General features: G+C 47.8%; 2 protein-coding genes across 3 annotated transcripts in view; both read right to left on the bottom strand.

The window, feature by feature from the left end:
* Positions 1 to 20,446, bottom strand: part of COX17 (cytochrome c oxidase copper chaperone COX17) — a 23,018-nt gene extending 2,572 nt beyond the window's left edge. Inside the window, exons 1-2 of the mRNA XM_069202986.1 lie at positions 20,248 to 20,446; positions 4,391 to 4,532 (exon numbers count right to left, since the gene is read on the bottom strand). Coding sequence (XP_069059087.1) covers positions 4,391 to 4,532; positions 20,248 to 20,446 — 341 coding nt within the window. The remainder of the gene's footprint in view (positions 1 to 4,390; positions 4,533 to 20,247) is intronic.
* Positions 20,447 to 39,117: 18,671 nt separating this feature from the next.
* Positions 39,118 to 120,715, bottom strand: POPDC2 (popeye domain cAMP effector 2). 2 transcript variants are annotated; one of them, XM_069202988.1, is made up of 4 exons: positions 119,044 to 120,715; positions 103,785 to 103,893; positions 58,473 to 59,006; positions 39,118 to 44,635 (listed from the first exon to the last, which is right to left on the bottom strand). In XM_069202988.1, the coding sequence occupies exons 1-3, from the start codon at positions 119,529 to 119,531 to the stop codon at positions 58,518 to 58,520; spliced, it is 1,086 nt and encodes a 361-aa protein (XP_069059089.1). In that variant the 5' UTR covers positions 119,532 to 120,715; the 3' UTR covers positions 39,118 to 44,635; positions 58,473 to 58,517. The 2 variants fall into 2 exon arrangements, with proteins under 2 accessions (XP_069059089.1, XP_069059090.1); XM_069202989.1 differs by having other exon boundaries at positions 58,610 to 59,006; positions 119,044 to 120,712.
* Between the last annotated feature and the right edge of the window lie 20,299 nt (positions 120,716 to 141,014).

A 141,014-nucleotide genomic window follows, 5' to 3' on the forward strand; every position in this document is an offset into this window, starting at 1 on the left:
TCTGTCAAATAGCATGTCTATTCACTCTCTCTGCACATCTGCCAAAAAGGGAGGAGTTGCCATCAATACATGTAACAAATAATTGTCTCTGAGCTCATGGGGTAGACTACTGCATCAGTGGTACTAATATCACCATGCATCAATTGCTTGCCAGTATCCCCTGCATTCTGAATCAAAGACTTAAAGGAGTCTGCCTTTGCCCTAAGAGGTCATCTCCCAGAGTGAATGAGAGAGGAAGTCTCACCCACAGAGCCATACTGCATGAGGCAAAGGCTTTTCATACTACAGCGTCTAACTAGAACAGAGTACGGTACACATTGTCTCTAGGTAACCTACGGCAAAGGTAGAAGGGATCACCAGCTGGACACTACATGCGTCCTAGTGAGGCATCATAATGATACTTCTATCTTCATAAACAGTCAGCAGTTAGGGCTCTTCTTCTGGCACTTTTCCCAATTTTGGGACAGACTCTAGAAGAGTTTGCCAAAAAGAAAATACAAGGATGATTCAACATGCATGCCTCATTCTCAATTTGGTTTGTTTCAAATCTAAATTATAGTCAGTTTTCCAGGATACTCACCCAACAGTTCCCGACCACAACCACCATCACTGTAGTATAAATGTGTAGTGCAGAAAAAAGGCTAGAAGCAATACTGAAAACTGGTAATGTTTGTCTCCTGCAATAAAACGCAGGAACTGTGCTAGTTGGGAATTGAGAGGTGGAAATATGCATCCTGAAAACCAAGCAACACCATCAAGGTAATCTGGCTGCACCGCTTGGAGCACATCACACGGAGTATCCATTGTGCAAATGTCTTTCCACTAGAACTTACCAAATTTCTACTTTCTGCCGTAAGCCACCACCTGTGCCCTGAAAATCTGAAGTCCTGAATCTGCGAGGTTTGGTGTGGTAGGAATTGACGAGAAGGATTGTTTTTTGTTGCCTCTGCCAAGGATATGACAAAAACCTACTGCTGCCTTTGTGAGCCTGCGGACTTCATCCCTGAAACCTAAAGTAAAGATAGTTCCAATGCCCTTGTGGTGGCTTTATTCTCCTTGCAGTACTCAAGCAGGTTCTCCACTTTCTCCCCAGTCTTGGTCTGTCAAATAGCATGTCTATTCACTCTCTCTGCACATCTGCCAAAAAGGGAGGAGTTGCCATCAATACATGTAACAAATAATTGTCTCTGAGCTCATGGGGTAGACTACTGCATCAGTGGTACTAATATCACCATGCATCAATTTCTTGCCAGTATCCCCTGCATCCTGAATCAAAGACTTAAAGGAGTCTGCCTTTGCCCTAAGAGGTCATCTCCCAGAGTGAATGAGAGAGGAAGTCTCACCCACAGAGCCATACTGCATGAGGCAAAGGCTTTTCATACTACAGCGTCTAACTTTTCAGACTCCCTGTCAAGTGGCATGGTGGCAATGTGTTGTTACTGAACTTTGTGGCACAATATATGCTGCAGCCCTGAGGGACCCTTCCTGGTCACAGAGCCCTTGATACCACTGGTACCTTTTACAATGGACTTAGCTGTGTGCCAGGGCTGTGCCAATTGTGGGAAAAATGGTACAGTTTAGGGAAAGAACACTGGTGCTGGGGCCCGGTTAACAGCATCCCAGCCCACTCTCAGTCAAGTCACCATCAATTTAAGGCAAATCATGGGGGTAACCATGCCAAAAAGGGGCACTTTCCTACACCAGATATCAACATTTCTGCTGAATTTTTTTTGCTACTGCGATGTCCATTCCAGTGGCATGCAACTCCAGCACCACCTGGCACTGGTGACTGGCTACTGTGGCAAAAACGTTACAGGATCTAGTCTGACACCTGGAAAGTAGTTCATATGAAGGATCTGTGGGTTCCTTAATTCTAAATTTATAACAGAGAAGCATAAAACAGCCAGTAATAGAATTCAAAGAAATGTCAGGACAAAATCGTGTATGGTAAGGGGAAACAACACACACACACACTTCCTCTAGCTATACATCCGTCATGCAAATCCTTAAACCATTCACACTCTTCGTTCATTAATTCATTCAGCTGCCCAAGCACTGGTCTATTGCCCCCTCCATGCATTCACTTAACAATTCAGCCATCTGTTCACTGACATATGCACTCACTACACCTAAAAATCCCTCAAGCAGTATGCAAACACGTACCACAGAAAAATCCAGTTATCCTCAAGACATCGAGTGGTGGGCTAGTCACACCTACACCAACTCAACACACACATTCTTTCATCCACCCAGTCAACCTTCATCCACTCATTCAACTATCCTACCAATTAATTTGCTTATGGATTCAACCATTTCATCCATATATCCATTCACCTTCACCGCCGTCCTCTCAAAATGTAACCCCATTAACGCAGCCACACAGCCCTCCACACAACTACAGGTGCAAACAAGTTAACTCAATAATAAACAGCTGTAACAAAATTACAACTGTGACCGTCAGAAAGACCACAAGAGGACAGAGAAGAGGCCTATGGCCAGAACAATGCACTTCAACTTAGGCTTTCAGGGCAGGACACAATACACCAGCTATGATCTTTAGGACTGGCAACACAGCAGCACAGGTGGCCTCAAAACAGGACATCCAGAACTGGTTGCTTTTGGTTCCAACATTAGCAGTGGCCTGTACACATGCATGTGTGACAGCTAAACCCACCAGGGCTTGGCCTTTGCTGACTTAGGGCCACATGTAGGTAGCTTTTTGCACCTCGCAAACAGCGAATTTGGCTGTTTGGGACGTGCAAAAAGCACATCGCGAAGCACAAACCCAGTTTTGCGATTCGGTAACCTGGTTACCGAATCGCAAAACGGGTTTGCGACTCGCAATTAGGAAGGGGTGTTCCCTTCCTAATTGCGACTCGCAGTGCAATGTAGGATTGTTTTGTGACCGCGATCGTGGACGCAAAACAATCGCAGTTTGCACCCATTTCAAACGGGTGGTAAACCATTCGCAAAAGGGAAGGGGTCCCCATGGAACCCCTTCCCCGTTGTGAATGTCACTGTAAAAATGTTTTCAGAGCAGGCAGTGGTCCTGCGTACCACTGCCTGATCTGTAAAAATGAAACAAAAACGTTTCATTTTTTGTTATGCATCTCGTTTTCCTTTAAGGAAAACGGGCTGCATTACAAAAAAAAAAAAAAAAAAAAAAAACTGCTTTATTGAGAAGCAGTCACAGACATGGTGGTCTGCTGTCTCCAGCAGGTCACCATCCTTGTGAGGGCCGCCATTCCCAAGGGGGTCACAAATTGCGACTCACCTCATGAATATTCATGAGGTGGGCATTTGCGACCCCCTTGCAAATCGCAAATGGTGTCAAGGGCACCATCCTACATTCGGATTTGTGAGTCGCAAATCTGAACCTACGTACATGTGGCCCTTAGTGTTTTGGTTTATGTTCGCAAACAGTGAAGTATGCTGGTTGGTATTTCATTCAAACATAATTTGATGCCTACACACAAGGTAGGTGTGACGTGGTTTTATTTGTAATGTTTACCGACCACTCACTTTAAGTGCAAAACTACAGATTGGCTGACTCCAAGCACGTGCAATGGTACCAACTTTCATAGCTTGCAAAGCATTATACAATGTTTGTTAACGTTTATAGATATGTACAGCACTTAGGCCTACACACAGGATTCATAAAAAACAAAATATATGGCTGGACCAAACCCACAAAAAGTCACCAAATGAAGATGAGCAGTACATGCCTTCAAAATCTAATGTCTATATGTTCATCAATCTTCGAGCTCATCACGCAGGAAGTCACCACTGACCATTTCCAGGTTATTTCAGGGTCAGCGGCTTTTGAGACTTGGTCTGAGACGCCTTTGCACCGCTTTGATCGATCTTCATCGCATTCAGCACCTTGAAAGGTTGTATTTTGAATGCAGTTTCCTATATCTCCCCCCAAAGTTTAGTTCTTGTTGGTCAAGGGGTGTGAGTGGGGGCACAGTTATTGAGGGCACCAAAAAAATGAGAATCCCCATGGAGGTGTTGATCTTAACTACTGCAATAAGGAACCATTAGGCTGTCGGGTACCTTCACGAGTATGTGGTCATCAGGATCACTGTGGGATGACCAATACGCATCTCTTCCTCAGAGGTAAGAACTTTGTTTTATCTGTCTATATTGTAACATAAAGTTTCAGAATTATGGTGTTTAATTTTTGATTTAGGTGCAGTATATTAACTTTTCGACTTCTTTCGTTGTATGCTGTTGGGCTAATTCTTGAGGAGCACCTGCAGAAACTAAAGAAATTGTTTCTGTTTAAGAAAATACATATTTTGGAAAAAGTGGCATCACTTTTCTAGCACCTACTATGTAGTTGTGACACTTTGTTATAACAAAGGTGCTTTGATCAGCCGACACTTACCAGGCGTCCCTGGCTTTCTTAGTCTCAGGACAGGCGCAGCAGGCCTTCAGCGGCTTCTTCTCTGCTGTCTCAGGGGCTGCTGTCGTGGAATCACAGCTCGCTGCAGCCATTCCAGACATCTTCAGGTGCTGGAAAAGATTACCTGTGGACAGAAAGGAGACAGATAAACATGAGGCAGTAATTTGTATGTTTTGCAACTCTTTAATACACAGAGGAATACTTAACAGGCATTGCAGCTTTGCCACTTTTTTTCTATTGGTAGCATAGCCTGTGATGAGTATCCCAGCTTCCAAAACCTTCATGCATTGCCTGCGGTTGTGCACACCATCAACAGAGTAGAGGACATGGCCTTCTGACAGGCCCTGTGTCCATTAACCTTAGTGACAGTAGGCACTGAAGGCACAGGGTGAAGGACATAACCTGTGCACCCAGAATCCATGCACAGGGTGCTTGCTGCCCGTGGGCTGCGGCTATGGCCAGCCCCTCCGAATGCTGCCCTGGGAGACTTCCTGCCCCATACCCTGAGGCAGTGTAGGGGTTCGGGTTTAGCCTTGCCCTGCATCTTGTCCCCTTGGTAAATGCAGGTTATGGCCATCCGACTGCATCATTTTTTAAATTTTGTTTTGGACAGTTTCTCTAAGATTTGTCAACCACTCCTTAATTGTGAGGAGGAGAAAAAAAAATGGGGGGGGGGGGGGGTGGTTTAAGAAAAGTAAGTTAAAAGGGAGTTAATACTGGCTAGTCTGTTAAATGTGGATTTGCCATAAAAACTAAAAAGGTCCTAGCTTCACCTCGTTCCCTAATCCCACCGCACTAAATCAGACTTAACCCCCACTCATTTTAATGCACAAGAATGTTTATAATAAGATGCTTTTGAGAGGATCAACAGTTACATTAAGTGTGTAAAAGGATATCTCATAGTGTGACTACATTCTCAAAGTGACATTGTATCGCATCTGAAAATGGTGACTGTGTGGGTAAAAGCCGGTCAGTGTGTGTTGGGATGTGATGGTGGTTCTGTAGGTGAATGATAGCTCTACTGGTATGTGATAGTGAATGTGGAACGATGGTTGGTGAGTTGGCTTATAGTGGTGGTGTTACTGAACAATGGTTCTTGTATTGGATTATCGTGGTGGTTGCGTGGGTGAATTATGTTTTTTGTGTTGCTTTAAGAGGTGGATGTGCGGGTGAATGATAGTTCTTCTGTTGGATTATCGTGGTGGTTGTGCGGGTGAATGGTGGTTCTTGTGTTGGATTATCGTGGTGGTTGTGCAGGTGAATAATGGTTTTTGTGTTGGTTTATCGTGGTGGTTGTGTGGGTGAATGACAGTCGCTGTGTTGGATTATGATTGTGGTTGTGTGGTTTCATTATGGTCCGTATGTTGGCTGGGGATGGTGGCTGTGTGTGTGAATGAAGGCTGGTGTGTGGTTGTATGATATTCGGTGAATTGCCATGACATACTGGATGTAGGGGTGAATGATGGTCAAATTACCACCACCACGGGATGTCCAGAGAGGCAACATTAATAAACCAAAATGTGCTGGTTTTAAATGCTGCACTCTGATGCATTCACAAAGAAATCACAGAACAGAAATAGGACCATACCTAAATAAGTTTAGAACAGGAAAATAAGATAAACTTGGAATCTACAAAGATATTTAAGTCTTTAATCATTTGTTTATTAAGGTGGATGAGACCATGCGAAACATGGAGCATGTAGATTTCAATGTCTACAGCTGCTAAACATGTATAAAGTGGCAGCTTCCTTATCTGTACACCAATTTCGAAATATTGGAGGCTTGCTTGTGTAACCTTGATGGTGTTGTCTGCAAGTGTAGAGCCACTTCACTGCCTCAGACTGGATCTGGCTGAAAACCGCCTGCTTACCCAGCACAAGGCATGAAACAGGAGACCTTAGATCTATTTTGAGCTACTAAAGAGCCTTTCCTCATTCTCAAGGTCTGTCGGGCACTTCTTGAAGTCTACTTTTAGAACGACTCTGATGACACTCAGATACACCCTAGGTCAGCACTCACATTCACTCTGTGCACATTGTTTAGTACTGTAGACTTTCTGTATTTTTTCACTTGCAGGCACACATCCCACCAGCGAACACATTCACTATGAACGTGCTGCACAACACTACACCCTTCCAGCGGTGTACTTCTGGCAGGTACACGTATACCCAGTACATGCACTCACCATGCATGTATTACACAGCACTTCTCTGACCCTGAACTGTACCCTTCACGAGCGCACATACATGCAGCGCAGAGTCACCACTCCTGCACTGCATAGCACTTCACACCTAACTGATGTAGGCCAAGGGTGAGTTAAGCAAAAATAAGTTGAACTTTAAAAAAAAGAAAAAAAACATTGGCAAAGCCAATAGGTTTGGCCTCTACGAAATCTATTGTTTTTGTCAATGTTTTTTTAGACTTGTGACACAGCAGCGATAGCTGCTGCGCAGCATGTCTTAAGTTTAAAAAAAATTATGAAACGGTCACTGCTAAACTTTAATATGGTCAATACTGGCCTCGTAATAGCGGCTTTAAAAAAAAATTAAAAAGTACTTTAGGACATGCTGCACAGCAGCTAGTGCTGCTGTGTGATATGCTTAAAAAACATTGACAAAACCAAGAGATTTTGTAGAGGCTATACCCGTTGCCTTTGCCAATGCGTGTTTACATAGTAAATGCCTGATGGGGATTTGAAAGCCCACTTTCTCAAGCTCGCTTATGCCTGTTCAAATGTTGGAGTGCAGGTGCTTTTACTAAGTTTATTACAGAAACAGAATGAGAGGTCTCTAAATGGAAAGAAGGAAACACAGAACAGGAAAATTCAGCATAACACAGAATTCCCAGCTCACTTGCTTTCCTGGTGTTGGCAAGTTGTTCTCAAGGTGTCGCACAAGGCAGGTAAAGATTACACGCAGCAGCTGACACCGTGCAAAACAAACAGATGCGTCACAAGCGGCCATAGATATTTAAAACCTGGAAGCTTGACTATGAGCACTTATCCCGCTGGAGCGTCAAAAGCAATGTTTTTGATCAAAGTATGAAAGCAAAACAGAACACGCCTGCAGCTGGACAAAAAACACTGTCTCCCTTGCAGAGGGTGACCTCACAGCACAGTGAAATGGTACCACAGCCACCAAACTGTGCCCCACGACCCCTCAGATCAAAGCACCCACCTCAGAAGCACAGCCAAAAGAGATGGCTAGCAGCTGTGCCTGGAAGTGATCTCATGCCTTGTGAAGAAATACACTTACGGAAGTCTAAAAACATATATGGATACTAGCAATGGTGAGAGTGTGCAGCCTGAGATGCTGAAGGATTTGTTTGAGGCATACAGGACAGCCAGGTGACACCCTGGGAGAGCATGAGCCAGCACCAGCCCCTCTGACCCACCGCGCGGCTCCTGCACCCTAGCCAGTGGACTTTCTGGACAACCGCCCGTGCGGGTCCTGGGCACCGTCCTAGACACCCAGCCTGTGCGGGTCCTGGGCACCGTCCTAGACACCCAGCCCGTGCGGGTCCTGGACACCCAGCCCGTACGGGTCCTGGACACCCAGCCCGTACGGGTCCTGGACACCCGTCCTGGGCACCCAGTGTAGGAGGCTGGACTGGCTTGTAGTGAGTACCAAGGGGTACTTGCACCTTGCACCAGGCCCAGTTATCCCTTATTAGTGTATAGGGTGTCTAGCAGCTTAGGCTGATAGATAATGGTAGCTTAGCAGAGCAGCTTAGGCTGAACTAGGAGACGAGTGAAGCTCCTACAGTACCACTTAGTGTCATATGCACAATATCATAAGAAAACACAATACACAGTTATACTAAAAATAAAGGTACTTTATTTTTATGACAATATGCCAAAGTATCTCAGAGTGTACCCTCAGTGAGAGGATAGGAAATATACACAAGATATATATACACAATACCAGAAATATGCAGTATAGTCTTAGAAAACAGTGCAAACCATGTATAGTTACAATAGGATGCAATGGGGAAACATAGGGATAGGGGCAACACAAACCATATACTCCAAAAGTGGAATGCAAACCACGAATGGACCCCAAACCTATGTGACCTTGTAGAGGGTCGCTGGGACTATTAGAAAATAGTGAGAGTGAGAAAAATAACCCTCCCCAAGACCCTGAAAAGTGAGTGCAAAGTGCACTAAAGTTCCCCTAAGGACAAAGAAGTCGTGTTAGAGGAATAATGCAGGAAAGACACAAACCAACAATGCAACAACGCTGGATTTCCAATCTGGGGTACCTGTGGAACAAGGGGACCAAGTCCAAAAGTCACAAGCAAGTCGGAGATGGGCAGATGCCCAGGAAATGCCAGCTGCGGGTGCAAAGAAGCTTCTACTGGACAGAAGAAGCTGCGGTTTCTGCAGGAACGCAAAGGGCTAGAGACTTCCCCTTTGGAGGACGGATCCCTCTCGCCTTGTAGAGTCGTGCAGAAGTGTTTTCCCGCCGAAAGAAGGCCAACAAGCCTTGCTAGCTGCAAATCATGCGGTTAGCGTTTTTGGATGCTGCTGTGGCCCAGGAGGGACCAGGAGGTCGCAAATTGGACCAGGAGGTAGAGGGGACGTCGAGCAAGACAAGGAGCCCTCTTAGCAGCAGGTAGCACCCGGAGAAGTGCCAGAAAAAGGCACTACGAGAATGCGTGAAACTGTGCTCACCCGAAGTCGCACAAAGAAGTCCCACGTCGCCGGAGAACAACTTAGGAGGTCGTGCAATGCAGGTTAGAGTGCCGTGGACCCAGGCTGGACTGTGCACAAAGGATTTCCGCCGGAAGTGCACGGAGGCCGGAGTAGCTGCAAAAGTCGCGGTTCCCAGCAATGCAGTCTAGCGAGGTGAGGCAAGGACTTACCTCCACCAAACTTGGACTGAAGAGTCACTGGACTGTGGGGGCTACTTGGACAGAGTTGCTGGATTCGAGGGACCTCGCTCGTCGTGCTGAGAGGAGACCCAAGGGACCGGTAATGCAGCTTTTTGGTGCCTGCGGTTGCAGGGGGAAGATTCCGTCGACCCACGGGAGATTTCTTCGGAGCTTCTAGTGCAGAGAGGAGGCAGACTACCCCCACAGCATGCACCAACAGGAAAACAGTCGAGAAGGCGGCAGGATCAGCGTTACAGAGTTGCAGTAGTCGTCTTTGCTACTTTGTTGCAGTGTTGCAGGCTTCCAGCGCGGTCAGCAGTCGATTCCTTGGCAGAAGGTGAAGAGAGAGATGCAGAGGAACTCGGATGAGCTCTTGCATTCGTTATCTAAAGTTTCCCCAGAGACAGAGACCCTAAATAGCCAGAAAAGAGGGTTTGGCTACCTAGGAGAGAGGATAGGCTACTAACACCTGAAGGAGCCTATCAGAAGGAGTCTCTGACGTCACCTGGTGGCACTGGCCACTCAGAGCAGTCCAGTGTGCCAGCAGCACCTCTGTTTCCAAGATGGCAGAGGTCTGGAACACACTGGAGGAGCTCTGGACACCTCCCAGGGGAGGTGCAGGACAGGGGAGTGGTTACTCCCCTTTTCTTTGTCCAGTTTCGCGCCAGAGCAGGGCTAAGGGGTCCCCTGAACCGGTGTAGACTGGCTTATGCAGAATTGGGCACATCTGTGCCCAAGAAAGCATTTCCAGAGGCTGGGGGAGGCTACTCCTCCCCTGCCTTCACACCATTTTCCAAAGGGAGAGGGTGTAACACCCTCTCTCAGAGGAAGTCCTTTGTTCTGCCATCCTGGGCCAGGCCTGGCTGGAACCCAGGAGGGCAGATGCCTGTCTGAGGGGTTGGCAGAAGCAGCAGCTGCAGTGAAACCCCAGGAAGGGCAGTTTGGCAGTACCCGGGTCTGTGCTACAGACCACTGGGATCATGGGATTGTGCCAACTATGCCAGGATGGCATAGAGGGGGCAATTCCATGATCATAGACATGTTACATGGCCATATTCGGAGTTACCATTGTGAAGCTACATATAGGTAGTGACCTATATGTAGTGCACGCGTGTAATGGTGTCCCCGCACTCACAAAGTCAGGGAAATTGGCCCTGAACAATGTGGGGGCACCTTGGCTAGTGCCAGGGTGCCCTCACACTAAGTAACTTTGCACCTAACCTTTACCAGGTAAAGGTTAGACATATAGGTGACTTATAAGTTACTTAAGTGCAGTGTAAAATGGCTGTGAAATAATGTGGACGTTATTTCACTCAGGCTGCAGTGGAATTGTCAGAGCTCCCTATGGGTGGCAAAAGAAATGCTGCAGCCCATAGGGATCTCCTGGAACCCCAATACCCTGGGTACCTCAGTACCATATACTAGGGAATTATAAGGGTGTTCCAGTAAGCCAATGTAAATTGGTAAAATTGGTCACTAGCCTGTTAGTGACAATTTGGAAAGAAATGAGAGAGCATAACCACTGAGGTTCTGGTTAGCAGAGCCTCAGTGAGACAGTTAGGCACTACACAGGGAACACATACATATAGGCCACAAACTTATGAGCACTGGGGTCCTGACTAGCAGGGTCCCAGTGACACATAACAAACATACTGAAAACATAGGGTTTTCACTATGAGCACTGGGCCCTGGCTAGCAGGATCCCAGTGAGACAGTGAAAACACCCTGACATACACTCACAAACAGGCCAAAAGTGGGGGTAACAAGGCTAGAAAGAGGCTACTTTCTCACACCCAGCCCGTGCGGGTCCTGGGCACCGTCCTGGGCACCCAGCCCGTGCAGGTCCTGGGCACCGTCCTGGGCACCCAGCCCGTGCGGGTCCTGGGCACCGTCCTGGGCACCCAGCCCGTGCGGGTCCTGGGCACCCAGCTGATGCACTGCATCTGTTCCCCGATCCAAAGCGAGGTGGGTTACTGCTCCCACAGGAGGACGGGAGGGTTCGCCGACCCTGTCTCTGCACCAGCGCATCGCTTTGTTAGTCTAATACCCAATCAAATCAAGCATGCTGGTAAAGAGGAAGTATTGACAGATACTCAGTATGTCTACTGGTTTTTAGGAACAGCCTACCAGGCAGCGCAAGCTTTCTGTCTGAAAAAGACCTCTCGTCAGATTACCAAGATCTTACAAAGAGCTTAAAGACTGCCTGTTGCAAACCAATTTGGTCATTTGTTATTCATTTGCTTGCTTCTCATTGGATAGCTTGCCGTTTTCACTTTGTGTTAGTCCCTCCCCTGGATCACAGCCAAATTTACTAGTGGTCTTCCACTGCCCACTATTAGGGAACTACTTTTTTTTGCTTAAGCACTCCACAAGAGTGCATGTGGCCTTCTCTGACCTCCGCTCTGTGTTGTTCGCTCTCATTTATGGGCTTCTCTTACCCCTGTGCTGCTCTCTCCCCTGTTCTTCCATCCCCCCACCCAGTGCTCCATGTTGCTCTTTCTCGCTCAAGTCCTTTGTCATCTTTTATCTCTCGTGCGCTCCCACTTCCCCTCTCACCCCAACTTCTGCCACCCCCTCCCCAATGCACTACTTTTCTCCTTCCTCCCTGCCACCCACTTCTGTTACCCGTCGGCTGACACACCATTTTTTATTTTTTCGAGTTTTTGTGGTAAGTTTTGTTTTTACTTACCTACGCAAGTGGTGTCCGCTATCTTGAAATTGTTAAGCAACAAAATGAAAGCAAACAGTACTTGTGTCATTCTGGTGGTACGCGCGTGCGCTCTGAGGTATGCATGCGTTACTGGAATGATGCAACAATCATCTTGTGTTTTTTGTTGTTTTGTACGATGATGCAGTGTCCCAGCACTCCCCCGGCACTGCTAAAAGCAAATAGGCCCCAAAGCTGCTCAAAAATGTTGGCAATGCTTGTTTTTGGTGTTACTAACATCCGTTCTGGAAGACTGTTGAAGCAATCTCTAGAAAGGTCGAATGAGGATGAAGAGGGCAATGAGTACTGCAGGCCAACTTTGGTACAAAGTCATGTAGTGTTTTTCAGTTACCATTTAGTAAAAATCAATGTGAACTGAAATAGAAAGTCCCAATAATGCGTCATTGACCAAGCAGTATAAAACTTTACAGGATCAAATTTGTGATTTCATACACTTTGTCAAACTTGATGATATATCGTCAGACAAGTTCAGAATTGTGAAGCGGATGACTAACTCTTCTGCGAATCACTAATGTAAGAATCCACAAAATACCATGTTTTGTGACTGACCGCCCCTACTGCTGATGGTTCATGCGCGGATTCATCCAGAACATGAAAGGCATGAGCAATAATCAAAGAATTAAGGGAACTTACACAAAGCAAGCACTGGCAGAGGCAGGTATCTCAAAGTGACTTTCTACATAGTACATTCTCTTCTTTACACACGCCCCGGCCAGCGTTAAATCAGCCTCTACTCAGACCTAATAACAGCGCTGCACATCACCTGTACAACCGCAGTATTGTGTATTCTTTCAGACTTACTTGGGGGTAAAATCAAATCCCCCAAATCAAGAAGTTTCACCCCGGACAGTGCTTTCTCAAGATATTCTTTGCAGGATATTAAAAGAAAAAAAAACAGTACTCAAAGAATATACTGATACAATTAGATTCTAGAGGCAGGCGTGCACATCTCTAGAAGGAACTGTTCAGAGGGCCCTGGAGAAGGTGTTCTTCAGCAATGCATGGAACGTACAGGTCTCATGGGAAAGTGAGAGATTTGCAGCTTAGATTCAGTCTCCTGCCCATCCTCTGTTGCAAGAACAGAGGCCCTAAACCCGATGCCTTGCCCCAGAGCTGGGGGCTTCTACAGTCTGTGGATGTCACTGTTAGTTGGCTGAAGGACCCCAAAAGAAGAGATGCCATCACTCAGAGCCCCATCAAACACTGCTGGTGCACAGAGTGTGAAATTCAAATTTGTGCAGCGCCCTCTGCCTTCCTTTCCACCATCCTCATGCAACACAACCCATCCGCCCCTCTTAGATCACCAGCACCGAGCCAGTAGGGAGTGTCACCCAAGAGTGAATGTTCTACAATTATTCTCATGTGTTGTTCGCATCTTGTTCCCTTAGATCAGCAACACAAAGAAAACTGTCATGACTCATCAAGAACCATTTCCAGTTATTTTCCCTCTGCCACTAACTTGAACAATCTGACCCATAAACCTAAACTTTTTTTTTTTTTAAGAAGAATCCTTGCTCACCCGTGGTAGGTTGGCCCCAGCGTCAAGGACTTCTGCTAAGAAAATTATGAGGAATGAGCGCATCACTGACTAACCAACAATACAGTTAAGAAACAGAGTCATAAAGTTTACTAAAACCACAGATACTTAATTAAAAATGGACACGTGGCAACTAGACGTTCCTGGCAGGGTCCAGACCCTCGTTACTCCTGTGGACCGCAGGGCGCTGATGCCACCAACCCTGGAGCAAACATGGAACCATTAGTTCAAGAAGACGGGTGGAGGAAGCTATTCCAACTCCTAGACAGGCAGCGGTTCTTCAACGTGGCAGCAGGCACTGCTATCCTCTCCCTGTTTCAGTTCCATGCGTTCTCTCCTTGTAGAATATCTAAAGGGTAAACTGGCCAATCAATGGCAAGGATGCATAGGCCAATCCTAGTAACACTCCTGGGGTTCTCACATTCAGTTTGTAGCTAAATGAAGCTCCTGCTGCCCTGGGAATATGTTTTTGGCCTACTATACATTTTCCTGGCATCTTAGGTCAGTCAGAGATTACGTGGGCAGGAGGCTGTGAGGGAACAGTCCCAAATGGACCCACTTCACCCCAAGAACCTCCACTGGATCCCCATACAGAAGAGATGCCTATTTAACATGCTGAGCCACACCCACAAGGCCCTTCACAGTCAAGGACCAGCCTACATCAACCACCGCTTGAACTTACACCTCCCCTTTTCTTGCTCACACCCCCTGCATCCACTGCAACAGAAGTAGTAGTGGAGGACGCTCCTTCTCCTACCTCGCGGCTAAATCCTGGAACATCCTCCTCCTGCACACCCGGACCTCCACCAAGCTCCTGGAATTTCAGAAGGCAATCAAGACCTGCTGTTCAACTGAACCCACCTAAAGCAGAAAGGCCCTTAGAGTCTGGGTAACCTCACTGGTGATTAACTGTGATTTATGAATCATGCTTGATTGAACTGATTTACGACAAGTGTCCCAGAGTCATAAAGCTGCGCACTCTAAAACTGGGTAACCAAGACACTTACTTCAGGTGCATGGTTCTAAGTAGCAAAGAGTGAAGGCCTAGCCACAGAATCACATGAGCTTCAACCTCTAATCACAGCTTTAACTTCAAAAAGAAGACGATGGACTTTAGTCACAAATAGGTAAATGGACCAATTAAAATTAGGATCTATAAAGAAAACAAGATGATGTTAGTCACTTTTATGGCTGAAATAAAAAAGCACGTCTCTACAGCTTCTGTGAGCTAGAATGCCTATAACTGGTCAACGTTATCCCATCTTGGGGCATCATGAAGAGTTTTCAAACTCGCCTAGTTTCCAGTTACTTGTGAATGCTTTCTCCTGCAAGGGGTTTGTGTATCACACTGACCAACTCCCTGTGCTGAAGCCTCAGCCACTGAGGTTCCAGCACTCAAAAATGTAAAGTATCCCACTAAATTTTCAGACCCTAAATCTTAACTATAAGTTATTAGAACCCAAACCCCGATGACTGCCTGTGAAGGTCCGTGGGCCAGTTTTAAAGTCAAGGCATGGCGTAGTCGCTGCTCTGTGTTTACGACACAGTTGAAGTCACTGGAGTGCAGGTATCCAACCGGTTCCTAATTTTTAAAGGGCCAGATACAGTAATGCCCGGCACCCACTATATCAGAAGGAGAAACTAAAGATTTAGGGTGCTGTATCTCAACATGTAGTAGCTGAGGTTTGTTGGGTTGCGGGCAGTCACACTGGTAATGGTGTCATCAGTTCCTATTGAGAATCACACAGGGTTAGGGTCTTAACTGCAACTTTAAAAGTGAACATCTTCAAACTGTACAACACAGAGACACAGGGGCCTTCAGACGCATGTTTAAGAGGGGCCCGGAATCATAGTTTGATGGTCTATCAGACTTCTAGAGTTGCGCATTTGCTTTTGTGATGCAATGACATCTCCACATTTTACATTTCTTATTGGTCACGCACCACCACTCAAGGGTTATTTTAAAATGCAGTTCTCACAGGGAAAAGAACATGATTCACTCCTGCCTATTATGAGAAGGCACAACCTTGAAAAAGAATAAACGACAGTAGCCCGCTAGTGAGTGCTGCAGGCTTCTGCTGTAAACAAAGTACACACAAAAGGGGACGGGATGCTTCCAATTTGTCTAACCACTGGCAATTGCTCAGGGCACATCCCAATCCATGGTTTTTCACCCACAAGCCACCTCAATTTGGACTCAGCCATATGCAAATCAGTCTTGAGCCTGCTCCCCATAGAAACAGTCCAGCCTGAACTGTCAGGCCAGGTCTTTCCTGAACCAGAATTCAAGCACGCAGGACCGGTTTCACCGTAGCTACGGGCTCATCAGCTAGGTACAGCTTGGTTCCAGTGACACAATGAGCATGGGGCCCACGTTTGGGCAAAAGCATGTGCGCTTAAGTGTGCTGGTGCATTATAGCCAGACCTAGTGATTTATTGGGTTTACCAAAGCTTGTTTGGGTTTTTTCCACTATAGCAGGCTTTAATGCTTACGTCGGGAATCGTGTGAGCCTTAAGTTTACATACACACACTGTCAGAAAATCTAGCTGCTTAAAACAAACCAAACATTGGCAAAGTCTATAGATCTGGCTTAATTGTGACCACCCATGGAGAAATGTGCATGCACAAATGCAGTTTGCGCGCATTAGCACCTTAAAGCCAGAGCTTTTGGGTTTGCGAATTCCTGTATGCTATTTTTAATCACAGGAGCAGCATAATCACCACTGGAATTCCATGGCCACGACCCTGCACCAGTCTCCTTATCTCTGGTTTCCCCACCCTGGGCAGCCCCTCATCACCTTAGAGTGAAGCTACAGCATGTCAAGGTTGTGAGCCCTTCTGCAGCCGTAAAAGGAAATCACACCTCGCACTGCCCACGCCACCTCACTCCTGCAGCAGCATGCCTGTCCCGGGACTTTAAAAGGCCTGGATTTGGGAATTCACTGTATGTTCCTGTGCCTTGGACAGTGGTGTTTGCTGACATTCCACAGTTTTGACCCAGCTCAGTTAGACTGAACTGCTCTAAACACAGGCCAAAGGAAGCTTTAAATCGTAGCTTTCCACATCTTCGGGCATACCCAAATATAATATTATATGGTCGATAATCAATATTAGAAAGGCCATGAATCAATCTAATCCATGGCGGAAGTTGTTTCCTGCACAACCCGTGCTGCCTCAGTCGCAGGAGGACGAAGATGTGCTTAAAGAAAGTGGAATTCATCCTCAGGGGTGAGCAACATGTAAAGGGATCTTTCAGTCCACCTCAAAGACAAGTGCATGCTGGTATCTGTAGTTCGAGCAAAGTATCTAAACTGTGTAAGGCTGGATTGCATAGAGTTTCCCATGTTATGCTCGAAGTCAAGTGCTCGTTTGCCGAGCAAAGTATATACTTTATGTCCTTTTGGAAATGAAATGTTAACAGCCCACACAGTTCTGAACAGTAAAAGGTTAGAAACCAAAATTTACAATTTCCAGTTCTGGAAGTTCCACAGTTTTCCCCCTTTCGTGAAGATCCCAGTGTTGCTTCAGACCTTTGCTTATGCCCGTTAACTGTTGCGGTAATTTTTGTTTATATTTAAGTGCCAGATAAATCAATAGTTTTTTTATAAATACAGATCTTCTGCACAGACATTTTTGTTATAATTAAGTAATGGGCTGTGCAACTCACCTTGGGGCTGAAGTCCCAATTTTCACAAAGATGTCCGTAAGTGAAATACTCTGCAAAGTTTTCAACATTTGCAAAGTGTGCCAAAAAACCTTGCAAAGCACAACCCTAGTATAAGCAGCACGAGTCATCAGTTCGATAGAGTGGACATTTAAGAAAGCGACAGTACTATTTAGGGTGCTTGCACTGTCAGTTATGGGTTCATCACTCCCTGGTTCCTGTCCTTACATCATGAGATGAGTCCATGTTTTGGAGATAAGCTCCCTGCTGCCTACCCAAAACTGAAAATGTCAAACTCCTCCCCCACAGGTGTGCCTACAAAGAACCACCTCAGGTCTGAAACCTACTGTTTTGTTGGTTTCTTTTGGGAAGAAGTCACCCATGTCTTACTGTTTCTAGATGGTAGATCCGGATTACATTATGGGTTCCATCTGGGCTTTTTCTACAAGCTATTTCCTTCTATTGTAAAGTGCGTTCCCAGTTGTTGCTGGCTTTCTATGCCCCGGCTGGGCTTGTGGCAGGTGAATGGTGGCCTTCATTACTCCTGTGCCTTTTTAGGGGCGGATTCAGTAGTTTTCCTATCGTTACTTGACCTCCAGCTGGGACTGGGCCTGGGGTTGATTTCCTGGATGTTGACATTATCCTTTCTGGATGGATCTTAACACCCACCACAAGGATGCAGGATGGATGCTGACTTCCCCCGTGTGTGCTCCCTGATGGGTGATGGGCTGGGTGGAACTGTCTGCTGAGCCAGCCTGGGGGGCCTTTGCTGCAACACAGGTGTGTACCCTCCCCCTCGCATCCTTTCTTTTATTCCAGGAGAGTGGGCTGGGCTTTCCCGTGCTGCTACCTGTTGGGCAGGTCGCACGCGTTTTGTAATTACCTTTTGCTAAAAACTGTCTTTATTTTGTAAGCATTAACTTCAATTTAGTTTCTTCACATAAATACCAGTTCTGATCAATGAATGTCTTCACATTTCCAGGGAGGCAGTCCAAGGCACAGAGATCCTCCCGCTATTAGCAATCAATGACGTCAAACTTTGTGGTACGTCATGTATGACATGCTGGCACTATTACTACCATACATTAAAGTCCTTTGGCACGGTCAGCATGAAGAGTCTATGGCACTGGGTCCTGCCACTATCGAGTCATTAAAGGCCCCAAGCTGCCCAGCGCACACAGCCTAAGGTGAAAGATAACTTTACTATCAGTCGTTAACGCCCTTTTTCAACTTTATTTGCAATGAACGCCATGGGTGACCTTCCACTGGGCTATGCCCTTTACAATGCCAGCCACACACAGTCTAAGGCACGGATGTGCTAAAACTGACAGTCACTTCAGGGCCTCTCCATGCCCAGCACATGCCACCCAAGCTTCAGGGTGGCTGCTAATTACCACAAGATAGGGGCGCCCTTATAAACTGCTGGAGATGCACTTTACAGCTCTTGGACCCAGTTACTTGCCACCAGCTGCCCGACGGGTCAGGGCCACTATGGTCCATTAATGCCCTGAAGCTGCCAGGTGCATGCCATCTAAGCTTCAGGGTGGCTGCTAATTACCACATGACAGGGGTGCCCCTGTCACTGCTGGAGATGCACTTTACAGCTCTGGGACCCCGTTACTTGCCACCAGCTGCCCGACGGGTCAGGGCCACTATGGTCCATTAATGCCCTGAAGCTGCCAGGTGCATGCCATCTAAGCTTCAGGGTGGCTGCTAATTACCACATGACAGGGGTGCCCCTGTCACTGCTGGAGATGCACTTTACAGCTCTGGGACCCCGTTACTTGCCACCAGCTGCCTGACGGGTCAGGGCCACTATGGTCCATTAATGCCCTGAAGCTGCCAGGTGCATGCCATCTAAGCTTCAGGGTGGCTGCTAATTACCACATGACAGGGGTGCCCCTGTCACTGCTGGAGATGCACTTTACAGCTCTTGGACCCAGTTACTTCCACCAGCTGTCCGATGGCTCCGGGCCACTATGGTCCATTAATGCCCTGAAGCTGCCAGGTGCGTGCCATCTAAGCTTCAGGGTGGCTGCTAATTACCACATGACAGGGGTGCCCCTGTCACTGCTGGAGATGCACTTTACAGCTCTGGGACCCCGTTACTTCCACCAGCTGTCCGATGGCTCCGGGCCACTATGGTCCATTAATGCCCTGAAGCTGCCAGGTGCATGCCATCTAAGCTTCAGGGTGGCTGCTAATTACCACATGACAGGGGTGCCCCTGTCACTGCTGGAGATGCACTTTACAGCTCTGGGACCCCGTTACTTCCACCAGCTGTCCGATGGCTCCGGGCCACTATGGTCCATTAATGCCCTGAAGCTGCCAGGTGCATGCCATCTAAGCTTCAGGGTGGCTGCTAATTACCACATGACAGGGGTGCCCCTGTCACTGCTGGAGATGCACTTTACAGCTCTTGGACCCCGTTACTTGCCACCAGCTGTCCGATGGCTCCGGGCCACTATGGTCCATTAATGCCCTGAAGCTGCCAGGTGCGTGCCATCTAAGCTTCAGGGTGGCTGCTAATTACCACATGACAGGGGTGCCCCTGTCACTGCTGGAGATGCACTTTACAGCTCTTGGACCCCGTTACTTGCCACCAGCTGCCCGACGGGTCAGGGCCACTATGGTCCATTAATGCCCTGAAGCTGCCAGGTGCGTGCCATCTAAGCTTCAGGGTGGCTGCTAATTACCACATGACAGGGGTGCCCCTGTCACTGCTGGAGATGCACTTTACAGCTCTGGGACCCCGTTACCCTCACCAGCTGCCCGACGGGTCAGGGCCACTATGGTCCATTAATGCCCTGAAGCTGCCAGGCGCACGTGGCACTGGGCCTGCCCTGTTAGTGCAGCATCGGTGATGACACCCCCCCCCAGCACAGGTAGTCCTGAGAGCAGGAGCTGCTGACCCCGACCTCCCTCCCCAGCCCTGCTGCTGGCACATGAAGGACAACAACTTCTTATCAGCAGCCTCTGCCCCGCGCCCCGCTCTCTGCTGCCAAGCACGCCCTCCCCGGCCCTACCTGTCACAGACCTCCAGACCCGCTCCCAGCTCCTCTTCCGCCGTCCTCACGTGTGCCCTTGTGCAACTTCTGGCTCGGAAACAAAGCGCGCATGCGCACGGCTTCTGCTAGCGACAGGGCATGACGGGAAATGTAGTCTGGTAATGGAAAAAGAGAGAACTGACAATGAGCAGAGCCATGGAGAGGGGCGGCCATCTTCGAACGGTACATTCCAACGTCAGAAAGAGAGAACGGACAATAAGTGGAGTCCCGGGGAGGCGGCGGCCATGTTGGAACGGTGCGAACCACGTCTGCGAGTGAGGGTGAAACACAAACACGCGCCGAAGGAAATAACATGAACGTGTTTCAGCAACAAACTATAGCAGACCGATCGACTTCAATTTGGAGCTACAAGCCACTGAGTGTGTGTAACCCGAGAAAAGACACACTTGGTGCGGTGAAGAGAGAGGACCTGGCGTTGCTGACAGTTCGAGTCTCGGCGTCGGCGCCACATCCTGTGATCCTGGGCACATCACTGACGTCACCCGGGCATACACACCTCAATATAAGCCCTGCGCGCGGAAGGCGCCCGGCCCCTGTGGGACAAGCTCCCCGGGCCACACACCGCAACAGTTTGAAACTGGACACAGGCAGACTAGGAAAGATAAAAAGGGTGATTAGTATTGAAGAGGAGGGTATTTTAGGGGGGGACATATACCAACATTTCAGAACACGAACTAGGACATTTTGAAACAAAAATCAGGAGAATGTATTTCCCCCATTGACTTCCACTGAAGCTGAAGCAATTTCAGGGGAGAGACAGACACAATAAAGTCATTTAAGCATCGCTGGCAAGTTTCATATTGCGTATGTGTCACATTACCATGGCTTGTGCGTGCTTAACACCGAGTGAAAGTTAATTGCAATTAGAAGCATGCTGAAAAATTCCTGTAAAAATAGATATTAGTAACCACCCCACAAATGCAGCACTAATGTGCCACTTTTTTTTTGTGTCACTCTTTTTTAGGGTTGAGCCTGCGTCGCATGCACTTGCGCATGCGTTTCGCTTGCGAGACACTTTAGGAGTTAAAAAAGGGCTCGGAGCCCCAGTCCACGTCAGTGTCTTTCATTGGTTCGTGGGCTTGCCTGTTAAAATCTGCTTGCTTTCATTAGGGGAAGGCACGCGTACGTCATGCCTTTTCCGGAGGTTAGCCCTCCTCGAGCGCAGCGACCAAGTACTGAAAACATGCGAGGCTCGCTGTTTTCTGTCAGATTTGTGCACTACTTTTTATCTTTTGTTCGCAGTGCGATCTCGCTTGTTTCAATTGTTATTGGATAGGTATGATTGTTCCCATCTTTTCTGCCTGCAAAGGATCAAATATTATGATTACCATTGTAGCTTCTGACCCTTTCACCCAACTACAACATCGATAAAAGGAGCTGCAGCAGCAATTGTTGCATTCACAGCAATTCTAAATATCGCACAGCGGGAAATCGCATTGATCCAAAAGCGAAAAAATACTGGCAATCGGGACACAAACAAACTGTGCTTCAGGTCAAGAGAGAAGGGACATAATGAAAGTTTCCACGTGAAAACCTCCATCAACACACACGAATGCCCTCTCCACAGAAAATATATAAGAATTGTGCATTGTCATTTATACTTTTCACATACTCTCACGCCTTTTATAAATACATGGTTAGCACTTGTAGGTTTGAATAAGCAGCTTTGGCAAAACTGATTTCAAGAGACTGGCACAACAGAAACATAACTTAGTTAGATCCGTCAACCAATAGATAGTGTTGAGGCATTAGAAATGGCAAACGCCAGATAAAGCCCCATGTACAAGGTGGGGGATGGGGCATATAAACAGTGAGACTGGGAGAAGACGTATTTAGTGTGTGCAATAAGTACATTCTAGCCCAGTTTAAACCCAGAAGGGTAGCATAACATGGAGCTCGGTGCCTACCACACTCAGTTAGACAAGTCACAGTACTTCTAGGCCATTTTCCACCCAGTAAGTTTAGTTAAGTTTGAAACGCTGAAAATTACTTGGACAAATGCAGTGGATGTGACTTTTATTGTACACTGGATTAACCAGCTGCAAAGGTTTACACAGGGGTTTGGTGCAAGCACTGAAAATGTGTGGCCCACTTCTTGTGGGGCCTTAAGTGTTTAAAAGTGAACATAAGAAATGGTAAGAGATAGTGGTTAATGGTTGCTAATGTATTTGTAATTTATTTCATTGTTACATAGCACAGCTTTCAAAAGATAAGTACTCATACAGGAAGGTAATTACAGCTTCACAAGGATAAAACGGGATTGACATTGCTGTCATAAAAAAAAGATGGAATAACATATTTTCTCAGAAATAGCGCTAATACCTGATTTGAAGCATCAGTATTTTTTCGTCTAAAGTAAACCCCTCTCCTGAAGGTCGAAAACTGAGTATATGAGCAAATAAATACAGGGAGAGGAACACTGTCAACTCCGCTCTGCCAACCTCGCCCTCGCCATCGTCCCCCGAATCCAGCGCAAGACCTCTGGCGGCAGATCCTTCTCCTTCCTCGCCGCCAAGACCTGGAACTCTCTCCCCACCTCACTACGCCAGACCCAGGACCTCCTCACCTTCAGGAGACTCCTCAAGACATGGCTCTTCGAACGCTAGCAGCATCCCCCCCCCAGCGCCTCGAAACCCTGTCGGGTACATAGCGCGCTTTATAAATTCACTGATTGATTGATTGATTGAACAGGCACATCACCAACTAGATCATCAGATAAGCCAAGTGGGTTGGATAGTCTTGGTGGCAGGCACTGAATACAAACAGTTTGTTCCGTGGTGTTCAAAATATATTTCTGACGTTGTGCAGGTGTGACGTGCTGGTTGTCCAGTACCATTATTTGGGCCATTGGTGCTGGTTGTCTATATTTTTGGATCCCTGCCACCATTATTACTGTTCTGATCTCTAAACTGCTACAAGTATCTCTGAATTATTAGTGAGACGACATCTGGTTCTACACAGAACTAAGCACAAGCATTTCTGAAAACAACTATCGGGCATTGCACAGTGGATTGCCCATGTGGTCCATGTTGGCCCTCATGTTACTGGCAGAATTTTGGCATATTTAACAGAAATTTGATATTAATGACATTGCCCAACCATATGGTGCAGTACCCTGGTTCATTTGGCAAAATACCAGAGAATAAAAGCAACACTGGCATTTCAAGGGTGAAATAAACCCTTAATTTTTAGGTCGAGCATAGCAGCGGGCAAGCGCTGCTTTTCCGATGTGTTAATATGTATCTGGGATTTTAACCACACCTACCATTATCACTCGTTCATGGGCTTGCCCTTCAAAAATCATTTATTTTTGTAGTTAAATGATTTCCGTTTGTCCCTCCTTGGGGCGATTTAGTTACCACCTTGGATATCGCCCCTGTTACATGGTTAATTGCACTGTTGCCGATTCGTTTGACAGTGAGCGAACTTGTTTTCCCTTTTGTGTGCTCCTTCACACTGATGCCGTGGCACTTTGAATGGGCTCACTTACGTGAAACTGTATTACTTTTCATTTTCAATTTATGTGATAAAAAACGTCCGGTTAGGAGTTTACAACGCTAATATCTCTAACTTGAGCAAATGCGAGACCCTTTGCATTGCAAATGCTTGTTTTAAATGTACTTGCAATGAGACAACATATTGCGTCTGCAGAGAGCAGGGACTACATACCGCCAGCCTCAACCAACAGTGTACATTGTCCGAAGTTTAAGTATGACACCTGTTAACCTTTTTGTTGAACTTTTACCTCTCCTGGCTGCAGACACTGGTAGCAGCTAAATGTTCATCTCCAGAGGCTCTCTCAGCATACTGACAAGTAGCTTTTGTCACTGGCACATAAAGAACTGCTTCTAAGAGCAGAGCTCCTCGCCACAGTGCATCACAAAATATTCCAGCGTGGCAATGCGGTTATGACTAACAGTTTGCGTTAGTCTGACCTGTGATGCATGGCACTTGGCAGGGCTCTTTTAGACTTCAATGTAGGGCATCTACCGCCTAATTCGAATCTATTGTTTAATTAACAAAGACAACCCTGGATCCACATGGACCAGGAGAGGTATGTACTATTAAAATAACAACTATCCTGTGGGACTCATTCAAAAGTGGTACCTTCGTACAGCCCTGCCAAGCTCCCAGGTCCCTGCGAATAGCTTTCTTAACACCGCCTTAGCGTCATAAAAATGACACTAAGGTGGAGTTAAGGAGGCGCTTGGGGCTTGTAAATCTGCCCCAAAATGTCCTTACTTTCTTCTAGGTTTGAAAAGAAAAATCCTGGACTGGAGCAGTTCATCAGGTATGAACCTGGGAAACTTGGTAGCTGTGCATGGAGTGCCTGTGCACCCACTGCTGGTAAACCCATAAGGAGGTGTCAGACCATTCATCGGTTCTTTCGTCGGGAGGAACAAGTTGTCTCACTCTCGTGTACATTCTGTCACATCCTTGTGTTATTGTATGGAATTGTAATTCCATTTACATACCATTTACTACGCCGCACACGCCTTAAACCCAAAGCGCTAATAAGGAAGAAGCTGAGGACCAACAGCACATCAAAGGCTTGTCTGCTCCTACAGTCATCAAGGGATCTCCTGCTCCTACAGTCATCGAGGGCTCTCCTGCTCCTACAGTCATCGAGGGCTCTCCTGCTCCTACAGTCATCAGGGCTCTCCTGCTCCTACAGTCATCGAAGGCTCTCCTGCTCCTACAGTCACCGAGGGCTCTCCTGCTCGTACAGTCACCGAGGGCTCTCCTGCTCGTACAGTCATCGAAGGCTCTCCTGTCCCTACAGTCATCGAAGGCTCTCCTGTCCCTACAGTCATCGAAGGCTCTCCTGCTCCTACAGTCATCGAGGGCTCAGTCATCGAAGGCTCTCCTGCTCCTACAGTCATCGAGGGCTCTCCTGCTCCTACAGTCATCAAAGGCTCTCCTGCTCGTACAGTCATCGAGGGCTCTCCTGTCCCTACAGTCATCGAGGGATCTCCTGCTCCTACCGTCATCGAGGGCTCTCCTGCTCCTACAGTCATCGAGGGCTCTCCTGCTCCTACAGTCATCAAAGGCTCTCCTGCTCCTACAGTCATCGAGGGATCTCCTGCTCCTACAGTCATCGAGGGCTCTCCCTCCTACAGTCATCGAGGGCTCTCCTGCTCCTACAGTCATCGAGGGCTCTCCTGCTCCTACAGTCATCGAAGGCTCATCTGCTCTTACAGTCATCGAAGGCTCTCCTGCTCCTACAGTCATCGAGGGATCTCCTGCTCATACAGTCATCGAAGGCTCTCCTGTCCCTACAGCCATCGAAGGCTCTCCTGCTCCTACAGTCATCAAAGGCTCTCCTGTCCCTACAGTCATCGAGGGCTCTCCTGCTCATACAGTCATCGAAGGCTCTCCTGCTCGTACAGTCATCGAGGGCTCTCCTGCTCATACAGTCATCGAAGGCTCTCCTGCTCGTACAGTCATCGAGGGCTCTCCTTCTCATACAGTCATCGAGGGCTCTCCTGCTCCTACAGTCATCGAGGGCTCTCCTGCTCATACAGTCATCGGGGGCTCTCCTTCTCATACAGTCATCGAAGGCTCATCTGCTCTTACAGTCATCGAAGGCTCTCCTGCTCCTACAGTCATCGTGGGCTCTCCTTCTCATACAGTCATCGAGGGCTCATCTGCTCCTACAGTCATCGATGGCTCTCCTGCTCCTACAGGCATAGAAGGCTCTCCTGTCCCTACAGTCATCGAGGGCTCTCCTGCTCCTACAGTCATCGAGGGCTCTCCTGCTCCTACAGTCATCAAAGGCTCTCCTGCTCGTACAGTCATCGAGGGCTCTCCTGCTCCTACAGTCATCGAGGGCTCTCCTGTCCCTACAGTCATCGAGGGCTCTCCTGCTCATACAGTCATCGAAGGCTCTCCTGCTCCTACAGTCATCTAGGGCTCTCCTGCTCCTACAGTCATCGAGGGCTCATCTGCTCATACAGTCACCGAGGGCTCTCCTGCTCGTACAGTCATCGAGGGCTCTCCTGCTCCTACAGTCATCGAGGGCTCTCCTGCTCCTACAGTCATCGAGGGCTCTCCTGCTCCTACAGTCATCGAGGGCTCATCTGCTCATACAGTCATCGAGGGCTCTCCTGCTCGTACAGTCATCGAGGGCTCTCCTGCTCCTACAGTCATCGAGGGCTCTCCTGCTCATACAGTCATCGAAGGCTCTCCTGTCCCTTCAGTCATCGAAGGCTCTCCTGTCCCTACAGTCATCGAAGGCTCTCCTGCTCCTACAGTCATTGAGGGCTCATCTGCTCCTACAGTCATCAGGGCTCTCCTGCCCCTACAGTCATCGAGGGCTCTCCTGCTCCTACAGTCATCGAGGGCTCTCCTGCTCCTACAGTCAGCGAAGGCTCATCTGCTCTTACAGTCATCGAGGGCTCTCCTGCTCCTACAGTCATCGAGGGCTCTCCTGCTCCTACAGTCATCGAGGGCTCTCCTGCTCCTACAGTCATTGAAGGCTCATCTGCTCTTACAGTCATCGAAGGCTCTCCTGCTCGTACAGTCATCGAGGGCTCTCCTGCTCCTACAGTCATCGAGGGCTCTCCTGCTCCTACAGTCATCGAAGGCTCTCCTGCTCCTACAGTCATCGAGGGCTCTCTTGCTCGTACAGTCATCGAGGGCTCTCCTGCTCCTACAATCATCGAGGGCTCTCCTGCTCCTACAGTCAGCGAGGGCTCATCTGCTCTTACAGTCATCGAAGGCTCTCCTGCTCGTACAGTCATCGAGGGCTCTCCTGCTCCTACAGTCATCGAGGGCTCTCCTGCTCGTACAGTCATCGAGGGCTCTCCTGCTCCTACAGTCATCGAGGGCTCTCCTGCTCCTACAGTCATCGAAGGCTCTCCTGTCCCTACAGTCATCGAGGGCTCTCCTGCTCATACAGTCATTGAGGGCTCTCCTGCTCCTACAGTCATCGAGGGCTCTCCTGCTCATACAGTCATCGAGGGCTCTCCTGCTCCTACAGTCATCGAGGGCTCTCCTGCTCCTACAGTCATCGAGGGCTCTCCTGTCCCTACAGTCATCGAGGGCTCTCCTGCTCCTACAGTCATCGAAGGCTCTCCTGTCCCTACAGTCATCGAAGGCTCTCCTGCTCCTACAGTCATCGAAGGCTCTCCTGCCCCTACAGTCATCGAGGGCTCTCCTGTCCCTACAGTCATCGAGGGCTCTCCTGTCCCTACAGTCATCGAGGGCTCATCTGCTCCCACAGTCATCGAAGGCTCTCCTGCTCCTACAGTCATCGAAGGCTCTCCTGCCCCTACAGTCATCGAGGGCTCTCCTGTCCCTACAGTCATCGAGGGCTCTCCTGCTCATACAGTCATCGAAGGCTCTCCTGTCCCTACAGTCATCGAAGGCTCATCTGCTCCTACAGTCATCGAAGGCTCTCCTGCTCCTACAGTCATCGAGGGCTCATCTGCTCCTACAGTCACCGAAGGCTCATCTGCTCGTACAGTCATCGAAGGCTCTCCTGCTCCTACAGTCACCGAGGGCTCATCTGCTCCTACAGTCACCGAAGGCTCATCTGCTCGTACAGTCATCGAAGGCTCTCCTGCTCCTACAGTCATCGAAGGCTCTCCTGCCCCTACAGTCATCGAGGGCTCTCCTGTCCCTACAGTCATCGAGGGCTCTCCTGTCCCTACAGTCATCGAGGGCTCATCTGCTCCCACAGTCATCGAAGGCTCTCCTGCTCCTACAGTCATCGAAGGCTCTCCTGCCCCTACAGTCATCGAGGGCTCTCCTGTCCCTACAGTCATCGAGGGCTCTCCTGCTCCTACAGTCATCGAGGGCTCTCCTGCTCCTACAGTCATCGAGGGCTCATCTGCTCATACAGTCACCGAAGGCTCTCCTGCCCCTACAGTCATCGAGGGCTCTCCTGTCCCTACAGTCATCGAGGGCTCTCCTGCTCCTACAGTCATCGAAGGCTCTCCTGCTCCTACAGTCATCGAGGGCTCATCTGCTCCTACAGTCACCGAAGGCTCTCCTGCCCCTACAGTCATCGAGGGCTCTCCTGTCCCTACAGTCATCGAGGGCTCTCCTGCTCATACAGTCATCGAAGGCTCTCCTGTCCCTACAGTCATCGAAGGCTCATCTGCTCCTACAGTCATCGAAGGCTCTCCTGCCCCTACAGTCATCGAGGGCTCTCCTGTCCCTACAGTCATCGAGGGCTCTCCTGCTCCTACAGTCATCGAGGGCTCATCTGCTCCTACAGTCATCGAGGGCTCTCCTGTCCCTACAGTCATCGAGGGCTCTTCTGTCCCTACAGTCATCGAGGGCTCTCCTGCTCCTACAGTCATCGAGGGCTCATCTGCTCCCACAGTCATCGAAGGCTCTCCTGCTCCTACAGTCATCGAAGGCTCTCCTGCCCCTACAGTCATCGAGGGCTCTCCTGTCCCTACAGTCATCGAGGGCTCTCCTGCTCATACAGTCATCGAAGGCTCTCCTGTCCCTACAGTCATCGAAGGCTCATCTGCTCCTACAGTCATCGAAGGCTCTCCTGCTCCTACAGTCATCGAGGGCTCATCTGCTCCTACAGTCACCAAAGGCTCTCCTGCCCCTACAGTCATCGAGGGCTCTCCTGTCCCTACAGTCATCGAGGGCTCTCCTGCTCATACAGTCATCGAAGGCTCTCCTGTCCCTACAGTCATCGAAGGCTCATCTGCTCCTACAGTAATCGAAGGCTCTCCTGCCCCTACAGTCATCGAGGGCTCTCCTGTCCCTACAGTCATCGAGGGCTCTCCTGCTCCTACAGTCATCGAGGGCTCATCTGCTCCTACAGTCATCGAAGGCTCGTCTGCTGATACAGTCCATAAGCACATGGAACACACTACGGGCTCGTACTATAGACTTTAGCGGGACTACGTGTCTTCTTCCCTTGAGCCTGCTTGTAAAAAAATAGTAAATGTGTGTTTGTTCCTTTTACATTCCAATATTGTAATTCAAAGGTGTTTGGAACGCTCCGTGCTCAATAATGAAAAACTTTAAACTTTGTGGGTACAAAGATGAGTCGATTAAAGATCTGATCTGTACGTGATGGGCCCTCTTAGGTCTAACAAGGGTGATACCTCAAAGGAGGATTTATAAAACCATCATCAGAGCTATTCAACATGCAGTCAAGTAAACTGTCGATTTATTGGTAAACTGATGACATTTTCAGATCGTGCATATTCTCGCCGTTTATAATGGGGGTACTTGACTGCTATTACTGTGCATTTTTAAACAACATTTTATGAAACACATTACCCCTGACAAAGCGCTGAAGCACTTTATGGGAGCACTGATGCCAGTAATAAAGTCATGCTTTTAAGTGCCAGCGTGCAGCCGGGCCTTCCACCATATCCCAAACACCTTTATAAATAGAGTCCCGGGGGAGGGGGTTTCCTGCCCCCCTGGGGGGAGAGTGCAGTGATGGCATGTGAGGTATGGCTGCTGGGACTGGGCCTGGCGCACCATTTGTCAGGGTGTCACCTAATCTCTGCAGGCCACCAGCCCAGGCATGCCTCGCTCATACCTGTCAACTTATTAACAGCAAAGTGAGTGGGGGAAGCGCTGCAAACACGGCCACGGGAGCCGGGCAGACACCACGGGTCTCCCCAAGGATGTTTGTGCAGATCGCAGAGCTGCCACGTTTCCAGTTTGCTTGGGTCCGGCATGTCCAGATTGGCGTGTGCGTATGTGTGACACAGTTTAATGTCTCGCGTGTCACACTTTGCATCACAGCTTATCACGACTAAAGTAAGTTCCCTAATGGGGGAACGCCCCCTTTGCATATATTATGTTTGGCGCAGGCGTAATGTAGTGCAAAGCGTTACAGAGTGGCGCAATGCATGCGTTGCGCCATTCTGTAAATATGGCGCGGGGATCTCGGCCTCGTTGGGCCACATTAACCTAAAATATAATCATGCTAATGTGGTGCACGGTGGCGCTAGGGCATTATAAATATGCCCCTTAGTTTCTCACTCAACCAGAGCTCTCAAGTGGCCCCTTACTTGTAGTATTTAAAATATGTGAATTAATCAGAAACTACAACACACCCACACAAGATTCCCAAGGTCTTCTTCACATGTACAAATGTGGCGACCAAAGGGTTGTGTTGGAGTGGGAAGGCCATAGTGGCCCCTTGTTATTAAAGCCAAGAAGACAAGGGAGTAGGCACCTCAGACATTGTGGCTTACTGTAGAGCCTCGCACCCAACAGAAGTGAAGGGATAGCTCAATGAATCCCCATCAGGACGGACATATTTAAGGGAAAGATGGGTGATGGTGACACAAACTCTCTACACTGCTTGTACAGAGGAAGGACCGACCCACCACTTCCATCGGCCACGTACACGGTAGTACTAGTGCGTACGAAACGCGTAACATAAGGACAAAGAGACCCCACTACGACCTGGCAACAAGCTCAAGCAGTGCATTCATTGCAAGGTTTTTGTAGGTAGCATAATAATTGTATTTCTAATTTGGGGGACTTGACAAAAGACATAACAATGTGCTTATGTATTGTATTGTATTGTAATCGTATTTATATAGCGCTTACTACCCCTTACGAGGCGTCAAAGCACTTTTTGATGAGTAGCACGCTACTCCGGAACCCAACAAGAATTAGTGATGGATTAGTATAGTTTAATAATGAGTACAGTTTTAGTATTATTATGAGTTAATTTGAGCCGCGGATATGAGAGTTTGTTAGTTAGACTGGAGTAATGGAGGGGTGGAGGAGGAAATAAATCCAGAGGTGTTAATTGGGAGTATATCCTTCATTTACTCAACCCAAAGGCTTGGGATGAGTAAAGGGGGGTGGAGGGGGAAGAGTATGTGGAAGGGTTAGGGAGAACATAGTAGCAGGGTGAGATGAATGCAGGAGAATTTAGTAGGGTTGTGTGGGAGGTCACAGAGGTAGAGTGAGGTTTGGTGAGTTAGATGTGGAGGGAAGAGCTTAGGCAGAGATATTTAGGAAATGAAAGTGGTAGAAGGGATTTGGGATGAGTCAGAGTGGGAATGGAGGATAGTTTGATAGAGACATGACATAAGAGTGATGAGTAGATAAGTGTGATAAGATGAGAGCAGGAATTCATAGATATCTAGTATAACAACCCAAAACCAGGAGCCATGCAATGATCCACGAACATGCCAAGCACAGAAACAACATACACACACACATATATATATATATATATATATATATATATATATATATATATATATATATATATATATATATATATATATATATGTATATACACACACACACATGAATACACACACATATGCACATACAATACATAATTAGAATCATGGGTAAAAAATACTTAGTCAGACAGGTTTAAAGAGTGTGTGTGTATTTTATTGTTATGACATAGTAGCAATACATATTTTCAAAGAAACTATAAATAAATAGAAATATACATATAATCTGAAAAAAATATTTATCCACATAGGCATATGCCGTTCATAGTTGTTTGAAAAAGGTGGTTATGAAGGAAAGAGCCAACTCTTGAGTAGTTTTCTGAAGACAAGAAAGTTATCTGTGGCTCTTATAGTTGGGGGTAATGAATTCCATAGTTTGGCTGCTTGGACGGAGAAGGATGTACCACCTATAGTCTTTTTCTTGTATGGTGGTGTTCTAAGGCGGGGTGCCAGTCTTGAGCGGAGGGTTCTTTGTTGGATGTATTTGGTAATTTTCTTTCTGATAAAAAGCGGTCCTGTTTCATGTATAGCTTTGTGGGTGATACAAAGCAGCTTGAAAGTGCATCTTCTGGCAAGGGGTAACCAGTGTAGTGCTCTCAAGGCAGGGGAGATGTGGGCTTGAGGCTTTATATGTAATAGTAGCCTGGCTGTGGAATTCTGGATACGTTGTAGTTTTTTCATAACAGATAGAGATGATCCATGGTAGAGGCCATTGGCATAATCCAGTTTGGATAGTACAAGTGAGATGGTAGCTTGCACCTTGTGTGGAAATCCGAGGTGGGGGAAGATGCGTCGTAAAGTCTTTAAGGTGATGAAGCTTGTGCGTGCTAATTTGTCTACTTGGGCATTCATAGTTAACTTGGAATCCATGGTGATTCCTAGGTTTTTAACTTCCTTGGATAATTGAGGAGGTGGTCCGAGATCGTCAGGCCAGACGCACAGAGGGTTATAATTTTTCCAGTCACCACATATGAGTATTTCTGTTTTAGAGGTATTTAGTTTGAGTTGGCTCCAGGTCATCCACTGATCAACGGCTCTGAGGCAACTGAAGATTTGTGAGTTTTCGATGTTTTTGGGGTCTTCTAATTGAAGTAGTATTTGTGTGTCATCTGCATAGTTGTAGCATGTGAGATGGAAATCATTGATCAGTTCTGGTAAAGATATCATGTAGATGTTGAAAAGCAAAGGTGAGATGATTGACCCTTGGGGGACCCCTGCTTTTGTGAGGTAGGGTTCGGACGAGAAGGGGGGCGAGTGGATGATATTCGCTCTTTTTTGGAGATAGGAAGTAATCCAGTCGAGAGCAATCCCTTGTATGCCAGCTTCGTGGAGTCTTTGAGTTAGGGTGTCATGGTCAACCGTATCAAAGGCAGCTGAGAGGTCCCAGAGAAGTAGTGCAGCAACTCCATTTCGGTCGACTGTGTTTTTAATATCGTCCCAGATTGCCATGAGTGCTGATTCAGTGCTTCTTCCTGGGCGGAATCCAGTTTGGAAGTCTGAACGTATAGAATTGTCTTCAATGAATTGTGAGATCTGGGCGAATGCTGCTCTTTCTATCAATTTGCACAGGAAAGGTCCATTTGTGATTGGTCTGTAGTTGTTGGGGTCTTGCGGGTCTAGGTTTGTTTTCTTTAATATTGGTCGTATGTATGCCTTTTTCAGGTCTGCAGGAAAAGTTCCTGAAGTTAAAGAGTTGTTGATGATTCTTCTTACAGGTGTGGCAGCAGAAGTAGATAGGATGTTCTTGAAGATTTGTGGTGGGCAAGGGTCAGAAGGGCAACCAGAAGGTCTGCTTGCTTTGACCAAATCCATAAATTCATCCTGGGATATTTTTTTGAAGGACTGTAGAGGTTGGTATGGTTTATTCTTAAAGGGTATTTTAGGAAAGGGGTTGGTGCTGATGGTTTTCTTCTGTTTTAAATACGAGTCCAATGTGTCTGCCTTGGTTGTGTAGTGAGTTGCCAATTTGTTTGTGAAATCTTGAGATGGATGCTAAAGATGCTAAAATCAAGCAACAATGCAAGGAGACTCGTGTGCTCACACTCATCTTCTTAAAATATTAGACTGGTGAGGTCACAACAAGTTTTAATCTCCTTCTTGATCTCCCTTCACCAACCTTTCTTTTTGATCTTGGGAAAGAGGAAAAATTAGAACCCCTGTGCTTCACCTCTAATCAACATAAATTACCAATTTAACACAAACAATACACATTAAACTTGGGGACGAACAATATTCCACCAGGATGCATCAGAGCTCACTCAACGTTTAGCTGAAATGCCTAGCAAAATAACCCCCTACAACACTCCTGTATCCAATAATCCAACAATCTCTGCAGATTCCTTACTCGGCCAACTAATGCTCGTATAATTTCACCCCTCGCTACCCATATTCAATAATGGCCAAACAAATTCCTTTTGGATGCCTGTGCAGACAACCCTCGAACTCCAGTCTAGACAAGCCCTTCCTATAGATGTCCATTCAAAAAATGATCTGCAAGGCACACTTTTGTGAATCATCTAATATCACACCCCAATAAACACACCAACCAGAAATGCCAGTTAGGATAACCACACCGAGTTGTCAGGGTTTCCACTGAATGGAAATAATCATAGGCTCCTTCCAAAGTGCCAGTGTTCAAGCTATGTTCTCGGACATCAGTCAAGCAAATCCCCATGTCACACAGCAATTAACATTTTTCACTCTCCCACATCTTTCAAGATCTTCTAATTTTAGCTGTTACAGAGCAAATTACCACTATCCCCTCCTTCAAGACCTCCCAATCTGCCAATCCCAACTCCAAATCAGCAATGTCCTTCCATTAAGAGAGCAACAAGAGAACACAGGCATGAAAGTTTTAAGTACCAATACAACCCTAATTACTTTGATCCTTCTAAAAAACGTGGTTCTCACCTTGACACCATTTGTACACAAGCAGTGGAGGTGGCTCTGTGTCAGCAGGCTTGATCCACGGAGGGAAAAGTCTCCTTTTATCGGCTTCGTACCATGAGTACTGATCCAGGTATGCATCTGTGATCTTCTCCAATGGCTCAACATCATAAACTGGAACCAAGTGACTGTAGAGGTCCATGAACTCAATACCCACCTCTTTTGAAGGAAAATGGGGCAGCACCTTTTTACTTAAGGATGCATCAGCTACGAGCTAAAGACTGTTCTTCATAGAGAATCAGCTAAACTATGTGATCATTACGCACACCCTGGAATGAGTGCTACAAGGAGAACATCTGAGCAGAAATATTTCTGAACTCACCTTGTCCTGAAGAGTGCACCTCTGACAAGGGATTCTCTTGCGAGGCAGATGGCCAGTTCATTCTAGGTGCAGTACCTCCAAACTAAGTCCTATATTTATGGGCTTTGATGCACTGGACATCCCGTCCACTCAAATCGAAATTCCATTAGAAACTATGGGATTAAGATTTCGGCGGACGGGATATCAGTCACCATGGTGATGGAGTAACCCATCTGCCAATATCTAAATCAGGCCCTAAGGCTGCAGTGAAATCCAATAGGCCATTACCAGGAAGCAGGCATGGAGACAATGCTTACTGCTTGGTTCAGGATGAGCGAAGGGAAGTGATACTCCAAACCAGCTCATCCAGAGTTTATTTCATGGTCCAGAAAGGTTGGCAGTCATCGTGCAGTCTGTCTGGACTGAGGCCACACGCATGCAGAGAATGTGTTACTTGGCAGCGGACATTGATTCTCATGTATTCTGAAGACATGGGGGCTAGCCTGGGTATCTGGGTATGACTTAGGGGCATATTTATACTCTGTTTGCGCCAAATGTGCATCATTTCTTTTGGCGCAAATTCATCACAAACTTAACTCCATATTTATATTTTGACGCTAGACATGTGTAGCATCAAAATATTGGAGTTGGCACAATCTTTTGGATGCGTGAGCCTACCTTGCGTCAATGAGATGCAAGGTAGGTGTTCCCATCTAAAAAATGGTGCTATTCCCATAGCTCCATATTTATCCGCCGTGCTAAAATGACACACGGGTGGGAGGAGGGACTAAATAATGGCGCAAAGCTTGCTGTGCACCATTATTTAATGCCTGGGTCAGACCAGGCGTTAGGGGACCCGTGGACCCATTTCCATGGTTAAACACCATGAAATGGGTCCACAGGTGCCCACCCCAAGCCCTAGGAACACCCCCACGCACACCAGAGGGACACCAGAGGATGGCAGACCCCATCCCAGGTAAGTAGGGTAAGTATAGGTAAGTATTTTTTGTTTTTATTTTAAAGTGCCATTGTGGGCCCTAACCCTGTCTGGCACTAGGTGCAATGGCCATGCCCAGGTGACACTGGTCCCCTGTGCTAGCCATTGGGATGGTGGGCATGACGCCTATCTTTTATAAGACAGGAGTCATGTGTTATGGATGGTTGTGCGTCAAGAAGTTCCGCTAGGCTGGTTAGAGGCATATTTTTTGCCTCTAACCAGCCTAGCATCATTTTTTTGACGCTCAGCCTCCATCTCCTCCCCCGCCACCCACACCCGGCTAGCATCATTTTAGTTGATGCTAGCCCAAGCTTAGTGCTGGCTTGTGCCATTCCATTAATGTGGTGCCCGACAGGTGCTCAGGAATGGCTCAAGCTGGCGCGAAACTTTTTGATGCAAAACTGCGTTAGTGCAGTTTTGCACCAAAAACTTTAAATATGGGTCTTTGGGCCACATGTATCAAGCATTTTTGCATTTGTAAACGGTGCGAATGCAAAAATGCCTTTAATTATGTATGAAAGGCATTCGCTATGCAATGTTGAGGAATCGCTAAAATAGAGATTCCTTAAAATTGCAAGACCATATAGAGAATCGCAAATTGTGACTCTCCAAATAAGAAATTGCAAATAAGGAATCTTTATTTGCGATTTCTTAAGCACATGTATCAAGCTTTTCCTTAATGCGAATTGGGCGTTAAGGGAATCGCAATTACCACCAACTAAAACTTGGTGGTAACCATGTGCAAATTTGAAAAGTGCATTAAAAATGCCTTTTTAAAATTGACATGTAACGCACACATGCCCCTTCGGCATGTGTGCGCCTTACATGTCCTGAAATATTTTTTGGGGTGCAGCAGAGGGGGCCTTAGGCCCCCAGCACCCTAGGGTTTTGCATTTCCTAAATTGCGAATTCCAGTTAGGAATTCGCAATTTGGGAAATGCAAACATTTCTCAAATATGGGCCGACAGCCCATAGGTGCGAATGGGCTCAGAACCGCTATTTGTGATTCGGTAATAGTATTTGCGATTTTTAAAAAATCGCTATTACCTAATCACAAATATGATACATAGCATTTTGCGAATTAGAAATAGCGATTTCTTAAATGACGCGCTGCGTCACTTGGAAAGGGCAGGAATGCACCATATTTAAGGATTCTAGCATATTCCTGTCCTTTCCTCCGGAGCTGGCGCACAGTGCACTGCCTTGCACCAACGCAGGCACCCTCACCCTGGTGCAAAGGTGTCTGCGTTGCTTGAAGGATTGTTTTTTTGCAGGAAGGAGCACCTTCCTGCACAATAACAATCCTGGGAGGCTTGTTTCTCCTTGTATGTGTGCTGCAGAATGCAGGACATATAGAAAGAGGAAAACACTAGGAGAAATGAAGATATTTGTCCGTGTTGCGCCTCACCTCAGGAGGCGTAAGGTTTTCATGCATCCTCAGGTTTACCAGGGTTGGTAAATCTGGGGCTGCATCAAAATCCATAGGTGTTGCGTGTGGACACCCACCGCAGCAGAACGCCTTCCTCGTGCAGAGTAAGGCAATTTGCGCTCCTTGCGTAACTCCATATCTACGAGGTCGTTCAAAGGCACGCAAAGCGGCTTTGCGTGGCCTCACAGAAATGGTTGCAAAGAGTGCACTGCGGTTGCACCACAAAAAGTGAGGCAACAGCAGCGCAAGGGGCTCGTACATCTACCCTTTAGTATCAACATATGAATAGCAAAGACTAGGAAACAACAGAATATTAAGATTTTTAGTACCTTGCTGTTCTACAGAAGTCAAGTAGAAAGAAACTACAACTTCTCTTCCATGGAGAGCGCCTGGTGACCAAACGTGAGACAGTCATCTAAACCATTCGGGAAGATGTATTAGCTGCACTTATTTTTGTGTTTAATTTTCACAAATTACAAGAGCCACAACAATGTACAGAGAGTGGGTTAGACAGAGATACTGCTAATGCATGTCCATTCAATGCTGCAGTTAGTAGAGGATCTTCTATGGCAAGTTACTTAAGATACCTCTTTGCCTTGCAGAAATCCACTTCATCCTGGAGACCTCCTTGACCAACAGCAGCGACGAGTCTGAGTGGTGGAGTCGGGCACCTCTCTTCTCTTCTGCCAGTCCCCTTCCCTGTTCCTACCACAGGCCTTTATATTCTTGTTGTATGTGGTCATTGGTGGAGGCGGTGAGAGACGAAGAGTGCATCGCTCCCGATGGATTCCATGCACAAGGCTAACGCATCCTGACTACCACACACAGAAGGGGCGACTTTGTGAACGAGGAGACACTGTCTAGTGTGTGACGCCTTGCGTCATATCAGATGCTCAATTCATATCAGCTTCAGGCCTTTCAAGCCTGTGAACTGTCATGGCTACATAGCTCAACCCATTAAAATACATCAGTTTTTATGACCTGTCTTCTCAGTGCATTGATTATTTTTGAATGTGTTGAATGAAATGTTATAACTCAAAGGGTTAAAAAGAACAGCGTGTCTTGTTTGAGTCAGTTGTTTCTTTTAGTTCTCTCTAGAAAAGACATGTCTCTTTTTTACTTTCATCCCTGGGAACAGATGACCACTCTCATTCTTGACAGAGGAAAGTTCTTGTCTACTCATCCAAATCCTACTGTTTCTACCTTTCATCCGACAAACCTTCTGGGACTCAAAATACATTTACATTTGAAACAAAACCATAACTTCAGCTCCTTTGGGGATGTTTCTGAAAGTTGTCGAAACTGGTGTTGTCTTGTATTTTCCAGAGGCCAACGAGAGTGACATTCTTATGAAGCTGGTGGATCCAGTGGCAGAGATTCCAGTTGACCTGTTGCAAATGGTTTTAAGTGGACCAAGTTTCAGCACTTAAAGGGTTTGACATGGTTATATGTGTGTCCATTATAAAAAACTTGGGAAATTCCACTGGTTGAAAAATATTATCAGAAACCAAGAGACACCATTAGAAAACAATAGTTGAAGCTAAGAGCCAACTATAGTCTTTTCTACAGCATTCAGTAGAAATCCATAAAAATGTCCACTCAGCTGGATCTAGCAGAAACCATTTCAACTGGAGTTTATTCCCTGGGAAAGGTTGTGTCACTTTTCTGTTGTGGAACAAGGTAACACTTATGTACAAGTCCTTGAACCAATGGCAGCACAAAAGAGAAAAATGAGAACAAATCACCTTCCTGCTCAGGATGGAGGTAAGTGACAAATGCATTATTTAAAACTTTTCCGCTTGACAAAATCAGTATTTATCTGCCCGGCGTGACATGCGACAGAGTTCCTGAACACCAAGGTTTTCACTGAGATGGTCTGTGGGTCAAATACATTGAGAAGAAACACTGATGTTCATTTCTAACAAGATGTCGCCGTATAAAGTACTGAAAATATGGTCCTTCTGAGAGTATAGTTAGCAAGACATGTTTATTGACTATTGTTACTTTATCACAAGGATGCAAGGAGCATTTGATCACTTTTTCATAAACATTTTGCTCACATTTCTAATACTGTTAGTGTGTAAACCAAGAAAGAACACTTTTTAAATTCATCAAAACACCCCAAAAAAGCCAACCTGGTAGCCCCATCCGTCACTCCTGGTTGTTCCTTCAGCACAGCACACTTTTCAAAGGTTACCCTTTAATTCGGGCATTTATGGTCCATAGCTGGTTGATTTCCATGAGGCATCCCCTTGGCCACATTGGCATCCATTTGTCCAGCTGTGTACCTGTTCATCCCTGCTAAGCATCACATCTGGTCCACCGAAAGCCAAATCTTTTGCTGTATACCTCTTGCCCCCTGATGGACAAGCCATCAGGTCCTTTAGGAGCTATTAATCTAGTTGCCCACCTGTTTGACCCTCACTAGATAATCTTCTGGTCCACTGGAAGCTCTTTCTTTGATTCCCTCAGGGCATCACGCATGTCCATCAGAAGCCCTTTCCTAGCTGTGTACTTCTTCATCCCTACAAGGCATCATGTCAGCTCCCTCAGAAGCCCTTTCCTAGATTTGTACCTCTTAAGCCCCGCTAGATGTCATGCCAGCTCCCTCAGGAGCCCTTTCCTAGCGGAGTATTTCTTGATCCCCACAAGGCATCATGTCAGGTTCCTTAGAAGCCCTTTCCTACCTGTGTACCTCTTGATCCCTACAAGGCATCATGTAGGGTCCCTCAGAAGCCCTTTCCTAGCTGTGTGCCTCTTGATCCCTACAAGGCATCATGTCAGGTCCCTCAGAAGCCCTTTCCTAGCTGTGTACCTCTTCATCCCTACAAGGCATCATGCCAGTTCCCTCAGACGTCCTTTGCTAGCTGTGCACCTCTGATCCTCACAAGGCATCATGTCAGGTCCCTCAGAAGTCCTTTCATAACTGTGTACCTCTTAAGCCCCACTAGATGTCATGCCAGGTCCCTCAGGAGCCCTTTCCTTGCGGAGTATTTTTTGATCCCCACAAGGCATTATGTCAGGACCCTCAGAAGTCCTTTCCTAACTGTGTACCTCTTAAGCCCCGCTAGATGTCATGGCAGGTCCCCCAGGAGCCCTTTCCTTGCTAAAGGCTCGCGACTAGTTTTCCCCTGATACATATCTCATCACATGGTACACGGCAGTAGAAGGCTGACATACTTTAAAGGCTCAGATAACAGGAGGATACGTGCTGTCTGGTTCTTTTCCGTCTCTTTTCCAAGAAGTCTTTAAGTGATCACAAAACCTGTGATTCAAGCAACTGCACAACATTCTGTGACAACAATTCCACCCCACAGGGAAATAGTTGAGACACAGAAAAGTCCAGACAGAGGGTGCCTACTCAGAGAAAGACCAGTCCACCAGTTACCGTCTTCTTTCTTTGGCGTGACGGCCAACTATTGCTGACTCACTCCTATTGAAGAGGACAGCCAATGGACAGTGCTAGTAGTTCCAGCCTTACAAAACAGTTCTACAATTTGTAAAATGAACGGGAGATGGGTGTGGACAAACAAGATTATTTCTACTATTCAAAAATAGGAGCGCATAAAGACGACAAGATGGCCAATAAGAAGAGCACAGACACGCTCAAGGTGATGGTCCTTTGGGGGGTAAGCCAACAAGACACAAACAGCACAGAGCAGTTTATTCACTTTACAATGGCCAGGGCTGCTCTGATCTTTTTTAATAGAAATATCTATTCAAGAACCATCTCCATGCTAACAACACTGAAAAGGAACAAGCCCCTCTTCTATGGGCTGAATCCTGGCTTGATCACAACATTTACCAGCTAATCAATGGTAGGCTGTGTTAGTAAACAAAGGATACCTCAACACCAGCTGAAAGACAAAGTGGCGTGTTAGTATGTGAATGACTCTTTCGCACCAGCTAATGGACAGTAGTGTATTAGTAAATGAAGATACCTACACACCAGATAATTCACACAACATTGTGCTAGTAAATGAAAGGTATCTAGACAGAATATCGAAAACACAAATATCACTGGACAGAATATTGTGTCAAAAATATTGAAGACAAAAATATTATGAAGTTAAGTTTCGATAGGTAAGTAAAGTTTTACTATATATAACTCCACATATACATACCTTGACAATATATTTTTCTTCAAGGTACATAGATGTGGAGTTAGGAATAGTACATCTATTTGCACTTACCTTCTTGATATTTTGGTCCTCAATATTTCTGACATGAGATTCTGTCCACACAATATTTGTGTTTCCAATATTCTGTCAGTGATCCATGAAGACTGCCACCTTACACATTGGACACAATGCCCTCCTGATCACACATGATCCTGCCCCCTGATGTTGCTGGACTTCTCAGCTGTCTAGTCGACCATCCAACTCTTATCCACACCCTAGAGTCCTTAATGGGGTTCATTGGTAATGTCCTTCACTAATTCTCCTCTTGGCTTTCCAATCAGCGAGGGCTCCTCCCCTATCACCTGTGGAGTTCCCCGGGAGGTCCATAAAGATCCCTGTTATGTTCTCCCTCTACGTGGACCCCCTAGGACTCTGCTCCCTGATATCAGCATCAGGATTTAATAACATGAAGATGATGCACAATTTAATTGAAAGTCTCCTCTGCTTCAGACATTCAGCGCCTGAAACACTGCCTGCACCTGGATGTCCAGAAACTACCTGAAGTTCAACCAGGACATAATTCCTGTTATATGCTAAGAAGACGCAAGAGGTAGTACAAACCCTACACACTACCATGAGCCTTGATGGCTTTGAACCCAGATTTCACTGAATGCCAAGTCACCTGGATTCCCCCTAGACACCAACCTCACCCTCAAGGAACAAATTACCAAAAAACAAAGATGGCCTGGTACCAGCTCCTTCTTCTAAGGAAAATGAGCGTTTCTTCCAGAAAGCAACTTCAGAGCTGCTGACCAAGCTCTTGTGGACTTGAATCTGAATGTGGTAATGCCCTGCTCCATGGCCTTCCAGGCTCCACACTGGCTCCTCTTAAGAGCATCCTGCATGCTGCAGCACATCTCATCTGGTGTCTGAAGAACTATGACCACGTTATCCTCAACCTTATGGAACTTCCTTGGCTCCCCTTGCCAACCTGCACCATCTTCAAAACCAGCGGCACCATTTACAAAACCATCACGACCAGCACCCGCTTATCTTGTAGACAAGGTCACCATCTCTGGTGACTCTTGGCACACCCACAGCCAGGACACCATCAGACTATAGACTGAGAAGTGCAAAAAGAAGGAAACACAAGGCAGCAGGCCTTTTCCATCTGTGCACCCAGAATCTCAATAGCCTCATATCAATCAGGACCACCTCAAGGCTGCTCCAATTTAGGTAAGAGCTGATCACCACATAACCATGAATTAATCATCCACAAACTAGCTGCCTCGCCTATCACTTGTTGACTGTATCTTTGCCTTCAGTATGTACAGCACCACACTGCTTTTGGCTAGGTTTGTATTATAGAAATACCACATACATACATACACACATACATACATGCATATGTACATACATACATACATACGTACGTACATTGGAGGATGTCACCAAACCACCTAATCAACGCAACATTCAGCTTATTTTCAATGTCTCTGTGTTTTTGGCTTTCTCTCCAAGTCTTCACACAAACCTCTTGAATTACATCTTCTAAAACATTGTGAACTCAAACCCCTTTTTTGGACACCAGTTGGCACATCTATCAATCTGGCACATCGCAAACCTTGCACTTTGGGCTTAGAAAATGGAGGCCCTGTTGTAACATAGCTGCTTTGCACATTGTCCTATGTTCTAAATTCATATTTATATTATGCTTTGTTTCTTGTCAAATGTTCTTATGTGACTAAGTTATGTTATACTACTTTGTTTGATGTTGTTTATTGTTGTTGCCTGTCATTTACACAACTTCTTCATGTTGTTGGCCTTTTTGAGTCAGTCAAGCAACAATGATTGTTTTGTTGTTTCTGTACTGGTGAGCCACGTGTGGGTCTTGCAACTGCCCCCCCCCCTTTAAAGTAAAGTCAGTGGATACCCTACTCCTCAGTTATGGATTAAACCTGAGTCTGGCGGTTACCTTTATGGTGTTAATAGGTGTCTCAGCTGAAGGATGATCTCTGCTGTTTGTGTGTTTCCCAGTCTGAGTGGCAGCCAATGGGTGTTGGGTGTATTGAGTCTCACAACACTTCTGTGAATGTAGTTGGTAAGGTGTGTGCTCAGGAGATATGGATTTCGTGCTGATGTCCGTGTACTGTGTCTGTCTCTCTTGATGCTTGATGGGTCCATTAGAACAGCAACGTCTACTGTTTGGGACTGTTTTACTGCTGGAACGACATGAGTAGCTTAGTAAATTACACACATGTAAGGGAAGTTGGTGGAATGTGTTCTCTAAACTTATGGGTTTCTGTTAGATGTGCCTAGTATTTGTGCATGTGTATTTGTCACTGGTGTCCAGAACCTCTGAGGGACTGTGTCCTGTGCCATGAGACCTCAGCAGGTTAAACCATGCTTTCTCCACTCTTCATACTCCTGAAAACTCATCACCCAAAACAGACCCAGCTTTACTCCAAACCATAGAGCACAGCATGTTAAACCCAACTAGGCAGAGACTTCAGACCCAGCCCGGGGCTTAGTGAATCTCCAAAGTACCAGTGTCCCTCGACAGGAGGGTAGAGCGATGCTCTTTGGGAGTTTTAATCATATGCCAAGACCTTTTTCTGTAAAGAGAAGTGTACAATGTCTGCTTAATGCCCTTCCCCACCACCCCCACCCCAACTGAACAACAGATGGATCCAGAATTTTAACAGATCATTCCTCATCATTGGTCAGAACAAGGATCTCACTGGTGTTTTAAATCCTGTTGTTGACTGTGGCATGGATTGTGTGTTGTAGACTGTCCCACTCCCATAATCACAACCATCATTGTGCCTGAAAATCATTTGATTAAAGAGCTCCAGCACTTGTCACTGAGTCATTAAAACAGCCTCAGTGACTGTCTGCCTCTTTGATCACACATGTTGGGTGTTTGCCTCAAGGGACACGTCATCACAGATCACAGCAACACATCACATAAGTCACGTTAAGTTTTGATGCTTACTTCCTGGTCACAGACCTAAGCATGTTGATAAAATCCATATTTCTTACATACTTTGGTGTCCAGGCCAGAGGTAAATTTGAATAAGTGGCAGGAAGCAGCCCTCCAGTCGCCCCATCTCTGAAGCTTGTGTCTCTTTGGTCTGAACCTCAGGAAAAAGTTTTTGTGTTTTTAAGTCAATGTCATTCAGCTCCTGGTTGATAGTGAACACACACGTAGAGTCACACGTGTATCGTGCAGGGGTGCATTGCGTGCAGAACACACGTTCAGTGATCATCAGGTGGCTCCTAAAGTTCTGGAGTTCTCGTGGGAGCCAAAGGGGCTCGAGACATGGCCAGGATTCGGGGGTGGCTCCTCAGGAGGCCTTCGCAAGCTGTAAGAAACAGAGAGGAATTGTTATCAAAAGGCGACAATGACCTCAGCAGTTGCAGACATGCGTTAGTGACAATAACAGGACTCATGTTAAGCCGCCTTGAGAGACCTGGACCATCTTCTGTTTGCACAGGAATGGGCCACTTCTCACAAGTGAGCCACACAGACATGAATAAACCATGGCAGAGCCTGAGAAACGACAGGTTTATTACATTAGACATCATTGGACAAGTGAATCGTCGCTGCACACTTCTGTTGTAGAGCCTTGTTCCATCTGTGAGTAGCTTCTAACGTTTGTAGTTTATTTGAATTTGTGCACTGTGTTACCTGCATGTGTATAGGTCTCTTGTTAAAGGAGTAGCTATCTATAACACAGGAGAGAGCTACTGCTGCTATGTAGTCAGAAACAGCTCACAGGTAGAATGTCACTAGTATGGGTTTCATTAGGCACAATAAACAACATAAACATTTCAGTGTGTAATGTATGCATTTCACTATGTGGTATATGCATTTAACTATATGGTTGATGCATTTCACTTTATGGAATATGAACAAAGTCCCTTACAGACAAAAAGCTGTGTGCCATTTTCTTTTCTTGAGGGCTGTTGGACAATGAGATACGATTGCAGCCTGTGAATAGGTTTACCACACGGACATAAAAATGGCAGTGTTCCTGGGTTATGCTTCCTCAAGGGAGAGAAGGTGACCCCTAGCCCTGGTCAGTAAAAGAAGGATTTATGTGTTTCCAAGCCATTATAAGTGCTATTAAAGAGACACCCTGATCTTGCCAAATCACCCTCAGTCTCAGCTCCGGGGACTCACGAGGCTGTATGGGCCAATGAGACACTGGTTGGAATACATCTAAGCTTTAAGTACATCTCTGGAGGTGCACTTATCATCATATTAAGGATGTGTGTATACTGGCATCAGACTGGTGGAGAGAAGCAGCAGGGATGGAAATTGGGAAACTCCAGGATAGTGACACAGACATTGCCCAAGTGCCAGGGGCAGCTGGACGAAAGCAAACTGGTCACAGCTAAATGCCACCAAAAGTGACACTCTAATTATTGAAGGTGAGAACAAGCCAGGAACCCTTAATTTTGGATAACGTCTAGGGGTTACTGCCTTGCTCGTCTCACAATTATTGGACTACACCAGGGAGGATTGGTCAATTGAAAAGCAGAAGTAGGTTATTCAACGGTCATGCATTACCCAACAGACCGACCAGAGCCAGCATCACAATAATGTGAGCCACTCTCTGATTGGTGCAGGAAGCCATCCAATAGATGACTTCCATGTAGACACCAGCAATAAAAGGTGCATTGTTCACACTGAGCAGCGTGTAGTAGTTACTTATGCAAAATCCTACGTAACGTGTGATAGCTCTCATTCTATAGCAGTTGAACCTCGTGTTCTGGCTCTCAGCAGAACTGGGGAGCCCTAGTAATAAAGACACCAAAGTGACTATTCACTAAGGTAAATTCACATGTGAGTAAATCTACACCTATACATTTACTCTTACACTTTGCAATGAATTTACTACTTTTGTCTAGTGTCCATTTCGGGGTGTAAATTTATGTAACCCCTGAAGTGGAGTGGAGCCACATTTACAAATGTAAATTTACTGCTAGTACCTTTCCACATGTAGGCGGAGTTCACCATAGGACATTAAACTTTAAGAAGGTATGGATATTTTCATGCTAAATATTAATGTAAATTACTTTCCAATATTTATTTTTTAAATGTAGTATAAAATTAAAATGTTAAAATGCTACGGCACTATTAACCTAATTCTGAAATATTGATTTAATTAGTTTAAAATTGACTTTATTAAAGATTTATCAAAAAACACCTAAATTCAATATTTATGTTTATTTATTATGTACTACAAATTTCAAAATGTTAAGTATAGAATCAACTTAGATTTAGTTATATATTTTAAAAGAATGAAGTTAGATTTATTTTTAAATAGAAAAAGGTTTTAAAACACTTTATTGAAAATAATACTTATTGGTTATTTATATAATAATTTTTAATAGTAATTTAGATGTGTATATATTTTTATACATTCATTTATTTTAACGTTATTTCCTATGGGGTTCTATTTTAAGTACCTGCCTCCATTATTTTTCATTGGACAGTGTTGTAGTGCCAGTGGTCACTCGTGTGTGGTGCTGGACTCACTCCAGGTCTGAGCTGGAGCCCATTTACAACAGTTTGAGTGTTTGTTGGCTGTAGTAACTTTAGAAGAGCATTTTGTGAATAGCAATGAGATTATTGTTTTGAGGGTGGGTGTCTGTCCCTCCATAAACCCCTCCCATTTAGTAGTAAGTATTCTCCAATTTCCAGCCACTCTCCCTGGCCTTTCCCATAGTTACTACTATGTAGTAAACGTACTCGGGCATGGAGTTCCCCATAGAAAAGATATGAGAGTTCAAGGTGAAGATTTACACTTGTAGGTGTATGAAGTGCATTTTGTTGTGAGTGAGTGGTACTACTACAGGACTACTCTACGCACCAAAAAAATGCAGTTTCTGAATCAGGACCAAAGACGTTTTTGAGCCACAACTGGCAATCTTGAGAAAGTTTCAATAAGTTTTGAACATTGCATATTTGCCTGATATTTTCAGATCCCATTGGAGATTTCTCATGTTTTTGCCTGCCTCCTAGATACTATTTTCTAGTGAAATTCATGTTATTTGATTCTACTCTTTCTACACTCTGTGATGTATTTTATTTATGTTTGAACTGTATTGTTTTATGTTCTCCTGAGAGGAGACTTATGGGTTCTTCTTCTCTACCCCTCCCTGTAGAGAAGCCATCATTAGGAGATACCTGGAGTGGTTCCCCTAAAGGGCGACTACCCTGGGCCATTCCCACGTGCTGGATCTGCAGACTCCGGACCACAAATTCTGGGTGCAGGGACACTCGGCCATACCCTTGTGCGGTGCTTCAGAGGCCGCAAATGATCTCCTGCAGATGTCCCCCCAGCTCTCTCTTCACATCTACCCCGCTACCTGCATGAAGCATCACCAGACAGCCAAACACGTGGATTGTACCCAGTATTCCCAGGCCAGCATGTTATTCCTCCTTCTGAGGGAAATAATTTACAATCCCCATACTTTGGTGCGGGGATAACAGCCCGGAGTCAGTCACATCCTAACATTTTAGAGGGTGAAAGTGGGAGATTTAAAAACTAATAATCAGGAAAGCATATTTCTACCATTCACTTCTATTGAATGAGACTTAGGGACTCATCATGAGTTTGGCAGAGGAGATAACACAGTCACAAACATGGCAGATATCCCATCCCCTGTATTACAAGTTCCATTATATCCTATGGAACATGTGATACGCGGACTGGATATCCATCACGTTTGTGACAGAGTAATCCCCTCTGCCAAACTCGTAATGAGGCCCTCAATTTCAGGCGGGAGAAAGATCGTGAACCTCCCGCCTGAATCAGTCTATTGGCATGTATGCTGTGGGACGGAGTGGCAGGCATTGACAAATACTGCACACAGTTCTGCTGGAAGAAAACACCAGGTTCACAACTGATGCTAGTGGGCCCAGGCCAGTGCTTGGAGCTGGCACGAGTACCTCGCAAGGCCTTTGGTTGCCCCACGGGCCATGGTGGTTATTCAGCAGTTATGAGGGGGCAGCGACTACTCAGAAGGGAAGGGAGGACATGGAGGGCCAAGAAGAGGCAGGAGAGAGAGAGCTTGTCCCAGTGAGTCTCTCTGATATAACCAACTTAGATGCAGACCAAGATGGTGACAGGCTGTCATCAGGGCACAAGTCCTAAAAAAAGAAGTGGGGGGACTAACCAAGTTAGGCAGCATGCAAGTGACATCATGGCACATGATATCACAGTGCGTGACTTTGCACGTGGTATCACAGGATATGGCATCACAACCTATGACCTCACAGGAAGTGACATCACAAGAAGTGAGATCAGATCTTATGACCTCACACATATGGTTAGCAGGTCTAGCATGAGTTCATTTGAGTGCATTACAATAGTTACCAAATGAGATTTTGCATATGGGTTGTACCAAAAAAGTGATGAAATGCCGCTGCAAAATCTGTGCCTCAATTTATACATTTATTTTTTAAAACCCAGCCACAAAGAAACTGGCAAGAAGGGGAAAATGGCAGTAAATCTGTTCCTCTTTATTGGTTGCAAAGTCTGCATTTTAAAATATCTTATGGATTAAGGACCCGGCTGCAGAGATCTTTGTGTGCCCAGTAAATCTCAGGGAATAATAATAATCGTAAAATAGCTCTGGAGGTTAACGCATTTGCTGGAGAGATCTGTGTCTTGCCTGGTCCCAGTTTTGAATCAAAGTATCATAGAGGGTTAAAGTGTCTCCTGCAAAGCAAATCATGCAACACACAGATGACAGATTTTCATTTTATGTAAATGAGTAAGTGGGTTACTGCTTTTAACACAGAGATCCTTTTGTTACTTTCAGTTCATAAATTGTAATCCTAATATAGCGCAGTGAGCTATGGAGGACATGTGACTCCCACACCTCGTAACCCTCAGTGTCTTCTGTAACACACCCTGCAGACTGATGTACACACATATCATTTATTGTCAATGTGTACATGTGGTGTAAAGCGCACTGACACCCCTCATTGGGATGAGTAGCGCTCTAGCGCTATAAAATAAATGAAACAAAAAAGTGATATTTAACTTGTTATTTGTGTAAATTCAGGGACACTCTAACACATCTGACACTCTAACACATCTGACAGTCTAACACATCTGACACTCTTACAATGCATGCATATCTCTTATACACAGGGACTGAACAAAGTCAGAAGCAGCCTCTCTTCGCTACTTGTGAAGTGATAAGAAGCGGTGAGCCTTTGTTTCCCTCCATTGTATTTACACCTAGTTGTGAGGCTTCAAAGAGCTCCTAGCCAGGCTACTCCAGCAACAGGAGGCCTGATGGCCCCCTAAATTCAGCTCCTGTTTTGGGCCACGCTGGAATTTAAAATAACAAACCCCCCTCCCTGCCTGCGTCTTGCTGCTTGGAACAAAAGCCAATAACGTGCCGGTGCTGCTGAGTGTGTCCTGATGCCTTTTATAATGGGATGAGTTCAGTACATTTCTGTGAGGCTTACTTTCTTGGCAGGATGGACGGTGTCCACAGTGTGGGTACACGCCATCTACTCACGTGTGCCCTGGACTTGTGTCCTGGTCGTCATGTACCACCTGGGAGGTGTGGACTGTTCTGAACATACATTTATTTTATAGCCTTAAGACCTCCAAGCCAATTGGATGGACTCCCTTTCTTTTACTCTCCGGATGCCAGGACTTGATTAATCCATGGTAGAGGGCCAGATTAGAGTTTGGTGAAGGGGATTACTCCATCAGAAACGTGACTGATATCCCATCTGCCGTATTCCAATTCCATTATACCCTATGATGCTTGTAATATGGCGGATGGGATATCAGTCATATTTGTGGCAGAGTAAGCCGTCCGCCAAACTCTAAATGAGGCCCAGAGTTTCTTCCCTGTGGTGCACGTGTCCTTCTCAGGTCACGTGTCTTCTACAAATGATCCCCTGTCTGCTTCCCCCTGTAAGGGGTGCAGACCTCAAGACCTCGCAAATCACCCAGAGAATCCCTCACTGGCCACTAGAGGACGCACTGGTGGGTGCCACACCTTCCTGACATCATCCTTAGGTGGATTGTGATTTACTGGACGTTATACAAACATGTTGCGCATGCAGAATACCAGGGCCATGGCGAGCATCGTGAGCAGAGCAACATCAAAACAACGTCAGGAAAAGAGAAATACAAGCAGAAGTAAAACTAGTGATGGGTACCAGCAGAATCAATGCTAAGGACAAGGCTTGAGAGATTAGAAATCAGGAATCCTGGCACCCTAGCCAGGCCTGGTGGGAGTTAGCTGCAGTCAGTATCTGGGCACCAGGCTCACCCCGTGGAGAAAGAGGCAGGCGCAGGTGACACCCGTAGAGGGCCCCTATGCAGTGGTGGATGCTCCCTCTGCTGGAGACTGTGAGCATCTCTCTCTCCTGGTGACTGAATTGGGACTGGTGAGCTAACTGTAAACCTTCAAGAGCCCATGATAGGGCACCTTTTCTGATGCTTGCAATGTTGTACCTGTTCTGTGTGTGAGGGAAGCTTGCACTGCTGTTGCATGTTCTCAACCTGTTCTGCTATATGGGGGAAGCATGCATTGCTGCATGTGATGTATCTGATCCGTGTAAGGAAGCATGCATTACTCCTGACCACGTGAAGCACATATTTTTAGGTGTTACCCAAATGTAAAAAAACTTTTCAGCTCAGAAAAACCCTATTGACTCTGGGAATGCTAGTTACATTTCCAGATGTATGGCTTTCACACCTTTCCTAAAGATTCTGAAGGTTTTTTCTGCAGTTATTTCTGATCCTCATGAGGCACACTAAAGATCTGGTACTCCTTGCAGCTCAGGAGTACTCTGAGTACCTTGGATGTCTTTCCTCAGGGGTCCCTTCCCTGAGGTCCCAGCTCTGGCAGCCGGTCAGAATACCACTGACATTACAACTGAGGGTGTCTAGGGTGGTTGCACAGGTGAGCCGTGTATGGCAGTAATATCAGGGTCTCCACATGTTTTATAAATGGGCTCACTACTTCTCGATAGTTTGTACATTTTGTAAGGGTGGTCACCACTTCTTGTTACTTCGCATCTTTTGTAAGGGGCTCAAAACTTTGTGTTACTTCACACATTTTGAGAGAAACTTACCACTTACATATTTCGAGAGGGGGCTCACTACTTGTTACTAGGAACATTTTGAGAGGCGGGCTCATTACTTCCTGTTACTTTGCAGATTTAGTAAGGGCCTCATCACTTCTTGTTACTTCTCAAATTTTGAGAAGGGGTTCAGTACTTTTTGTTACTTCTCACATTTATTAGAGGACTAACTTCTTCTTGTTACTTTGCACATTTTGGAAGGGGCTCATCACGTCTTGTTACTTTGCACTTTTTGTAAGAAGGGTCATCACTTTTTGTTACTTCTCACATTTTGTAAGGGGAATTATCACTTCTTGTTACTTCTCACATTTTGTAAGGGGCATTGTCTCTCCTTGTTACTTCTCACATTTTGTAAGGGGCATTGTCTCTTCGTGTTACTTCTCACATTTTGTAAGGGGCATTATCTCTTCTTGTTACTTCTCACATTTTGTAAGGGGCAGTATCTCTTCTTGCTACTTCTCACATTTTGTAAGGGGCATTGTCTCTTCTTGTTACTTCTCACATTTTGTGAGGGGGCATTATCACTTCTTGTTACTTCTCACATTTTGTAAGGGGCATTGTCTCTTCTTGTTACTTCTCACATTTTGTAAGAGCCATTATCTCTTCTTGATACTTCTCACATTTTGTAAGGGGCATTGTCTCTTCTTGTTACTTCTCACATTTTGTAAGGGGCATTGTCTCTTCTTGTTACTTCTCCCATTTTGTAAGGGGCGTTATCACTTCTTGTTACTTCTCACATTTTGGAAGGGGCATTGTCTCTTCTTGTTACTTCTCACAGTTTGTAAGGGGCATTATCTCTTCTTGTTACTTCTTACATTTTGTAAGGGGCATTGTCTCTTCTTGTTACTTCTCACATTTTGTAAGGGGAATTGTCTCTTTTTTTTACTTCTCACATTTTGTAAGGGGCATTGTCTCTTCTTGTTACTTCTCACATTTTGTAAGGGGCATTGTCTCTTCTTGTTACTTCTCACATTTTGTAAGGGGCATTATCTCTTCTTGTTTCTTCTCACATTTTGTAAGGGGCATTGTCTCTTCTTGTTAGTTCTCACATTTTGTGAGGGGGCGTTATCACTTCTTGCTACTTCTCACATTTTGTAAGGGGCATTATCACTTCTTGTTACTTGTCACATTTTGTAAAGGGCATTGTCTCTTCTTGTTACTTCTCACATTTTGTAAGGGGCATTATCACTTCTTGTTACTTCTCACATTTATTAGAGGAATTACTTCTTCTTGTTACTTTGCACATTTTGTAAGGGGCTCACAACTTCTTGTGACTTTGCACTTTTTGTAAGGGGCTCACAACTTCTTGTGACTTTGCACATTTTGTAAGGGGCTCACAACTTCTTGTGACTTTGCACATTTTGTAAGGGGCTCACCACTTCTTGTGACTTTGCACATTTTGTAAGGGGCTCACCACGTCTTGTTACTTTGTGCTTTTTGTAAGGGGGGTTATCACTTTTTGTTACTTCACACATTTTGGAAGAAAGCTAACTATTCCTTGTTACTTCGTATATTTTGTAAGGGGCTCTCCACTGCTTGTTACTTCACACATTTTGGAAGGGGGCTCATGGCATTTTTTTACTTTGCACATTTTGACGGGGGTTTACCACTTCTTGTTACTTCGCACAATCTGTAAGGGCGGCTTATCACGTATTGTTACTTTGCACATTTTGAGAAGGGACTTACCACGTCTTATTACTACACACATTTTGTAAGGGGCTCGCTACTTCTTGCTACTTCTCATATTTTGTAAGGGACTCACCATTTCTTGTTACTTTGTACTTTTTGCAAGGGGCTCACCACTGCTTGTTACTTCACAAATTTTGTAAGAGGACTAACTTCTTCTTGTTACTTTGCAAATTTTGTAAGGGGCTCATCACTTCTTGTTACTTGACACATTTTGTAAGAGGACTCACTACTTTTTGTTACTTCGTATGTTTTGTAAGAGGGGCTCACCACTCCTTGTTACTTTGCACATTTTGAGAGGAGGCTCACTACTTGCTACTTCACACATTTTGAGAGGGCGCTTACTACTTGTTACATCTCACAGTTTGTAAGGAGGCTCACTACTTCTTGTTACTTAGCGCATTTAGTAAGAGGGCTCAAGGCATCTTTTTACTTTGCACATTTTGAGAGGGGGCTCACTACTTCTCGTTACTTCACACATTTTAAGGGGCTCACCACTTCTTGTTACTTCACACATTTTAAGGGGGGCTCACTACTTCTAGTTACTTTGGACATTTTAAGGAGGCTCACCACTTCTTGTTACTTCACACATTTTAAGGGGAGGCTCACTACTTCTAGTTACTTTGGACATTTTAAGGGGGCTCACCACTTCTTGTTACTTCACACATTTTAAGGGGGGGGGTCACTACTTCTAGTTACTTTGGACATTTTAAGGGGGCTCACTACTTCTTGTTACTTCACACATTTTAAGGGGGGTCACTACTTCTCGTTACTTTGCACATTTTGGCAGCTTTAATTTGCCCTCATGAATTTGACTCCACCCACTGCTTCAGTGAGAGGAGACATGTAAGTCGACACTTTTGATTAACTTTACACTTGAATGTTTTTAATAGTCCAGAGTAGTAAAGTTACTCTAAAGTGTAAAAATAGATTACAAGTGTAAATTACTCACACGTGTAAGCTACCTTTATGAATAGCAACAAAAGTATCTTACAAGTTTCAGTAACTGGGAGAAGGGCAACCCCCGTAGGACCACAGATAGTCAGTACCATATGTTGGGCCACACTGAGGTACGGCCACTGTGCCAAAGCCCTTCTCTGAGACTTATTCACTATGGACACATCCAGGAGTTGGTAGCAGCAGCTGTTATCGTAAAACCGATCGAGGCTACTGGGTCACTTGGGAAGTAAACTGGTCACCGAGGTGTCTCTCTGAGAGTGAGAGGATGGAGTCATGGGGGGCAAAGGGCAGATGAAGGCACTGATGTGGAAGCAATAATCATTGGAAATAAGCTTTGTTTAGGGCGTTGGGCAGAGTTTAAGCCTGGGGGTCCGGATGGGCAGAGTTTAAGCCTGGGGGGCGGATGGGCAGAGTTTAAGCCTGGGGGTCCGGATGGGCAGAGTTTAAGCCTGGGGGTCCGGATGGGCAGAGTTTAAGTCTGGGGGGCGGGATGGGCAGAGTTTAAGCCTGGGGGGCGGATGGGCAGAGTTTAAGCCTGTGGGGTGGAAGGGCAGAGTTTAAGTCTGGGGGGCGGATGGGCAGAGTTTAAGCCTGGGGGGGGGTTGGGGGGCCGGATGGGCAGAGTTTAAGCCTGGGGGGCCGGATGGGCAGAGTTTAAGCCTGGGGGCCGGAGGGCAGAGTTTAAGCCTGGGGGGGGGGTTTGGGGGGCCGGATGGGCAGAGTTTAAGCCTGGGGGGCCGGATGGGCAGAGTTTAAGCCTGGGGGGCGGATGGGCAGAGTTTAAGCCTGGGGGGTGGAAGGGCAGAGTTTAAGTCTGGGGGGCGGATGGGCAGAGTTTAAGCCGGGGGGGGGGGTTGGGGGGCCGGATGGGCAGAGTTTAAGCCTGAGGGGCCGGATGGGCAGAGTTTAAGCCTGGGGGGCCTGATGGGCAGAGTTTAAGCCTGGGGGCCGGAGGGCAGAGTTTAAGCCTGGGTGCCGGATGGGCAGAGTTTAAGCCTGGGGGGCCGGAGGGCAGAGTTTAAGCCTGGGGGGCCGGATGGACAGAGTTTAAGCCTGGGGGGCGGATGGGCAGAGTTTAAGCCTGGGGGGCGGATGGGCAGAGTTTAAGGCTGGGGGGCGGGATGGGCAGAGTTTAAGCCTGGGGGGCGGATGGGCAGAGTTTAAGCCTGTGGGGTGGAAGGGCAGAGTTTAAGTCTGGGGGGCGGATGGGCAGAGTTTAAGCCTGGGGGGGGTTGGGGGGCCGGATGGGCAGAGTTTAAGCCTGGGGGGCCGGATGGGCAGAGTTTAAGCCTGGGGGCCGGAGGGCAGAGTTTAAGCCTGGGGGGGGGGGTTGGGGGGCCGGATGGGCAGAGTTTAAGCCTGGGGGGCCGGATGGGCAGAGTTTAAGCCTGGGGGGCGGATGGGCAGAGTTTAAGCCTGGGGGGTGGAAGGGCAGAGTTTAAGTCTGGGGGGCGGATGGGCAGAGTTTAAGCCTGGGGGGGGGGGGGTTGGGGGGCCGGATGGGCAGAGTTTAAGCCTGAGGGGCCGGATGGGCAGAGTTTAAGCCTGGGGGGCCGGATGGGCAGAGTTTAAGCCTGGGGGCCGGAGGGCAGAGTTTAAGCCTGGGTGCCGGATGGGCAGAGTTTAAGCCTGGGGGGCCGGAGGGCAGAGTTTAAGCCTGGGGGCCGGAGGGCAGAGTTTAAGCCTGGGGGGGGGGTATGGGGGGCCGGATGGGCAGAGTTTAAGCCTGGGGGGCCGGATGGGCAGAGTTTAAGCCTGGGGGGCGGATGGGCAGAGTTTAAGCCTGGGGGGTGGAAGGGCAGAGTTTAAGTCTGGGGGGCGGATGGGCAGAGTTTAAGCCTGGGGGGGGGGGGTTGGGGGGCCGGATGGGCAGAGTTTAAGCCTGGGGGGGGGTTGGGGGGCCGGATGGGCAGAGTTTAAGCCTGGGGGGCCGGATGGGCAGAGTTTAAGCCTGGGGGGCGGATGGGCAGAGTTTAAGCCTGGGGGGTGGAAGGGCAGAGTTTAAGTCTGGGGGGCGGATGGGCAGAGTTTAAGCCTGGGGGGGGGGGTTGGGGGGCCGGATGGGCAGAGTTTAAGCCTGAGGGGCCGGATGGGCAGAGTTTAAGCCTGGGGGGCCGGATGGGCAGAGTTTAAGCCTGGGGGCCGGAGGGCAGAGTTTAAGCCTGGGTGCCGGATGGGCAGAGTTTAAGCCTGGGGGGCCGGAGGGCAGAGTTTAAGCCTGGGGGGCCGGATGGACAGAGTTTAAGGCTGGGGGCCGAATGGGCAGAGTTTAAGCCTGTGGGGTGGAAGGGCAGAGTTTAAGTCTGGGGGGCGGATGGGCAGAGTTTAAGCCTGTGGGGTGGAAGGGCAGAGTTTAAGTCTGGGGGGCGGATGGGCAGAGTTTAAGCCTGGGGGGGGGTTGGGGGGCCGGATGGGCAGAGTTTAAGCCTGGGGGGCCGGATGGGCAGAGTTTAAGCCTGGGGGCCGGAGGGCAGAGTTTAAGCCTGGGGGGGGGGGGTTGGGGGGCCGGATGGGCAGAGTTTAAGCCTGGGGGCCAGGGGGCTCTTAGGTGGTAAATAGATGGGTAAGAGTCAGTCTTTGACTTTACTTTCTCCCAGCAAAGCTCAGCTGGTAGATGAAAGGGCTCTGCTGCAACTTACCTAAGGTGTCCATTTCACATAAGGTCATAGCTCCTTCTTTGCTTTCGGAAAAGAACTATTTGAACGGGATTCTTTGGGTTGCTGAGTAGTGTTAGTTTGAAATTGAAGTTGACAAAGTGTTAGGAGCTCTAACCTGCTGGGACCGAGCTGCTAACCAGGCTCTCTTTTGGTTTAGACAGGAGCTGGGTCTGCTCTCTACCACAGGTGACCTCTGGGGTTAACCCACAAAGGCCACAGCTCCCAGGGGGAAATCCTGAAAGAACTTCTGTGGAGAGATCCACACCTCTTCAGTCTTTACAACAATCCTCTTTGTAACTCTGGTGTCATCCAGCAAACAGGGAAGAGAGTGTCAGTGCTCACCACCGTGGACTCAGTGCGTAGAAGGAGGTTTGCTACAGTGAAGATCATTCGCAACAGCTGTAAAAGCCGAGTAGGGTGGTGTGAAGCATGCAGCGGAGAGCTGAGATCCCCTGAAGTGATGAGAGTGACAATGGAGACCGTCCAGAGACATGCATGAGACGTCTGGGAGACAAGTGTGGGAACTAAGAGGAGGGTATGTGAGGCCAGGTGTGAAGCCGTCACAGGAAGACATCAGGGTTCCATGTGAATACTACATGCGCCAAGATACTTTCTAATAGGCCTGGGTGGAGTTCACAGACTTCCACGCTGCGGTATTCCGTGGAATTGATTAAAAACTCTGTGGAATTCCGCAGAGGCAGAGTTCTGTGAGCTGCAGAGTCCTGAATGCGCCCAATCTCGGAAGCGCTAAGCACAGACCGTCCCTGCTTAACGCTTCCGAGATCGGGCACATTTAGGAGAAGTCCGTAGGCAGTGAAAGCTGCCATTTCAGGCCTCTTGTGCACCGGCCTGCCTGGGCCTCTTGCGCACCGGCCTGCCTGGGCCTCTTGCGCACCGGCCTGCCTGGGCCTCTTGCGCACCGACCTGCCTGGGCCTCTTGCGCACCGGCCTGCCTGGGCCTCTTGCGCACCAGCTGCCTGGGCCTCTTGCACACCGGCCTGCCTGGGCCTCTTGCGCACCGGCCTGCCTGGGCCTCTTGCGCACCGGCCTGCTCCGTATGCAGTAACCCTTATGGACGACTGGGAGTCACGGCTTCTACATACTCCCAGTGATGGACAGTCCAAGCAAGGACAACAGCCAATATCCAGCCTTCTTTCAGACCCAGAAGCCAGTTACCTATTTAGAAAAAAGTATTAGAGTTTTGTGCTGCAGTGTCCGCCATTGAGCAGAACTGGAATATGGAAGAAGCAGGTTTGATCCAGCGATGAGTCTTCTATGTCTAATGTCCTAAAAAATCCCACATTTCCCAACAAATCTTTGAGCTTTCCAGCCCTGTTCATTGAGCTGGGATCACTCGATGGAGACTTTCTACGTAATTAAGGTATTTGCAGGAGGAAACACTCTTGCAACTAGGTGCTATTAGGAGGCGAAGACTGTGAATTTGTGGATATCAGCGGCATGCACCGGGTTAGAAGAAGGCCTCCTTTGAGATACTCAGAGTAACCCTCTGTGGTCCTCAAGGCTATGGGTGAATATCCAGCAGAACTTGCTTTGTTGTGCATTGAGTGCAATGGATAGAGTTATTCTGTGACATTCACATTAAGCATACAAAATGGGGCAAGTTTTCTAAGGGGGGACCCCACCTGCCATGCTCACCCCACACTTCAAGCTGAGCTCATGCTACAAGCGTGCCAGAAGCTGACACCTCTGCAGGTCCAAGCATGTTAGCTTCAAAGCCGACCTTCTCATGCACTGTGTACTTACACGGGGTTCCTATACCAGCTGAGGCGGGACGTGCTTACCAGACCCTCACTTCATATACTCTCTCTCGCTCACATAGTCCATAAAAGACCCTGATATTTCAGCAAAATCTTCCAGAGCTAGGCTTGTGGTATCCTCACCCAGCACATCTTGGTCGGGCCAGGACGCCCTGGCGTAGGAGGCGGGCTGGGGAACGTGAGGTGGAGGAGGGGCACCCTTCTGGAGCGGTGGCGGCATCTGCTGGTGGAAGGGAGGCGGCTGCAACATTTCATTTGACCCGCTGGAGTCCTTCTCCAACTCTGCCTCCAAGGAAGATGAAGGGCCCAGGACATGGTAGAGGCTGGGCAGACGGATGTCGAAGCGGAGGCCAAACTTGGTGAAGAGCTTGTCGTTTAGCGCATAGAGCTTCTGGGAGATGTCGAAGCCTAGATGGACAGAAAAGAGGCGGGCAATGTACTTCTCATTGGCCAACAGGAGGTAGAGCTTCTTCCTGGGCCAGCTGATGTAGCAGCAGTCGGTCTCTGCAGTGAGGGTGACCTGCAGGAGCGAGTAAAGTACAATTATTTCAAGAGTAAAATGATCACAAGGTGTCTCATAATGCATTGTCAACAAGGGGTTCAATCTCCTTCAGATATGATTCAACATGACAGGGAGCAGTGAAGGTTTTCCACACCGGCCTGAGATTGTGCATCGCAAGCCGACCTTGGGGACAACATCTCTGGAGAGTGAAACTGAGGCTCAGATCCCAGGGATACTGAATAATTGGGGTTTGTGGTGAGCCTTCCAGTAAGGGTGCAACTTAAAGCCAGATCTTATGGTCTCTCAGGTGAATGGGTCATAGCTCTATTGGTGACACGTGGGGCTTGAAACTCATTTCATGGACCACTGAAGAAGTTACAGAGAGCACTTGCTCTCAGCTACAGATGACATACGTGTGGATTGAAACTGGTGAACTACTTAGATGCCCTCTAATCCTTAACTAAACACATTAAGTATCCAGCACTGTTAGAAATGGGTTTCTGGTTGGCTAGGGTGTGCACCTAAGCCAGGCAAAACCCACCCACTCTAGTCAGGGCAAGGGAGTTACACACCCAAGATAACCCCTGCTCACCCCCTTGCTTGGCACGAGCAGTCAGGCCTAACCCGGAGGCAATGTGTAAAGCGTTTGCACAACACACAGAACACACGTGACGCACTATCCCCACCGCAAAAAAAACATAACAACAAGTTATATAAAAATAAACTGTATTGTACACAATGTAATTATAAGACCAAACACATGTCATTAATATACTGCTACTCAGCAGTTGTCAGAATGTTACACAATAGTTACTCTGCAGAACCAGCAGTAGTAACACATGACACAGGGTACTTATTGTTCTGCAACAAGCAGTGGTCAGGAATCACGTTACTAAATAAAGGCACTTGTCACAGCAATATAATAAACACCCATATCAGGAACATTATAAAACGTATGGCAAGTCAAGAAAACATATCAGCATGTCATGCCCGTAATAGGAACATCAGCACATATATGTAGCACATCATAAAACTAGACAGGTTAACATATAAATCCATAACATCCTTACTGGGAGCATAAGAAGTAGGTATGTCCTTTAAAAGTACCTGGTTCATGATGAAAAGGCACTCCCAGTGCCAAGAAGCATACGAGGGGGCCCACAATGCTCCTCTGCGCAAAATGGGGGGCCAAAGGCTGATGTAAGGGGGAAGGGTGGCACACACCCCCTCCTGCTCTAATATCGGGCCACTCCTGGGGCCCACAATCTCTTCGGAGCCCTCCTCGGGCCACAACTGGCTCTCCAGAGGGGTGGGTCAAAGCACCAAAAACCAACCCGTGGCCCAATGAGGGGACCTGCCAGTGCAGGGGGCCTCCGGTAAGGCTTCCGCCCTGCCCGCAGGCATCAGGGAGAACAGGGGGAGGGTTGCAGCTCCGCTCTCCTCTCAGGGGCTTCAGTAACTGCGTGCGCCTCCTAAATGCGGCCCCCCACCAATTCCTCAGTGGGGCTCGGCTCAGCAGCCTGCAACTGCGTCATCGTGGTCTGACTGTTATTGGAGAGCCATGGCTGCGCTCTCCTCTTCGGGCCACGCTGTAGCAGTGAAAACACCCAAAGGAGGTGTCTGTTGGTGTCCTGGGGTACTTGCTTCCGCGCTTGTCACCCCGGGGGAACTATCAGGAGCACGCTTGCTCCTATCGTCCCTTGGCTGCGCCCCGGGGGTCCCGGGCAGCGCAGATCGCTCATGCTGGATGAGAGCAGCCCGCGCTGTGGCGGTGATTTGGGGATCTGCAAAGCGCTTACGAGCTCTGGGACATTCCTCAAGAGCCCGGGTTGCAGAGGTGATTCCAGTATTCAGAAATGCGCTTACCAAGTGCAAGGGCACCACCAAGGAAGCGCTTCCAAGAGCAAAAGGCAACTAAAAGGAAGCACTTTCCAAGCGGTGAGGAAGAGTTATCAAGCTGCTCTCCAGGCGCTATGGACTGGTTGAAGGGGTCCAGAGCCACGGCACCCAGACCCTGGGGGCAACAATAAAAGAAAAGGAGCACAGGCGGCAGGGCACAGCTGCAGGCCAGCGCAAGGGGGATGCAGGCAGATGGCAGTCTCTCCCAGTGATCCAGCAGGCCACAGGTCAGCACAACAGCAGCAGTCCAGGGCAGTTCCTGGTTAGTCCCTCCGGCATTCTGTGTCCAGTTCCAAGTAAGTTCCAAGGTGTCTCCAAATTGTGGGGAAAACTCCCCTGTAGTTATACTCAGGGGCATATTTATACTCCGTTTGCGCCGAATTTGCGTGTTTTTTTTCGACGCAAATTCGACGCAAAACTAACTCCATATTTATACTTTGGCGTTAGACGCGTCTAGCGCCAAAGTTCATGGAGTTAGCGTCATTTTTTTTGCGTGAACACCTTCCTTGCGTTAATGATATACAAGGTAGGCGTTCCCGTCTTAAAAAATGACTCCGATGCATATGCGTCGTATTTATACTCCCGGGCAAAAATGACGCCCGGGAGTGGGCGGATCTAAAAAACCAGCATTAGCGCCGGATTTTAACGCCTGGGTCAGGGCAGGTGTTAAGGGACCTGTGGGCTCAGGATGAGCCCAGAGGTGCCCTACCCTGCCCCCAGGGACACCCCCTGCCACCCTTGCCCACCTCAGGAGGACACCCAAGGATGGAGGGACCCACCCCAGGGACATTAAGGTAAGTTCAGGTAAGTCTTTTTTTTTTTTTTTTTTTTTTGTGGCATAGCGGGGCCTGATTTGTGCCCCCCTACATGCCACTATGCCCAATGACCATGCCCAGGGGACAGAAGTCCCCTGGGCATGGCCATTGGGCAAGGGGGCATGACTCCTGTCTTTGCTAAGACAGGAGTCATTTCAATGGGGGTTGGGAGTGAAAAAAAAATGGCGCAAATCGGGTTGAGGCGATTTTTTTGCCTCAGCCTGACTTGTACCATTTTTGGACGCCCATACTCCATTTTCCCCCTACGCCGGCGCTGCCTGGTGTACGTCGTTTTTTTTAACGCACACCAGACGGCGCCGGCGGCTAACGCCGGCTAACGCCGGCTAACGTCATTCAATAAATAAGGCGCCCGCATGGCGCTTCAGAATGGCGTTAGCCGGCGCTAATTTTTTTGACGCAAAACTGCGTTAGCGCAGTTTTGCGTCAAAAAGTATAAATATGGGCCTCAGTTTTACAGTGTGTTCACAAAGAAAGGGGAGAGGAGGTTCCAACCAGTTACAGCTGGTTCTGGGAGTGCCCCCTCTCTCCTCCAGCACAGGCTCCAAACATCAGTTGGGGGTAAATAACCCTTTTGTGTGAGGCCAGGGCACAGCCTTTACAGATGCATGTATGCCTCGCCTCGCCCTTCTCTCAGCCCAGGAAGACTATTCAGCATACAGATGCACCTCTGTGACACCTCCACCCCCGTGTACAGGATGTCTGAAGAGTATGCACAAGTATATCACTCTGCCCAGATGTGGATTGGAGGCAAGCTGCAAAACACCAGAGTCATAAGCACAGAAAAATGGTCACTTTCTAGAAGTGGCATTTCTATAATGGTAATAAAAAATCCACCTACACCAGTAAGCAGCATTTCTCACTACCATTACAAACATACCAAACATGCCTACACCACCCCACATAGATCGGACAATACCCCCTAGACATAAGGCAGGGCATTTCCAATGCAATCCTATGAGAAGGCAGCACTCACAATAGGGAGACACCAAGTTAGGCTGTTTGTCACTACCAGGACCGGCCACGCAACCTGGCACATGTCCTGCCTTCTACATACATGGCACCCAGTCCATAGGGCTAGCTAGGGCGTACCTTATGGGTGACTTGCATATAATAAAAGGGGAGTTATGGGCCTGGCAAGTAAATTTAGATGCCAGGTCCCTGTGGCAGAAAACTAGCAGGCCTGAGACAGGTTTGAAAGGCTACTTCAGTGGGTGGCGCAAGCAGCGCTGCAGGCCCACTAGTAGTATTTAATTTACAGGCCCTGGGTATAGAGATACCACTGTACAAGGACCTTACAGGTAAATTAAATATGCCAATTAGGTATAAGCCAATCATACCAACTTTACAAGGGAGAGCACCTGCACTTTAGCAGTGATCAGCAGTGATAAAGTGCTAAGAGTCGTAGAGCCAACAGCGAGAGATCAGAAAAAATAGGAGGAAGGAGGCAAAAAGTCAGGGGATGAACCTGCCAAAAGGGCCAGGACCAAGAAGCACCCAGCTAACAACCCATCTCATCAAGTCATCAAGAAATCCTTGGGCTTTGCCCAGCCGAGTTTTCTGGAATCTTGAGCAAGTAATCTTGTCAGAAGTTCCACAACACTTCAATGAACCCAAGCAAATCCTTGTGCATGCAGTCTGAGATGTGCCCCAGATATGACTGAGGCCGGTCTGCTCTAAGTTTGTATTGAAATGTTCTTCAATGAGGAGTGCCTTCCATTGTCGGTCCTTCCAGACCTGTGTTCAGCCTTTCACAAAGCATTACTGAAGACGTGTGTATGCTGTCCACTATGTTTGGCCCTGCTCATTCCCAAGTGGTGGTTTGCATTTTGACAAATTAGTCAGCCTCGGTTACAAATGCTAGATAAAACGTCCCCTACCCAACCAAACCTAAAGGCCCTTCAATCAGCTATTCCTCCCAATTCCTTCTTCGTATGACTTACTCTTTGGTGCCCTTGACCCTTTCCAAGAAGTAAGAGGTACCTAGGAGAGCTGCTTTCTTTGAGTAGCATCTACTACTTGCCCTTCCTTAGTTCCTCAGCAGTAATAAATGTGACTCTCTTGTATTGCCAGGCGTGGGACAAGGGTCAATCAGGAGATGTTGTTGGGAGTCAAAGGTTGTTTGATGCCACTGCAGCTGAACCTGGATTTTGCTGAATCGGCACCCAGGGACCGACGCTTCACGGACATAGGCGTGCCCTCTGAGACCAGCTCGCACTGGACAGCAGGTCTCGCCATCCCTCTTCTTCATGAAGGCCCTTGAGGTCCACCTCTTTGAGCGCGCTTCTCCTCCCCAGGCCCTGTTTCCTCAACCCTTTGCCCTTCTCCAGCTCCCTTCTCCAGATAGCTTTGTTTGCAGCATGTGCATTTCAGAGTGACTTACTCAAATCTGAAACCTGGCCTCTGATGCAGGATGTTGTAAGTATAAGAGTTTGCAATGAAATGGCACATTAATCGAATGCCATTCATATCCTTACCGCCTTTGAGAAACACATTTTGAGAAGGTTCTAACATATTATAAGTCATTCATCTTTTTTTTAATTTGTAATCCACAGTTAATATTAAACAAGGAAATATCACTAAAAAATATACAATGAGCACTTTCTGGAGTAGGAACATAAATAATGGCTGCCCCAAAAGAAATCATGCCACGCAAGCAGTGGTCAAAATTCCCTTTTTTTAAATCTGTGGTAAGGAGATGCAAAACTTTGGACGATTGTTCACAGTTCCCCCAGTTTTTCATCTTCCTGCCCTAGATTAAAATGAGGCGGAATGCACACAGTATGCATGCATACGTATTTATACAGGGAGTGCAGAATTATTAGGCAAATGAGTATTTTGACCACATCATCCTCTTTATGCATGTTGTCTTACTCCAAGCTGTATAGGCTTGAAAGCCTACTACCAATTAAGCATATTAGGTGATGTGCATCTCTGTAATGAGAAGGGGTGTGGTCTAATGACATCAACACCCTATATCAGGTGTGCATAATTATTAGGCAACTTCCTTTCCTTTGGCAAAATGGGTCAAAAGAAGGACTTGACAGGCTCAGAAAAGTAAAAAATAGTGAGATATCTTGCAGAGGGATGCAGCACTCTTAAAATTGCAAAGCTTCTGAAGCGTGATCATCGAACAATCAAGCGTTTCATTCAAAATAGTCAACAGGGTCGCAAGAAGCGTGTGGAAAAACCAAGGCGCAAAATAACTGCCCATGAACTGAGAAAAGTCAAGCGTGCAGCTGCCACGATGCCACTTGCCACCAGTTTGGCCATATTTCAGAGCTGCAACATCACTGGAGTGCCCAAAAGCACAAGGTGTGCAATACTCAGAGACATGGCCAAGGTAAGAAAGGCTGAAAGACGACCACCACTGAACAAGACACACAAGCTGAAACGTCAAGACTGGGCCAAGAAATATCTCAAGACTGATTTTTCTAAGGTTTTATGGACTGATGAAATGAGACTGAGTCTTGATGGGCCAGATGGATGGGCCCGTGGCTGGATTGGTAAAGGGCAGAGAGCTCCAGTCCGACTCAGACGCCAGCAAGGTGGAGGTGGAGTACTGGTTTGGGCTGGTATCATCAAAGATGAGCTTGTGGGGCCTTTTCGGGTTGAGGATGGAGTCAAGCTCAACTCCCAGTCCTACTGCCAGTTCCTGGAAGACACCTTCTTCAAGCAGTGGTACAGGAAGAAGTCTGCATCCTTCAAGAAAAACATGATTTTCATGCAGGACAATGCTCCATCACACGCGTCCAAGTACTCCACAGCGTGGCTGGCAAGAAAGGGTATAAAAGAAGGAAATCTAATGACATGGCCTCCTTGTTCACCTGATCTGAACCCCATTGAGAACCTGTGGTCCATCATCAAATGTGAGATTTACAAGGAGGGAAAACAGTACACCTCTCTGAACAGTGTCTGGGAGGCTGTGGTTGCTGATGCACGCAATGTTGATGGTGAACAGATCAAAACACTGACAGAATCCATGGATGGCAGGCTTTTGAGTGTCCTTGCAAAGAAAGGTGGCTATATTGGTCACTGATTTGTTTTTGTTTTGTTTTTGAATGTCAGAAATGTATATTTGTGAATGTTGAGATGTTATATTGGTTTCACTGGTAATAATAAATAATTGAAATGGGTATATATTTTTTTTTGTTAAGTTGCCTAATAATTATGCACAGTAATAGTCACCTGCACACACAGATATCCCCCTAACATAGCTAAAACTAAAAACAAACTAAAAACTACTTCCAAAAATATTCAGCTTTGATATTAATGAGTTTTTTGGGTTCATTGAGAACATGGTTGTTGTTCAATAATAAAATTAATCCTCAAAAATACAATTTGCCTAATAATTCTGCACTCCCTGTATATGTATGTAGGTATGCATGTATATATGTATGTATGCATGTATATATGTATGTATGCATGTATGCTTGTATATAGGTATGTATGTATGCATGTATATAGGTATGTATGTATATATGCATGCATGTATGCATGTATGTATGCATGCATGTATATATGTATGTATGTCTGCATGTATATATGTATGCATGTATATATGTATGTATGTGGTACTTGTATACTGCATCCTAGCCAAAAGGCAGTGCAGCGTTGAGCTGGGTCAAAGACAAGCGTACAGTCAGGGAGAGATAGGAGAGGAAGCTGGTTTGAGGACTGTTAATGCAGAATTCCTTCCAGCACAAGAATTCTACATTCCATATAGTGAGGGATGCATGGAATGAGGAACACTTGTACAGTCCAGCACTGTCAGGGCTGGATCAATGTAATTATCATAACTAATTGTACTAGATTCGTTAGACTGCAGAGCCCATGAAAGGACATCAACGCAAATGTCTGAGCAGGGGAGCCTGTGTGTGGGTCCTGCCTGCTGGAGCGCCAAGAGGTCCCAGCAGGCAGGAGCTGCACACAAGTTTCCTTTCAGGGGAAGTTGCTTTTAAGGGCACTGTCAGGATTCTGGTAAATTATTTAACACAATGCAATCATCATGAATAGAACCACTTTGCCTGGCTCCCCTCAGTACTCCTAAAAGTAACTGTGTTGGGTATGAGTTATTTCCACTCCAGGGCACTGCTGGCACAAAGTTTGAAATGGTCCTAATTATTTTCTCGGTAGGTAGCCACCACCAGCGAAGAATCTCTGTAAATTAGATAGAAAGAGATCTAACTCTGCATGAACAAATTACAACTTTTTGTTGAAAGAGGACACCTAGTCCATCCTTTCAGGAATCTACTGAATTAATGGCAGGTAATAAATATTTTGCATATTTTTTTATTCAAAATACCTCTGTGTTTTGACATCATGTTTGGAAGATTAGTCTTAATTTACCTAATGCTGCGTCGGAAGGATTACCAGAATGGTGTGCAAGTCATAACTAAGATGCCTAATTTTCCATTTTTATTGATTTTTACAAATAAATACAGATAGAAATCAATCTTTTTACTGGACTGAGTTTATTTTAAAATATGACTAAACATCAAAAATCGTTTTTGTGTGATTCTCAAGGTTTCCTTCATGATCCCCAATCTGATAGCTTTGCAGAGTTGCAGGTTGAGGAGGTAATAAAACTGAGCAGGGCTTTTCTAACTGAACTTACACAGCTGCACACGTATTTGATGGTTTGTGTGGTGGATAACTACCACCAGACACTGTGAGCACTTATAATATTTAAATAATGACAAAGACAATTCAACCCAATGCATTTCATATATTGCACCAACTCAATTGTGTATGGATAATAAACCATGATATTTAAATCAATATAATTGCATATAGATGACTAATCATTGCACCAAACCAGTTGTGTATGGATAATAAACCATGTTATTTAAAATCAATATAATTGTATAAAGACCCATTGCAATAGAGTAATTGTGTATAGCAGGGGCTTATTTACAAGAAACTGGTGCATCAGTGCTGATGTGTCAGTTTGCTTGCGTTGCTTCTGACCCACCTAACGACACCATGGGTCTGCTGTATTTACAATATGGCGACCATGGCGGTCTTTAGAACAAAAGCATCAGAATTTTTGACACTATTGTGGCGCTTTGCTGCACTAACGTAAAAAATGTTGGCGCTACTGGAACAAAGTGCCAGGAGGCCCACAGGTTTCTATGGGTGCGTCATTTTAACACCTGCTCTGAGCAGGCATTAAAAATTACACCAAAAATGGCGCACTGAAATCCTTAGATTTCACTGCACCATTTTGCGGGCCTCCTAACGCCGGAATGCATCTCTTGCATACGTTATGCCTGGCGCAGGAAAAATGTGGCGCAAGGGTGTGAAAAGTAGCGCAATATGGCTCGGAAAAAGCCTTCCTGATGCACAATACTGTAAAGAAATGATGCTAATGTGTTGCAGGAAGGTGCTGGGGGTTGTAAATATGCCCCATTGTTTCCCAAACTGTGGGCCGGTTGCAAGCTGATTTTTGGTGGGTCTTGAAAGTACAAGCAATAAATAAGGATGCCTTTAAATCCCCTATTTTGTCTTGTACGTTTACTACGCTTCAAAGACAGAGGCCGTAGGTCACGCTATGTCTTCTGACAAATTTCTAAATTTTGCTAACACAGGGCTTGGCTTTCTTTTACAGATTCCTCTCACTTTGCAGTCAGAGAAAGACAAGTAAAGTGAATTATTTGACAATCTTGCTGGGGTACAGGGAGTGTAAAAGGAAAGGCTGTAAGATGTCATTTTTTGTAACACAGAACACATTGTGAATATCTGTAAATAAACTGTACACATTCAGCAGTTAGGACAGCAACTATGAAGCACATTTGTTTTGTAATTCTGAAGTGTGATGACAGCAAATATTTTAATAGGATTAAAATAAAGCAAGGCACTCTACTTGGTGATGGCCAAAGATAAGTACCCACTGAAAATCATTTACCACACATTTGCGTAGTTGCATCAGTAAAACTCTATGTCTGCACATATTTAGTGGCCATTTTAATGGAAAGCGTGCTGTCTGCAAAGCACAGTAGCTACCACACAAGGTTTTAGTTACATTAAAAATCACCTGCCTCATGTCCATTAAAACTAGGTGAATGTGAAAAGTTGCTTCTAAAAATTGAGTGGTGGGACAATATAAAGTGTGGGAAGCACTGGTGTACAGATGATAAACCATAATATTTATAATCAATTTAATTGTATACAGATGGCAAACCGCTGCACCTCACAAATTGTGTATAGATATTAAACCATGATATATAAAATAAGTAATATTGCCATTTCCAAGTAGACCTGGGTCATCCAAGGTTTTGGAGGATCCATTAAGATCCTTTCTCGTGGAAGAGGGAGCTACAACACCGGTCCATTTCCGATGACCTTCAAACAAGGACAGATTGCAAGAAATGCTGTGTAATCCACTACCATCTTGTAGAAACCTATCGGAAAGCTGTTTAGAGCAGCTAAACGAGGTTTAGTCAACGTTTGTCTTTCTACAGGGAAATGTTCGTGGCAGATAACTAAAGAAATACATTGAAATACATTGGTCCAGGTGCATCTGGCTTTGGTTGTGAAGGAACGTGATGCCCTATATCAGTTTCAAAGAGTTGATAGTATTTATATTTTTGAGAGTTTAGGGTGATGTTTTCAAGATATCTCATCCATCAGAACACCTCTTCCCCTCCTTTATCCATAAACGTGCATGGGATGGTGGCTGTCAGAGCAATTTGAGGCCTAGAAACCCTGTAGACAGAAAGCTTGTATATTTAGTGAATAAATATCACAGAGCTGGCCATAGCAAGTGTGTTGTTATTGTTCAGCTGCATTTTGTGCTCACTGATAAAAGTCGTACTGTTTGCCATCTCTGTATGAAACGTTCCACTTTCGTGATACAATTGACTCGGTTTCGGCATGCCAAGATCCGTTCAGGAAAAGTTAACTGGAGGTCCACCATGATGGAGCCCCCATTATCATTCCCATAGAAAATCTTTTCAACAGCAAAGTATGCTGAAATAATTTATGCCAAACTTCTCATAAAACTAGATCTGCCCAAAAAGAGACTTTAGCCAAACTTCCCATGAAAGTAAAACAAAAATGTTTTTTCTGACTAGATGGAGGGCAAGGTGTTGTTTTCATGCAGGGGTGAGACTTATGGATTAGCTGGTGAATTTTAGTTTTTTTTAGGTGTTGCTTTGGAACCATAAATCACCCTAGGTGTTTTTTCAGAGTTTGTTTTCAATATGGGTGTTAGAGAAGTTGCACTATTAGAACCATAAATGCATTTTTTCAGTGGATATACATATATATTCACTTAAAAAAAACAAAAGTAACAGGGACGTTATAGTTAGGCTCACATTTCAAACATAACAAACCAGAGAAATTCACCAGCTACACTTATCTCCAGTAACTATAACTCACGCCCCTGCCATGAACAGTTATCTGATCAATAGTTTTAACGCTGCAAATGTTACACTGACAATTTCAATGATGTTATCAAAGATGTCTTGAGTGCTGTAATTTGTGGAGTAATTGGCAGTGCACGGTGAGGGTGCGAATCATAGTTACTCAAGATAACTCTAACTATAACTGGCAAATTTCTATGGTTTGGTACATTGAAAGTGTGAGCCTAACTATAGAGTCCCTCTAAACTTTGTGATTTTAAGTGAATTTCTATGGTTTTTTTAATTCTATTTCCTAACTATAACGTCCCTGTAACCTTTGGCTTTTTCAGTGACTTTCTATGTTTTGTTTAACATAAAGTCATTTTCATGACTATATCTTAATCCGCAGCGAGGCCCTGCGGCCAACCCCACCTAACCACCCAGCCCCACATTGTGCACAGCCCTTTGGCTGTGCACAGCAGGAGTTGGCCGTGGACCTATCTCTCTGGGTGTGGGAACAGGTGTGAGAGGGTGTATCTGGGGGTGAGAGTGGGTTTGAGGATGTCTGTCTAGGTGTGAGAGTGGGTACATCAGTGTCTTGGTAGGTGAGTCAGTTTATGTGTAGGTCTGTGAGTGGGTGCGTGAGGGTTTCAGTGGGTCTGTGAGTGGGTGCACCAGGGTCTGAGTGGGTCTGTGTGTGGGTGTGTGAGTGTCTGAGTGGGTCTGTGAATGGGTGCGTGAGGGACTCAGTGGGGTTGTGAGTGGGCGCACAGGGGTCTGAGTGGGTTTGTGAGTGGGTGCAAAAGTGTGAGTGGATCTGTGAATGGGTGCATGAGTGTGAGTGGGTCTGTGAGTGGATGCGTAAGGGTCTCATTGGGTATGTGAGTGGGTGAAAGAGCTTGGAAAAGAGAAATTGAAAGACAGAAAAAAGAGAGGGAGAGGGAGAGAGAGACAGAAAGTTGTTTAGACTTTGATGGATGATATACCTAGAATGAGATATTTCTGTACAAAATGAAAAGAAAAATGTATTTGTCAGTTAAAAAGAGTGAGCTCACCTTTTATTATGAACCTACAACTTTTTATGTTGAAAGAAAGTCTGAACTAGAAATTGACTACAAACACACCCGGACTAGAACCCTCAACTTTCAATAGGAGAGTCTATGACCTTAACCCTTATGCCACAAGTGACTTGTGCAGAAAAGTCATTGCATGGACAGATCATTGTCATTGGAGGAAAAATTAAACAGTGATAGCACAAAAAACACTGGACGGAATTACACCAAATATGGCAGAAAGGTACCTCTTGGCCCAGAAAGAGCCCTTTTTGTTATTTGGTGTAAATCCTTTCAGTAGTTTTTGAGAAACTAAAGAAAATCCAAATTTGGGGATATAGGGATGCAAAGGCTCCACGAACCCTCCTGATGTCGTGCTGAGATCTGATTGGCTGCCAACACATCAACAACAAAATGTTGAAAGCCATGGTGGGACTCAGCTTCATCCGGGTCCCAGAAAAAAGAACACAAATTAAGAAAAGGGGCAAGGGTAGAGTCACCGTGACCCCTTAGCTCTGGTGCTGGGGTCTGAGAGGGACCCCACCAGAGTAAAAAGCATTTTTTTAATTTTGTGGCTGGAGTCGCAGCGAATCCATATATCCCACGCTTGTTTCTATGAAGCCCCCAGGGGGGCCAGGTCCTGAGGGGCATTTATATTTTGAATGGGGGGCCTTCTGGTCACTTCCCCAGGGCACACATTGTATTGCAATTGTGGAGGGTCCACGCCGCCCGCCTCGCCTCCCCCCTGCAACCCAGGGACCACCACCTCCTGGGGCTCATAATGTATATGCGGGGGGCATGCCCCTGCTGCCCTGGTGACTGTCACATCCCCAGGGCTGTTATGATATGTGGAGGGGCTGCCCGGCCCCCTCCCACTACCCCGGGGACCACCACATCCCCAGGAGTTTAACAAATGATAAGCGGTGGGCCTGTGGCCCCACACACCCTGGGGACCACCACCCCCTCGGGCAAATATGAAAAAAAAGAAAAATGGGTCCCTTTGGGACCCCCATTACCTCTGGAGAGCACCACCCCCGGGGTACATTGAATTTTGAGCAGGGGGCTGCTACTTATCCCAGAAATGTGATGAAAACACTGTGCATGACAAGGGTGTGAGTTATAGCTACCTTAGGGCACAAGATATAGTTACTTGAGGTAATTCTAACTATAACTGCTGAATTTCTATGTTTTTGTTCGCTTGAAATGTGAGCCTAACTATAATGCCCCTCTAACCTTTTATTTTTTCAGTGAATTTCTATGTTTTTTTAAGATCTATTTCCTAACTGTAACGTCCCTCTAACCTTTGATTTTTTCAGTGAATTTCAATGTTTAAAAAAAATCTATTTCCTAACTATAATGTCCCTATAACTTTTGTTTTTTTCAGTGAATATATATATACATATCTATATATCTATAGATATATATATATATATGTATATATTTTGTTGCACCTGGCCCTTTTTGCAGGGTCATCTTCATTCTTTTTGCCTCCTTCCTTCTAATTTTTCTGACCAGTTTTTCTGGGCACTTTACCACTGCTAATCACTGCTAAAGTGCATGAGCTCTCTGTGTAAATTGTACTGATGATTGGTTTATTCCTGATGAGAGTTCCTTGATTAGACCTACGTTCCAGGTGCTTTCAAATGGCAGCTATGTTCTCCTCAACGGTGAAAACTGTTGTGGGATGCGAGCCGGAATAGTTTATGTTGGTTCGGTCTCTAACATTGTTACATGCTGCGGGAACGTACTTTTTCCTCCCACTAGATTAAAAGAGGTAGCTGACATTTGGCTCCATATTACTACTTCTAATGTGAATTTTGACAAGTTGAGCAGACTCAAGGCTTTATTGTTTCAAGAACATGTGGCTCTCACATCTGCACGCGAGAACTACGCACTTCAGGTGGAAAGGTTGTCAGCAAAGATGCAGTCCCTTTTAAGTACCAACTTTCCGAGACACTTTGGTAAACTTGTGGGACGAATATTTAATGCGTCCCGTACTACTGGAATTGCAAATTTCGTTAAGGCTGTTGGTTCTGGTTTCGTTCACACCTTCTCCTCCATATTTGGTTTAATACCATCAACCATTCACTCAATATTCTCCAGTATTTTGGGGGGATTTCCAATAACTTTGGCTATAATTGTTGGCATTTTGCTGTTGCTACTTTTTATGCGCAATGGCTGTCCCGCTGCAACAAGGAGGAATGAAAGCGCTCCCACCAGTGCAGCTGTGTCGTGAACTCATGATGCAGTACTTTGGAGCAACACTCCTGGAGGAATTGGCGTGTGACTGGTCTTTGTCATTCAGACCAGATTTGCATTGTGTGCAGCCCGTGTTTCGGTGCCTCTGGTGCTCGTTAGAACAGGCACTGGAAGTTTGTCTTTCTATGCAGCACTTGCTTTCATTGGACGCTGATCTGTTAATGTTTTCGCTGAGGGTTCATTACCGGACATGCACGTTGAAGGTGCGTTTGCTACAGGAAGCTGCTTATGAGTTGCCCCTCCTGGAGGATGTGGCTCTGAACTCATTACTGGGCACCCCACAGAATGCTGCTTGTGAGAAAGTAGCCTCTTTCTAGCCTTGTTACCCCCACTTTTGGCCTGTTTGTGAGTGTATGTCAGGATGTTTGTCACTGTTTTCACTGTCTCACTGGGATCCTGATGGCTAGGCCCCAGTGCTCATAGTGAAAACACTATGTTTTCAGTGTGTTTGTTATGTGTCACTGGGACCCTGCTAGTCAGGACCCCAGTGCTCATAAGGTTGTGGCCTATATGTATGTGTCACTGGGACCCTGTCACACAGGGCCCCAGTGCTCATAGGTGTGCATGTATGTGTTCCCTGTGTGGTGCCTAACTGTCTCACTGAGGCTCTGCTAACCAGAACCTCAGTGGTTATGCTCTCTCATTACTTTTAAATTGTCACTAACAGGCTAGTGACCAATTTTACCAATTCACATTGGCTTTCTGGAACACCCTTATAATTCCCTAGTATATGGTACTGAGGTACCCAGGGTATTGGGGTTCCAGGAGATCCCTATGGGCTGCGGCATTTCTTTTGCCACCCATAGGGAGCTCTGACAATTCTTACACAGGCCTGCCACTGCAGCCTGAGTGAAATAACGTCCACGTTATTTCACAGCCATTTTACACTGCACTTAAGTAACTTATAAGTCACCTATATGTCTAACCTTTACCTGGTAAAGGTTAGGTGCAAAGTTACTTAGTGTGAGGGCACCCTGGCACTAGCCAAGGTGCCCCCACATTGTTCAGAGCCAATTCCCTGAACTTTGTGAGTGCGGGGACACCATTACACGCGTGCACTACATATAGGTCACTACCTATATGTAGCTTCACAATGGTAACTCCGAATATGGCCATGTAACATGTCTATGATCATGGAATTGCCCCCTCTATACCATCCTGGCATAGTTGGCACAATCCCATGATCCCAGTGGTCTGTAGCACAGACCCTGGTACTGCCAAACTGCCCTTCCTGGGGTTTCACTGCAGCTGCTGCTGCTGCCAACCCCTCAGACAGGCATCTGCCCTCCTGGGGTCCAGCCATGCCTGGCCCAGGATGGCAGAACAAAGGACTTCCTCTGAGAGAGGGTGTTACACCCTCTCCCTTTGGAAAATGGTGTGAAGGCAGGGGAGGAGTAGCCTCCCCCAGCCTCTGGAAATGCTTTCTTGGGCACAGATGTGCCCAATTCTGCATAAGCCAGTCTACACCGGTTCAGGGGGCCCCTTAGCCCTGCTCTGGCGCGAAACTGGACAAAGGAAAGGGGAGTGACCACTCCCCTGACCTGCACCTCCCCTGGGAGGTGTCCAGAGCTCCTCCAGTGTGCTCCAGACCTCTGCCATCTTGGAAACAGAGGTGCTGCTGGCACACTGGACTGCTCTGAGTGGCCAGTGCCACCAGGTGACGTCAGAGACTCCTTCTGATAGGCTCCTTCAGGTGTTGCTAGCCTATCCTCTCTCCTAGGTAGCCAAACCCTCTTTTCTGGCTATTTAGAGTCTCTGTCTCTGGGGAAACTGCAGATAACGAATGCATGAGCTCAGCCGAGTTCCTCTGCATCTCTCTCTTCACCTTCTGATAAGAAATCGACCGCTGACCGCGCTGGAAGCCTGCAAACCTGCAACATAGTAGCAAAGACGACTACTGCAACTCTGTAACGCTGATCCTGCCGCCTTCTCGACTGTTTTCCTGCTTGTGCATGCTGTGGGGGTAGCCTGCCTCCTCTCTGCACCAGAAGCTCCGAAGAAATCTCCCGTGGGTTGACGGAATCTTCCCCCTGCAACCGCAGGCACCAAAAAGCTGCATTACCGGTCCCTTGGGTCTCCTCTCAGCACGACGAGCGAGGTCCCTCGAATCCAGCGACACCGTCCAAGTGACCCCCACAGTCCAGTGACTCTTCAGCCCAAGTTTGGTGGAGGTAAGTCCTTGCCTCACCTCGCTGGGCTGCATTGCTGGGAACCGCGACTTTGCAAGCTACTCCGGCCCCTGTGCACTTCCGGCGGAAATCCTTCGTGCACAGCCAAGCCTGGGTCCACGGCACTCTAACCTGCATTGCACGACTTTCTAAGTTGGTCTCCGGCGACGTGGGACTCCTTTGTGCAACTTCGGCGAGCACCGTTTCACGCATCCTCGTAGTGCCTGTTTCTGGCACTTCTCCGGGTGCTACCTGCTTCCGTGAGGGCTCTTTGTCTTGCTCGATGTCCCTTCTCTCTGCAGGTCCAATTTGCGACCTCCTGGTCCCTCCTGGGCCCCAGCAGCGTCCAAAAACGCCAAACGCACGATTTGCGTGTAGCAAGGCTTGTTGGCGTCCATCCGGCGGGAAAACACTTCTGCACGACTCTCCAAGGCGTGGGGGATCCATCCTCCAAAGGGGAAGTCTCTAGCCCTTGTCGTTCCTGCAGTATTCACAGTTCTTCAGCCTAGTAAGAGCTTCTTTGCACCAACCGCTGGCATTTCTTGGGCATCTGCCCATCTCCGAGTTGCTTGTGACTTTTGGACTTGGTCCCCTTGTTCCACAGGTACCCTCAGTCAGGAATCCATCGTTGTTGCATTGCTGATTTGTGTTTTCCTTGCATTTTCCCTCTAACACGACTATTTTGTCCTTAGGGGAACTTTAGTGCACTTTGCACTCACTTTTCAGGGTCTTGGGGAGGGTTATTTTTCTAACTCTCACTATTTTCTAATAGTCCCAGCGACCCTCTACAAGGTCACATAGGTTTGGGGTCCATTCGTGGTTCGCATTCCACTTCTGGAGTATATGGTTTGTGTTGCCCCTATCCCTATGTTTCCCCATTGCATCCTATTGTAACTATACATTGTTTGCACTGTTTTCTAAGACTATACTGCATATTTTTGCTATTGTGTATATATATCTTGTGTATATTTCCTATCCTCTCACTGAGGGTACACTCTAAGATACTTTGGCATATTGTCATAAAAATAAAGTACCTTTATTTTTAGTATAACTGTGTATTGTGTTTTCTTATGATATTGTGCATATGACACTAAGTGGTACTGTAGTAGCTTCACACGTCTCCTAGTTCAGCCTAAGCTGCTCTGCTAAGCTACCATTATCTATCAGCCTAAGCTGCTAGACACCCTATACACTAATAAGGGATAACTGGGCCTGGTGCAAGGTGCAAGTACCCCTTGGTACTCACTACAAGCCAGTCCAGCCTCCTACATTGGTTGTGCAGTGGTGGGATAAGAGCTTGAGACTACTTACCACTCTTGTCATTGTACTTTTCATAAGAGAAAAATATACAAAACAAGGTCAGTGTATATACACATAGCCAAAAAGTTTTGCATTTCCTCTTTTCACTCTTTTCTAAGTGCTGAAAAGTACTCCTAAACTTTCAAAAAGTTCTTAAAAGTTGAAAAAGTTTTTTTCTGTCTTTCCAAAAAATTCTGAATTTTTTTTCTTCTCTTTATCTATCACTTTGACTCTCTCTAAAAAATGTCTGGCACAGGCCAAAGTGTTGATCTGTCCAAACTTGCATATGACAACCTTAGCTGGAAAAGAGCAAGGAGTCTCTGTATAGAGAGAGGTTTGAGTGTAGGGAAGAATCCTGCCTTGGAACTGTTAATTAACATGCTTAGAGAACAGGATAAGGCCATAGGTGCCCCATCTGTTGAAAAAGTACCTAATAGTTCCCAATCTGATTCAGGGACTCCCCCAGGAAAAGATTCAGGAAAGAAACTTCCTAGCCTGCCCATTACTAGACAATCTAGCATAGATGGTAATGATGATGAGCCACACCAAATAAATAGTGTTGTCTCACATCATAGCAAAAGCATTTATTCTCACCATACTGGTAGTAATGTTTCTGTAAACCAAGCTGTTAAGTTGGCTTCTGTAAGGGACAGGTCCCCTTCTGTTCATTCCCATCATAGCTCTGTTTCTAGAAATGTCCCTCCCACCAACCCTGATGACAGAATGTTAGAGAGGGAACTCAATAAGTTGAGGGTGGAACAAACCAGACTGAAGCTTAAAAAGCAACAGCTGGATTTGGATAGACAGTCTTTTGAATTAGAGAAGGAAAGACAGAAGTTGGGTTTAGAAACCCATGGTGGCAGCAGCAGTATTCCCCATAGTCATCCTGCAAAAGAGCATGATTCCAGGAATCTGCACAAGATAGTTCCCCCTTATAAGGAGGGGGATGACATTAACAAGTGGTTTGCTGCACTTGAGAGGGCCTGTGTTGTACAGGATGTCCCTCAAAGCCAGTGGGCTGCTATCCTATGGCTATCATTTAGTGGAAAAGGTAGGGATAGGCTCCTTACTGTGAAAGAAAGTGATGCCAATAATTTTACAGTTCTTAAGAATGCACTCCTGGATGGTTATGGCTTAACCACTGAACAATACAGGATAAAGTTCAGAGAGACCAAAAAGGAGTCTTCACAAGACTGGGTTGATTTCATTGACCATTCAGTGAAGGCCTTGGAGGGGTGGTTACATGGCAGTAAAGTTACTGATTATGAAAGCCTGTATAACACAATCCTGAGAGAGCATATACTTAATAATTGCGTGTCTGATTTGTTGCACCAGTACCTGGTAGACTCTGATCTGACCTCTCCCCAAGAATTGGGAAAGAAGGCAGACAAATGGGTCAGAACAAGGCTGAACAGAAAAGTTCATACAGGGGGTGACAAAGATGGCAATAAGAAGAAAGATGGTGAAAAATCTCAAGATAAGCATGGGGATAAGGGTAAAACCAAAGATCCCACTTCAAATCTTAAACACTCTTCAGAGGGTGGGGATAAAACAAATTCTTCCTCTTCTTCCCAACCTGCACACATTAAAAAGCCTTGGTGCTTTGTGTGTAAAAATAGAGGCCATAGGCCAGGGGATAAGTCCTGTCCAGGTAAACCCCCTGAGCCTACCACCACTAATACATCAAGCTCTAGTGCCCCTAGCAGTAGTGGTACTAGTGGTGGGACTGCTGGCAACAGTCAAGCAAAGGGTGTAGTTGGGTTCACTTATGGGTCCATAGTGGAAACTGATGTAATCAGTCCCAAGACAGTTTCTGTCACACCTGGTGGCACTGGCCTTGCCAAACTGGCTGCTTGTCCCCTTACAATGGATAAGTACAGGCAGACAGTTTCAATAAATGGTGTTGAGGCCTTGGCCTACAGGGACACAGGTGCCAGTTTCACTTTGGTGACTGAAAACCTAGTGCACCCTGATCAACACATCATTGGACAACAGTATAAGATTATTGATGTCCATAACTCCACTAAGTTTCTTCCCTTAGCTATAATTCAGTTTAGTTGGGGTGGAGTTACTGGCCCTAAGCAGGTGGTGGTATCACCTAGCTTGCCTGTAGATTGTCTCTTAGGTAATGACCTAGAGGCCTCAGGTTGGGCTGATGTAAAGTTTTTTGCCCATGCAGCCATGCTGGGCATCCCTGAGGAATTGTTCCCTCTCATTTCTACTGAAATGAAAAAGCAAAGGAGAGAAGGCCTGAAAACTCAGGATCCCTCTCCATCAACAGGTAAAAAGGGTATCACAGTATCCCCTAACCACCCTACCATTCAGGATACCATTCCTGTGGTGGGAGAAACCTCTCCTGGGGTGGCACCTGTTCCAAGGGAATCATCAGCTGGCAAAGCTGGACTCCCTGAGGTAGAAGTACCTCTCTGTGGGATAACTAACATTGGTGACAAAAAGAGCACCATTTTAGTTAACATGGAGCATCCCTCCAACCCTCCCAGAGAAACTTTAGTGCAGAAACCCTGCACTGCCTCACAACACTTAGGACAGCATCCCTGCCCTAGTGGGGAGCTCATAGGACAGCATCCCTGCCCTGCTCCAACTCAAGAGAAACAGCATCCCTGTTCTCTCTTCCAGCCAAATGGACAAAGTTTTTGCCCAGCTATGGCTTTATTGAGACAGCATCCCTGTCTGGCATTTCCATCACTACAAATAGGTTCAGTGGACAATTCCCACTGCTCTAAACTAAAACTTACTGATAGAAACTCTGAAAATACATCTTCACATTGTTGCTTAGCTAAAAAACTTCAAACAGGGTGGTTTACATCCCCACAGGGAAGTAACCATATAGTGGATGATAAAGGGAGTAACCAGTCTATTGCAGAGCTACTCTCTACTTATCACCACTTAGACAATAAAGTCTCAACTGGCCAAGGTTAGCCTTATTGTCCTTCGTTTGGGGGGGGGTTGTGTGAGAAAGTAGCCTCTTTCTAGCCTTGTTACCCCCACTTTTGGCCTGTTTGTGAGTGTATGTCAGGATGTTTGTCACTGTTTTCACTGTCTCACTGGGATCCTGATGGCTAGGCCCCAGTGCTCAAAGTGAAAACACTATGTTTTCAGTGTGTTTGTTATGTGTCACTGGGACCCTGCTAGTCAGGACCCCAGTGCTCATAAGGTTGTGGCCTATATGTATGTGTCACTGGGACCCTGTCACACAGGGCCCCAGTGCTCATAGGTGTGCATGTATGTGTTCCCTGTGTGGTGCCTAACTGTCTCACTGAGGCTCTGCTACCCAGAACCTCAGTGGTTATGCTCTCTCATTACTTTTAAATTGTCACTAACAGGCTAGTGACCAATTTTACCAATTCACATTGGCTTACTGGAACACCCTTATAATTCCCTAGTATATGGTACTGAGGTACCCAGGGTATTGGGGTTCCAGGAGATCCCTATGGGCTGCAGCATTTCTTTTGCCACCCATAGGGAGCTCTGACAATTCTTACACAGGCCTGCCACTGCAGCCTGAGTGAAATAACGTCCACGTTATTTCACAGCCATTTTACACTGCACTTAAGTAACTTATAAGTCACCTATATGTCTAACCTTTACCTGGTAAAGGTTAGGTGCAAAGTTACTTAGTGTGAGGGCACCCTGGCACTAGCCAAGGTGCCCCCACATTGTTCAGAGCCAATTCCCTGAACTTTGTGAGTGCGGGGACACCATTACACGCGTGCACTACATATAGGTCACTACCTATATGTAGCTTCACAATGGTAACTCCGAATATGGCCATGTAACATGTCTATGATCATGGAATTGCCCCCTCTATACCATCCTGGCATAGTTGGCACAATCCCATGATCCCAGTGGTCTGTAGTACAGACCCTGGTACTGCCAAACTGCCCTTCCTGGGGTTTCACTGCAGCTGCTGCTGCTGCCAACCCCTCAGACAGGCATCTGCCCTCCTGGGGTCCAGCCAGGCCTGGCCCAGGATGGCAGAACAAAGGACTTCCTCTGAGAGAGGGTGTTACACCCTCTCCCTTTGGAAAATGGTGTGAAGGCAGGGGAGGAGTAGCCTCCCCCAGCCTCTGGAAATGCTTTCTTGGGCACAGATGTGCCCAATTCTGCATAAGCCAGTCTACACCGGTTCAGGGGGCCCCTTAGCCCTGCTCTGGCGCGAAACTGGACAAAGGAAAGGGGAGTGACCACTCCCCTGACCTGCACCTCCCCTGGGAGGTGTCCAGAGCTCCTCCAGTGTCCTCCAGACCTCTGCCATCTTGGAAACAGAGGTGCTGCTGGCACACTGGACTGCTCTGAGTGGCCAGTGCCACCAGGTGACGTCAGAGACTCCTTCTGATAGGCTCCTTCAGGTGTTGCTAGCCTATCCTCTCTCCTAGGTAGCCAAACCCTCTTTTCTGGCTATTTAGAGTCTCTGTCTCTGGGGAAACTGCAGATAACGAATGCATGAGCTCAGCCGAGTTCCTCTGCATCTCTCTCTTCACCTTCTGATAAGGAATCGACCGCTGACCGCGCTGGAAGCCTGCAAACCTGCAACATAGTAGCAAAGACGACTACTGCAACTCTGTAACGCTGATCCTGCCGCCTTCTCGACTGTTTTCCTGCTTGTGCATGCTGTGGGGGTAGCCTGCCTCCTCTCTGCACCAGAAGCTCCGAAGAAATCTCCCGTGGGTCGACGGAATCTTCCCCCTGCAACCGCAGGCACCAAAAAGCTGCATTACCGGTCCCTTGGGTCTCCTCTCAGCACGACGAGCGAGGTCCCTCGAATCCAGCGACACCGTCCAAGTGACCCCCACAGTCCAGTGACTCTTCAGCCCAAGTTTGGTGGAGGTAAGTCCTTGCCTCACCTCGCTGGGCTGCATTGCTGGGAACCGCGACTTTGCAAGCTACTCCGGCCCCTGTGCACTTCCGGCGGAAATCCTTCGTGCACAGCCAAGCCTGGGTCCACGGCACTCTAACCTGCATTGCACGACTTTCTAAGTTGGTCTCCGGCGACGTGGGACTCCTTTGTGCAACTTCTGCGAGCACCGTTTCACGCATCCTCGTAGTGCCTGTTTCTGGCACTTCTCCGGGTGCTACCTGCTTCAGTTAGGGCTCTTTGTCTTGCTCGACGTCCCTTCTCTCTGCAGGTCCAATTTGCGACCTCCTGGTCCCTCCTGGGCCCCAGCAGCGTCCAAAAACGCCAAACGCACGATTTGCATGTAGCAAGGCTTGTTGGCGTTCATCCGGCGGGAAAACACTTCTGCACGACTCTCCAAGGCGTGTGGGATCCATCTTCCAAAGGTGAAGTCTCTAGCCCTTGTCGTTCCTGCAGTATTCACAGTTCTTCAGCCTAGTAAGAGCTTCTTTGCACCAACCGCTGGCATTTCTTGGGCATCTGCCCATCTCCGAGTTGCTTGTGACTTTTGGACTTGGTCCCCTTGTTCCACAGGTACCCTCAGTCAGGAATCCATCGTTGTTGCATTGCTGATTTGTGTTTTCCTTGCATTTTCCCTCTAACACAACTATTTTGTCCTTAGGGGAACTTTAGTGCACTTTGCACTCACTTTTCAGGGTCTTGGGGAGGGTTATTTTTCTAACTCTCACTATTTTCTAATAGTCCCAGCGACCCTCTACAAGGTCACATAGGTTTGGGGTCCATTCGTGGTTCGCATTCCACTTCTGGAGTATATGGTTTGTGTTGCCCCTATCCCTATGTTTCCCCATTGCATCCTATTGTAACTATACATTGTTTGCACTGTTTTCTAAGACTATACTGCATATTTTTGCTATTGTGTATATATATCTTGTGTATATTTCCTATCCTCTCACTGAGGGTACACTCTAAGATACTTTGGCATATTGTCATAAAAATAAAGTACCTTTATTTTTAGTATAACTGTGTATTGTGTTTTCTTATGATATTGTGCATATGACACTAAGTGGTACTGTAGTAGCTTCACACGTCTCCTAGTTCAGCCTAAGCTGCTCTGCTAAGCTACCATTATCTATCAGCCTAAGCTGCTAGACACTCTATACACTAATAAGGGATAACTGGGCCTGGTGCAAGGTGCAAGTACCCCTTGGTACTCACTACAAGCCAGTCCAGCCTCCTACACTGCTGCCTTGGCTGAGGCTCAGGCTTTGGAACACGAATGCTCCTTGGTCCTTCTCGCGATGCCTTTCCAACCTTAACACCTGCCGAAGTGGAAGATTTCCTGTCCTCCATTGTCCCGGATTCAATTGGCAATTTTTAAAAATGACTTTGACTCTTGAAATTCGGCCCTTTTTATGCCACGTTAACATTTTAAATTGTCCTTTTATATGCTCATGTGTCCCTTTAACTTGTCATTATTGACATTTTTTACACATTTATCTTAGGTTGAGTTTTAGTGGCTTTTATGTATATTTAGGCTTTGAGCCACCTTCAACCGACAAGGGGAGGGTGTTGTGTAGCCATTTTAGTTATAGCTCTATGCCCGTTATTTTAGCATACTAGGCCTGTTGCTGTGTGCTTTAACCTAGATATCTTTTATTCAGCATCGTTTATTATTCTTACAATAGCCACTTTTGAGGTCTTGTTTTATTTCTCTCTATCTAGCTGTTTTTACCTAGGCCAGCACTATGTTCTCAAACAAGACTTTCTTGCTCACTCTGTGCTTCTTCCAAGGCTGCAGTAAGATAGGTTGCCGGTGAACCTTGTATAAGTTTAGTCTCTGACATTCATAGAAAAACACACATCCGTACGTAGGGACATATTCTCAGAACATCAGCTGTTTTATTATATAAACACTTCCCTATCCCTTATACGTTAAAGGGAGATTCCAGCCAGAGACCACTACTGAATGCTAATTGCTGAACGCTTCGCTACAGCTGCTTATGCAGACTTCAGGCCTTTGCTCAGGTATGGGGGATGATGTCTTCCAAGGGTAACCTGAAGGGCAGAACTAGAGCTTAACATGCTGTGCTTTACTAGCAGCCTAGGTAGGAATTAGTCTATTGACTTTCCTTGTCACAATTTTAATCTTGTCATGGTGTAGCATCCTGGTTATTGCAGTAGATGCTTTGCTATCTAAAATGCAGTTGCTTCATCAAAACTTTATTGAAACATATACTGCCTCTGTTTGTCATTGTGTATGTGAGACTATGTAACTGAGAGAAATGGATGAGACCAGATTTCCCTGAGAAATCAATTATGTCATGCGCTCGGCTGCCCAATCATCCCTGCCCTTGGGTAGGGATGAGGCACTGCTAGTTAGCCGGGCAAAATCTGGATTAGGGCGACACGTGTCACCTGTAGTGGGTTAAACTCAGTCTCCCATACTGCAGGTGATCCTGCCGCTCAAAATCCAGTAGTCTCATTAGAGTAATGAGAGCCTATGCAACAGAACTCACCTATTTCAAAGCGCTATTAAATGAATTGAGGATAAAGTAAGCATGGTCAAATAAAATATTTGCTTAGGATTACACAATTTGGTTAAGCATGGAAAAAACCTAACTTTCTCATTTCATATTGTGCCACTCCAATCGATGAGCATCTATTTTCCTCTCCTGCTTTTACATCAAAGATGATTTTTTAAATTCTTGCTGCCACTGGTTACAGCGAAGGTGGCAAGCAGATGCCACATTAAAACTGAGTCCACTTTGGGCTCGAAGGTCCAAGAGGACCTTGAGCTGAACCAGAGCCAGGCAAAGCCAATATGTCTCACCTTTGTGACCAATGGTTCAAAGCCATGCTGTACAACCTCTCCCATGCCTTGCAGCATGGTTAAAGGAAATAAACTTAAAACAAGCATTGGCAAAACCAATAGGTCTTGCCTATGCAAGAGCAATTGGCTTTGCCAATGCATTTCAGCCATGTAGTACACCAGAGTGGCTGCTGTTCAGAATAGCTAAAAGTTAGAACATGCAGAGGGAGTGGTGTAGAGTGGCGTAGAGTGGAGGGGCATACAGTGGAGAGGCATAAATTGGAGGGGCACAAAATGGAGTAGAGTATCATAGAGTGGGGTGGCAGAGTGGAATGGAGTAGTGAAGAGTGGAATAGACTGTTGTAGAGTAGAGTGGAGTGGTGTAGAGAGAGTTGAGTGGAGAAGCATAGAGTGGAGTAGAGTGGCGTAGCGTGGGGCTGTAGAGTGGTGGGCTGTAGAGTGTCCTACAGTGTTTTTTTTCTAAGGGTGAGCGGAGCTCACAGAGTTCTACTCAGCAGAGTTCCATGGAGTTAGCTTAAAACTCTGTGAAATTCCACACACTTCTTAATCGGGTGGAATACCACCTGCCCTAACACCCTGGCCTGAATTTGCTTGACCTCAGAAGTGCTAAGTGCTTCTGAGATCAGGTGCATTCAGGCCAGGGTGGTATGCTGTAGGCAGCGAAAGCTGCTGTTTCAGGCCTCTTGTGCTGACAGCCTACTGGCCTGGAGCCTGCTTCTCTCAACCACACCTGCACACTTCCCTTCACCAACTGCCCTCCTTCACAAACTTGCTACAGAGGACCAAGCACATCCCTATCTTGCACCAGCATCACAATCGCTTCCTCTGCACTTACATACAGCCTCAGACCGCCCTTTAGGGCCCAGCACTAGCAGCAGCAAACCAGCTCAGCTCACCACTAGCAGCCTGGTATTTTCACAAGGTGCCTAGCCTTGCTTGCCACTGGGATCTAGGGCACTCACTCAGGCCACACACATCTGTATCTGGCGGGGGCCAGCTCTCCCTGGCTTCAGCACTGTACCACATAACACCACTTCCTTTCCCAGGGATACTGGGCTGACAGGTTCAGTTCAAATGGAGCTTTGACTGCATGTTTCATTTTGTCCAAGCACTGACTCCCCTCATATGCAAATCCTGTCCATGCCCGGTGCCGGTCCCCACGTGCACACATAGAAGAGAAAGCAAAATGAGGGTCGTCTGACCTGAATGCTATGCGGGTCCAGAATCCCTGTTGCCAGGGGCCTGACTCTCTCCCTCCCTCTGCCCCCTGCTCCCAGGCTGCTGAAGACAGTGAAAGGAGGGAAGCCTGGATCCGGAGCTGGTGCCAGTGCAGCCTCTCAACAGCAGCTCCACGCCTCCCTCTGCCCCCGCTCCACAGCTGCTGAGGACAGTAAAAGGAGGAAGGTCTGGATCCGGAGCCGGTGCCGGTACAGCACCTCAGCAGCAGCTTGCAGCAGCTCCACGCCTCCTTCTACCCCTCCTCCCAGGCTGCTGAGGACAGTGAAAGGAGGGAGGCTTGGATCCGCAGCTGGCACCGGTGCAGCCCCTCAGCAGCAGCTTGGAGCAGCTCCATGCTTCCCTCTGCCCCCTGCTCCCGGGCTGCTGAGAACAGTGAAAGGAGGGAGGCCTGAATCTGGAGCTGGCACCGGTGCAGCCTCTCAGCAGCAGCTTGCAGCAGCTCCAAGCCTCTCTCTGACCCCGCTCACAGGCTGCAGTGGACAGTGAAAGGAGGAAGGCCTGGATCTGGAGCTGGTGCTAGTGCAGCCTCTCAGCAGCAGCTCCACGCCTCCCTCTGCCCCCTGCTCCCAGGCTGCTAAAGACAGTGAAAGGAGGGAGGCCTGGATCCGGAGCTCGCAGCAGTGCAGCCCCTCAGCAGCAGCTTGAGGCAGCTCCACGCCTCCCTCTGCCCCTTGCTCCTGGGCTGCTGAGGACAGTGAAAGGTGGGAGGCATGGATCCGGAGCTGGTGCCGGTGCAGCACCTCAGCAACAGCTTGCAGCAGCTCCACGCGTCCCTCTGACCCCTGCTCCCTGGCTGCTGAGGACAGTGAAAGGAGTTAGGCCTGGATCCAGAACTGGCACCGGTGCAGCCCCTCAGCTGCAGCATGCAGCAGCTCCAAGCCTCCCTCTGCCCCTGCTCCCAGGCTGCTGAGGACAGTGAAAGAAGTGAGGCCTGACTCCGCAGCCGGCACCGGTGCAGCCCCACCAGCAGCAGCTTGCAGCAGCTCCACGCATCCCTCTACTCTACCCCCTGCTCTCGGGCTGCTGAGGACAGTGAAAGGAGTGAGGCCTGGATCCGGAGCCGGCGCCGGTGCAGCCTCTCAGCAGCAGTTTGCAGCAGCTCCACTCCTCCCTCTGCCCCCTGCTCCTGGGCTGCTGTGGACAGTGAAAGGAGGGAGGCCTGGATCCGGAGCTGTGGGCCATGCAGTATCTCAGAAGCAGCTTGCAGCAGCTCCACGTCTCCCTCTGCCCCCTGCTCCCAAGCTGCTGAGAACAGTGAAAAGAGGGAGGCCTGGATCCGGAGCCGGTGCAGCCCCACAGCTGCAGCTTGCAGCAGCTCCACGCCTCCCTCTGCCCCTGCTCCCAGGCTGCTGAGGACAGTGAAAGAAGTGAGGCCTGAATTTGCAGCCGGCACCGGTGTAGCCCCCCCAGCAGCAGCTGGCATCAGCTCCACGCGTCCCTCTACCCCTGCTCTCGGGCTGCTGAGGACAGTGAAAGGAGTGAGGCCTGGATCCGGAGCCGGTGCAGGTGCCGGTGCAGCCTCTCAGCAGCAGCTTGCAGCAGCTTCACGCCTCCCTCTGCCCCCTGCTCCTGGGCTGCCGTGGACAGTGAAAGAAGGGAGGCCTGGATCCTGAGCTGGGGGCCGTGCAGCACCTCAGCAGCAGCTTGCAGCAGCTTGCAGCAGCTCCACCTCTCCCTCTGCCCCCTGCTCCCTGGCTGCTGAGGACAGTGAAAGGAGGGAGGCCGGGATCCAGAGCTGGTGCCGGTGCAGCCCCTCAGCAGCAGCTTGCAGCAGCTCCACGCCTCCCTCTGCCCCCTACTCCCAGGCTGCTGAGGACAGTGACAGGAGGGAGAACTGGATTCGGCGCCGGTGCAGCCCCTCAGGAGCAGCTTGCAGCAGCTCCAAACCTCCCTCTCCCCCTGCTCTCGAGCTGCTGATGACAGTGAAAGGATGGAGGCCTGGATCCGGAGCCGGTGTAGCCCCTCAGCAGCAGCTTGCAGCAGCCCCACGCCTCCCTCTGCCCCCTGCTCCCAGGCTGCTGAGGACAGTGAAAGAGGAAGACCTGGATCTGTGTAGCCCCTCAGCAGCAACTTGCAGCAGGTCCAAGACTCCCTCTGCCCCCGCTCCAGGACTGCTGAGGACAATGAAAGGAGGGAGGCCTGGATCCGCAGGTGCCGCCGGTGCAGTCCCTCAGCAGCAGCTTGCAGCAGCTCTAGGCCGCCCTCTGCCCCCTGCTACCAGGCTGCTGAGGACAGTGAAAGGAGGGAGGCCTGGATCCGCAGCCGGTGCAGCCCTCAGCAGCAGCTTGCAGTAGCTCCACGCCGCCCTCTGCCCCCTGCTCCTGTGCTGCTGAGGATAGTGAAAGGAGGGAGGCCTGGATCCGCAGCCAGTGGCAGTGCAGCCCCTCAGCAGCAGCTTGCAGCAGCTCCACGACTCCCTCTGCCCCCTGCTCCCAGGCTGCTGAGGACAGTGAAAGGAGGGAGGCCTGGATCCGGAGCTTGCACTGGTGCAGCCCGAGGCAGCAGCGTGCAGCAGCTCTGCGCCTCCGTCTGCTGCCTGCTCCCAGGCTGCTGAGGACAGTGAAAGGAGTGAGGCCTGGAGCCGGAGCTGGCGCCGGTGCAGCCCCTCAGCAGCAGCTTGCAGCAGCTCCGTGCCTCCCTCTGCCCTTTGCTCCCAGGCTACTGAGGACAGTGAAAGGAGGAAGACCTGGATCCGAAGCTGGTGCAGCCCCTCAGCGGCAGCTCGCAGCAGCTCCAAGCCTCCCTCTGCCCCTGCTCCTGGGCTGCTGAAGACAATGAAAGGAGGGAGGCATGGAGCCGGAGCTGGCGCTGGTGCAGCCCCTCAGCAACAGCTTGCAGCAGCTCCACGCCTCCCTCTGCTCCCAGGCTGCTGAGGACAGTGAAAGGAGGGGGGCCTGGATCCGCAGGCGCCGCCGGTGCAGCCCCTCAGCAGCAGCTTGCAGCAGCTCCAGGCCGCCCTCTGCCCCCTGCTCCCAGGCTGCTGAGGACAGTGAAAGGAGGGAGGCCTGGATCCAGAGTTGGCACCGGTGCAGCCCCTCAGTAGCAGCTTGCAGCAGCTCCGCGCCTCCCTCTGCCCTCTACTCCCAGGCTACTGAGGACAGTGAAAGGAGGAAGACCTGGATCCGAAGCTGGTGCAGCCCCTCAGCCGCAGCTCGCAGCAGCTCCACGCCTCCCTCTGCCCCTGCTCCTGGGCTGCTGAAGACAATGAAAGGAGGGAGGCCTGGAGCCGGAGCTGGCGCCCGTGCAGCCCCTCAGCAGTAACTTGCAGAAGCTGCACACTGCCAACCGGCAGAAAGCAAAGCCTTACCTAGGGTTCTCCTTGCCTGTCGTGGGGCAAATGTTGTCTTCATTTTGGGCCGAGTGTAAAGTGCAGCCCACACGGCTCAAATGCAGTTCGCACACCCGTGAGCTCCGATCCACTGCCGGGCTAGCTGAGTTTTTGGCCGAACTCTGCTCTGCAAGCGGAGCGTGGAGTGCCCAAAACTCTGTTAGCTCTGACAGCAGAGCCGAGTTCACCGCCCACCCCTTGTTTTTTCCTTATGAATGTGTTATTTCATTGTCAATTGCCTTTGTATATGTTTAGTTGTCTGCTTTATAAATGATCTTGTGTGGGTATTGTATGAATTTACATATCTTTAGCCTAACTTAGAGAACTTGTAATAGTGATGGATTTCTGGAGTCCTGCACGCGTCATGTGTCTTGTACTCTGGCACCAATACCTGAACTTTTATGTCTTAAACGCTCCGTTGGCGCAATGTGTATTAAAATGTTACCTTTGTCATCCGTCCTTTTAAAGCTCCTGCAGGAAAACCCTGAAACAGTGTAAAGGATGTTCAGCTGACACCAACGTTAGAAGTCTGTTGTGCTGGAAAACGCATCTTCGACCAGACGTAGCTCAGAAAAGCACTCCTGCGATGCAGTGAACTGCACCAGTGAAAGGAGCCGCCTCAAGTGAGTTTCACTCTGGTTCTAAGCACTGTTCTGGGTGCACGGTTCCAAGTGTTAACCGCCCCCCACGCACCCGAAAGTTGGGTCTAGTTGCACCCCTGGCGCTGAGGTGCCTATCTCCATCCCAGGGTTTTGCGCAGGGCTCTCTGCCCTCCGTGTGCGCGTCACTTAGGCGCTGCACTGACCCTGCGGACCACAGTCAGTCTGGCTTCTGAAGGATGGGCTTCCGGTGAAGCTCCCGGGTCTGGTTTCCTATCTGCTCAGGAGTCAGCCGTCACATGTGTCGCTGCCATCACTCTACGGGGTGATGGGGGTGGTCACTCAGTTATTCTTTCACTAGGACTCTCACTCTATTCTTGTACTTGTCACTGCAGCGCGCGCAGGCCGTGCCGGAAGCTGGCGGAAGCCCCCTGATGTCGCTATTCTGTCCCTGGCAGCACATGAACCACAGGCTCGTGCCTGGAGAGCGGGGGGAGGTAACAAGACACCCCAAGTGAGGGATGGCATCACCGGCACGCACAGCTGCTGCAGTTTATAAGAGACCCCTGCAACATGGACCCCCACCCACTGTGCCCAGGCTAGGGGGCTTCTCATGGGTCTGCACAGGTCTGGCATGTGGGGGCTTCTCATAGGTCTGCACAGGCCTGGCATGTGGGGGCTTCTCATGGTGTCCGCACAGGCCTGGCATGTGGGGGCTTCTCATGGTGTCCGCACAGGCCTGGCATGTGGGGGCTTCTCATGGGTCTGCACAGGCCTGGCATGTGGGGGCTTCTCATGGTGTCCGCACAGGCCTGGCATGTGGGGGCTGCTCATGGTGTCAGCACAGGCCTGGCATGTGGGGGCTTCTCATGGGTCTGCACAGGCCTGGCATGTGGGGGCTTCTCATAGGTCTGCACAGGCCTGGCATGTGGGGGCGTCTCATGGGTTTGCACAGGCCTGGCATGTGGGGGCTTCTCATGGTGTCCGCACAGGCCTGGCATGTGGGGGCTTCTCATGGTGTCCGCACAGGCCTGGCATGTGGGGGCTTCTCATGATGTCAGCACAGGCCTGGCATGTGGGGGCTTCTCATGGTGTCCGCACAGGCCTGGCATGTGGGGGCTTCTCATGGGTCTGCACAGGCCTGGCATGTGGGGGCTTCTCATGGTGTCCGCACAGGCCTGGCATGTGGGGGCTTCTCATGGTGTCCGCACAGGCCTGGCATGTGGGGGCTTCTCATGGTGTCCGCACAGGCCTGGCATGTGGGGGCTTCTCATGATGTCAGCACAGGCCTGGCATGTGGGGGCTTCTCATGGTGTCCGCACAGGCCTGGCATGTGGGGGCTTCTCATGGTGTCCGCACAGGCCTGGCATGTGGGGGCTTCTCATGATGTCAGCACAGGCCTGGCATGTGGGGGCTTCTCATAGGTCTGCACAGGCCTGGCATGTGGGGGCTTCTCATAGGTCTGCACAGGCCTGGCATGTGGGGCTTCTCATGGTGTCCGCACAGGCCTGGCATGTGGGGGCTTCTCATAGGTCTGCACAGGCCTGGCATGTGGGGGCTTCTCATAGGTCTGCACAGGCCTGGCATGTGGGGGCGTCTCATGGGTTTGCACAGGCCTGGCATGTGGGGGCTGCTCATGGTGTCCGCACAGGTCTGGCATGTGGGGGCTGCTCATGGTGTCAGCACAGGCCTGGCATGTGGGGGCTTCTCATAGGTCTGCACAGGCCTGGCATGTGGGGGCGTCTCATGATGTCAGCACAGGCCTGGCATGTGGGGGCTGCTCATGGTGTCCGCACAGGTCTGGCATGTGGGGGCTGCTCATGGTGTCAGCACAGGCCTGGCATGTGGGGGCTTCTCATGGGTCTGCACAGGTCTGGCATGTGGGGGCTTCTCATGGGTCTGCACAGGTCTGGAATGTGGGGGCTGCTCATGATGTCAGCACAGGCCTGGCATGTGGGGGCTTCTCATGGGTTTGCACAGGTCTGGCATGTGGGGGCTTCTCATGGTGTCCGCACAGGTCTGGCATGTGCAGTATACTTTCCTCTTAGATGTTTCTGTCACACAAGAGGCCTCTGATCTCTAGTTACACACTACTGGACCCAACTAACGCCAAATGTAGGGCTGCCTGGGGCTGGCCCATAGCAGCAGCTGCCAGCAGGAAGCCGAGCAGGGCCTTGAGTTACCAGCAGCAGGTGACCCCTCTGTGAGCTGCCCACTGTGCCAAGAGCTGCAGCCCAGTCCTGAGGCGCAGAACTCGATCTGTGACACCCGACAGCTTCCAGACATTTCCAGATGCACATGATGTGGCCTTTCGAGTGCACCACCTCTTTTCAGGACCATGTCCCTCCACTAAGAAGATCCCATTGGCTGCCACCACACTCGGCATCTATTTCCTCGGTGGGAGAGGTCTGCAGAGCACCAAACAGTAAATAACCAATCAGAAACCAGCAACAACAACTCCAGGCCTCATGATCTGCCTTCTGACGTCAGGTCTGCACTGAAGGTAGGCCTTCGTTTTCTGCCTGTTCAGCAGTGAAAAGAAAAACCTTCCTCAACATTACAACTGTATTACTTCCAATAAATTCAAAAGTTTTACTTCTCCAGAAAAAAACTAAATATTCCAACATTCAACATAAAGAAAATAAAACAGCAAGGCCACAACGGTTGTAAAGGATCAGGAAAACGAAACGTAATAGGGGAAGGAACAAGAATAAAGCAGAAATCGGGGTCCTACCCCATAATAACCTTAAAAACCTATAAAAGAAAAGAAAACAGAAAACAAATTGAGAGAGGTGGAGAGCTGATAAAGAAAGGGAGAAGATAAAAGAAAAAAATGAAGTATGAAGGGTTAACCTACAAGTAAAAAAATGAAAAGAAACACCGAATAAAATGGATGACGAAAAATGGGACAAAGGGTAAAAACTAAGGCCCATATTTATACTTTTACAAAAAAGTATAAATATGGGCCTAATTATTTCAAAAGAAAAGACAGTAAAAGAAGAAGAAAAAACTGGGAACTAAAAATATGTAGAACTAATGAGAACTAAAAAATGTCAAGTTATGAGGTACATTGGTGGCTACTTGCGGTTTCCTGAATTTCTTCTCGTTGGCTCAGATGATCACGTGACCAACAGCGTGTCATACAGCTAAGGCTCCTTCCTGCAGTGGGGCAGGGAGCTCCATCAAACTGACACGTTTTGTTATAAAAGTTCACAAAGTTTGTAAATGTTTTTTTTAAAACACATGGGCAAAACAAATTACACTAACACTGTTCTTTTTCTGTAGAAACTCACCTTTTATATGGAAAATTCTGTCTCAGAAAAGTTTTTGAAATAAAATGGTTTGATGAACAAGGTTTGTATAAAGCTTCACAGGCAGGCGAAGCATGAACGTCAATTCTATGTCAGAACCGGAGGCTCCGATTATGCTTCTCAATCTTTACTACTCAAAAAAACAGCAACCAATAAAAAACAGTAAACACTACAGAGGCTTTGAACCGCGCCCCTTCATAACCACCAATAGTAGTCCAACACAGTCTATAAACTGGAGAGGCACCATCTGACTTCCTCTTTCTTTGCTACTCTGCAGTCAGATAAGTACCTCCCCATTTTATAGATTGCACCTAAGCAGTTCCTCTGGCTGAAGGACAACTATTTGGAGACAGATTTGTGAAGGATATTACGAAGTTTGAGATCACCTTCACATCTCTGGATAAGTCTCAGACCTCTCTCAAGCAAATGTTTAACCCACTTTTTGGAAGGGCCAGTTGATTTTGAGGACGTTCGACCGGCCAAGGATACCAACAAGGGCAGAGGTTTCAGAGCCATCAACAACACCCCCTCAGGTAATACATCTTCCTTTTCCCTCTATCCCTTTAGGAGGCAGACTAAAGTATTTTGTTCAAAATTGGGCCACCATTTCTTCAGACGTGTGGGTTTTGAATACAGTACAAGGGTACACAATAGAGTTAACTTCCTCTCCCCAGCAGCCGGCGCTTCCCCCTCCTATCCATTTTTCCCAACTAGACAAATCTTTTTGAGATTGAGAAATTCGAGATTTGCTTGCAAAGAAAGCTATTGTGTTAACTTCTTGTCATCCAGGTATTTTTGGCAGCAACATTTTCTTAGTCCGAAAGAAAGGGGGCGGTCAGAGGTTGGGTATCAACCTCAGGAACTTCAACTGGTATGTGGTTTACCGACATTTCAGGATGGAAGGCATCCATCTTCTGCGAGATCTTCTTCAAGACAAAGACTGGATGGTCCGTCTAGATCTCAAAGACGCATATTTATCGGTCTCCATAGCCTTTTCTCACAGAAAGTTTCTTAAGTTTCGCTGGAGAGACAGTTGGTACGAATATCTGACTCTCCTGTTTGGTCTGTCGTCAGCCCCGTGGGTGTTCACCAAGCTATTGAAACCGGTGGTGGAACACCTTCGAGGGAGAGGCATTCGCCTGATAATCTATCTAGACTACATGATCATCTTGGCACAGGATCAATCTCTCTTGACGACTCATTTGCGTTGGGTAACTTCTCTTCTTCAGGATCTAGGTTTTGTGATCAACCTCAAAAAATCTTCCATGATTCCTGTAGGAGGCTGGACTGGCTTGTAGTGAGTACCAAGGGGTACTTGCACCTTGCACCAGGCCCAGTTATCCCTTATTAGTGTATAGGGTGTCTAGCAGTTTAGGCTGATAGATAATGGTAGCTTAGCAGAGCAGCTTAGGCTGAACTAGGAGACGTGTGAAGCTACTACAGTACCACTTAGTGTCATATGCACAATATCATAAGAAAACACAATACACAGTTATACTAAAAATAAAGGTACTTTATTTTTATGACAATATGCCAAAGTATCTTAGAGTGTACCCTCAGTGAGAAGATAGGAAATATACTCAAGATATATGTACACAATACCAAAAATATGCAGTATAGTCTTAGAAAACAGTGCAAACAATGTATAGTTACAATAGGATGCAATGGGGACACATAGGGATAGGGGCAACACAAACCATATACTCCAAAAGTGGAATGCGAACCACGAATGGACCCCAAACCTATGTGACCTTGGGGACCAAGTCCAAAAGTCACAAGCAAGTCGGAGATGGGCAGATGCCCAGGAAATGCCAGCTGTGGGTGCAAAGAAGCTTCTACTGGACAGAAGAAGCTGAGGTTTCTGCAGGAACGAAAAGGGCTAGAGACTTCCCCTTTGGTGGACGGATCCCTCTCGCCGTGGAGAGTTGTGCAGAAGTGTTTTCCCGCCGAAAGAACGCCAACAAGCCTTGCTAGCTGCAAATCGTGCAGTTAGCGTTTTTGGATGCTGCTGTGGCCCAGGAGGGACCAGGAGGTCGCAAATTGGACCAGGAGGTAGAGGGGACGTCGAGAAAGAGAAGGAGCCCTCTTAGCAGCAGGTAGCACCCGGAGAAGTGCCAGAGACAGGCACTACGAGGATGCGTGAAATGGTGCTCACCCGAAGTCGCACAAAGAAGTCCCACGTCGCCGGAGAACAACTTAGGAGGACGTGCAATGCAGGTTAGAGTGCCGTGGACCCAGGCTGGAATGTGCACAAAGGATTTCCGCCGGAAGTGCACGGAGGCCGGAGTAGCTGCAAAAGTCGCGGTTCCCAGCAATGCAGTCTGGCGTGGGGAGGCAAGGACTTACCTCCACCAAACTTGGACTGAAGAGTCACTGGACTGTGGGAGTCACTTGGACAGAGTTGCTGGATTCGAGGGACCTCGCTCGTCGTGCTGAGAGGAGACCCAAGGGACCAGTAATGCAGCTTTTTGGTGCCTGCGGTTGCAGGGGGAAGATTCCGTCGACCCACGGGAGATTTCTTCAGAGCTTCTAGTGCAGAGAGGAGGCAGACTACCCCCACAGCATGCACCACCAGGAAAACAGTTGAGAAGGCGGCAGGATCAGCGTTACAGAGTTGCAGTAGTCGTCTTTGCTACTATGTTGCAGTTTTGCAGGCTTCCAGCGCGGTCAGCAGTCGATTCCTTGGCAGAAGGTGAAGAGGGAGATGCAGAGGAACTCGGCTGAGCTCTTGCACTCGTTATCTAAAGTTTCCCCAGAGACAGAGACCCTAAATAGCCAGAAAAGAGGGTTTGGCTACCTAGGAGAGAGGATAGGCTACTAACATCTGAAGGAGCCTATCAGCAGGAGTCTCTGACGTCACCTGGTGGCACTGGCCACTCAGAGCAGTCCAGTGTGCCAGCAGCACCTCTGTTTCCAAGATGGCAGAGGTCTGGAGCACACTGGAGGAGCTCTGGGCACCTCCCAGGGGAGGTACAGGTCAGGGGAGTGGTCACTCCCCTTTCCTTTGTCCAGTTTCGCGCCAGAGCAGGGCTAAGGGGTCCCTGAACCGGTGTAGACTGGCTTATGCAGAAATGGGCACCAAATGTGCCCATGAAAGTATTTCCAGAGGCTGGGGGAGGCTACTCCTCCCCTGCCTTCACACCATTTTCCAAAGGGAGAGGGTGTAACATCCTCTCTCAGAGGAAGTCCTTTGTTCTGCCATCCTGGGCCAGGCCTGGCTGGACCCCAGGAGGGCAGAAGCCTGTCTGAGGGGTTGGCAGCAGCAGCAGCTGCAGTGAAACCCCTGAAAAGGCAGTTTGGCAGTACCAGGGTCTGTGCTACAGACCACTGGGATCATGGGATTGTGCCAACTATGCCAGGATGGCATAGAGGGGGCAATTCCATGATCATAGACATGTTACATGGCCGTATTCGGAGTTACCATTGTGAAGCTACATATAGGTAGTGACCTATATGTAGTGCACGCGTGTAATGGTGTCCCCGCACTCACAAAGTCCGGGGAATTGGCCCTGAACAATGTGGCGGCACCTTGGCTAGTGCCAGGGTGCCCTCACACTAAGTAACTTTGCACCTAACCTTTACCAGGTAAAGGTTAGACATATAGGTGACTTATAAGTTACTTAAGTGCAGTGTAAAATGGCTGTGAAATAACGTGGACGTTATTTCACTCAGGCTGCAGTGGCAGGCCTGTGTAAGAATTGTCAGAGCTCCCTATGGGTGGCAAAAGAAATGCTGCAGCCCATAGGGATCTCCTGGAACCCCAATACCCTTGGTACCTCAGTACCATATACTAGGGAATTATAAGGGTGTTCCAGTAAGCCAATGTAAATTGGTAAAATTGGTCACTAGCCTGTTAGTGACAATTTGTACAGAGAGAGCATAACCACTGAGGTTCTGGTTAGCAGAGCCTCAGTGAGACAGTTAGGTACCACACAGGGAACACATACCTATAGGCCACAAACTTATGAGCACTGGGGTCCTGACTAGCAGGGTCCCAGTGACACATAACAAACATACTGAAAACATAGGGTTTTCACTATGAGCACTGGGCCCTGGCTAGCAGGATACCAGTGAGACAGTGAAAACACCCTGACATACACTCACAAACAGGCCAAAAGTGGGGGTAACAAGGCTAGAAAGAGGCTACTTTCTCACAATTCCGTCTCAACAAATGGAATTTCTGGGATTCCAGGTGGACTCAGTGAAAGCTCAGTTATTACTCCCTTCACAGAAAATGAAGTTGATCAAGAGGGAATTGAAAGTGATATTGTCGAATCAGACGGTGTCTTTGAGATCCCTATCACGGATTGTGGGGCTCCTTGCTTTGTCAATCCAAGCAGTCTTTCCAGGACCTCTGCATTACAGGGCCTTACAGAGACTGAAGATTCATTATCTTCAGCAGGGCTTTTCATACCATCACCTAGTCCCGATTTCTCTCGAGGCTCGAGAGGAACTTCAATTGTGGCTTTCCCATATGGAAGCCTGGAATGGCAGATCCATTTTTGGAGGGTCTCCGGAGATCGTGATAGAGTCAGATGCCAGTCTTTGGGGCTGGGGAGCGAGGTGCAGACAGTTTTCAATAGGAGGTCATTGGTCTTCAGAGGAGCTTCTGCTCCACATCAATTGTCTGCAACTACTTGCGGGTTCAATTGCCGTCAGATCCCTCTCACCAATCAAAAGCAATTGTTGCATCCTCCTCAGGATGGAAAATGTGTCCGAAGTGAGCTACATCAATCATTTGGGAGGAACCAGGTCACGCCCTTTTGGCGATTATCGCCAGAGAATTTTGGCATCTGTGTCTAGCTCCAAAGATCATGGTGACAGCAGAATTCCTTCCGGGCAAAGACAATCTTGTGGCAGATTTGAATTCCTGGTTTCTGAAGGCTTCCAGCGATTGGAAGCTTCATCCTTCTGTGTTTCAGAGGATCTCGTTATTGATGGGTCATTGGCAGGTGGATCTGTTTGCACCTCGTCTCAATTTTCAGATTCCTCAATTTTTCAGTTGGAGACCGGATCTGTTGGCAATTGCAACGGACACCTTTTTACGGGATTGGTCAATTTAAATGAATTATGCCTTTCCTCCGTTTGCAATGATTCCAAGGGTGGCAGCGCTCACGCGACGCCAAGCAGCATCAATGATTCTCATCACTCCGATTTGTAGGAGTCAGCCATGGTTTCCATCCCTTCTGGAACTCTCAATTGCTCTTCTGTTGCAACTCCCGATCTTTCCTCAGCTCCTTCTGGATCCGGTGGGATCTCCTCATCCCCTGCTGCTGTCAGGGCCACTGTCTCTTATGGCTTGGAAGATACCGGGAGACATTCACAGGTGCAATGCCTTTCGTCTTCAGCTTCCTCGTTCATACGACAAGCTTGGGCTCCATCCACCCACAAAAGATACTCTCTGGCATGGAAAAAGTGGGTGGGTTGGTGCCTTCGAGGAGACGTGGACCCCCTGGGATCCAAGGTCAAAGACATTATAATTTTTTTTCTGAATGCAAAGATTCAGGTGTGTGTTACAGGTCGGTAAATAATTTTAGATCGGCTATTTCTGCAGGACTCCCATGGATAAATGATAAACCGGTAGGTCTACATCCGTTAGTATGTAAATTACTTAAAGGTATCAGAGTGGCCAATCCTCCCAAACCAAGATATTCTCAGCTCTGTCTGACAATCAGTTGTGATCTATGAAACAATAATCAGCCAAATTGACCATGTTGTTATATTTAATCTCATGTCGCAGAGTTTCTGATGTGAAAGCCTTAGAGTTAGCAGGTAGGTTATTTTCTCCTTCTGGAGTTTCTTTTCTTATATCAAAACGTACAAAAAGCATGTCTTCTTCTGTTGATTATCCTGCTTTTCCTCATAATGTAAATCTCTGTGTGGTTAAGTGTTTAAAGATTTATGAGGAACGCACTGCTAGTTATAGAGTGGATCCACTTGGACCTCTTCTGCTATCCATTCAAAAACCCTTCCGACCGGGTGCAGCTGCCACTTTGGCACTCTGGGTTCAGTGGGTAATTTCGGAATCAGGCATTGACATGTCCTTATAGGGTGCTCATTCAACCAGGGGTGCAATGGCGTGAAAAGCTTTTCTTTTGGGTTCTAGACTGGAGGATATTCTGAGAGACGCAGTCTGGTCTAGTGATTCCATGTTTAAAATGTATTATTATAAGCCAGTTGTGCATGTTTCTAATTTGGTGGTGGATCAGCTTTGAACCAGCATAAAAGGAGCCTCCGGTCCTGACATAGAATACAACATTTTCTAGCTTTGCGTTAAGAATTTTAGGCACATATTTATACTTTTTTAGCGCCGCATTTGCGTCGTTTTTTGACGCAAAATCGGCACAAACTTACAAAATACAATTGTATTTTGTACGTTTCCGCTCCTTTTGCATCAAAAAATGATGCAAATGTGGTGCTAAAAAAGCATAAATATGGGCCTTAGATTTTATTAAGGACACAGAGGAAAGGATTATCCCACCCAGTAATAAAATTAATTGCATACTTTATATTGTTATGATGGTATTTTTACCCACCCTTAAACGTAATGATTGTAGTGTATTTAAATCTTATAATTGTTTTTTTTCTTTCAGAATCTGATTCCAAACAGGGGTAAAGTTTGGTGGATCGTCCGTATTCCTTTTGGCAACTTTGGACCCTGAATATGTATTTTTCAAGCCATCCAGGAGCGTTTTTCCGGTTATTGTCGCTGAATGGTATCGCACTTTCACAATGAAAGATGAAGTCAGATGGTGCCTCTCCAGTTTATAGACTGTGTTGGACTACCATTGGTGGATATGAAGGGGCGTGGTTCAAACCTCTGTAGTGTTTACTGTTTTTTAATTGGCTGCTGTTTTTTTGAGTAGTAAAAACTGAGAAGCATAATTGGAGCCTCCTTGTCCTTAATGGAATCTAAAGTTCTTATCACAAAGCTAGAAAAGGTTGTATTCACCAAAATGCCAGGGATAGAGGAAGTGACATCACACGCTCTTTCACCTTCAGTTTCATTCACACACACACACATGCTAACACGTGCACCCGTTCACCCTTACACCCCCCCACCCCCCCCCACGCAAACACACGCTCAAGCACGCACACACCCCCCCCACGCAAACACACGCTCAAGCACGCACACACCCCCCCACGCAAACACACGCTCAAGCACGCACACACACCCCCCACGCAAACACACGCTCAAGCACGCACACCCCCCCCCACGCAAACACACGCTCAAGCACGCACACACCCCCCCCACGCAAACACACGCTCAAGCACGCACACACACCCCCCACGCAAACACACGCTCAAGCACGCACACACCCCCCCCACGCAAACACACGCTCAAGCACGCACACACCCCCCCCACGCAAACACACGCTCAAGCACGCACACACCCCCCCCACGCAAACACACGCTCAAGCACGCACACACCCCCCCCCACGCAAACACACGCTCAAGCACGCACACACCCCCCCCACGCAAACACACGCTCAAGCATGCACACACCCCCCCCACGCAAACACACGCTCAAGCACGCACACACCCCCCCACGCAAACACACGCTCAAGCACGCACACACACCCCCCCCACGCAAACACACGCTCAAGCACGCACACACCCCCCCCACGCAAACACACGCTCAAGCACGCACACACCCCCCCCCACGCAAACACACGCTCAAGCACGCACACACACCCCCCCCACGCAAACACACGCTCAAGCACGCACACACACCCCCCCCACGCAAACACACGCTCAAGCACGCACACACCCCCCCCACGCAAACACACGCTCAAGCACGCACACACACCCCCCACGCAAACACACGCTCAAGCACGCACACACACCCCCCACGCAAACACACGCTCAAGCACGCACACACCCCCCCCATGCAAACACACGCTCAAGCACGCACACAAGATGCATTTAAACGCATTATTTACTTACCTCAGCGGCCAGGGAGGGCCACAGTCCAGTTAATTGCATATTTATGACACTAACGGAGAATAATTAAACATTATTTACTGTTAGTGTAATAAAAGAAATGAGAGAAAACAAGGAAAAAGGAGCCTCAGGTCTTTAGGGGTCAAATGTAAACGTGGCTAATACATTGCATCCGATCTGAACACTCCATAATGAAGGTTATCCCTGGTGAAAGCACACTCTAGAGAAAGGTTTTTAATTTGTATTTTTCTTGGCGAGTCCTCGTCCCCTCTCAGGCTTACATTCTTGTCTTGTTTCTGCTTGTTTTTGCTGCTCTCGACCTGCACCCCAGTATCTCTGTGCCAGACACCGCTGTCAGGTCCTCAGCCAATGCCAGGGGGCCCCTGGCTACACCCCTTTACACTTTAGTGGGTGCATTAATTTTATTTTATTTTATTTAATGCGTTTTTATATAGCGCGGACTTTACCCGAAGGTGTCAGAGCGCTTCACAATAGGCAAGGGGGAGGAGACTGCAGAACACAGCCTCCTATGAACCGTAATACCTGTTCTGCCATCGGGGGCAGGTGCATAGACCGATGGTGTGAGTGGGTGAACAACGCCCCCCACATGTTTAATTTGTGCTTGTTGTTTCCGGTGCGGAGCACCAGAACTTATTTTTGAAGGCCGGCGCTTAATCTTCTGCCTCAAGCATTTACTGCGAGCAAAAGACACACATGGGAAAGAGAAAAAACAGGCAGCGCCACAAAGGGAGAAAGCAGAAAGCTGCAAGAGTGAGCTGAACGGGCAGGGAGTGGCTGTAAATGGATTAAAGAGGCCCGAGATGGCTTCAGGATTCCGCTGCCTCAGTATTCCGTGTTGGCACATTTAACTGCTGCAGCCGCCTGTTTAAGAGGAGGGCTTTGGGCAGCGGCACGTTTTATTTACAAATTAAGCACTGCATGTACAGCAAGGGGTCCAAAAGGTTTATGAAATATTGGGAATAAAACACGCATAGTACGGGTTATGTTTCAAGTAGCAAGTATGCCTCCTAATTATATTTCGACTCCTGATTACATGGGATTCCAGTGCTTTTCGAACAATTGCATTCAGACTCACAAGTATTCTACCAAAGTGTATTGTAGTCAAATTCATTCAATGTGCTAAGTGTGCACTTGACCTATAATGGAGGCTGTTACAGGTGCCAGTTCTGAAAATTCAGGTGATGAGCTGATGAGCACTACAACTTGTGCCTGGTGCAGAGTGAAAGTATCTTTAATACACAAAATCACAACTTTTATAACTGACGTTCTTCTGCACTGGTGTTTTACATATAAATATGTGACCAATACTGGGTCCATGCCACTGACATTTCTTAGGAAGATGGAGGTCGTCATGCTTTGTTTCTAAAGGGGCAAGTAACCGGCCATGGCTCGCAGAGAGGTTTAGTAATGGCAACTCATTTTGGGGAGCAGGACTTAGTTTAATCGTCAGACTTTGACCCTGGGGTAGAGATGCAGGAAAGGGAGGAAGAGAAGGAATAAAAAGATAGAAAAGATAACATGAAAGGGAGAAAGGAGAGATGAAAAATAACCTAAAAGAGTGAGTTATGGAGGCGACAAATAACCTAAAAGAGTGAGTTATGGGGGCAGTGTAGGGTGGTGGATGAAATAGCCTTCATGTGCAGGGTGATGAAATAAAGAGATGAGAGATTGCATCAAGGCCTTGATATTCACGAGAGAGAGGAAGAGACGGAAAGTGGAGGGTGATGAAATAAAGAGGCGAGAGGTTGATTCAAGACTAGACAGCCTCAGTATTCATGAGACAGGGAGACAGAAAGTGTAGGTTGATAAAATAAAGAGGCAAGAGGTTGAATCAAGGCTAGGCAGACTCAGTATTCATGAGACAAGGAGACAGAAAGTGTAGGTTGATGAAATAAAGAGGCGAGAGGTTGAATCAAGGATAGACAGTTTCAGTATTCATGAGTCAAGGAGACAGAAAGTGTAGGGTGATTAAATAAAGAGGTGAGAGGTTGAATCAAGGCTAGGCAGACTCAGTATTCATGAGACAAAGAGACAGAAAGTGATGAGTGATGGAATGAAGGGGCAAGAGCTAGGGAGATTGGGATTCTGTAACCTTGGCGATTAACTGCACTTGCGGTGAGCTCCTGTGAAAAAACATTGGTCCTCTGCATTTATTTTTTTTACAAGTTGAGCACTTAGCCAGGCTGCACAGGTCTGTAGAAGTTCCCACTGAGGCTTGGACCGCTGATGTGAAGTAGGAACTGAGCTCTTCGTTCACTGGCTGGTCGGGTCTTGCCCATGATTTGAATCCTCTGTGCGTCACTGAATCAGCAGGAGAAATGCGGGGTTGGCAAGCGAGAGAGTCAAGCAGCGTGGGAGCCTTGATCCAACCTGTGGCACTGCCACTCAGTGCTAGAGCCTAGAAGTAGTGGTCTGTATTCTGTGTGGTGCCCCTGCCTGGCAGGGTCCTGTATCTTTCAATGGAGAGTGTGCCAGCATCTGAGCCAGGCCAGTGGAGGACTGTGGTGGGCTACAAGGGGCTGCAGACTCTGGGGTCTTAAGACTACGAACCTTCTCCAACTGAAAGACACTAGATTCTGATACACTCTTGTTGAAAATATGTTGAAAACATTGTAGACAAGTATTATACAAAATATTGAAATGCATGGGCCTGTACTCTAAAAAAGTGCAAGCCTCTCCCCTAAACCTGCCATCTACTTCTCTTCTCTTCCCCATAAAACCACCTTTATCCTCTCCACCCATTGGTACATGAAGTCAGAACACACACAAAAATTCACTTTTGTGTTGAATCACCTGGAATGTCCCTTCTTCGGAGGGGCTCAAAGACTCCCACTCAGGCGAGTCCAGAAACTGGTAGGGGAAGATGTAGTGCAGGAACTGTCCATCTAGACTCACGCGGATCCTGCCAGAGAAAGAGAAGAGAGTGCATCAGTGGAGTAGAAAATATCTGTTTATCACTATTGTGCAAGTTCAGCTTTGACAAACCAGCACATCAAGAAAATTGTGAACTTTCAAAATTGATAGTTTTAAAAGTGCTACCTTGTTCTGTCGTAGGCTGTACTCTTGTGATGTGACCCTCAGGTACATTATGTGCCTTTCCTGAGACGGTGTGCACACTTCCAAAGCGAATAGGTTATTTACATTGAATGTCTTATGCAGTTACCTGTCTGTAGGTTTAGATCAGTCGAAGCAACAGTATCGACATACACATAGTAATTAGAACTGGTTTTATTCTAGAGCAATTATTTCAGTGCTGGCCAATGTAGGTCCTGAGAGATGATAGTTACATGACATACATTCAGATAATCTAAACAAGAATCATATATAAAACCAGTTCATATTCGGCAAGTACAAAATGAAAGTTTTGGGTAGCTAAGGTATTTTTGTTGTAAGATCAACTTGAAGAGGGGTGCTTGTCAGGCATACGGCTTGTATTATACCACTCAGTTTGAGAAACTGACTAAAGGAGGAAACAAATTACGTGAACGAGTGACTGAAGTAGTGATTGAGCCTACAGAGCCACTTGAATGGCTATTGCCCATTGTGTTCACATGCAAGTTTGATGGCGGGTTGAGCATGTGTACTGAACTGAGAGATTTCAATAGAAGAATGCATGCATCTATATATTTGTAGGCATTTATACATTGCAAACACAGCTACAGTGCAACAGAGCACAGTACAAAGGTGGGGTACAGAGGAGTTGAGAAAGGGGCAATGAAGATTGGAATGTAGACAGAACAGGGGAGATTACCAGATGGGGTCTCTGTTTGAAGGCTTACACATTGATGATATGCTGCGCCATAAGAACATGGAGAGCAGGAGTGATGAGATTGACTCATCTGGGAGAGGATGGAATTCCTAATCCTAGGAGCATAACAAGGGCTGACTTGAACCAGGTCAGACACAATGGTTTTCATCCCTTGATACTTCTTCCGTTTCTCATCATATTTGGCTGCACCCATCATGTTACATCTTTTATGATGCTGTTTGGGGACTGTCAGTGGGAACAAATATTACTTGCGCTGACATCGACCTGGATAGTTTTCCAGAGATCAATGCAAAGCATCCTTGAGGGGATGGTGGGGATAAGATATTCTCAAGATGGCGTATTGATCTATGGAACAACTACTGGGGAACATGATGCTCAGCTGTGTAGGGTGTTGAAGAGATCATTAAACCTCATCTGAAAATGGAGGATGTGACCAATGTGAGACACGAGTTAGATAAGGATATTTTGTGTCCACAGAACTTGTGTGTGGAGATAATACTGAGGATAGCGCTACTGACGGACAAGAACTTCTGATTATATCTTGGATTGATATTTTACTAAAGATAATGACAGAACACAAAAGAAGTGCCAAAGGAAATCTGATTACACAGAGAAGCGTCAAGGGAGCACCTTTGTTACCATCATTTGATACTAACAGCCCGATTTGGAGTTTAGGGTAAGTAATAATCTTTCAGCACTGGTGAATTTCCTCGATAATACTAACCCCATGGCAGAGGAGATTCAACCGATGGGATCTACTGTACGAACTTGGAGAATTTCCAGTTACCATTGGATTCTAAATCTGACCCCAAATGTTGTACCACACTGACTAGACATGGTACTGTGTTAAGGTGACGTTGAGCCAAATTTAAGATGGGAAGGATGTCATAAATTATTTTGAGTTAAAGACTTTGAGAGAAATAGAGAGGGGTAGTGTTCTGTCATTGAGTGTGAATCGTTAACAGTATCATAAGAATCAGGCATTTTAGAACATACATATTGAGTATATGTGGCATATTCATATCATAACCTCTTGGTGACGCTGTAGACCACTACCGGGTCATATATGGCAACTCCTAATTTTATTAAATGGATTAACAAGACTACAAATCTTGTGTGAAGTACATGGCGGGAAAGCGTCCTATTTGGTAGGTTGGTCATCCTGAGCTGTCTTGAAAGGGAATGAGTGTAATCTTGGTGGAAGAAGATTGCGAAGATGGGAACTGATTTGCATCGATGTGTGCATTAGCTGATACGAGGTTGAAGGATGGGTTAAAGAAGGGAATGTGAATGTGGATTTGACAAACAGTCTGACCAACTTCTTGAGGTTAGGGACATGGTGACTCTCATTGACAGTTTAAAGATGCTCAGTTTGTCCTCATGGTAGGCTCAGGTACAGAATACCACAACAGAGAATTAGAGCTGAGTGGCAATCTATTGACCTAGGATGATGTTGGTCATGGTCCGATCAACTCCAGGTTATGCTTCCTCAGTGGACATTCTTCATACGTTAGGAAGGAACCAGGAGCAGACTGCACCGGATCCATAGAGGCTTGCAAGAGAATAGATATAATGAATTGTAAATCTGAATTTGCATATTACCTATGACAAAGTATCCCACCAAATTGTACTGCCAAATTACAGACTCTAAACACCTTTCCAAAGATTGACAAGTCAGTTGGCCTAACTTTGGATAAAGATCTCAACCTTGATATTCATATCAGGGAATCCAACCTGCCACCTAACAAGCCTGTTCTGCAGAAGAAGACCCTTATTTCCCCAAAAGGATGGTAGATCTGTGGTACATGCACTGGTGATTTCTTGCACTGAGTACTGGAACGTGTTGAATTGGATTACCTAAATCCTGTCTCCAACCCCTCAGAGGAGTTCTCCACTATGGACCCAGGCGGATCAGTGGAGCCAGAAATAGTGACAGAATCACACCATCCACCAACTCTCCTCAAGGGCTGACTCTTGAAGGTTGCTGTACCTGCAAGACTGCGTGTTCCATAAGACCTCACATTTCAGTTTTCTACCCCATTTCACTCAAACCCTTGAATTCTATGGCAATAAAAGAGCCCTGGGGGGATCTCACCGCTCATCAGCTCTCAGCGACTTGAAAAGACATCGACCCTCAAACCCAGATTCTCCCAGAATGCCCTTAGGGAGTGATATTCCTGTCCCATGGATTTACCTCTTGCTCTTTCACTTCCAATATTGTAATCTAAGCTTAAAGAACAATTACTTAACCTGCCCTAATTTCATAACAAGTTTAAACTGCCTTGAAGTCCTCTCTGATAGGCTCAAGCATAGCCCTCTCTGCCTGTCACCTCCTTACACGGCTGACTCACCTTATAGTGTCGCCACCTGTAATTACTGTACTTATACTGTATTATTGTATATAATCTACACCCTTGACCCCTTGAAACTATACCCCATCACTCTTTTCAATATGTTACACTCAATTCCATTTTGAATTTTACACTTAATGTTGCTGACATGTTTACATAAAAAGTCATTTTTTGTATAGATTCCTAGATCTATTTACTATTTTTAACATGTTTACCTTTGTGAACTTTAACTATGTAGGTCTTGGAGCAAAACTACAAAAATGATAAATAAATAAATATGTTAACTCAAGATGTCAGACTAAAGAGCAGCGAGTCAAGGCGGTAGTGGTGGAGCGGCATGCATGGCTGCTGGTCATGTCCTGAGCATCTCTAGAGGTTCTGCGGGAGGCCCTGTCCCTCACAGGCCACCAGTGCCACCAAAGCACACACCCGAAGACCCGGATAATGTGCCCCTGAGGACTAGCAGAAGGAGGGCAGCAGGAAGCTGGACTTGCTGCAGGAGGCTCGTGAAGTTCTCATGGAGAACTGACGTCATCACCTGGGGCTCTAGAAAGGAAGGTTCCAAGAAGAGGGCATTATGCCCATGGTGGCACATAATGGCTATGGGCTAACAGTTTCATGACTCCCCATACACATACAGGTCCAGAAGAATGCTGGCAACTACATTAAAGCCTGGGGTCTTGCCACCAGTCCAGAGTTATTCCAGTTTGGATGAATTTACGGTGTGGAATCTAGTTTCTCAGGTTTTATTACTCTTGGACAGATTTTAGGCTGCCTCTGGGGTCTGCAAACTAGGCCCAGGTGTAATTTAAATTACAGAGGCCTAATTTGTGTAATTCCTCACATTTTGTGCTATGCTTGTTTATTGAAATTTCTGAAACTAAGCTATTGCACCACACTGCGTAATTATGCCACAGTTCATGGCAAAATTATAGCTCGGGAAAAATGCAAGCAACCACAACGTGATCAACTGTTGTTCACAACAGTCAGGTTTTTCTCACAGTTTTTTTAGTGCAAAATGGATCCTCATGTCAAAAATGGATGTAAGTATACATTTCGTGCTAAAATATCACACGAAATGCCAGATTTGCATTTTCTGTTTTACTTGTAATTTTACGTAATTTTCCTGAAATTTCACGCAATTACACAATAGCGAATTCCAAAATAGTGAGGTAATACTAGCCCTAAATGTGCCACATTACACAGCATATTTTGCCATTTTTTGTCTCATTAATTTAATCAACCTTGCCCCATAATTTGGTCCTCCCCAGCCACATAAGTCCGGTGACCGTGTGCTCTAACACATCCTGTAAATTGATGTACACAGTTGATTGATTTGTTGTCAATGTACAGCTGTGTGAACGTGATGTAAAACGCACCGACACCCTACACTGGGAGAAGCACCACTATAAAATAATTAAATAAAAAAAAAGCTCTAGCAATGAAATTGTTACTCATGTAAATACTTGTACAGACCGATACATTTGACATTTCAGTGCATTAGTATCTCCTTTATACTGTATAGGATTGAACAAAGTCAAAAGTTGCTTCCAAATAGTTTCTCTTAAGTACTTGTGAGGCGATAACAAGCTGTTCGCCTTTGTGTCCCCTCCACTGCTCTGGCACCAAGATGATATGATGATGCTGCTTGAACAAAAGGAGGGTTGACAGCCCTTTAAATCAGGCCTTTGCCTGTGGCCCAGCTAGAGGTGAGAGTAAGAAAACACTTCCGGCGCCTGCACGTTGCTGCTGGGAATGAAAAGCAGACAAGGTGCATGTGCTCCTGAATGTGTCTCTCTGTCTGAAAATTACACCGGGACGAGTTCAGCATATTTCAGTGGACCCACCTGCTTGGAAGGGTGTACGGCGTCCACCCCGTGAAAATATTGGGTGGACGCTGTCTACAAATGTGTCCCCCTGACATGTGCCCTGCCTTGAATGTACTCTTTATAGGTGTCAACGTGGTTGGGGGGTGAGGGAGGTAACATTAAATAAGTAACATACCCACGAACTGGTGAAGTGCCTGGAAAACTTTACAAGAACATGCCTTATATCCCACTACTGAGGGCTATATTGGTAGTTAAAGACCCTCAAGCCGAGTCGTAGGCCTGAGTCACAGGCAAGGGCGTATAACGAGGGTGAGGGCCTTTAACAACAGGTATAGCCTGAGCCATAGAGCTATAAGGCTATTAGAACATTCCACCCACTAAGGATAGAATGTTCTAAAATAAAAAGTGAGAAACAGGAAGACAAACATGGGAATGTTGGAACTCCGGGCTTTTACCCACCATTATAAGCCCAGAGCTATTTCATTGTCTTCAATGGCGCTCCCAACATCCAATGTTTTAAATATGGTTACTTTTGGGATAACAGATCCCACCTGCAGGTTATGGCAGTGACCAGCTTCAAAAGTATTAAATAGGTCAAATGATCTTTGTGTCAGCTCCAGCAGCCGGCTGTGCTCCTCCCAGGAGCGTTTTAGGAGCACCGGGATCAACGAGTGTGAAGAGGGACTTTGGGATGAGGGGGCCTGAGGAGGATCGAGGGCCCATTAGGCCGTTTGTGACCTGTGTAATGCTCTTTGGCGTGTACCAAAGGCAAAATGCGATTCAGTAACTTGTTATCGAATAGCTTTTTGCTTTTGAGATTCGATATTAGGAAGGGGCGTGCTTAGGGTGTCCCTTTCTAATAACGAATCACGCTGGCATGTATGAATGTTTTGCAACCGGAATGTGGTCACAAAATATTCATAATTTACTGACTCCGTAGAGGAGGCGGTAACCCATTCGCAAACGGGAAGTGGTCCTTAAGGGACCCCTCCCCCTTTGTGAATCTAGGTTCCACGGACCACTGCCTTCTCTTAAAAAATGAAAAGAACATTTTGCTGTTTTATTTTTGTAATGCAGCCCATTTTTATGTAATGAAAACGGGCTACATTACAAAAACACTGCTTTATTTAAAAAGTAATCGCAGACATGGTGGTCTGCTGACCACTGCAGGCCACCATCCCTGTGACTGTGGCCATTTACAATGGGTTGCACATTGCGACCCGCCTCATCAATATTCATGTGGCAGGTCACCATGTGCAGCCCACTGTAAATCACTAAATGTGTCTGACAAACACTGATATCTTGCAGTTTGCGATTTCTTAACTGTGAATCGCAAAGATTCGCATATAGGAAATCACAACCTGGATGTTTCATACATCTGTCCCCAAGTGCCATCACCCGTGACAAGAGAAGCTCATTCATGTTATTCACCCAGGATGTTTTAGTGTCACATCTGGCCACGGGGCTCAAGGTCTGCAGTCTAGGAGGAAGTCTGATGCCTGATCCAATTCCCAGAATGGAACCCGGTACAGATCCCGGTATGGCTCATGGTATACATCCCAATATGGACCCTGGAATTAATCTCCATATAATTTCTGGTACTGATCCTAGTACATAGCCTTATAAGGGTACCTGGTCCACATTGCAGAATGATTTCCAATGTGAAAACACCTAGGGCCAGATGTATGAAAGCTTTTTGCATTCGCAAACAGTGCGAATGCTCGTTTGCGAATGCAAAAAGCCATTTCAGAATGTATTAAAGACATTCTGAAAGCAATTTTAAGGAATCGCTAAAATAGCGATTCCTTAAAATTGTGACCCTGTTTGGAGAGTCGCAAATTGCGACTCTTTAAATAAGAAATCGCAAATAAGGATTCCTTATTTGCGATTTCTAAATCACATGTAAGAAGCAATTCCTAAATGAGATTTGTGCATTTAGGAATCGCTAATTACCACCAGGTTGAACCTGGTGGTCACCATGTACAAATTTTAAAAATGCATTTAAAATGCATTTTTAAAATTTACATGTAAAGCACACATGCCCTTTTGGTACGTGTGCACCTCACATGTTGTAAAAAAAATATTTGGGGGTGCAGCAGAGGGGTCCTTAGGCCCCCAGCTCCCTGGGGTTTTGCATTTCAGAAACTGCAATTTCCAGTTAAGAAATCGCAATTTTGGAAATGCAAAAAAATTGCAGATGTGGACCTACAGGCCCGAAGGTGCGAATGGGGCCAATATTGCAATTTGCGATTCGGTAATAGCATTTGCGATTTTTAAGAAATCGCTATTAACGAATCGCAAATGTGATACATGGCATTTTGCGAATCAGAAATAGCAATTTCTTAAAAATCGCTATTTCCGACTCGCAAAAGTCCAGATCCAAGTTGAAATCTTGGAATCGATCCCAGTATGGATTCTGGTACAGAATGGATTCCCGCATGGGTCTTAGCATTGATTCTGGCATGGATTCCAGTACCGAGGCCTGGTACGAATCCCCCTATGACTATCAATATGGGTCTTGGCATGAAGCACCTGTGTGGAATCACAGAATGGATTCTGGTACAGAACTTGGTACGGATTCTAGAAATCCAAATTCTAAATTTGGATTTCTGTATGATACTGGCTTGGATTCTGGTACAGATTCTAGTACATATTCCAGAAAGGGTCTTGGCATTCACAATGTGAATTCATACACATGTGACTTACGGATCACCTATACTATGATAATGCAAATCCACACGTGCCGTAACTTTTTATTAATCGATTGTAACTTTGTTTTTGTACCTCTCTGAAGCCCACTAATGCCTTCACAGTCTTGCACATTTGTACAAATTTTAAACAGGCTCCCATTTTGTTATCCTGTGTTGCAGACCGCACATTTTGGTGAAACTGATGATGGTGTTATAATATATCTGACTGACAATGTATGCTAGTGTTAATACATCTCATTGATAATGTATACTAGTGTTATAATATATCACTTCAGATTGTGCAACATATTTTAGAACCCAAAGGACACTGAAGAACTTAGAAGGTCCTGCATACGTCCTTGGACTGTCCTCTACAAGAACCAGGCCCGGAACAACATTTACAATGAAATATAAAGGACTCCGACGCTTTCCCTGCTGCTCTTCTCAGATCACAAACTCTGGTCCAGATTTAGGAACATTTGATGCAACGCAGGGCAGCAACCAAAGATGCTGGATGGTCTTGTGCCAAAGGGAGAGAGAACAATGTGGCACATCTGCTGAGACATTGGGCATTGTTTGTCACCCCCAGAGCTAACACACGTGTTGCTGCCATGTGCCAACGCACACACCTGTCAAGCTTTAGTGCAAGGGTGTGGGATTCTCTGGAGCATGTGTTTTGTACTGAAATGGGTCTCTTCGGATACAAAAATGATCCTTGAATGTATGTATGATGTTCAGAGCAGCACACATGCAAACTTGGAAGAAGAAGGAGAATTGAAACAATTCTCCTGGTGCTGCCTGCCTCCAGGATGTGTAAGTCTTTGGCATAAATCCCTGTCCACAGGTGTGAGCTGATAGACATTTGCATCAAACCCCACGGGTGGGTGCAGGAGAACCCCTATGTACCACCCATGGGACCCCCCTCCCCCTTATGCACAGTAGTGCATAGTACAACCTGGCATCACTTTCCAGCACAAACCCTGCCTTGAGTTTGATAGTAAACACTTTGTGGCAGGTGCCCATGACATGGCCTTACCTTCCAGACACATGGTCCAGTCTCATGGGCGGGACTTGTACGGTATACTGCAAGCTGGTAATTGGGTTAACGCAACGGATAATAACTTTTTGTTTGTTTCTGACTCACTACACAGAACCTCATTACAAGTGACACAGAAAATGTCCCGTTATCTCCCTGTTCCAGAATTACCATTCCCGGGGACCCTGATAACTCCAGGGCGTGTAGATAAGAGCGGGAATTGGCGCAGGGTTGTAAACAAGCCATACATAGGTACACGCATGTGTTGGAGTGTGAAGTGGGCTCAGCATCACGCACCTGGTATTGCGGGTCCAGGCCCCTCGAGACTCCCAGGTCCATGCGTGAGTAGCTCATATACTGCAGTCTGCTTAGCCAGTTTAGCACATGATGAAACCAGGACTACAAGCCCCAGAATTCAAAGGTAAACATCTGTCCTGTGTGAGTACTCACGCTGGACCAAGAAAGGAGTGAGTTTTGTGCGTCTTGCCCTCAGGGTACCTGGTAACTCCGTGCCAGCACAGAGACCTCGCGCCAGTCCCGGCCGTTCATTTACACGTAGTGCATTCTGGGAGCTGTAGTCCTGGAACATCTGACTTGTCTAATGTTCCAGATTATCAATAGCCCTTATCTCCACAGGTTAGAGCGTTAATGGGGCTGCAGAGGGCGCTCACCCACTACAAGTCCAAGATTAGACACATACGGAGAGGAAGGGCATTTAACACTTGATGTGGTGTCTGACCTCTAGGGCTTCCTGGGTGGGATGCGAGGCATGGGCGTAGGAAGTGTGGGGGACGTGGGGGATGTATCCCCCCCAGATTTTGGAGGGTGGGGGACACGGGGGACGAAGGTGGGGGGAACAAGGGGACACGATAATTTCCCCTCTCACATCTATAATTCAGAGGGCCATTAGCGCATAAAAGCGCTACTTATGATAGCCCTGTAACGACCATCCTCCAATCTGATGGTAACAGAATGAAGGTGAGTCGGAAGGCCCCCTGCGCCCTCTGCCCTTTTGTTTGTCCTGTTCACAGCTGTGGGCATTAAGGGTGCTCATAAGAACAAAGGGCATGAGGCGGAGAAAAGAGTTTTGGATGATTACGTCTGCATCACCTGCTGCCTTGAAGAGGAGCACTGCAGGAGGCCTTCTAGAGGAGCTGCAAGACAATGAGGAAGATCTAAAGAGAGAACAGAGTCCCTCTCAGCCTGACACCTGCAGGCTAGAAAGGAGACTCTGTGAAACACAATATTTGTATTTGCCTAAGATCACACCAGTTGGTGAAACAGTGAAGTCGAGATTGAGCCCAGATTTTACCTTTTCACACAACAATTTAGCTATTAGAAGGGTATATTTTTCTAACATTTATGTTTAATGTTTTGTTATCTAGGTAATGAAGCGCTTGATTACAGTGTGGCTAACAGGGAGAAGCCATATTTCATTTTGGGCCGTTATGCCTAGCGTTATTATTTATGTTGTTGTTATCGTTACATACTTCAGCATATTGAAGTATATTATCTTTTCTCTATCTTTTCTTCACTGTTCTCTGAAACAATCTACTCTATGCCTATCCCATTGCACCCTACACCACCTTTCTCCACTCTGTGCTACTCTACGCCACTGCAATCTATGCTGTGCCACTCCACTCTATACCACGCCACTGCAATCTATGCTATTCTACTCTAACCATCGTACACTACACCCCTGCACTCTGCCAGTGCACTGTTTACCACTTTACTCAAAACCAATGCACTCTATCCCACTGCACTCTATGCCAATCTACTCTGCACCACAGCACTCTATTCCACTGCTTTAAATGCCACTGTACTCTGCGCCACAGCACTCTATGCCACTGCAATCTGTCACTTTGCAATACACCACTGTACTCTGCGACCCTCTAATCTGCAATATTGCACTTTCTGCCACTGAACTCCACGCCACTCTACTCTGCACCACCGCACTCAATGCCACTGTGCTCTGTCCCACTGCACTCTTTTCTGCACCACTGCACTCTAATCTAGTCTACACCACTCCACTGTAGGGCACTTCACTCTACTTTGAAATCATTTCCTCTATGCCACTGCAATCTACGCAACTCTTCTCTATGCTATGCCAGTCTAATCTATCCTGCACCACTCCAATGTACCCTGCGCCACTCCAATCTGCTCTGCACCGCTCTATGCTACTGCACTCTACATCACTATGCTCCACTCTGCAACAATCTACTCTTCACCACTATACTGTACTCTGCAACAATCTACTCTACGCCACGGCACTCTATGCAACTCTTTTCTACTCTGCACCACTGTACTCTACGCCACTCCTCTACTCTGCATCACTCTACATCACTGCACTCTACACCAATGCATTCTATGCCACTCTACACCAATGCATTCTATGCCACTCTATTCTACACCACTGTCCTTTATGACACTCTGCTCTGCAACACTGCACTCTGCCACTGAACTATACTCCTCTCTACTCTGCACCGCTCAACTATATGCCACTCTACTGCACTCTACACCAGTGTACTATATGGCACTACACTCTATGCCACTCTACTCTGCATCACTGCACTCCACCACTGCACTCTACACCAGTCTACTCTACCTTGCACCACTCCACTCTACCATGCAACGCATTACTCTATGACACATCACTCTGAACCACTGCAATCTATGCTGTGCCACTCCACTCTGCTCCCCTATACTCTTCACCACTCTACGCTACTGCACTGTACGCTAAACCAGTGAAGGATTCACCAATGCACTCTACACCACTTTACTCAAAACCAATGCACTCTATATCACTACACTCTACACCAATCTACTTTGCACCACTGCACTCTATGCCACTTCACTCTAGACCACCCAACTCCACTCTAAAACTTCACTCTGACATTACACTCCATGATACTAGACTCTGACACTCTATTCCATTAAACTCTAACACTTTCTCCACTCTGTAACTCTCTACACAACTCCCTATACGCCACTCCATTCCACTTTACTCCACTGTATGCCACTCCACACCACTCAATGCCACTTCAATATACGATACTCTACTCAATGCCACTGCACAACCCTCTATGGCACTCCACTATACAACAATGTACTATGTTCACTGTATCATTCTACCCAACTTTCTCTATGCCACTTCACATTACTTACCTTCACTCTACTCCAGTTCACTCTTCCTTATGCCTTTCCACTCTACGACACTCTATTACACTGTGACACTACTCCACTCTACTACTACTTTATGGCATTGGCGCTTGATTAGAGATTCAGATCGCCTTCTCACTCATATGAGACGTGAGTCCAATTTATCTTCGCCGTTTTGGTTACAAGCACTCTGTAACCCTTTTAACTCAAGCTTAACGAAGGCTTAGGATGATCCTGATACTTGTCTACGGGATCGAAATATCGTCGGCCAAAGTATCTTGACTTGAATTTGTGATATTGTACATAAGTTGGCATAAGCATAGGTACTATGAGATAATGTCTTCTTGATTCACTATTTGAGTCATTCTTGTAAAAGTCGGTGTATAAAAGCTTGTAAATCATTATTGTGGATGCTAAACTTGTAGGAAAGTAGCCTCTTTCTACCTTGGTTACCCCCACATTTGGCCTGTTTGCCAGTGTGTTTGAGTGTTTCTGCTGGGATCCTGCTAATCAGGACACCAGTAGTTATGCTCTCTCCCTTAAATTATGATTGTTGCATACTGGTAACACAGTATTTCACCCAAAATTGGCATACTGGTGCCCCCTTATAAGTCCCTAGTATATGGTACTTAGGTACTGAAGGACTCCTGTGTGCACTGGCTGGTCTTCTGTGGGCTCTCTGAGTTGCTGAGAGCCCCGTCTGACTCCTCCTCCTGGGTAGAGTCCACCAGGTCCCTCCTGGTCCCAGGCAGTGCCATTTTCCGCTAACCGTGAGTTTTGCGTGTGCCAAGGTTTGTTGGCGGAATCCAGTGACGCAAACCAGACTGCCATCATCCATCCGGTGTGGGATATCATCTGCACCAACCAGGAACCGCATCCATCTTCTTGGGTGCAGTACTGACTGCTGTTGTTCACCAGTGGTTCTACTTTTGCACCTTGATTCGGGTTAGCAGGGGCTCCTGTCCTCCCTGGACTCTTCTGTGCTTCCTCGACCTAGTCCCATTCTTCCACAGGTCTTTAGGTCCAGGAATCCACCCTTTGTGTCTTGAAGTATCTTCTGGTTCTTGCATTATCTTCTTTCTCATGTTCTTGTGTGTTCTAGGAAAGTTACTGTGATTTACTCCTGCTTTCCTGGGCTCTGAGGTGGGTTCTATTACTTACCTTTGGTGTTTTCTAATACTCCCAGCGCCCCTCTACACACCACACTTGCCTAGGTGGGAAACCGACATTCGCATTCTACTTTCTTAGTATATGGTTTGTGTTCCCGCTAGGCCCATTCCTAACCATTGTGATTTTCACTAATTGCACTTTTCTAACTGTTTTTATTGCTATTGCTGCTACTAGTGTATATAATTGGTGTATTACTTACCTCCCAAGGGAGTATAGTCTCTATGGTTTTTTGGCATTTGTGTCACTAAAATAAAGTAACTTTATTTTTGTAACACTGAGTATTTTCTTTCATGTGTGTAGGTGCTGTGTGACTACAGTGGTATTGCATGAGCTTTGCACGTCTCCTAGATAAGACTTGGCTACAGCTACCCCTAGAGAGCCTGGCTTCTAGACACTGCCTACGTTTCACTAGTAAGGGATAACTGGACGTTGTATAAGGTGTAAGTGCCATAGTTACCCATTACAAACCAGGCCAGCCTCCTCCCAACCACTGTACTATATAGGTTACTTTTTACATTTTTCTTGTAATTGGTGACATTGGGTCATCCAGATAACTTGTGTAATGCCCGAATACCAGTCTTTCTCGATTTCCCCTGTTGATGTTTTCCCACTACATTTGATGTTTTATATTTTGATTGAATAAATGTATGAAACATTCCATTTGCATACTACTTTAATATCATTCTTTATGGGAATGGTGTTGCATTTTATTCAAAGGACCCCTGTTCCTTTAAAGTTAAGTTTACTGCTCCATCCTAGGACACTCTACTTACTCCATGACACTACGCCACACCAGTCGATGACACATCATTCTCCTTTATGCCATTAACTTTGAGCCATGCTGAATAGTAGTCTCACTAGTGTACAGCATGGCTAAAACACATTGGCAAAGGCAATAGAACTTGCATAGGCGAGACCTATTGGCTTTGCCAATGCTTGTTTATAAGGTATGAACTTCAAGGTGACTTGCAATATCCTTATGTACGCAGGGGGTATTTTATCCCATATAATACATGGTCACACCACCAACTTTCCCACAAACCACTTAAAACCTTAGTGCATAGGTTCTGTCATTCCAAGCTATTAAAGTAGAGCAGAAGAAAGAAAAGCAACATTCCATGTTTTGCTTTAAACAGCTTTATTAATTATGCTCCTTGACCTGATCTGCCTTTTACCTTGGCTGCTAGCTCTGGCAGAAGGCATTGTAATGTCAGAACTCGACTGTAACAACCCTATCATAGTCATTTTCTGATGTCTTTTCTTTAAAATCAGTGAATGTCTTTTCTTTACACGCTGTGACTTGGTGCATCACAAACAGCCGTTTCTAAAGAAATTAGTGACTGCAGTTTATACAGAGATTAGAGAATCCATGTTTATATAGACTGTAGCTCCAAGAGCCTCTTCAGTTGAAATGCTTCTAGTTATGACTGATGTGGAGCTGAGATGCCCAAGATCACACACAGGAGTAGAAGTGTTATTAGAACTATGGTTTCCGAGCACACTTGATGTGGTGTCTGACCTCTAGGGCTTCCTGGGTGGGATGCGAGGGTGTTTTGTTAAACCTATTTCCACCACCAAGGCAGGCAGAATTTATTAATTTAATGCAACCAATAGGGCACCGGAAGTCCCAATGCAACACAATATTGTGAAATAATACCCGATAACATAACATTATTATAACAGCTAAAAATACAACATTCCACATGACACTATGTAGCATAGCACACCCTGGCCCCGCTCCACTGGGACGCTACCCAAGCTCATGAGACCAAGAGCAGAACCGAGAGTTTGGCTACATCACGTGACAGAGCCTATGACCTTTCACAGCTCTTTAGTGACGTCATAGCTACCAATATGCCCAGGTCCAGGCGTGACGCGCTGCTTCAGGCCACATGTTTTCCTTTGAATTCTGGGACTTGTAGTCCTGTTTCATAATAAAATATAGAAGACTACAAGTCCCAGAGTTTAAAGAAAGAAACACCTTGAGTGGAGCAGCGCATCAGCAGGGACCTGGGCAGGGCTGAGGGGCACCTGGGTGACGGACCTACCTGCCGGACAGCAGCAGGGACAGGCGGCCGATGGGGGTCCTGCCCTCCAGGGCGTAGCTCTGGTCCTTGGCCAGGGACAGCACCTGGCCCTCGCTGCTGTGCAGGATGTGCTTGTAGACCGGAGGTGGCACCTGCAGGGGCTGGTAGAGGGTCCGGTAGAGGGTCTCCAGCTCCGGGCAGAAGGTGTCCTTGCGCAGGCGGTACAGCAGGTGGGCCACCTGGAGCAGGCAGAGGGCCATGAGCAGGAAGCCCCAGCACAGGACGTCCAGGCCGCAGGTGTAGAGCCAGCCCCACAGGGCCCAGCAGAGGAAGCCGGCCGACAGGAAGCTGAGGAGGAAGAGCCCCCCGAAGACGCCGCTGCCCCCCATGAAGCCCAGCAGCAGCACGATGCAGGCCAGGTGGTAGATGGCCCTCTCCATGGTCTCTGCCCAGGCCGCGCAGGGGGGCGGCCCCAGCAGCTGCTCCATCAGGCTGATGTTGGCACTCATGGCCCCCCCTCTCTCCTAAACCAAACTAAAGTCACCCACGCCGGACCCGGGGAGGGTGGAGCAAGCCGAAATGTGGGACCGTTTGCGCAACCTGCGAGGAGAAAGTCTGCAACTGGAGGAGGGAAGATGGGATTGGGGAACCAAGCGTGCTTCTGCTTGTCTGGTGGCTGTTCCCAGGTTTGATGCTGAAAGATGCTGTTAAGTGATGATGCTGAAGGATGATGCTGAGGGAGGATGTTGAGGGAGGATGTTGAGGGAGGATGCTGTTGAGAAATGATGCTGAGGGATGATGTTGAGGGATGTTATGGATGATGCTCTTGAGGGATGATGCTGAGGGAGGATGTTGAGGGATGATTCTGAGGGATGGTGTTGCGGGATGATGTTGTTGAGGAATGATGCTGAGGGATGATGATACTGAGGAATGATGTTGCGGGATGATGCTGTTAAGGGATGATGCTGTTGTTGAGGGATGATGCCGTTGAGGGGTGACGTTGAGTGAAGGCGTTGACTGACAGTGTCATACACTGACGCGCCTTTGTGACTTCTCCTGGACTGTCAGTGTGCTCAAAGTCTCTTCGGAGTGACTCCACGCGGCCCAAGAGACCAGGCCGGCTCATATGCACTCTCACCACATGCCAGAAGCTCACTTGAAGTCTGATGAAGCGCCCTGAGGTCATTCAGTTTAGAATACTCTGGTGCACGAGTCTCCTCTTTTCATTCACTGAATGAAACCGATCTTCTGGGAACCACAAAACCCCCAGAAAAGAAAAAAAAGGGGGTCTGGTGGTTGTCAGTCTGGGACTCCCGGGTACCCCTCACACGTGCAGGACAAACACCTTCCCTGGGACGGAGCAGGCGCACCGACTGAGACTGGCACCGAGGCGCTATACTGTCCTGCGCCTCCTCTGAGTCTGGCACCAAGGCGCTATACTGTCCTGCGCCTCCTCTGAGTCCGGCACCGAGGCGCTATACTGTCCTGCGCCTCCTCTGAGTCTGGCACCGAGGTGCTAAATTGTCGTGCGCCTCCTCTGAGTCTGGCACCGAGGCGCTATGCTGCTCTGCCCCACCTCCGAGCCTGGCACCGAGGCGCTCTCCTGCCCCACAGGCACTGTAAGTGGAGCCCCGGAGAGACCGAGAGAGGGGAGTCTTGTGTCCCGTGAGGAATGCAGATCTCTTGGCAACAGGGAGCGTGAGGCCCCGCTGAAGCTCCATGTTTGGAAGTGAAACCCAAGGAGGGCGCAGCCCGCGGGGAGGGGAGCGGCCACTTCACATAGCTCCGGAGGAGAAGAGATAGGAGGACCGGGGAGAGGGGGGTGAAGGGGTGTCCGTGCATCAGGCCCCTTTGTGTGCACAGACCAGGGCCTCACTCCCCCATTACTGCAGCCTTTCACCTCTGGCTCCAGCGCCAGGGCCTCACCCCCCATTACTGCACCCCTTCACCTCTGGCTCCAGCGCCAGGCCCTCACCCCCCATTACTGAACCCCTTCACCTCTGGCTCCTGCGCCAGGCCCTCACCCCCCATTACTGCACCCCTTCACCTCTGGCTCCTGCGCCAGGGCCTCAGCCCCCCATTACTGCACCCCTTCACCTCTGGCTCCAGCGCCAGGCCCTCACCCCCCATTACTGCACCCCTTCACCTCTGGCTCCTGCGCCAGGCCCTCACCCCCCATTACTGCACCCCTTCACCTCTGGCTCCAGCGCCAGGCCCTCACCCCCCATTACTGAACCCCTTCACCTCTGGCTCCTGCGCCAGGCCCTCACCCCCCATTACTGCACCCCTTCACCTCTGGCTCCTGCGCCAGGGCCTCAGCCCCCCATTACTGCACCCCTTCACCTCTGGCTCCAGCGCCAGGCCCTCACCCCCCATTACTGCACCCCTTCACCTCTGGCTCCTGCGCCAGGCCCTCACCCCCCATTACTGCACCCCTTCACCTCTGGCTCCTGCGCCAGGCCCTCACCCCTCATTACTGCACCCCTTCACCTCGGGCTCCTGCGCCAGGCCCTCTGCCCCCATTACTGCACCCCTTCACCTCTGGCTCCAGCGCCAGGCCCTCACCCCCCATTACTGAACCCCTTCACCTCTGGCTCCTGCGCCAGGCCCTCACCCCCCATTACTGCACCCCTTCACCTCTGGCTCCTGCGCCAGGGCCTCAGCCCCCCATTACTGCACCCCTTCACCTCTGGCTCCTGTGCCAGGGCCTCACCCCCCATTACTGCACCCCTTCACCTCAGGCTCCTGCGCCAGGCCCTCTGCCCCCATTACTGCACCCCTTCACCTCTGGCTCCAGCGCCAGGCCCTCACCCCCCATTACTGCACCCCTTCACCTCTGGATCCTGCGCCAGGCCCTCTGCCCTCATTACTGCACCCCTTCACCTCTGGCTCCAGCGCCAGGCCCTCACCCCCCATTACTGCACCCCTTCACCTCGGGCTCCTGCGCCAGGCCCTCACCCCCCATTACTGCACCCCTTCACCTCTGGCTCCAGCGCCAGGCCCTCTGCCCTCATTACTGCACCCCTTCACCTCGGGCTCCTGTGCCAGGCCCTCACCCCCCATTACTGAACCCCTTCACCTCTGGCTCCTGCGCCAGGCTCTCTGCCCTCATTACTGCACCCCTTCACCTCTGGCTCCAGCGCCAGGCCCTCTGCCCCTCATTACTGCACCCCTTCACCTCTGGCTCCAGCGCCAGGCCCTCACCCCCCATTACTGCACCCCTTCACCTCTGGCTCCTGCGCCAGGCTCTCTGCCCTCATTACTGCACCCCTTCACCTCTGGCTCCAGCGCCAGGCCCTCTGCCCCTCATTACTGCACCCCTTCACCTCTGGCTCCAGCGCCAGGCCCTCTGCCCCTCATTACTGCACCCCTTCACCTCTGGCTCCAGCGCCAGGCCCTCTGCCCTCATTACTGCACCCCTTCACCTCTGGCTCCTGCGCCAGGCCCTCTGCCCCCATTACTGCACCCCTTCACCTCTGGCTCCTGTGCCAGGCCCTCACCCCCCATTACTGAACCCCTTCACCTCTGGCTCCTGCGCCAGGCCCTCACCCCCCATTACTGCACCCCTTCACCTCTGGCTCCAGCGCCAGGCCCTCACCCCCCATTACTGAACCCCTTCACCTCTGGCTCCTGCGCCAGGCCCTCACCCCCCATTACTGCACCCCTTCACCTCTGGCTCCTGCGCCAGGGCCTCAGCCCCCCATTACTGCACCCCTTCACCTCTGGCTCCTGTGCCAGGGCCTCACCCCCCATTACTGCACCCCTTCACCTCAGGCTCCTGCGCCAGGCCCTCTGCCCCCATTACTGCACCCCTTCACCTCTGGCTCCAGCGCCAGGCCCTCACCCCCCATTACTGCACCCCTTCACCTCTGGATCCTGCGCCAGGCCCTCTGCCCTCATTACTGCACCCCTTCACCTCTGGCTCCAGCGCCAGGCCCTCACCCCCCATTACTGCACCCCTTCACCTCGGGCTCCTGCGCCAGGCCCTCACCCCCCATTACTGCACCCCTTCACCTCTGGCTCCAGCGCCAGGCCCTCTGCCCTCATTACTGCACCCCTTCACCTCGGGCTCCTGTGCCAGGCCCTCACCCCCCATTACTGAACCCCTTCACCTCTGGCTCCTGCGCCAGGCTCTCTGCCCTCATTACTGCACCCCTTCACCTCTGGCTCCAGCGCCAGGCCCTCTGCCCCTCATTACTGCACCCCTTCACCTCTGGCTCCAGCGCCAGGCCCTCACCCCCCATTACTGCACCCCTTCACCTCTGGCTCCTGCGCCAGGCTCTCTGCCCTCATTACTGCACCCCTTCACCTCTGGCTCCAGTGCCAGGCCCTCTGCCCCTCATTACTGCACCCCTTCACCTCTGGCTCCAGCGCCAGGCCCTCTGCCCCTCATTACTGCACCCCTTCACCTCTGGCTCCAGCGCCAGGCCCTCTGCCCTCATTACTGCACCCCTTCACCTCTGGCTCCTGCGCCAGGCCCTCACCCCCCATTACTGCACCCCTTCACCTCTGGCTCCTGTGCCAGGCCCTCACCCCCCATTACTGAACCCCTTCACCTCTGGCTCCTGCGCCAGGCCCTCACCCCCCATTACTGCACCCCTTCACCTCTGGCTCCTGCGCCAGGCCCTTACCCCCCATTACTGCACCCCTTCACCTCTGGCTCCTGCGCCAGGCCCTCACCCCCCATTACTGCACCCCTTCACCTCTGGCTCCTGCGCCAGGCCCTCTGCCCTCATTACTGAACCCCTTCACCTCTGGCTCCTGCGCCAGGCCCTCACCCCCCATTACTGCACCCCTTCACCACTGGCTCCTGCACCAGGGCCTCTGACCCCATTTCTGTATCCCTTCACCTCTGGCTCCTGCGCCAGGCCCTCTGCCCTCATTACTGCACCCCTTCACCACTGGCTCCTGCGCCAGGGCCTCTGACCCCATTACTGCACCCCTTCACCCCGGCTCCTGCGCCAGGGCCTCTGCCCCCACTGTCATAGTGTCCTTATGCACCGTCTCTCTAACGTTGCCATAGTGACCTTATGCAACCATCTCTCTAACGTTGCCATAATGACTTTATGCACCATCTCTCTAGTGTTGTCATGGTGCCTTAAGCACCCATATCTCTAGCTTTGTCATTGTGTCCTTATGCACCCATCTCTCTAGTGTTGTCATAGTGTCTTTATGCATCTGTCTCTCTCTAACGTTGCCATAGTGTCCTCATGCACCTGTCTCTCTAGTGTTGTCATGGTGTCCTTATGCACCCATATCTCTAGCGTTGTCATAGTGTCCTAATGAACCCTTCTCTGTAGTGTTGTTATAGTGTCCTTATGCATCTGTCTCTCTAGCGTTGTCAAGTGTCCCTATGCACTCGTCTCTAGTGTTGTCATAGTGTCCTTAAGCATCCATATCTCTAGCGTTGTCATAGTACCCTTATGCATCGTCTCTCTACCATTGTGATAGCATCCTTATGCACCCATCTCTCTTGTGCTTTCATAGTGTCCTTATGAATTAGTCTCTCTAGCATTGTCATAGTGCCCTTATGCAACTGTCTCTCTAGCGTTGTCATGGTGCCCTTATGCAACTGTCTCTCTAGCGTTGTCATAGTGTCCTTATGCACCCGTCTCTCTAGTGTTGTCATAGTGTCCTTATGAATTAGTCTCTCTAGCATTGTCATAGTGCCCTTATGCAACTGTCTCTCTAGCGTTGTCATAGTGCCCTTATGCAACCGTCTCTCTAGCGTTGTCATAGTGTCCTTATGCTCCCGTCTCTCTAGCGTTGTCATAGTGTCCTTATGAATTAGTCTCTCTAGCATTGTCATAGTGCCCTTATGCAACTGTCTCTCTAGCGTTGTCATAGTGCCCTTATGCAACCGTCTCTCTAGCGTTGTCATAGTGTCCTTATGCTCCCGTCTCTCTAGCGTTGTCATAGTGTCCTTATGCACCCGTCTCTCTAGCATTGTCATAGTGCCCTTATGCTCCCATCTCTCTAGCGTTGTCATAGTGTCCTTATGCTCCCATCTCTCTAGCGTTGTCATAGTGTCCTTCTGCATCCGTCTCGTTAACGTTGCCATAGTGTCCTTAAGCACCAATGTACCCATCACTCTACAGTTGTCATAGTGTCCTCTGCCCCTCGTTACTGCACCCCTTCACCTCTGGCTCCTGTGCCAGGCCCTCTGCCCCTCATTACTGCACCCCTTCACGTCTGGCTCCTGCGCCAGGCCCTCACCCCCCATTACTGCACCCCTTCACCACTGGCTCCTGCGCCAGGCGCTCTGCCCTCAGTACTGCGCCCCTTCACCTCTGCCTTATGTGCTAGGTCCTCTGCCCCTCATTACTGCACCCCTTCACCTCTGGCTCCTGCGCCAGGCCCTCTGCCCTCATTACTGCACCCCTTCACCTCTTGCTCCTGCGCCAGGCCCTCTGCCCCCATTACTGCACCCTTTCACCTCTGGCTCCTGCGCCAGGCCCTCTGCCCTCATTACTGCACCCCTTCACCTCTGGCTCCTGTGCCAGGGCCTCTGCTCCCATTGCTGCACCCCTTCACCTCTGGCTCCTGCGCCAGGCCCTCACCCCCCATTATTGCACCCCTTCACCTCTGGCTCCTGCGCCAGGCCCTCTGCCCCCATTACTGCACCCCTTCACCTCGGGCTCCTGCGCCAGGCCCTCTGCCCTCATTACTGCACCCCTTCACCTCAGGCTCCTGCGCCAGGGCCTCTGCCCCCTTTATTGCACCCCTTCACCTCAGGCTCCTGCGCCTTGCTCTCTGCCCTCATTACTGCACTCCTTCACCTCTTGCTCCTGCGCCTTGCTCTCTGCCCTCATTACTGCACCCCTTCACCTCTTACTCCTGCGCCTTGCTCTCTGCCCTCATTACTGCACCCCTTCACCTCTTACTCCTATGCCAGGACCTCTGACCCCATTACTGCACCCTTTCAACTCTGGCTCCTGCACCAGGGCTTCTGCCCCCATTACTGCACCCCTTCCCCCCTGGCTCCAGCGCCAGGGCCTCTGCCCCCTTTACTGCACCCCTTCACTAAACCCCAGATGAAGGTGCAAAAATGACTGCCTCCGGTTGGAAGAAGATGCTGGCTTTTCACCAACAAAAGGAGGTAGGGAGTTATGCTTTGTGCAGAAGATGTAACACGGTGTGTTTGGAGGATGCAGAGTTGTTTCCTTGGCTAAATACCGCAAACAAGCCTTGCTATCTGCAAGAGTTGCAGTGGAATAAAAACGGTGCTGCCCGGGCCCAGGAAGGACCAGGATGTCGCCACTCAGGTAAGGAGACAGAGGGGGCCCTCAGCAACGTAGAGAACCCACTGAAAGGAGGGAAGCACCAGCAGGAGTCCTTGAAAATGGATTCAAAAAGACTGAACACTGTGGTCATCTCAACACTGCAAAGAGAGGTCCCACGACACCAGAAGTCAACTCAGGAAACTGAGCATTGCAGGACAGAGTGCTGGGGACCTAGGCTTGGCTATGTATGCAGGATTTCTTGGAAATGTGCACAGAAGCCCTCGTAGCTGCAGATCACACAGTGCACAGGATTACTGTCTGGGGAGGGAAGGCAAGGACTTACCTCCTCCAAATTCGAACAGTTGGACCACTGGACAGCCGGGGTCACTTGGGTCCGCCACCTGTGTTCCAGGGGCCATGATCGTCAAGATGAGAGGGGACTCAGAGTACCAGTGAGGCTGTAGTTTGTTGCCTGCTGGAGCAGGGGGGGGGGTTCCGTCGACCCACTGGAGATTTCTTCGTGGCTTCCAGTGCAGGGTGAAGGCAGGCAGCCCCAGAGCATGCACCACACTACAATGTCGCTGGTAGTCTTCGGGCTACTTTGTTGCAGCTTTGCAGGCACCTTGGAGCAGTCAGCAGTCGATCCTTGGCAGAAGTCGAAGACAGAAGTGCAGAGGAGTCCTGGTGGATTCTTGCAAGTCGTAATCTGAGGAGAAGCCCACAGGAGAGACCCTAAATAGCCCTCAGAGGAGGATTGGCTACCTAGTCAGGTATGCACCTATCAGGAGGGGTCTCTGACGTCACCTGTTGGCATTGGCCACTCAGAGGCATCCAGAGTGTCTCCACACCTCTGAAAACAAGATGGCAGAGGTCTGAGACACAGTGGAGGAGCTCTGGGCACCACACCAGTGGTGGTGATGGACAGGGGAGTGGTCACACCCCTTTCCTTTGTCCAGTTTTGCACCAGAGCAGGGACTGGGGTTCCCTAAACTGGTGTAGACTGGTGTATGCAAGGAGGGCACCATCTGTGCCCTTCAAAGCATTTCCAGAGGCTTGGGGAGGCTACTCCACCCCAGCCTTGTAACACCTATTTCCAAAGGGAGAAGGTGTTACACCCTGCTCTCAGAGGAAATGCTCTGTTCTGCCTTCCTGGGCTGCCCAGACCCCAGGAGGGGAGAACCCTGTCTGTGAGATAGAAAACGACGAAAAGGAGGATAATGATAGGGATTAGCGCTCACAGTAATTCACCAAGTAGCAGTTAGTTAAAATAGTTACACATGGTGCTCTTGACAGGAGGATCCCCCACATACCTCCCAAGTTTCTAATAGAAACACAGTAATCACAAACAGATGTCAAGGCACTCGTGAATTAAGAGTTCAGTGTTCATGAGTTTTCCGTCCTGGTGTCTTGTTCACAGTAAACAACCATACAACTGACCAGGATAGAGGGCAGATTTGTTGATTTATTCTTTTAGTATAATGTCCTTTGCAACAACAGCCAACACGTGTTTCGTCCCGTGAGAGAGTTGCTCCCAAAGACTTCATCAGGGCTGTAAACATTCAATTTATGACAAATGTTGAAATCCATATTTACAATGTTGTTCCTTCACATAGGATAACCCATGCTCCAAACCACGTGACTTTTGTGCCACACCCTAATTTTGTATGTGACAATTTGTGAGAAATTAGAAAATGCCAAAATTCAATGATATTTTTCTAAATTTACAATTTAAATTTTTGTAACATTTTTTAACATTTGTGAAAGACAGATAGTGAGCAGTCTAGAATTGTGATGAGACTCGGAGCCACTGATATCTATGCTGCTCTGGAAATGATAACTGAATTATTTGGCATTATTAGTTAGTCTTTACATTAGTGTTATGTGATGGCATAGGGCATTATGTAAGTCGTGACCCGTGTGTATGGACCAAATGAAAATCGAAAATCCGAAAAGTGGAAATTATCCCAGTTACTCTACAACCGTGTGATGATAGCAATATAATATGAGGGAGATGTCAATACCCGAGAGTGAACTGTAGTGTCCTTGTGGACATCTGAAAAAATATCCTGCATACCTTTCTCTCCGTTAAGCAAATAGCGCAATTTCATAAATGTTTAGATCCCTCTCCTGAGAGTCTAATATTAATTCCATCTAGGAATAAAATTATAAGGTGATGCAACTTAATCTCGACACTACTGTTAATGAGCAAAAACAACACGTATGTAAAATTGTGCTATTAAGCCTAAAGGATAATGTGCAATATTTTAAGATGTACCCCAAACAGTCAGTCCAAGTATTCATACGTGTGCATGTAGGAGGCTGGCCTGGCTTGTAGTGGGTACCAGAGGTACTTACACCTTGTGCCAGTCCAGTTATCCATTATTAGTGTAGAAGAGGTGTTTCTAGCAGCTTAGGCTGATAGAAGGTAGCTATGGCAAAGCAGCTTAGGCTGAACTAGGAGACATGTAAAGCTCCTACTATACCACTGGTGTCATATGCACAATATCTTAAGAAAACACAATACACAGATATACTAAAAATAAAGGTACTTTTTATGACAATATGCCAAAAGTATCTCAGTGAGTACCCTCAGTATGAGGATAAGATATATGCACAAGATATATGTACACAAACCAAAATTATGCAGATAATAGCAAAAGGAAGTAATGCAAGCAATGTAAAGTTACAGTAGATTGCAATAGGAGCACATAGGTATAGGGGCAACACAAACCATATACTCCAAAAGTGGAATGCGAACCATGAAGGGACCCCAAACCTATGTGAGCTTGTAGACGGTTGCTGGGACTGTAAGAAAACAGTGAGGGTTAATAAAATAGCCCACCCCAAGGCCCTGAAAGGTAGGTGTAAAGTGCACCTACTACCCCCAGAGAGCACAGAAGTCGTGATAGGGGGATTCTGCAAGGAGAACAAACACCAGCAATGCAACAACAGTGGATTTCCGGACCTGAGTACCTGTAAGACAAGGGGACCAAGTCTAAGAGTCGCAACAGTGTCGAGAGTGGGCAGGAGCCCAGGAAATGCCAGCTGAGGGTGCAAGAAAGCTGCTACTGTGTGGAAGAAGCTTGGTGTTTTGCAAGAACGAAGAGGACTAGGAACTTCCCCTTTGGAGGATGGATTTCCCACATCGTGAAGAAGCTTGCAGAGGTGTTCCCACGTAGAAAGAGCGCAAACAAGCCTTGCTAGCTGCAAGGGTTGCGGTTAGGGTTTTTGGATGCTGCTGTGGCCCAGGAGGGACCAGGATGTTGCCACTTGGATGAGGAAACAGAGGGGGCGCCCAGAAACTTAGAGAGCCCTCACGAAAGCAGGCAGCACCCGCAGAAGTACCTGAACAGGCACATAGAAGAAAAGTGAACTGGAGTCCACCCGAAGTCACAAAAGGGGGTCCCACGACGCCCGAGGACAACTCAGAAGGTTGTGCACTGCACTGCAGTGTCGGGGACCCAGACTTGGCTATGCACAAAGGAAATCCTGGAAGAGTGCACAGGAGCCGGAGCAGCTGCAAATCATGCGGTACCCAGCAATGCAGTCTAGCGTGGGGAGGCAAGGACTTACCTCCACCAAACTTGGACTGAAGAGTCACTGGACCCCTCAATGCCAGAATGGCATTGGGGGGACAATTCCATGATCTTAGACATGTTACATGGCCATGTTCGGAGTTACCATTGTGACGCTGTATATAGGTAGTGACCTATGTACAGTGCACACATGTAATGGTATCCCCGCACTCACAAAGTCCGGGGAATTTGCCCTGAACGATGTGGGGGCACCTTGACTAGTGCCAGGGTGCCCACACACTAAGTAACTTTGCACCCAACCTTCACCAGGTGAAGGTTAGACATATAGGTGACTTATAAGTTACTTAAGTGCAGTGGTAAATGGCTGTGAAATAACGTGGACGTTATTTCACTCAGGCTGCACTGGAAGGCCTGTGTAAGAATTGTCAGAGCTCCCTATGGGTGGCAAAAGAAATGCTGCAGCCCATAGGGATCTCCTGGAACCCCAATACCCTGGGTACTTCAGTACCATATACTAGGGAATTATATGGGTGTACCAGTATGCCAATGTGAATTGGTAAATGTAGTCACTGGCCTGTTAGTGACAAATTTGGAAAGCAGAGAGAGCATAACCACTGAAGTTCTGGTTAGCAGAGCCTCAGTGAGACAGTTAGGCATCACAGAGGGAACACATACAGGGCACATACTTATGAGCACTGGGGCCCTGCCTGGCAGGGTCCCAGTGACACATAGACTAAAACAACATATATACAGTGAAATATGGGGGTAACATGCCAGGCAAGATGGTACTTTCCTACACAACCACACCCTCCCAAACGAAGGACAATAAGACTAGCCATGACCCGATGAGTCTTCATTGTCTAAGTGGAAATATCTGGAGAGTCCATCTGCATTGGAGTGGCTACTCCCAGGTCTATGTTCCACTGTATAGTCCATTCCCTGTAGGGATATGGACCACCTCAACAATTTAGGGTTTTCACCTTTCATTTGTTTTAGCCAAAGTAGAGGTTTGTGGTCTGTCTGAACAATAAAGTGGGTGCCAAACAGGTATGGCCTCAACTTTTTCAGTGCCCAGACCACAGCAAATGCCTCCCTCTCTATGGCAGACCAACGCTTTTCTCTAGGGGTCAACCTTCTGCTGATTAAAGCAACTGGTTGATCCTGGCCCTCAGAATTCAGTTGTGACAAGACTGTCCCTACCCCTAATTCAGATGCATCAGTTTGAACAATGAATTTCTTGGAGTAACATGGGATTTTTATGACAGGTGCAGTGCACATGGCCCGTTTGAGCTCCTCAAAAGCTTTCTGACAGCTAGCTGTCCACAATACCTTTAAGGCATCTTTTTACTGGTGAGATCATTAAGTGGGGTTGCTATGGAGCCATAGTTTTTAATGAATCTCCTGTAATACCCAGTGAGGCATAGGAAGGCTCTCACCTGGGTCTGAGTTGTAGGGGGAACCCAATACATGATTGTCTGGATTTTCCCCTGAAGTGGTGCAATCTGTTCTGCACCTACCAGGTGTCCCAGATAAACCACCTTTCCCCTACCCTATCTGGCACTTTGAGGCCTTGATAGTGAGGCCTGCCTTTTGCAGGGCCTCCAAAACTTTCCAAAGGTGGAGCAGGTGCTCATCCCAGGCGGAGATAAAGATAGCTATATCATCTAGATATGCTGCCTAAAAGCCTCCAACCCTTGCAGGACTGTGTTCTCCAACCTCTGAAAAGTGTCGGGTGCATTCTTCAAACCAAAGGGCATCACTGTAAATTGGTAGTGCCCTCCTATAGTTGAAAATGCAGTTTTAGGTTTATCATCCTCAGCCAATTTGATCTGCCAATACCCTGCAGTCAAATCAAAGGTGCTTAGATACTTGGCAGATGCCAGTGTATCTATGAGCTCATCTGCCCTGGGTATAGGGTGAGCATCATTTTTTGTTACCTGATTGAGACCTCTGTAGTCTACACAAAACCTCTTCTCCCTTTTTCCATCTTTTGAGTGAGGCTTTGGTACAAGCACCACAGGACTCGCCCATGGGCTTTCAGAAGGTTCAACCACTCCTAGATCAAGCATTTTCTGAACCTCTAGTTTTATGCAGTCCCTGACATGGTCAGGCTGCCTATAGATTTTACTTTTGACAGGCATGCTGTCTCCAGTATCAATTGTGTGTTCACACCAAGATGTGGTGCCTGGCACAGTTGAAAAGAGTTCAGAAAACTGTCCAAGGAGATTTCTGCAGTTGTCTTTCTGTTCTGCAGTCAGACAATCTGCCAAAACTACTCCTTCCACTAGAGCATCCTCTTCAGTGGAGGAGAAGAGATCAGGGAGAGGGTCACTCTCTTCTTCCTGTCCCTCATCTGTTGCCATGAGCAGGGTGAGATCAGCCCTGTCATAGTAGGGTTTTAGGCGGTTGACATGAATCACCCTAAGGGGACTCCTGGCAGTGCCCAGGTCAATCAAGTAGGTGACCTCGCCCTTCTGTTCAACAATTAGATGGGGTCCACTCCATTTGTCCTGGAGTGCTCTTGGGGCCACAGGCTCCAATACCCACACCTTCTGTCCTGGTTGGTACTGGATCAGAACAGCCTTCTGGTCATGCCATTGCTTCTGGAGCTCTTGGCTGGCCTGAAGGTTTTTACTGGCCTTTTTCATGTACTCATCTCTTCTGGATCTTAGGCCAAGTACATAGTCCACTATGTCCTGTTTGGGAGCTTTTAAAGGTTGTTCCCAACCCTCCTTCACAAGTGTTAGTGGACCTCTTAGAGGGTGTCCAAATAGGAGTTCAAAGGGGCTGAAGCCCACTCCTTTCTGGGGTACCTCCCTGTAAGCAAAAAGGAGGCAAGGTAACAGGACATCCCATCTCCTCCTGAGTTTTTCAAGGAGTCCCATTATCATTCCTTTGAGAGTTTTATTAAACCTCTCTACCAGTCCATTAGTCTGTGGGTGATAAGGTGTGGTGAATTTGTAGGTTACACCACATTCCTTCCACATAGCTTTCAAGTATGCAGACATAAAGATGCCACCCCTGTCTGATACAACCTCTTTTGGGAAACCCACCCTGGAAAAGATTCCCAGGAGGGCTTTTGTCACTGCAGGAGCTTCTTGGGGTGGGCAGGAATTGCTTCAGGATATCTTGTGGCATGGTCCACAACCACCAAGATAAACCTATTGCCTGAAGCAGTAGGAGGGTCAAGGGGGCCAACTATGTCAACTCCTACCCTTTCAAAGGGGACCCAAACCACAGGTAGTGGAATAAGGGGAACCTTTGGTGTGCCACCAGTCTTGCCACTGGCTTGGCAGGTCACACAAGACTTACAAAAATATTTTGTGTCCTCTGACATCCTAGGCCAGTGAAACAGGGGGACGAGCCTTTCCCATGTTTTGATCTGGCCCAAATGCCTAGCCAAAGGAATGTCATGTGACAGAGTTAGGAGGAACTCTCTGTACTGCAGGGGAATGACCAATCTCCTGGCTGCTCCAGGTTTTGGGTCCCTTGCCTCTGTGTACAAGAGGTTGTCCTCCCAGTAAACTCTATGTGAGTCACTGACATCCCCATTTTGCTGCTTGACAGCTTGCTGTCTGAGACCCTCTAATGTGGGACAGGATTGCTGTGTCATACTCAGCTCCTCCCTGGCAGGCCCCCCTCCACCCAAAAGCTCAGCAGTGTCTGCTGCCAGCACCTCTGGTGAAGGTTCTGCACAGGGAGGAAATTCTCCTTCCCCAGAAGGAGAATCATCTGTAGAGGGAGGGATAGTGGGTGGGGATTTGCCTTTGCTACCCCTAGCTTTAGGGAGCACTTGGTCCATTGCTCCAAAATCCAAGTCACCCTGTCCTTTTTGCTTTTTGGCCTGAGACCTTGTCAAAGCAAAAATATGCCCAGGAATGCCCAGCATTGCTGCATGAGCCTCCAACTCCACTTCTGTCCAAGGTGATTGTAGGAAAGTACCATCTTACCTGGCATGTTACCCCCATTTTTCACTGTATATATGTTGTTTTAGTTGTATGTGTCACTGGGACCCTGGTAACCCAGGGCCCCAGTGCTCATAAGTGTGCCTGAATGTGTTACCTGTGTAGTGACTAACTGTCTCACTGAGGCTCTGCTAATCAGAACCTCAGTGGTTATGCTCTCTCATTTCTTTCCAAATTGTCACTAACAGGCTAGTGACCATTTTTACCAATTTACATTGGCTTACTGGAACACCCTTATAATTCCCTAGTATATGGTACTGAGGTACCCAGGGTATTGAGGTTCCAGGAGATCCCTATGGGCTGCAGCATTTCTTTTGCCACCCATAGGGAGCTCTGACAATTCTTACACAGGCCTGCCACTGCAGCCTGAGTGAAATAACGTCCACGTTATTTCACAGCCATTTTACACTGCACTTAAGTAACTTATAAGTCACCTATATGTCTAACCTTTACCTGGTAAAGGTTAGGTGCAAAGTTACTTAGTGTGAGGGCACCCTGGCACTAGCCAAGGTGCCCCCACATTGTTCAGGGCCAATTCCCCGGACTTTGTGAGTGCGGGGACACCACTACACGCGTGCACTACATATAGGTCACTACCTATATGTAGCTTCACAATGGTAACTCCGAATATGGCCATGTAACATGTCTATGATCATGGAATTGCCCCCTCTATGCCATCCTGGCATAGTTGGCACAATCCCATGATCCCAGTGGTCTGTAGCACAGACCCTGGTACTGCCAAACTGCCCTTCCTGGGGTTTCACTGCAGCTGCTGCTGCTGCCAACCCCTCAGACAGGCATCTGCCCTCCTGGGGTCCAGCCAGGCCTGGCCCAGGATGGCAGTACAAAGAACTTCCTCTGAGAGAGGGTGTGACACACTCTCCCTTTGGAAAATGGTGTGAAGGCAGGGGAGGAGTAGCCTCCCCCAGCCTCTGGAAATGCTTTCTTGGGCACAGATGTGCCCAATTCTGCATAAGCCAGTCTACACCGGTTCAGGGGACCCCTTAGCCCTGCTCTGGCGCGAAACTGGACAAAGGAAAGGGGAGTGACCACTCCCCTGACCTGCACCTCCCCTGGGAGGTGTCCAGAGCTCCTCCAGTGTGCTCCAGACCTCTGCCATCTTGGAAACAGAGGTGCTGCTGGCACACTGGACTGCTCTGAGTGGCCAGTGCCACCAGGTGACGTCAGAGACTCCTTGTGATAGGCTCCTTCAGGTGTTGCTAGCCTATCCTCTCTCCTAAGTAGCCAAACCCTCTTTTCTGGCTATTTAGGGTCTCTGTCTCTGGGGAAACTTTAGATAACGAATGCAAGAGCTCATCCGAGTTCCTCTGCATCTCTCTCTTCACCTTCTGCCAAGGAATCGACTGCTGACCGCGCTGGAAGCCTGCAAAACTGCAACATAGTAGCAAAGACGACTACTGCAACTCTGTAACGCTGATCCTGCCACCTTCTCGACTGTTTTCCTGGTGGGGCATGCTGTGGGGGTAGTCTGCCTCCTCTCTGCACTAGAAGATCCGAAGAAGTCTCCCGTGGGTCGACGGAATCTTCCCCCTGCAACCGCAGGCACCAAAAAGCTGCATTACCTGTCCCTTGGGTCTCCTCTCAGCACAACGAGCGAGGTCCCTCGAATCCAGCAACTCTGTCCAAGTGGCCCCCACAGTCCAGTGACTCTTCAGTCCAAGTTTGGTGGAGGTAAGTCCTTGCCTCACCTCGCTAGACTGCATTGCTGGGAAACGCGACTTTTGCAGCTACTCCGGCCTCCGTGCACTTCCGGCGGAAATCCTTTGTGCACAGTCCAGCCTGGGTCCACGGCACTCTAACCTGCATTGCACGACCTCCTAAGTTGTTCTCCGGCGACGTGGGACTTCTTTGTGCAACTTCGGGTGAGCACCATTTCACGCATCCTTGTAGTGCCTGTTTCTGGCACTTCTCCGGGTGCTACCTGCTGCTGAGTGGGCTCCTTGTCTTGATCGACGTCCCCTCTCTCTCCTGGTCCAATTTGCGACCTCCTGGTCCCTCCTGCGCCACAGCAGCATCCAAAATCGCTAACTGCACGATTTGCAGCTAGCAAGGTTTGTTGGCATTCTTTCGGCGGGAAAACACTTCTGCACGACTCTACAAGGCGAGACGGATCCGTCCTCCAAAGGGGATGTCTCTAGCCCTTTGCGTTCCTGCAGAAACCACAGCTTCTTCTGTCCAGTAGAAGCTTCTTTGCACCCGCAGCTGGCATTTCCTGGGCATCTGCCCATCTCCGACTTGCTTGTGACTTTTGGACTTGGTCCCCTTATTCCACAGGTACCCCAGATTGGAAATCCAGCATTGTTGCATTGTTGGTTTGTGTCTTTCCTGCATTATTCCTCTAACACGACTTCTTTGTCCTTAGGGGAACTTTAGTGCACTTTGCACTCACTTTTCAGGGTCTTGGGGAGGGTTATTTTTCTAACTCTCACTATTTTCTAATAGTCCCAGCGACCCTCTACAAGGTCACATAGGTTTGGGGTCCATTCGTGGTTCGCATTCCACTTTTGGAGTATATGGTTTGTGTTGCCCCTATCCCTATGTTTCCCCATTGCATCCTATTGTAACTATACATTGTTTGCACTGTTTTCTAAGACTATACTGCATATTTTTGCTATTGTGTATATATATCTTGTGTATATTTCCTATCCTCTCACTGAGGGTACACTCTAAGATACTTTGGCATATTGTCATAAAAATAAAGTACCTTTATTTTTAGTATAACTGTGTATTGTGTTTTCTTATGATATTGTGCATATGACACTAAGTGGTACTGTAGTAGCTTCACACGTCTCCTAGTTCAGCCTAAGCTGCTCTGCTAAGCTACCATTATCTATCAGCCTAAGCTGCTAGACACCCTATACACTAATAAGGGATAACTGGGCCTGGTGCAAGGTGCAAGTACCCCTTGGTACTCACTACAAGCCAGTCCAGCTTCCTACATTGGTTGTGCAGCGGTGGGATAAGTGCTTTGAGACTACTTACCACTCTTGTCATTGTACTTTTCATAAGAGAAAAATATACAAAACAAGGTCAGTGTATATACACATAGCCAAAAAGTTTTGCATTTCCTCTTTTCACTCTTTTCTAAGTGCTGAAAAGTACTTCGAACTTTCTAAAAAGTTCTAAAAAGTTTAAAAAGTTTTTTTCTCTGTCTTTCTAAAAGCTCTGACAAACTTTTTATCTTTTGCTATCACTTTAACTCTCTCTAAAAATGTCTGGCACAGTCCAAAATGTTGATCTGTCCAAACTTGCATATGATCACCTTAGCTGGAAAGGAGCAAGGAGTCTCTGCATAGAGAGAGGTTGGAGTGTAGGGAAGAATCCTTCCTTGGAATTGTTTCTTAACATGCTTAGAGAACAAGATAAGGCAAGAAGTGCCCCATCTGTTGAAAAAGTAGCTAATGGTTCCCAATCTGATCCAGGGACTCCCCCAGGAAAAGATTCAGGAAAGAAACTTCCTAGCCTGCCCATTACTAGACAGTCTAGCATAGTTGGTAATGATGTTGGGTCACACCATACAAATAGTGTTGTCTCACATCATAGCAAAAGCATTTATTCTCACCACAGTGGTACTGATGTTTCTGTGAGCCAAGCTGTTAGGGTGCCCTCTGTAAGGGACAGGTCTCCTTCTGTCCATTCTCACCATACTTCTGTTTCAAGGCATGTCCCTCCCACCCACCCTGATGACAGATTGTTAGAAAGGGAGCTCAATAGATTGAGAGTGGAACAAACCAGACTGAAGCTCAAGAAGCAACAGCTGGATTTGGATAGACAGACTTTAGAAGTAGAGAAGGAGAGACAGAAACTGGGTTTAGAAACCCATGGTGGCAGCAGCAGTATTCCCCATAGTCATCCTGCAAAAGAGCATGATTCCAGGAATCTGCACGAGATAGTTCCCCCTTATAAGGAGGGGGATGACATTAACAAGTGGTTTGCTGCACTTGAGAGGGCCTGTGTTGTACAGGAGGTCCCTCAAAGGCAGTGGGCTGCTATCCTATGGCTATCACTTAGTGGAAAAGGTAGGGATAGGCTCCTTACTGTGAAAGAAAATGAAGCTAATGATTACAAAGTTCTTAAGAATGCACTCCTGGATGGTTATGGCTTAACCACTGAACAATACAGGATAAAGTTCAGAGAGACCAAAAAGGAGTCTTCACAAGACTGGGTTGATTTCATTGACCATTCAGTGAAGGCCTTGGAGGGGTGGTTACATGGCAGTAAAGTTACTGATTATGACAGCCTGTATAACTTGATCCTGAGAGAGCATATTCTTAATAATTGTGTGTCTGATTTGTTGCACCAGTACTTGGTGGACTCTGATCTGACCTCTCCCCAAGAATTGGGAAAGAAGGCAGACAAATGGGTCAGAACAAGGGTGAACAGAAAAGTTCATACAGGGGGTGACAAAGATGGCAACAAAAAGAAGGATGGTAAGTCTTCTGACAAGGGTGGGGACAAATCTAAAAATGAGTCTTCATCAGGCCCACAAAAACACTCTGGTGGGGGTGGTGGGCCCAAATCCTCCTTTAATCAAAACAAAGAAAAGAAACCATGGTGCTATTTATGTAAAGTAAAAGGCCATTGGATAACAGATCCCAGTTGTCCAAAGAAAAGCACCAAGCCTCCTACCACTACAACCCCTACTGCTACCCCTAGTGTCCCTACTAATAGCAGTGGTGGTGGGAGCAAACCTACTAATAGCCAATCCAAGGGAGTAGCTGGGCTCACTATTGGTAACTTAGTTGGGGTTGGCCTTGTTAGGGAGGCCACGGAGGCTGTGTTAGTCTCTGAGGGGGCTATTGATTTAGCCACCTTAGTTGCTTGTCCCCTTAATATGGATAAGTACAAGCAGCTACCCCTAATAAATGGTGTTGAGGTTCAGGCCTACAGGGACACTGGAGCCAGTGTGACTATGGTCATAGAGAAACTGGTCCACCCTGAACAACACCTACTTGGTCACCAGTACCAAGTAACCGATGCTAACAACAACACACTTAGCCACCCCATGGCTGTTGTTAATCTCAACTGGGGGGGGGTTACTGGTCCAAAGAAAGTTGTGGTAGCTTCAGATTTACCTGTAGACTGTCTATTAGGGAATGATTTGGAGACATCAGCTTGGTCAGATGTGGAGTTGGAGGCCCATGCAGCAATGCTGGGCATCCCAGGGCATATTTTTGCTTTGACAAGGGCTCAGGCCAAAAAGCAAAAAGGACAGGGAAGCTTGGATCCTGGAACAATGGACCAAGTGCTCCCTAAAGCTAGGGCTAGTAGAAGCAAACCACTTCCTACTATCCCTCCCTCTACAGTGGATTCAACTTCTGAGGAAGAAGAATTCCCTCCCTGTGCAGAACCTACACCAGAGGAGCTTCAAGCAGACACTGCTGAGCTTTTGGGTGAAGGGGGCCTGCCAGGGAGGAGCTGAGTGTGGCACAGCAAACCTGTCCCACATTAGAGGGTCTCAGACAGCAAGCTGTCAAACAGGCTAATGGGGATGTCAGTGACTCTCACAGAGTTTACTGGGAGGACAACCTCTTGTACACTGAGCATAGGGATCCTAAACCTGGAGCTGCCAGGAGATTAGTGATTCCTCAGGAGTACAGAAAGTTCCTCCTAACTCTTGCCCACGACATTCCCCTAGCTGGGCACCTGGGTCAAATGAAAACTTGGGACAAACTTGTCCCCTTGTTTCATTGGCCTAGGATGTCTGAGGACACAAAAGATTTTTGTAAGTCCTGTGAAACCTGTCAAGCCAGTGGCAAAACAGGTGGCACCCCAAAGGCACCCTTTATTCCACTGCCTGTGGTTCCCTTTGAAAGGGTAGGGGTTGACATAGTTGGCCCCCTTGACCCTCCTACTGCTTCAGGCAATAGATTTATCTTGGTGGTAGTGGACCATGCCACAAGATACCCTGAAGCAATTCCTTTAAGGACCACTACAGCACCTGCAGTGGCAAAGGCCCTCCTGGGAATATTTTCTAGGGTGGGCTTCCCAAAGGAAGTAGTATCAGACAGGGGAAGCAATTTCATGTCTGCATACTTAAAGGCCATGTGGAAGGAGTGTGGTGTAACTTACAAGTTCACAACACCCTATCATCCACAAACAAATGGACTGGTGGAGAGATTTAATAAAACTCTCAAAGGCATGATTATGGGTCTCCCTGAAAAACTCCGCAGGAGATGGGATATCCTCCTACCATGCCTCCTTTTTGCCTACAGGGAGGTACCCCAGAAAGGAGTGGGCCTCAGCCCCTTTGAACTTCTTTTTGGACACCCTGTTAGGGGTCCACTCACACTTGTAAAGGAGGGTTGGGAACAACCTTTAAAAGCTCCTAAGCAGGATATTGTGGATTATGTACTTGGCCTCAGATCAAGGATGGCTGAGTACATGAAAAAGGCCAGCAAAAACCTTCAGGCCAGCCAAGAGCTCCAGAAGCAATGGCATGATCAGAAGGCTGTTTTGGTTCAGTACCAACCAGGGCAGAAAGTGTGGGTCTTGGAGCCTGTGGCCCCAAGAGCACTCCAAGATAAATGGAGTGGACCCCACACAATTGTTGAAAAGAAGGGAGAAGTCACCTATTTAGTTGACTTAGGCACTGCCAGGAGTCCCCTTAGGGTGCTCCATGTCAACCGCCTGAAACCCTACTATGACAGGGCTGATCTCACCCTGCTCATGGCAACTGATGATGGACAGGAATAAGACAGTGATCCTCTACCAGATCTCTTATCTTCCACAGAACAAGATGCTCTTGTGGAAGGTGTAGTTTTGGCTGATTGTCTTACTGCTGAGCAGAAAGACCATTGCATAAATCTCCAAGAACAATTCTCTGAACTCTTCTCTACTGTGCCAGGTACCACTTCTTGGTGTGAGCACACTATAGATACTGGAGACAGTTTACCTGTCAAAAGTAAGATCTATAGGCAGCCTGACCATGTCAGGGACTGCATAAAGCAAGAGGTGCAGAAAATGTTAGAACTAGGAGTGGTTGAGCACTCTGAAAGTCCATGGGCTTCTCCTGTGGTACTTGTGCCAAAACCCCATTCCAAAGATGGAAAGAAGGAAATGTGGTTTTGTGTAGACTATAGAGGTCTCAACTTGGTAACCAAAACTGATGCTCACCCTATACCCAGGGCAGATGAGCTCATAGATACACTGGCATCTGCCAAGTATCTAAGCACTTTTGATTTGACTGCAGGGTATTGGCAGATCAAATTGTCAGAAGATGCTAAACCTAAAACTGCATTTTCAAC

Source organism: Pleurodeles waltl, chromosome 8 (genome assembly GCF_031143425.1).
Source record: "Pleurodeles waltl isolate 20211129_DDA chromosome 8, aPleWal1.hap1.20221129, whole genome shotgun sequence".
NCBI lineage: Eukaryota > Metazoa > Chordata > Amphibia > Caudata > Salamandridae > Pleurodeles > Pleurodeles waltl.

Coding starts and splice junctions, on each gene's coding strand:
- POPDC2 (XM_069202988.1), bottom strand. CDS start 119,531: ATGAGTGCCAACATCAGCCTGATGGAGCAGCTGCTGGGGCCGCCCCCC. Junction 103,894..119,043: donor TCCCTGCTGCTGTCCGGCAG/GTAGGTCCGTCA, acceptor TTTCTCTGGCAG/GATCCGCGTGAGTCTAGATG. Junction 59,007..103,784: donor CCGAAGAAGGGACATTCCAG/GTGATTCAACAC, acceptor TCGCTCCTGCAG/GTCACCCTCACTGCAGAGAC.